The sequence below is a fragment of the Halichoeres trimaculatus genome, unplaced genomic scaffold (genome assembly GCF_033239565.1).
Source record: "Halichoeres trimaculatus isolate MK-OKI-2021-1 unplaced genomic scaffold, fHalTri1.1 fHalTri1_scaffold_7, whole genome shotgun sequence".
In the NCBI taxonomy this organism is placed as follows: Eukaryota; Metazoa; Chordata; class Actinopteri; order Labriformes; family Labridae; genus Halichoeres; species Halichoeres trimaculatus.
The window spans coordinates 12,692,989-12,814,884 of NW_027437185.1; the positions used below are offsets into that span (position 1 = coordinate 12,692,989).

Sequence of the window (121,896 nt, forward strand, 5' to 3'; positions counted from 1 at the left end):
ACAAAAGCTGTGAGAGTGAAACCCAGCTGAAATAAAACAGAGTTTTCCTCAAACTAAAAAAGCTCAAGAACATCTGAGCTTTGAGTGTTTCTCTTCACTTAACCCCACCAGAAGGATTAGATTTATGTTTTCTTTCCTTTCCCGATGTGAGGCAATATCAGAACAGAGACTCTTCCAGATTTTACAGATTTCTGTCCAACTTCTTGCCTGCTGCCTTGCTTTTGTCACATCCTGTATCACACACGTACACACACAAACACACACTTCAGAAACCCGAGTGTGTGTTACACCTCTCTTCCTCCTAACCCAGAGTTCCTGGCCCCAGGGGGTCGAGGGTCTCTTCACCCGTCTAGCAGGTCCAACCAAAACACACCAAAACCTGCGCTCACACCCGTGCATGAAGACACACACGCTGGCAGCAGACCACATCAGAGGGGGTCCATTCCTCCCCAAGTCCACAGGTCTCTGGGTAAACATATTATTCTGGATTAAATGTTTCCCATATTTGTTATTCTTCCCTTCGAGACTCCAGGTGGAATTGGTACGAAACCAAAAATCATATGTTCGTTCCTTTGAAGGAAGGAGAAGGCCGAGGGGAACGCTCTGAAAGGGAATTCTGGTTCCCCTTGCGGAGCGAGAACTTGTAACAACATTTGTGCAGATTCTTCGATTGCCCCAGATTCTTCGTTACACATCCAACAAAGGCTGTTTTGTGTTGTGAGAAGTGGTCTCTTCCCCGTGCAAACCTCTACCCAGAATTCTCCACACGAAACCAGGAAGTGTGTGTGTGTTTGTGCTCAATGGAGGTCTGCTGCTGGCTCTCAGTCAGATCCAACTGGTGCAAGGGGTGCTGATCCTCACAGGGACGAGTTCATCAGTTTGAATGGAGATAGAAGCTGACAGCTGAGCCGTAAACCCAAGACTTCAGAGGTAGAAGTTGATGATTCTGGAGTCCTGCTCAATTATGCAATTATATCTAAATTACTGCCAGAGCTTCTCGCCCTATCACAGCTCAGGTTATCGCCTGGAGCGGGCAAACCGGTGAGGTGATGATGTGCGGTGAGGGATCACAGACTGCCCACCTATAGCCCTGGTAGCAATGGTAATAAGCTGTGTATCTGGACACAATGGTGGGTGGATGGAGCTACATGCTGCTGGACAACACATCTCCACCTCATGTCAACCAGCCACCAAAGGAGGAACATCTTCCCCACCAGAACCAGAACCAAGGACAGAACTTTCCTCTCAGATGTTCCCTTCAAATATTAGCAGTCAACACATCACCCTGTCACAAACATGTCAGAGCAGCATGCACGATCTGATGCTCCTGGATGATCCCAGCATCAAACGTTAGCTTCTCTGCATACTAATGCAACCGTGGGCAACAGCGAAGGCACACAATAGGCTGAACCCCGCAGCATGCGCGTTTGTTTCTTCCTCTTGTGTTTATTTTTGTAAACTGCACACACTGGGACGTGTGTTGTGGACAGAGGGTTCTCACTGCAGCGTGTTTGATGTCTCTCTCCTTCTCCTTCGCTCTTGTTCTCTGTGTGGACCCTGGAGACTTCCCTCATGCATAATCGCTGTGTGTCTTTCTGATCTTCCTCTATCTACTGCTGGTGGAGGTTAACGCGCAGAGCTGCACACACACACACACACACACACACATCCATAAATTGCAGGCAAGCAGAACACAATCTTATTCTCCACAAATAGTCAGATGAGTAAAGCACAAAGAGGCAGAGAGGAGTTTTGTAATGTTTATTGATGTGATAGAAGAAGCAGAACAGCTTTTCAGGCTCCTCTAATCTTCTCACATATGCCATTTAAAACACTGTGCTGTGCTAAACAACTCCACTGAATATGGCGTTTTAACACAGTTACAATGCGCTCAGCTTAATAAAACCACCTCCTCCTGTAATTCATCATCCTTTAGCAAACATTAAGCTGGAAATCAGGGGAAGTGATGCGGTCGGGGGGTGGGGAGGGACACGTTCATGTACAGCTCAGTATTCTGGTGAGGACTCTCTAACTGTAGAGCAGAGGGGTAAAGGGGTCATGGGGTATGTGTGTGTATGTGTGTGTGTTTTAAGGCATGTGTGTGTCTGAGTTAGTGTGTGAGTGTGTGTGACGGCAGCATCACCAGTCCTCCAGGGCTCAGCAGGCTAATTAATAATGAATCCCAGAGAGTCTGTGTTTGAAATGCAGATGTGCAACTGCCGGCTCCGCCTGCTCCTTCAGAGGGACCTGTGTGTGTGTGCATGTGTGTGTGCATGTGTGTGTGCGTGTGTGTGTGTGTGTGGGCCACAGGGGAAAGCATGTTGGTTGATTATATATCTGCAGCAGAGCTCCAGCTCATACTCTGCGTTAACTTCACCCAGGTTTGTTCATCAGAGAGGCTGGTTTTTGAGACAGAGAGAGGGTGGATTTTTGAGCGCAGAGGTTTTCACAACAACTCTGTCCTCTCTCTGCTCCTGAGTCCTTTCTCTTCCTCGTTGGTGCAGGCTGAGGCCTCAACCCTGAGCTCTTCTCTGCACTCAGCCCAGGAGAGGAGAAGAAGAAGGAGGATGTGGGAGAGGAGCTGAGAGGGTCTGAAGAGCGTACATTACATTTCTATAGACACTCTACTCTTCTTCACAGTTCAGTGTTTATAGGATACTTTGTGTGTGTGTGTGTGTGTGTGTGTGTGTGTGTGTGTGTGTGTGTGTGTGTGTGTGTGTGTGTGTATGTGTGTGAGTGGTTTGAAGTTTAACAGATGGTAATGTTATGTAGATTTTTTACCAACCTTGGCTCCCTCCTCGCTGACCCAGGAACAATACACTGGCCTCTACTGCAAACAGCACCTGTAACACACACACACACACACACACACACACACACACACACACACACACACACACACACACACACACACACACACATACACACACACACACACTTAAAGCAGAATGAATTGAATAATCTCTCTGACAAACACTGGCTTTGTTTAAAGGCAGGCAGAGGACACAAACAGTTTCATTTTTTTCTCTCAGGTGTTTCAAATTCTTGCAGATAATAAAAAATAATTTTCTTGGATTGCTTGTTTGTTCTCAGAGACATTTCCAGGAGCTGAAAGACTCTCTGACCTCGGGCCTGTGTGTTGTTTTGACTGAATACATTTTCTAATTAACTCCACACCAAAAATAATTTTACGCTGGCTTTTTTTTTTTTCCTTTTTTGTTGCAGCACAGTTGGAATACTAATATGAAGACCTCAGTCATTTAATTGAAGCTTCACTTTGCACTTTGTTGTCTTTTGGCCGTTCAGGAAATTAAATGACTTGAATTTGAGGAGAAATTCGAAATTCAAAACAACTTTATCTGATCAAAAAGGATCCGGGCTGTTCAAAATGTATCTGTCCTCTCGTTGTATTGTTATAAGGGTCAGTAAAACGGCGCTAAGCTTATTCATATTTCCATAGTATTCACAACCCCCTGATCTGATATCTGTCCGCAGATCTATTCGTGGAAGATAGCAGGGCTTGCCACTGTATTTTTGATTTAGCTGCTATTTATTTTTCCCCCACCAGATTAAAACACTGTATCATAAAAAGCAGTGTCATTTTTAAAATGTCCTCTTAAAGGGATACTGCTGGTTTAAGATTTGAAGGTGTGTTTTACAATCATTTTCTGGTGATTTCTTTTCTGTAAATAAAAACATATCTAATCATCGGGAACCAGAAAAGCTGTGTTAATCTCTTATCTTGTCTAAGCTGCTATTCCTCCGCCGCGTTAATTAGTTCGCAAGGTCTGAAATTAAAAATAAGATTATACATCTTTTAAACTCCAAACAAAACGACTTGACTGGTCCAGGGTGATACCAAAAACTTTTTTTTACGGATTAAGATTTGAGACATTTTGTTTCAAGTATGGGTTCATTTCTTGCTTTTAAATTTCAGAGTCCAGGTTTTCTGATCTAAAATAATAAAAATGCAAATTCTATCAATCCTACCTCGCCGCCTTTAGGAAGAACACATTCAAAATAATTCTGACATTCCTGTTTCACATAGAGTTAGGTTTCCTAAAAAATCCAAGGATTTAACACTTGTGGTGTTGAAAATCAAAAACTTCATTCACACGCGCGCGCGCATACACACTGAACAGGAGTCTCGCGCTGCAGACCAAACAAACGCACCGTGCCTCATGCATTATGAATGTACATTTACACTTGTATGCTCTCATGGGATGATTTTTAGCTTACTTTACATTTATTCATTGCTGTGTCCAATGTACTTCCTCCTCCTAACTGCTACTGGACACACACACACACACTCTCTCTCTCACACACACACACACAGTACGCCAGCAGAGGTGAGGCTACATGACTGACAGATGGACATGTAGGACAGGCTGCTCTCATCCATCAGAAAGAGCTCAAACTGACGTTTTGTGCTTCAAGTCGTTGCTGTAAACAAACGGGTTGTCAGCGACAAGATGTGAGATTAGTTTGGGGTTTGTTTTTGAAGGGCTGTGCTGTTTAAACACGGTGTCACTGTCCTTTATTAGCGACGTCACGGGTTAATGGGAATATCGATTTGGCTGTCTGGGAGCCTGTGAAGCGAGTGTCGGTGTCAGGGATGAGAAAACAACTGCGCTCCCTCTCTGATGTGACACCGAAGCTTTGGATTAAAACACAAATTTAAACTCTTTATGAAAAATCAAACCAGAGGCTTAAAAAACAATTTTCAACCGTAGGCCCGCTCTTTCCGCTTTTTATGAGAATTAAAGGCCTGTTTTCCTCTCTTTGATCACTTCAAACCTGGCCCTGAATGAAAACGTTTCTCACATTGATTAAAACAGCAAAGACACGCTGATTTGTTGCAGTTGTAAAATCTTTAACTTGAGGCCATATCTTACACGCGGGGAGCAGAGATTTAGGCTTCGTGGGGAAAGTTTTCAAAGGTCATGACACTGCGTGACAGGTCCCGCCCTGAGGCCCACGGCTGTCTCTGCAGCAGATTGAAGCTGATTTATCTGAAGGCTGTAGCATGGCGCGTAAAACTGGAGAGCAGAGCTTTTAGGCACAGATAAACGTCTCTAAAGGGGGAAAGAAAAATTAAAATATCCTTAAAAATAATCTCTGACACTTTGCGAACATGTCCCTGACGCTCTGAAAGGAAAACAAACGTTTCATGAATTTTTAGAAAGCGCTGAAATTGGAGCAACAGCAAAACACTGTCACTACTGAATTATTACAGTGTGAGAAAACATTATGTAAGGCTTACTTAGCATGGCAAGCACTGAAAAACATACACCCCAACATAAACAGGGGGAATACATATGTATTTCTGCTCTTTGCTGTGCTTTTAAATTCAAAACAATGCTGCTCTGCTGATAAAAAATAACATTTCCCGTTTAAATGTATCTGCTATGCTTATGTTTCAGCTTTCAGGATGGAAACCAGGACAATGCGTGTTTTGGTGTAACACTAAAATACCAAAACTGGAAAACAATGCAAATTTAGCGTTAAAGTGTGAGTTTTCAGGTGGCCTTCTGTGCGTCATTTCAGGTAAAATGTGACAAGTCTTTCCTTAGAAATAGAAGCATTTCATTGTTTGCTAGCTAAAGTTCACCTTCTGATGGTTTACAGTGAGCAAATCTTTGTATTTACCCCACTGCCTGCATCAAATAATCTGAGTCAGAACATAATCACCGAAAGATTTACTCAAAGCCGACAAAATAAACAGCAAACAAGCAGCTAAACAAACAGGACAAACAGCCGTAAAGTGTCATTTTATAAAGACGAAATTACAGAAATTATGCGTCATTAGTTTGTGTTATTTCGCAGTAATGTGCAGCTCGGCACAGAGAGCCTGCAGTGCTGCCTGGTGTAAGTGTAGCAGGGCTGGCTCGGGTTATCTGTGAATGGGCTCTTTATTGGAGGCGCGGAGCGGGGATTTGCCTTTTATTCGCCTCGCTATGGAAACGCGCTCGACGGCAGAAAAATGTTGATGTGAATAAAAGGAATCAGCACAAGGAGCGTTTCTAGAGAAGCATCTGTTACACTTAGAAACTTAGACTATCGAGAGCATTACAACCCCCTCTCCAACTCCTTACCCTGTCTGCTTTATGCCACCTAAAACGCACACTTTATTTTGTAACGTAATAGAAATAGTCGAGTTTTTTTTCCAGCGATTTGGAGCGTGGAAGCTGTTCGGCTAATTTTAAAAACTTAAAAAAAAATAGCAACAACACCGACTGTGCCGGATCAGATTTCATCAAAATGGTTTGTAGGATACGTTTGACATTAAATTGGGAATTCATCCTCCAAAATCGATTCGCTTTGGCTGTCACTTGACATGACAGGCAAGAAAATGGAGGCATAATAATGAAATACCACTGCTTCTATTCAGCTCACAATTTCATATTTTGTGTAAACAATTCTGAACAAGCTCACCCCAGAACGACTCAAACGAAAGAATCCAGTTCAACAAACTAGGCCACCAAGACAAACCTGACATTCACATCACATTTTCAGTCACTCTCACGGAAATTTCAAAGAGTAAACTACATGAAGAATTTACGCGCAACACCACACTGGAAGTAGAACACGGCAATTATCATATATGACCTAAATGTTTAGAATAACTGCACTCCCATCTGCAGGCCTTAATGCTGCAACATGAAGCTACGCTCTGGTCTGTCATCACCCTTCCCTCACAGCCGCTGCCTGTCATTCCTCCGGTTACCGAGGCCTCGTCCAGCCTCCAGCGGCCCTGTCCACACATCCAGCCCGCGGTCAGCTCACCTGCTCCGGCCGCCTCCTCCTCTCTGTCCCCCTCTCCACCAGCAGCTCCTCGGCTCAGGGCTCTTTAATGACTTTCTGGTGGCTGCAGCCTTCTTTTATTTCTCCTAAATGTATGAAAATGTATGCAAATTTAAATCAAGCTTAACCTGGGAGCTCGAGCAATATATTTAATGGAATTTCAAACCAATAAGGAGAGTGGGACGCAGTCTCCTAATGGCAAATATAATTATGCAGCTAAGTTAGCTCTGAGATATGCAGATAGATCTTTTTCATGTCTGTGAGGAGCTGATGGGATTCTTAAAGACTAAAAGTACGAGTGGGTAGTGTGTAAGGACACGTTTACTTTTTAGAAAATGTAAAGTGTGAGCGTTTTAATTTGCAAACATGCCCGAAGAGTACATGAGCTCACATGTGGGAGCAAAGAATGTGAGATGAACTGCCAGATACATGTTAAATTTTTAATTTGTTGGGGAAATCTGATTTTGAAGACAAATTTTCAATTAAAGATCCTTGACACAAGTCAGTTTTTTTTTCTCTGGCTGAAACGATTCAGACTAAATAACACCCTGTGCGTAAAAACGCTTTGCGTAATAGGCGATCTTAAGACGCTCATCCATAAACACAGGAAGTATTCTTTAAAAGTGAATAATTAACAGAGAGGACTGCTCCTGGTTTGATTGTATCCTTCTAAATTAAGTGCTGGCACGTCTGACAAATACCACTGCGCTTTAATCTCCTCCTTCGCACGCGCTCAAGGGTGACAGGAGCAGCAATAAACTCGTGCGTAAATCAGTTGGAAACTTTAATTAATAAACAGGAACTGCGCTCCACGCGCACATCGTTCCACAACCAGACCCACTGGACCAGCATCCCGACTCACTTCCGGTTCGACTGCCTGTAACCCTTTCCTCTCCGCAGCTTTGCTAACAGAGGCGGAGGTTCGGGTATCTGCATCTTCATTGGTCGACGCGCGTCGTCACCGCGTATCAGTCGGTCTGTGAGTGGATGCGGAGGCTGTCAGTCAGTGCCAAGCTGCTGCTGAGACTCCAGAGAGAGGGAGATGTCAGAGGCTGAGCTGCTCTCTCCCTTCAGTAGCTCTAGTGGGGTTCAGCAGCCAGCATGGCCACAGCTGCCTCCAGCCCCTACACCCTGCTCAGCTCCAGTCCAATGATCCACCCGGACACCCAGGCCATGCAGCCTGCGAGCCCCTACAGAGGGCACCAGAAACTCCTCCAGAGTGACTACCTGCAGAGCGTCCAGAGTAACGGACACCCGCTTGGGCACCAGTGGGCGAGCAGCCTGTCGGAGGGCAGCCCCTGGTCGGCCTCCATGGAGCAGCAGGACGTTAAACCAGGCCGAGAGGACCTTCAGCTTGGCATCATCCATCACCGCTCGCCTCACGTAGCGCATCACTCCCCTCATCACAACAACCATGGCAACCACCCAGGAGCCTGGGGGACCCCGGTGTCCCACAACTCTTCCATCACCAGCGGGCAGCAGATCAACATCTACTCCCAGACGGGCTTCACTGTCAACGGCATGCTGGACCACGGGGGCCTCACACCTCCACCTAACCCGCAGGGCCAAGGCATGCACCCGGGCCTCAGGGACACACTCAGCCCCGAGCACAGCGATCTCGGTGGGCACCACTGCCACGATCACTCCGACGAGGAGACGCCCACTTCGGACGAGTTGGAGCACTTTGCCAAGCAGTTCAAGCAGCGGAGAATCAAGCTGGGCTTCACGCAGGCGGACGTGGGTTTGGCTTTGGGCACGCTGTATGGTAACGTCTTTTCCCAAACCACCATCTGCAGGTTCGAAGCTCTGCAGCTCAGCTTTAAAAACATGTGTAAACTAAAGCCGCTGCTGAACAAGTGGCTGGAGGAGGCAGACTCGTCCACAGGCAGCTCTAGCAGTATAGACAAGATAGCAGCTCAGGGGAGGAAGAGGAAGAAGAGGACATCCATCGAGGTCAGCGTCAAAGGGGTTCTGGAGACGCACTTCCTAAAGTGTCCCAAACCCTCAGCGCCGGAGATCACCTCACTGGCGGACTCGCTGCAGCTGGAGAAGGAGGTGGTGCGCGTGTGGTTTTGCAACCGGAGGCAGAAGGAGAAGCGCATGACGCCGCCGGGGGAACCGCCGCCGCACGAGGGACCTTATTCTCACAGCGGGAGCGCGGGAGACGCCTCCTCCTGCCACGATCTCTGACCGAAGCACCGGGAGGAATCCCCGGCACACTCTCGAGCGCAGGGCCGCGCGGTGGCTGCTCTCAGCCCCCGTGCCTGTCCCGGTACAGACTCCTCCAGATGCCTCCAGCACTGAAAGACGACAATAACAATAACAGAGATACCTGTTCAGCCTTCGTCATTTTCTAACTGTCATGAGGGCATTATTCTATAGCTGCATATCAAACGTCACATTCAGATTATGGAGCCCGCCAAATTCTTTTCTACATCACGGATATAAAAACAAAATGTGCCTAATAACCTGCCAGCGCCTTTGGTTTGTGTCTCCACTTCTCATCAGCTCGATAATAACGATAAGAAGGGACTGATGTCTTCTTTGGACTTGTTTGGGCTTCTCTCTGCTTCTGTTGTACGATCAGTGCAGTGAAACAAATAATAATATCACTTCTCTTAATTGATTTCCAGCAGCACCAGGAGGCCACGTTACAGTGCACCTCACGCTACCCTCGGGCTTCTACAATGCTTTACTTTTCATATTTACATTCATTATTTTGTAACTTACTCGTAGCAGATCTGTAATTATTTTTGCATATGCAAATATAGGCCCTCATTCCAGTTGTAGAGGTATTGCTACCAACATAATAGCACTTGGAGGGTTTTTCTTTTCAATTAAATCCCTCCCTTATGGCCTGTAGCCACACACACACACACACTTATAGCTATTTATAAATCCATGTATTTGATTTCAATCATCTCCGACCATAGAAACTGTGTGGACTCTGAAACAGAGACGAGAATAGAAGGGGAGGGGTTGACGACGCTATACACCTGCCTATAATTTTATTGTACCTTCAGTATCAAAATTTTATAATCTTAAATACTCCTGTTATTGGTTTATTTCTTAAGTATTTTTTCCAATATTGTACAGTTTTATATATTACCCTTTTGAAGTCTTTAATTTAAACAAATGCTCTTAGTTATTCATGCACTTAATTAGCAATGTAAAAAAACAAACAATATTTTCAGTAAGATTGAACTGTTTCGGCGGTTTTATTCCAAATTTCGATGACAGCTCAAGTAATTATTTATTTTCAGTATAAAGCTTGTATTATGTTTTGAAATAAACTATGTATGTTGTAATAAACAATTTCTTGCTACAACTGTTCACTGTCCAAAACGAAACTTTGGAGTGTACTTCAATATTTACTGGGTTAGAATTATTATTATTATTATTATTATTATTATTATTATTATTATTAAAGAGCAAACTTATTAAATATGTATTTTTTTCTATATACATTGATACAGAATTTAGAGCTTGTTTGTCTGAATTTTTGACTGCGTATTATTTAACTGAAGAGGTTATAACGCTCCTTTTGATATTTACACACATAAGTAAAGCTCTTCTCGAGCAGCACAGTCTTCACTCTGTTTTAGTGCCCTGACAAAAAGGAAACTTTGTGACGTCATCAACAGCTGTAAAATATCCAGCGGTTCAACAGGACCTTGGCTGAAGTCAGGTCTGCAGGCTCTACGGATCACAGCAAACTCAGACGCTTTCTCCTGCAGTTCCACCCAAATGTTATTGTCCGGGCCCTCTGCCCTCCTCAATCAGACATGCGTGATTTATCGCCTGGGCCGCTGGGCCTGACAGCAAAACACAATGACACACACACACAGAGTCACACACCCATACACACACACAATCAGAAGCAGATGAATCTCATTTCAAAGACTACAGCTGCGTATAATTGGCCGTGCAAGGACAAAATAGAGCAATATTCTCCCCCCAAAAATCATAATGCCTAAAAATAATTTTGTGAGGGTTTGGAAATAAGTCGGCCCGTATGTGCAGGGCTGCTTTAAATGATTCAAAAATAGAGCAGAGTGAAGGAGGGGAGCGAGGAGGGGAGAGAGGAGAGGAAAGGAGAGGCGGAAGGGTGCTAGGCCTTGCCTTGAAATGGAGAGCCTGACTGGAATACTAATGCGTCTGAATTTATGCATCTCCTCAGTCTGCAGCCCTGAGAGGGGGGTGGGGGAGACAGAGAGGGAGTGAGCAAAGGGGGGTTGGAGGGGGGAGAAAAGGGTGTGAATGTGGAGGTGAAAGGGGGCGGTTATGTAGAAGAAGAGAAAAGTAAAACCATGGCTGATTGATTCCATCCATCTATTTTAGTTTGAAATAATCCCTGATTTCTGAGGGGGGGGGGGAAGAAAAAATAACCCCTGGATGGAAGAGGAGCCAGCAGCCGAGCAAACAAGCAGAGCAAGCCAAGGTCCAGAGCAGCACTGCAGTATCCTTGAGCTGCTTCCACCTCTTCTGCCTCAGTGTGGGGACAGGATGCTTCAAAACCTTCCCTGCTAAATATGGCTTTAAAGAGTCACCAGCACCTCCACAGAAATAACTCACCAGGGAAAAATGATTGACTTGGGGAAATGTTTAAAGAACAGTAGGAAAAATATAACAGGTGCCAGATAAAAGCACTTTCTGAGGTTTTTAAAATGAGGAACTTCAGGTAATTATTTTCCCAAAACGTTGGGGTCAGATGACTCGGCTTTGCAGCAGCAGGTAATTGTGAATCAGATCCTGAGTAAAAGACTGATCATCAGAAGGGACAGCAACAATAGAGGAGAAGTGAAAGAAGTGACTGGTGTTGAGGCTGTTTGCAGGATGAGCTGTTTGTTTACTGGCAGGGGATAATGGGAGCAGCTGACTCACACCTTTTTTTATAATAACATCTCAAACCTTCTGTTCTCTTTGAATTTCTTCTGTTTCAAAGATTTTTTTTTGCAAAGTTTAGAAGTCAAGGTTCAAGAAAAGAAGTTACCAATTTCTCCTAAATGTCTTTTTTTTTTTTTTCAAAAGCTTGTTATTTCTCCAGATCTTTAAAAAATCTCCAGGGTCAATAAAGTGAGATAAACACATTGGATTAAAGAGAACAGCAGGGCGGCACAAGTTTTCAGAATAAGGAGGAAAAAAAGTTTGTGAGGCCCTGATGCAGTATGTTCAGTTGAACCAACTCAGAACGAGTTCACAGAGAGGACAGTGGACAACCCACACCGCTTAAATCAGACGGAAAGAGAGCAGAGGGCTGCAGACAGAGAACACAGACAGGAACCAAAGAGAAAATCACACCAAAGCGTTCATACGTGGAAATAATCAATATCAGCTGCAGGAGCCTGTTGGCTACATGACTTCACCAATACCCTCTTCATTTTTTTTTCTTAAAGTCAAGTGTGATACTATTCTCCAGACCCCTTCATCAGCCTGATACCTGCCCTCTGAATGGTCTATGGAGATATGTTGTAAAGTAGTAGTTCCAATATTTTCTGCTTGTGAATCCATGACCACATTCATGCTGTCTGTCCTCTGGACGAGACGACTTTAACCACCAAACAGTGTTTTTAATATTCTAAATACTGGAAACACTTCTAGGTCTAAAACCTAGGGAGAAATCACAATAATTCACTTTTTGTGCAGCAGATATTTTTTGACTATTAGCTTCTTTTTTAATTTCTTCTTTTCTGTTGATAACTTAATGACCCTCAGACTGAACTCAGTACTTTTTCCCCACCACCTTGCTTCATTATCAGGAACAGCAGAGCTGGGTAATGGTTGAGAGATTTATTTAGTACAGTAGCCATTTAGAACAGCATAACAATTCTTAAATTGTTTAAACTGTTCCTAAACATGACCAAAATCTCTTCAAACAAAAAAAAGAAACACAACACCTAAAGTGTGTGAACAAAGAGAGGAACATGGTTTAATTTTAAAGCTCCTGTCAGAAACCTTTGGCTGATGTTGATTTTGTTCTAGTAAATGTTCTAGTAATTAGTATTTTATATCTGAAAACTGGTCCTGCTCTCTTTAAAAATAAATAAAAAATATCACTTGTTAAAAATCTTTACAGAAATGATAACTTTATTTTTATAGCACTTTATAAAAAAACTTGGGGTTTTAAAGTTTTCAGATGAGTAATTCTAACAAAAATAATAACCCAAACACATACAAGTCAAACAGAAAAACAAAAATACCAAAAAGCCCCAAAACAAAAAATTTAACAAGCAAACAAATAATTCAGCATTAAAACCTCCACAGAAGAACATGAGCAGCATGTTTTATCTGAAAATAAAACGTAATAAAAATATAAAGAAAAAAGAAGCCATCAATCGACACATACCATCCTCTGGTGGTTTCAGATTTTATAAATAACTACATGTGTATAGAAGAACTGGTAACCACTTTTTTTTTTAAATTGTCTCTTTGACATATAAGGTCCAGCATAAAATCTTCACACATCTACTGCAAAGGCAGGTGTGTCAGACCAAGACAATTAAGTCCAAATTCACAAAAAAAAGTTCCCACATTCTCGCCAACCTCCAGAAAGAAGAACTTTTATTCTGTGACATTTTGGTCTTAGACCTTTCTCAAGCATTAACGTTCTCCATCATGGAAGTTGACCAGTTTGTGGGACTTTTTTTTTTTTTTAAATATAAGGTCCGAAAGAGAAATCTTTACCAATGTCAGTCTGTTTCAAATCCAACAAAAAACTCCTCACAGGAGCTTTAATTTGACACATATGGCTCACAAAGCTGACGGCAAAAAATGTCACGTTAAAGCAGAATTACATCATATAGATGGGTGAAACTTCATAAATGGATCTTGTTAAAAAAAAAAAAATTTACAGCTATTTTTTTTTCTTTTGAAGATTAAGGGTAATATTTGAACGCTCCAGCCCCAGCAGAGGTCAGAGGTCAGGCTGGCACAGTGTTTAATAATGTTTACAGATCATAGATAGTTCTGTGCAATTCTTCTCCGCCGTCAAATAGTGTCAAGAAAGAGTTTAAAATATTATCTTCTGTATTCTTTCTGCATAGGATAACTAAGAAAAAATATATAGACTTTTAAAAAGTAGAAACAACTTCTGGTCACTAACACTATTTACAGGCAGCATCCACAGGGATTCATCACATTTTGGGATATTTGTGCTCATATCTTACACTTGAAAGCAGCTGCAGGACTTCAGAGTGACTGTACCCAAAGTTAACAGATAAGTGACGGCTGGAGGGCAGAGGACCATCTCAGGGTGACAGAACCAGAGTAAGGGTAAGTTAGGCAGCAGAGGAGAGAAGAAAGCAGCATGGGTGAGGAGAGGAGGGGAGCTTGTGTTGAAGAAAGAAAACTAAAGACAGAATACGATTTAGCCCATAACCTAAAATCAATTTCACATCCTCAGTTCTGGCACCCTCTGACTGGGCGGGGCAGCCTCAGAACGGGTTGGCAGGGTGGGGGGTTGGTGTAAGACGTACAGTACATACAGCCGAGTGAATTACAGTGTGAAACAGTGAGAATTATCATGAATAGAGAGAAAAAACTTAATGTGGCCACCAGTAAAACCAGAACTCTGTTTTTTAATGAGATCTTCCTCACTTCCTCAAAACACTGCAGCCTCTCAGAAACCTCATAGCTCTATTTTTAATATCCAGCCTCTCACAATTGGATGTAAAATTGTGTCAGTAGAACAGCTGCCTCTCTGATCTTATTGTTCCTCTCTGCTGAGGCTGCTCCAGTCATGTCTCTGCAATTACTTTGACAATTAAAACCATATTAAGGTTGTGCAGTGTGATAGCTCCATTAAGGAACACAGGAACTCTGGGTGACATCGACACTCTGTCATTTTGAGGGCTGACACTCCTGCAAACTTTGATGTGATGTTGAGTGGTCACGCGTGTCTGCACAACTGCAGGGAAGAGGTCTTGTTTTAAAAACTACAGACATGCAGCTCGCTCTGTGTGTGTGTGAGTGAGTGAGGGAGCTCGTGCCATCATGCTCACCCTGCCTGCAAACACACACACAGACACACACATAAACAAGGCTGTATGTGAGAGGAGAAAGCCTGTTTATGGCTCTGAGAGTAAATCACTGTGTCTGATATCTTCATTTGAGACAGAGGGCTGATCACTGCTCGTCCTGCTTGTTCCACATTAACTCATTATCACACACGCTCACTCCATTAATTCTCTTGCTTTTATTAGCGACGAGAGTGAGTGCACACACTCACACACGTATACACACAGTGGACCCATGACAAGCACTGCCTCTACCTCATCTGACAGCTAATGGCTTCATTAGGAGCAGCGTGTTAATTGGCTGACTTTGGGGAGACGCTCGTTAATGAGGATAAATAGATTCACACCTGAGCGGGGTGCTACCCAGCCACAGCAGCACTGTGGGAACTCTGGATGAAACTATGACTGCAGCACCTGTCCTGTTTTTACTTCTCCCCAGTCTAAACACTGTGCTGCTCTCCTCGCCAGGCAGACTTATTAGCCAAGTGGTTGATTAGCACCAGGAGGCCAAAACAAAGAGCAGTATGTCAAAACAATTAGCCCCACTGTTTACCTCTCAGCTCCCAGGCCGACTGCAAAAAGCATCTAATCCAGGGGAGAGATGGAGACAGGGAGAGAGGGAAGGAGGGAGAGAGCACAGGCAGTTGCAGAAAAAGGACAACAGCTGGTCCATAGGCCAATGTGTGTAGGTGTGTGTTTGTGTGTGCATCGATGGGAGCAGTCCTCGTGCCTCAATCCATCTGCCTTCCTGCATAGATCTCCATCCTCTGCTGATGTCTGGTCATGACAGCTCTGACACACACTGCACACACACACACACACTCAATACTCTCTCCACACACCGCTGGTTAGAGGAGCTTATATCCTCAGGGGAACGGGGGGTTGGACAGACAAAATGGAAGCAGGCGAGACTGATCATTTACATAAGGGTAAGACACAGACCCACTGAGGGCCACTGTGTGCTCCTCCAGCTCAGGACTGCTCATGTAGTGGACATTGTTACCATCTAGTGGTGGTTTACACACTTTGCATCTTATTTATATTTATCTGGGGAGCACACAAAGAAGCTGCTGTGATCTGGACAAGATAATCGTTTTAAGTTTGTTGTTGTAAGGAAACAACAGAAAATTCATGTTTTTTAGTAAGTAAAAAAGAAAACAAAAACCAAAAAAAGCAAAGCCTCTAAATTCACCCTTTCTGCAAACTAGACATAACAAGTTGTCTATTTGATATTTGGTTGTAACCAATTCATTTCACAGTCATTTTGGAAACAGCTTAACATTCTATCTTTTTCAGTCAGTCTATATGTGTGAAATAGTAAAAAAGTAAACGTAGTGGAGTGGTTTGCATATCCAAATGAACATGGAAGCTTTGTTGTTGGGAGATTAACCTTTGATAGGGTCTTCAAGAAGAAGCCCCTGTGCCCAAAGCTTCAGCTCCCACCTCTGAAGGGATTTCTTTTGCATCTTGTGGGAGGTTGTTGACACTGAACCATTAGGACCGTGTTTAAAGTCTTAAATGTGGGAAAGGTTGCTTCATGTTGTGGCCTGAAAGCTATTGGTCCCTGTGTAACAGCAACCCACCTGTGGACATCAGCTGTGAAGGAGGTCGTCAGACTGAAGGAGGCCTTTCAGATTTGTTAGTCCGGAGTTCTGTGGTGTCTGTGAATACTGTGGACATTTGGTTTGCCAAAAAAGAGACCTGACAAACTGGTGGGTGGCTCAGGACCATAGACTGTAAAGTACGTAGTTTCCCCGGCGCCACTCGTTTGTTTTTGATACGGTTTTTTTTTACCAAATCGGCGAGGGCGGCCATATTGGAAATGGGGCGAGCTTTGAGTCTCCACATTAACAGCTAGAGGGCGCCAGTCAGTCACGTGAGCTGAGCTGTGCCTCTGATTGGGCAAACTGCTAAACTGCCGAGTTAGAAAAAAAAATCCCTCCTCGTGAAATGAGCGATTCGGACGCGAGACGATTTAGTACCACACTGTTAACACGCCCATTTCTGCCGTGAAAACCTCAAGCGGACACTCAAAGAAATAGCAGATTTTAGCGTTTCTCCATTGTGTCATATTTTTAGACCAGAGGTTGCTGCAGGTGTGGTTGGGAGACACCTGAAAGGAGGGCTAAATGAAGGGTCCCTGAGGGCTGTGTTGGGGGTTCTGCAGGAATATTGGTTACCATGGCTACCAGAAGTTATCTGGTCCCTGCAACCTGGTTTCTCATAAACAAACTTTGCCTGGGACCAGAGCCGAGTACCACTAGTGTAACATGACAGCCCCAAAGGTAGTGGTCTAACTCCATAATTTTGCCCTGGGTCAACAAACGAACCCATAGTTTTAGTAAATCAACAAAATCAAAGCTTGCCTTTTAACAGCAAAAATGACTACTTTAATTATTCATGTACATATTTTGGTTTACAAAGATTTTTCAGTTTTATCAGGAGAAAAAAAAACAGTGCACCAAAAAAAGGGAGCACAGAACAGAACAAGGAGGGTTAAAGCCAAAAATGCTGTATCTCCATAAAGCAGCACTACTCAGTATTTAGAGTGAAATAAGCCATGTTTTGAGAGGCTGAACTGAGAATTTGTCACCTTTGGAGTAAGAATAAAACGTCATTCCTCGTTTTTTTCTCAAAATCATTTTCATCTGAAATTTTTATTTATAATGTGAAAAGTTGAATTCAGGGGAAAAAGTTTCAATCTTTCACATTAAACTTCTTTACGCTTACCTTTCTCGTTCCTGTACAAATGCTTACAGTAGCTGATTTAGGCAAACTCATTCATACTGCTGTGTCATTCAGTCACTGCTGATTTCAACAATAAACTGTTTATAAACTGTTTTGAACTCATATAAAAAAGTCTGTGGTCCAATGATAAAGTAAAAAATACAACATCCCTTCTTAAATTAATTTTGCTTGTATCAATCTTTTTAACTTAAGCACTTTACAGAAGCTCTTCACTAAAAGCTGGTCTGTGCAGTCTTGTTATGATGATGATTATGGGACTGTAGTTTGACTGCTGTAATCTTAAAGGTACCATATTACACAAAATCCACTTTTACATGGCTTACTACCAAAAATATGTATCCCCAGCGTGTCTACAACACCACCTAATATAAGTATAAAATACATCCTCCCCTTTCTTTGCCTGCTCCCCCTTTCTGAATTTTTTCCCTCAAGTACGCTGTATCGAAAATCGAGACTGAAATGACATCATGAGGGGCTGCCACATACCTCCAGACCAGAGTGACCCTCAGCAGCTTGTTTTGCCCTCCTCCTGCAGCAGCTAACTTTACTCATTGTTCACTCCCCATCTATCATTCATTTTCATTTAATTTCAAACAGTTCAGATCACACTGAGTGCATGTCAATAATGATCTTTAATGTCAATATATACAGAACTTGAAAGAAAAATAGAATCTTAAAAATCAAATGAAATAAATACAATATCATACAATTTCCACAATGTCTTTTCGAAGAGATATCCATGGAAATTTTTTTTTAATTCAGCCTCTCTGGTTCGACGGGGTGCGTCCCGTCCCCCCCAGAGAAATCCATACAGCTCCCCCACATGCTCTTCATCTTTATCATCTTCATTATATATTTTCATATACTCTTTTTTTTTTTTTTTGCAAACTAGAATTTCTGTTATCGTAACCACATAGTTCCACCTTCAAACTCATTTATTAAGTCCATTGGCAGCTTATTTTACCTCTTTCCATACATTGTTAGCATCACAGAGTAACATGAGTCAGACGGTGAAATCTTAAGGAAAAGAAACACAGGCTCGGTCCAAACATGCATTTATGTTCCTAAAAGTGCTGGCAGATGATGATGAAAGACGGGGACTTTTCAATCTGCCACAAGCAGAAATATCTCTTTTTTTGAAACAGTCGTACTAAGTCCCTCAGCTGTAATCATCCTGCCAGCACTCTCACACATAAACCGTTACTTCACTTAGAAGAAAAGAAATCGAGAGCAAAAGCAAACAAGGTAAGGAGAGAGAACTGAGGAAGAGGAGGATGGCGGAGCGCAGATGAAGAGCAGTGGGGACAGGGGCACAGTTTACCGAAGCAGCTTTGAATCAGCCAATCACAGTGAAGGAGAACATCAGCTGGTGCGTTTCTTCCCCACATGAGGAAGAGAGAATGAAAGGCGAGGAGGGCAAGTGCATATGAAAGCTGTGGAAATAAATACAAGTCTGTCTCCTCAGCAGTAACAGATATGTGAGTTTCCCCTCTTCCTCTTCAGCTGACTTCTTCACAATGCAGCCTCATCCAGTGTGAGAGTGCATGTTTGTGTATGCGTGCATATGTCGGGTGTGTCAAATAAATAGGTTAAAAAAGGAGACAGTAGGTCTGACTGGCCTGGACTTCGGTCTGTGTGAGTGCCTGCATCTGTGTTTGTGTTTGAGTCTGAGCGCGAGGTTAAAACGGGAGGGGTGGTGCCATGTGTGTGTCTACATGTCTGTTGAGGTGAGTTTCTTCATGCTGCGTCTCTGGGCTAGACTGGAAGCTGCCACAGGCTCCAACACAGGTTGACTCGTCTTCTGGCTCAGTGCAGAGTATGTGGCAGCCATGGCTCCCTGGAAAACAACAGGAACACTTTTTAACTTTCAGACAGAAGCTTTGTGGGGATTTTACCACTTTGTAGTTTCTTGGCCTTGTTGTCTGGTAAACCAAATGAGTAGAAAGCCAGTTAGTTATGTATGAATGAGGGGCTCTGAGGCCATCAGTTAAATGCTGTGTATGCAACTTATCAAACACAATTTTATTCTTTGGAGTTTTTATTTAACAGACAGCAGCAGTAGCAACTAAACCTACCCCTGTTTTACCCCTGTCTGTGTTGACCTAAAGGGGCCAATAATTTATGCTGGTGATGCGTCATCCTTTGAAGAAGACTTGAAACTAGCAAAGACCATATATTCACAAGCAAAATGTTTACAGACATATAATAAATTCTGTGTGAAGTTATTTTGCCAGCCAGTTGCAAACAATCAGACAACTTTCTTCAAGCAGTGACATCACCCCCTATTGACCATTAGAAAGACAGCAGGCTGAAGACTTTTCTTCTAGCTTCACTCCAGAGGACAGGATCTGTCCACCTCTGATGTTCCTTTAATGATTTCTTCAAATTAGTGGTATCCTGGATGAGTTCAGCAACAACAAAGCTTTCAAAGGATTTTAAATTTTGTTTCACATTTCTGTGTCTTTAATACCACCCACTTATTTTTCTGCGTAGTACCACACCACAGTTGTAAATTAGCCTCATAGCTAACTCTAATAATAGCAGTTATGTTGTTTATGCTTGCATAAACTTAACTATTTTTTATCCAGGAATATAATCAAAATATTTTATACATTTGAAAGTTTTCAATTTAATATTTAAAAGAGTCAAGCTTTAAGCAAACTGAGCTACGTGCTTAAAAGTATAATAAATTAATATATTATTAAAAAACTACTAAGGGTCATAGTTCTGTTTAAAAAAACTGATTCTGCTGTAGTCACAACTTTCTCACTTACCCCTGTAATTATTCTCCTCCACTCTTTTTAGAGTGCTCTTTAAAGAGTGGGTATGTGCTTTTTTTTTTAGGTTTCATATTGCACCTCTAGTACCCCCCAATCGCTTCACGTGTTTAAGAGCTGAAAAACAAACCCCCAATATTCTTACACTGGTGTTTAGAAAACCCTAGTTACAGCATCTGGGACGTTTTAGCTGCTGTTTTCTTTAAGGGGCTGTTTACAAGACAACAGTTTTAGGGTGAAATGCAAAAGTTTTGTTGCGTTTCAGCCTCGCGTTTACACGGAAACAGCGTTTCAGCCGACCTAAAACACAAACTTTTGAAAAAGGCCTCCAGAGTGGGATTTTTCTGAAACGCTGCTGACACCTTTGCTGTGTAAACAGTAAGCCGGTGTTTTCAGTGGAAACGCTGTTATCACACTCGGTTTTGCACGGACAACAAGACAACTGTACTGTTGTTACAATCGTTGCGAACTATCGTGTTGTGCTTGTGCTGCTGAATCTGCTGACTGTCTTTAAACAAAATGTGCATCTGTTGTCCCACTTTTGCGCTTTGTATTCACCAATACACCAGATGATCGGCTCAACTCTACTTTAGTGGAGATCTCCCAACAGCTGCTTCTGGGCAAGACAGTTAAGCCGCGTTTCCAAGCAGTCCGGGTCGGTTCAGTACGGTTTGGCTCGGTTTGGTACAGTTAAACCTGATCCCATTTGCGTTTCCACAGCAAACTGTGCCCTCTCGTGGTGGGTGGCGTGTAAGCTGGATGCCGCAAGCCCCAGCTGTTAAACAATAGCCTGACACTGTAGCAGCGCGACACCGTTTACCCTGCTAATAAATTTAACGAAGAAGAAAAACGCGACACAGTAAACAAACAGCACGGATGAAAGACATGCAGCATTTTCGTCCTCTCTGTGATTAGCACGTAGCTCTTTAATACGAAGTGCAATCAAGCTTTTGTTTCAGAGAAGTCTGTGTGCCGCCAGGTGAAATGCAGCTGCTGTCGGGGTAAGTGATGATTCTTTTGACCAATCAACGGTCTGCAGTGTTGCAGCTCCACCTTCTGAGAGCGGTTCGGTTCAGTCTGGCACCCATACGAAACGGTCCCAAAAAAGTAGGCCGCCTCGTCTCGGTTTTTGGGCCAGTGGAAACACCACAAAATGCACACCGTACCGAGACGAACCAAACTGGTCTGCTTGGTGGAAACGCAGCTTTATAGTGCCCACTACAGGCCTGGCATGCTTACGTTTCCAGTTCCTTGGCTTTAAAACGCAGATTTCTTTTTCACTGTGTTTTAGTGTTTTCAGGTGAAACGCTGTCACGTAAACAAGGCCTAAGGCTCCCCACTCTACAAACCTCCCTTTATTCCAATTGGCCAGCTCTCCAGAGGACTGTAGGGGGCAGAGTTATGGGCAGACCTTGGTGTTTTGGGACCATCCCTCCTTCTTGTCAGTCAGGAGATGCTAATGCGATGGCTTCATCATTTCAACAATTCTTGTGAAGATTTTTTTTTTCAACTGTCATTTTGATCAGTTTACAGACAGATCCAGGAATTCCTCCAATACATAAAGTTATTTTATAATCTGTATGTTTAGTATGAACACCCAGGGTTGTTACTTGAAATGCATGTTTAAAATATGGGTAAGCAGGATACCCCCTCTTTAATATTATCGAGAGGAGCTTTTCTAAAAACAAACTGAAAGTTGGTGCGTACCCAAGCTGTACATTGTTAGGAGACAATTACTGACATTACCAAAATTCTGAACAAAGAGTCAAATGATCACCTATCCAAAGACTATAGTATGAAGAGAAGTTTATTATATTATATTTAATATTCAATGATGATGTTTCAGTCTGGTAGCAGGATGTTAATCAGGCTGAAATTCTCCCCTTGGCCAACAGTCCACCCATCATTAGAGCTGAGCCTGAGTGTCAGAATTGAATGTTTGCTGACTAGGTGCATCTCTTAAGAGTCATCCTATCCTTGGATAATATGCTGTGTCACACTCCGTGCATTAAATCTGCTCCACAGACACAAGCGTGACCTTGTTTGTGCTGCTGGTGTTCAGAGTGATTAGGCCACAGAAATAAAGACAGACAGACTGTTAACTGTGTAAGAAAATGTGAAAATAAAAAACCTTCTAGCTCAGATTTAAACCTTTTGGCAAGATCGTGTTCATCAGTGCCTTTCTCAAAGTTTTACCCTCTGATTCTCTGTTTCTGTGACCATGACTGACACTTTTTTTAATCATAGCCAGAAGTGAATTTGTCTTATCTGCTGCACAGAGGAATGGTGGCACCTACAAGGGTTTTTAAGGTCATCTGCTAAGCTAGAAAAGGATTTTGAGAGTGTGTGCTGATACGGTGTAGAAGAGAGGACTAAGCTGGAGAGCAAACCTCTACATTTACCGTTGATCTTTGCTCCTATGATCACAGGGTTTGGGGCGTATCTAAAAGAAAAGATCACAGATAAAAGCAGATCCCTGCTCAGGGTGGCTGGCCTCTCTACATGATTGGGTGAAGAGTTCAGTTCTGAGTGCTTCTATATACAGACACAGCTCTCTGAGATCAAGAGAAGTCCAATAAGGTGGTTCAGACACTCAGCGAGAAGGGAGGGGGGGGTCAAGCCTCTCTGTGGGGGTCCAAAACCAACTGACTGAAGATTCTCCAAACAACAACAAAGAGAGTGTTTGAGGATTGTAATCGGGGAAACAGAGGTCTTAAACCACACTGCCTGTTGTGCCAGGAGCAATGCAGTGTTCATTTAGTCTGTCATATAGATATTTGTTGACAGGCTCATTCTAAATTACTTAAAAGAGGTGAGAACATGAAAAGTAAACAACAAAAATGTCAGTTTGAAGACAGTGGCAAAAATCTTTACAAGATGATACAGTTGGCTCTGATTGGATAGCCATTATCTTTCTTTGCAAAAGCTTGAGAAAGCTAGAAGATGGCACCTAGCATCTTGAAAAATAAATACCTTATCACCAGAAACTTTTAGTTTGGAAGAAGAAAAAAAAAGAAGACCTTGGGACATATTTCTGTCATAAAATTAATACCAAACATGGGAGGAGAAAACACTAACCACTTGAAAAGACACTTAAAGACAAAGCAGCTCATACTGTCTGCCCATGTCTACGATGATGATACCTGATGACAATCTCTCTTCATTTCATATTCATAAAACTCAGAGATCTTCGTTAAGTTGAGTCTCTGCAAAAGATTCATGCTCGGGTAGCACAGGATCTGTGAGTAGTATATATACCATGCTACACCTCTACCTCCTCTCTTTAAAATGTGATTCATGGTTTCTTAAGACTTAAGCCGCGTTTCCACCAAGCAGACCCGTTCGGTTTGTCTCGGTACGGTGCGCATTTTGTGGCGTTTCCACCGACCGGGACAGATCCCCAAAAACCGGGACAAGCTAGCCCACTTTTTTGGGACCCTTCTGTATGGGTGCCAGACTGAACCGATCCTCTCTCGGAAGGTGGAGCTGCAACACTGCAGACTGTTGATTGGTCGAAAGAATCGTCACTTACCCCGACAGCAGCTGCATTTCTCCTGAGGGCACCCAGACTTCTCTGAAACAAAGCTTGATAGCACTTAGTGTCAAAGAGCTACATGCCAATCACAGAGAGGACGAAATGCTGCATGTCTTCATCTGTGCTCTTTGTTTACTGTGTCGCGTTTTTCTTCTTTGTTCGATTTATTAGTGGGGTAAACTGTGTTGTGCTGCTACTGCGTTGCGCTATTGTTTAAAAGCTGCGGCTTCCGGCATCTGGCTTACACGCCGCCCACCACGAAAGGGCACAGTTTGCTGTGGAAACGCAAATGGGGTCAGGCTTAACTGTACCAAACCGTACTGAACCCAACCGGACTGCTTGGTGGAAACGCAGCTTTATAGACTGACTTCAAGCCATTCAGCAAACATTTAACACACCTCAGTTAAATCCAGCCCCATGTAAGGAATAGTACAAGTTACAAACACACTTAAGGCTGTATTAATAAACAGTTGAAGGTATTCTTTCTTCCAACTAAAAGATTTTAGAAAGTTGTGGTTAGTTTTAGTCACACTTTCATCTTCATCTTGTTTTTTTTTTAATCAGTGGAACTCAGTTTTCATTTTGAATCTCATTTAAGTTGATATTTTTGTTTTTTAAAAATTCATTCGAATTTCCTGTTGAAATGAAACTGACGTGCCTCAAAATCAGACCAGCACAGTCCAAATGACACATCTGAAAGTTTCCAACTCATGATTCTGGATGTACAAAAATGTTTTACTGGTCATAAAACACTCTCCTTCACATTCTTGCTGTCTGATCTCAAATTCTACACTGAAGGTTAAAAAAGATGTTTTTATAATCTGGTGCTGAAACCCAGACAGACCTCTTTTTAAAGAAGCATTCGACCTGATGTGATAAATGGAGGACACATCTGCTCTGCTGACTCTGGTATTAGTAATAGATGAGATCAGAAGTGAGTGAATCACAGAAGATCAGAGTCCCTTTGATATTTCAAGAGGCAGAGGCACTGTAATGGTGCGGCCACACCAAACGCGAACACGCGAATTTACTCGCGCGAATGGCCTGTCACGCGCCGCGTGAACGCCCGAGTCTCGCCGCTGGACTTTTTTGACAAGCTGAGGCGCGAACACGCGAATGCGCGGTACTGCGCATGCGGAGTAGAGAGCTCATTCATTTAAAGACCGAAAGTCCAAAAGAGCAGCTGAAAAACAATGAGCTGTGGTTTCCAAAGCATGACAGGAGAGTGTGTGAAAGCTTTAAAGATCACAATCAATGCCTGCTGCCTCTCCCGGGTAATCCACCAGCCCTGCTTGGCTGTTCCCTGCGATCTCATCCCCGATCCCCCGAACCTCCGACCCCCCGTAGCCTACCCCCGACTACCCGAACCCCCGACCCATGTTCCCGGAGGTCTCCCTGGCGATAATGAAGGGGTGGAGGAAAGAGAGGAGCACAGAGAACTTCCATCTTTTCCCTCGCTCTGCCCCTGCCCCGCACTTTTCTCCTCTCTATCAGGCTCAAAACTCCGCTGAGGAAAACACTGTCGGACTCAGTGATAGCCCGTGCAAGCAAATCCAGCTGGGAACGAATGTTTTCAGAACTTACATTCAAAACCTGTCTCCTCAGAGACTTTCAACCAAGCCTGCTCCTTTTTTTCTGGTCTCTGTAGAGTACACAGGTCGTATCGTATAACTCTGGATGATGACACACCACACAGATTGTTTTCTCCTCCATCCTCCAGTTGGAGCCGGAGCAGGCGGCAGTTGCCCCCCAACGTTGTCAAAACAATGACGTCGTGGGGGAATATTTTGAACTCGAGCGAATTCGCGTCTACCGCCCAAACGCGTGAACGCTCCAAACGCGCCGCGCCAAACGCGCGAATCGCGCCGCGAGAGGCGAATCGGCGGCTAAACGCGTCTTTGCATAGACTTTGTATGTAATCGCGCCGCAAATTCGCGTTTGGTGTGGCCACACCATAAGGGGGATGACTTCGTGTGGAGGGGTAGAGATGCGGGGTCATTACTGACAACGCCAACGCAAGATAAACTGATACTATTCCAACACAATGTTCCTAAATCTAACAAATAATTTCTTAATATTGGATCTGTAGGTCTAATAAAAAAGATTAAAGATGGCCCTGCGCCGTGTCTGTTATATAGGAGGACTAACCTTGACGAGATGTGGTGCATCATGGCGTGTGAGCTGGAAGTGTGGTAGCGTATCTCTGCAGGTGATCCAGGAATGCTTAAGAACCTGTTCTGCTGTGTATCGCTGGTGAGGGTCCACATGGAGCATATGGGACAGCAGGTCCTGAAACAAAACAAAAAAACATCTGGAGCATTTAGTCTCAAACCACGTATGACACAAAAAGTGCACTTCATGTTATTTTCATTACTGTGTAAACTTTTCTGGATGTTTCATCATCTGGTGTGACTGAATTTGAACTATTACATTAAAATGACAGGTCTCAAGCATTCCAGCAGATTAAGAGAAACTTTAGCAAGGAAGGAATCGTTACAACTTAATAAAGAGGGGACTGATTATTTCTGCATCACTCTTTAAAAAAGGACAATGCTTTAGAGACATAAGAACAGAAAGTAAGTGACCAGTTATATTATACGACTTGTAAATGTGCTTAAAAACACTAAGTGTCTACATGTGTACCTTTGAGGTGTCTGATACAGTATCCCAGTTTCCTCCCGTCAAAGAGAACTTCCCAGATCCTATCCGGAGCAGAATCTCCTCAGGTGTGTCGTTGGGTCCATTAGCAAACGGCGTGTACCTGAAGGAGGCAAAATCAGAGATAAGGAAAGACAAGACTGTACTTTAAACAGAATTTAATTTTATAAATATAGATGACACTGATGCCAAAAAGCAAAGCTCACAGCCAAATAAAAAGAAAGTTGGACACTACGGTGATATTGTCACAGTTCAACTCACAAAGTAAGTTTCATTTATACTTCAGATTTCCACAAAAAGACACAACCTTGAAGGATATTTAGGTCAAGTTCTCAGTTGGTGCAGTCTTACCCTGCCAGCATAGTATACAGTAAAACTCCAAGGCTCCATATATCACAGGCTGCATCATAACCTTGCCGCATTAGTACCTGAAACACAATCGGTGAAAGACAAGATTAGGGCTTCATACTGACGATGAGCTCTCTCTGTCCACTGTAATACGAGTCCCCATTACATTCTTTATTAAAACATCTAAATTGTCTATTTCCAGTATAAAACCTTTCAGCATCTGTTCTCTGTTTGCCCTCATTAGTCATCTTACCTCTGGTGCCACAAAGTTGGCGGTGTAACACGGGGTGAGGAGTAGGCCGTTACCTCCCCGGAGCTGCTTTGCGAATCCAAAGTCACAGATCCTGATGGAATCAGGATTTCCAGAGTCATCCATGTAGAGGATGTTACTGGGCTTCAGGTCTCGGTGTACCACCTGACGCAGAGAGGAGAGCATTATAAAGGGAGAGGTCTTGCCTCCATTGATGCTCATATACACAGAAGAGGATCCTCACTCCTTGGCAGTGGAGGTAGTCAACAGTCTTGGTGATGGTGAAGAGCACAGCACTGGCCTCTCTCTCAGAGAAAAACTTTTGCCTGAGGATCTTGTCCAACAGTTCCCCTCCCTTCATCAGCTCTGTCACCAGATACACGTATCTGCCTTCATCATACACCTAGCACACACACACACACACACACACACACACACACACACACAGAAAACCTGTCAGCTCACAGCTCTTTAAAAGCCACAAACTGTTCAGATGGTAATGTTACTGACGTCTTTCAGAGTGATGATGTTGGGGTGCTGTCCATATCGCATCAGGATTTCAATCTCTTCAGAGGGGTCCCTCTTTATTTTGTCTATAATCTGAAACATGGAAAACAAGACTTGAGTGGGCATAATTGAATAAAAGAGTATGAATATGACACTTAGTGCTTTAATTATCTAAAGAGGAAATTACAGCTTTAATTTTGTGCCTTAAAACAACAGTAATGTGACTTCATTTCCAGAAGCTGTGCTGCCCTCTGCTGGCTAGTTTGAAATATTAACCAGTCAACATGCCTACTCACTTTTTAGACACTGATGACCAATTTTCTGACACCTAATTCTTAGTCATGCAGTTTTATATAGTAATAACTCTGTCTTTTAAAGCTGCCTACTCACAGTAGGCAAATTGGCTTGAAAAATACAGTCAGATGTTCTTTACTTAATGAATAAAAAACACGGGTGATAAAGAGGTGCTCACCATGAGCAATAACTTTATAAAATGCTGCTAAAGAGGGACAGAGAGGCATAAAGAGATGGATTGAAACTACAAACTTATAGTTTAAGAAAAAGATAAATGTAGATGTAGATGTTAATTTAAAAAAGCGCCCAAATCCTTCCTTTTTCACTTCTTGAAGAAAACCTAACTCCAAACATCCAACAAACATTTTTTTTCAATCAGGAACAGAAAATAAAAACCTAAAAAATGAGCACTGGTGCAAAGTGGTTTGTGAAAATGAAAACTCTCCTACCTTCACAGCATAGTCCATAGCAGAGACTCGGTGTACACAGCGTTTACAAATGGAATAGGAGCCGACCCCTATGTCCTCCTGCAGCTCGTACAGGTCAGAGAACTTGGCTGAGCCCCCATGCATCTGAAAAGATCAAGATTTCAGGAGTTACCTCTTAATATTGTTCAACTAACTGATTAAATTTAAAACTCACAGCTGAAGTGACAAAGCAGCGGTGACAGAAGTGACTCTAAACCACCACAGGGTCGCAACATATACTGTCAGAATAAGAAATTACATATTCAGCTGTGAAATGCCATGAACAGCCATTGTGGTGTGGAGAATTTAGTGCTGGCTGCTAATTCTAGTTTATCTTAATGGAAATGTGCTGTTCAGTACAGTTATGACAAAAACTGGGTCATTCCAGAGTATGGAGGAGCTAACAAGTAAAAAAAAAAAAAAAATGCATCTATGACAAGAAAACTTTTTTAAGTGAGTCAATATGTTGTGATGACTCTTAAATAACAGTCATGGGTGCAAAACTTCACTGTGATAGTGTTATACAGATTTCACAGGATCTCCACTTCATTAGTAGGGCTGTAGTCATTGTTATCATGAAAATAATGTTTGTGACTGTCATGTAAAGGTAATATGTAATGTTTAGGCTTTGCTCGTCATGGCAAGAGAGAAACAGATAGTAGAGAGATTGTTTGTTTACCTGAACTATAGGGAGTATGCTGAGTAGCGGGGAGCTCTTGTTCTCATCCATAGGAGTTGGAGCAACAAAGCTAAAGCCTTTGAAGAGCTGGTGGGCGTTTGCACTGGGAGGAATACCTGGAGAGTCTAAGTAAACAAAGATCATTAATAAAATAGACATGTGAAAGTACAAAGCACCAGTGGAATTTTGGTGTTATTTAGTAGTCAGTGCTCAGTTGCAGTTTCCATGGCTGCAGGAGTGGCTGTTACTTTCGAGATGAAAAGCATGAGAAGAGAATGTGTGTGTGCGTGCGTGTGTGTGTGTGTGTGTGTGTGTGTGGGTGTCGATTTACCTTTAGGCGTTTTAGCGGTGAACTCAGGGTCAAAGCAGAACGTGTCATCTGGTTTACCTGCTGCAGGCTTGAATGGGGGCTGCAGCTCTCTCCTGAACAGTTTCTGAGGGACACACAGGTGCACACGTGCAGGAAGACACACATACATGTCAGAAATTAAACCCGACCGCAGGCTGCTTGGATTGTGTGAACATATGTGAAAGAGAAGCCAAGACCACTCCCAGATGAACCCCCTTCCATCCTTCTACAGCCCGGTCCAGCCAATAGCATCATGCTGGCTGTTAAACATTCACACAGGGCTATTAGTGCACACACAGTGAGAACTGGCCCTCTGCCCAGGCACACACACTCCCTCTCACACACACACACACACACACACACACAGCACACAAACATAGTTGGCGTGGACTGATGGCCAGTAGTCACCAAGCCAACCATTTGCTAGGTGTGAATCCTCAACAGAAGCTGCAGAATTACATGAGTGTGTGGCTCTTTGAGAAATGGAGATGTGCATGTTTGTGTGTGTTTGTGTGTGTGTAAGTGTGTTTATGAGCTCACATTCCAGTCGATGGTAGAAAAGAACGCATGCCGTTTGATCTCCTCCACTCCATCGGGCCCAGCACCTACAGACACAGACCACTCTGTTCAGTTAACCTGGCGTGTTTGCTTAAACTGTTTTCAGCATCAACATATTCACACACTCTGTCTCCTGTGGTCCTACACTTGTGATTTAAGTGGATACCAAAAAGCTTAGCAAGAGGCTCTTTCAAGGACCAACACAGAGATTCAGTGATGCACCTTACCTAGCCTGTTAGCAGGGTTACGTTTAAACAGCATCCTCAGCAAACTCTGGGCCTCCAAACTGAGGAACTGAGGCATTCCCAACTTCGCCCTGAGGGGCAAAGAAGAGCAACAGGTTAGAGGTAAAACAAAAAGACGGGTGGCCAATGACAGATTCTTAGACCACTGCTAAAAAAGTTTGGGTGGAAGGCAGATAAGTCTGAGTCTGCACGGTGAGATGGTCGAGAAGACAGCTCTATGCTTTGAATGAGGTTTTATTCTGTTATTTGGACCAAAGTATCCCCCTGAATTATTTCTTTTTTAATAGTCCATTGCAAAGTAAATTGTAGGGATGCACTGATATGAAAATTTTGGCCAATACCGATATTAATATTGCTGTTTTGGATAATAACCAATATTTTACCAATATCAATATTGGTAAAGAAAAAAAAAAGAATCAGAGATGATGTGTTGAGGTAGTTCAGAGAGAAAGAGCGCTGTGATCATGAGAAAAGACGACCATGGATTATTTTTTTTATGTATTTATGTATGTTTATCTTATTTATTTACCACTAAGTGCCTTAACAGAAAGTTTTGAATCTCAGGCGCCAACAGAATGTTCCTGAGGGGAGAAGAGTCTTTATAAGGGAGTGACAGCTGGGGGTGGGGTTGTTTTAACACCTATAACATTTATATGTGCTATGTTAATGTATATAATATTCAAATTTAATTCAATAAAAATAACTGATCAGAAAAAAATGCTATTTGGGTCTTGAAAGATTGTTCAAGGTGCTCTGGAAATGGTAGGCAGCTAATGATTAAATCCCAGCCCACTTTTACACATCGGCCGATACAGATACGCTAAAAACAAATGACCAACATCGACCGATACCGATACTGATACCGATGTATCGTGCATCCCTAGTAAATTGAAAGCACAAAAAATATTTAACAATAGAATAAATCTGCTTTTACATTACATAACAAAATTACTCTGAGGAAGCAGGAAAAATCAGGTGAGTTGCTTTTAAAAAGCTGTACTTCATCTGCTCATAGATACAGAAATGTAGTCAGGAGGAGGATTGGTAACAAACCTAACTGAAAGAAAACAGTTGCTTACATGATGAGGGCCTGCGTGCTATTAATTAGGTGTTCTTTCAGCTCTCTTTAACTAGAAGGAAATTTACATTTTTAGGCTGTTTTCCTGAAAATGTTGACGACAGCGTTTTGACCTGTCAGTCATAACGCAGGAATTTTCACTGCTTAACAGTTTCAACATGTAGTTATCTTTCTTACGGGGAACAAAATTATCTCAATGTACATTTCGTTTGAAGGCTGGTGACCACTTTTGTCTTTGGTAAAAGAGCCGTTATCAAAGCGAGGAACAAAGCAGAGAGAAAAAAAGATGATTCAGAATTTCAATGATCATGTCCTTATTAAAACCAACCTCACTTGTGGGTGGCTTTGATTGTTTTAATCAGGCAGTACATATTGACTCACTTGAGAATCATGTTCATGGTCTCATTGCGGTCTTTCCCTTGAAATGGTAACGTCCCTGTTAGCATCTCAAACTGCAAACACACAGAGAAAGAATGAAACATAATGTGCAATCTTTCATTCTGATCTTTTCTTACGAAGCAGAAACCACAAATGTGTGAGTCATTTTGAGGAGCTTGTTTACCATAAGTACTCCCAGAGACCACCAGTCTGCACTCTGTGTGTGTCCTCTCCTGTTGACCACCTCAGGGGCCATATACTCCACCGTACCACAGAAGGAATAAGCCTTCTTATCAGCATCTACTGACTCTTTACTCAAGCCAAAGTCTGTAAGACACAGCACAAAGTAGATAACGATACATCTTAACTACAGATCAATCACAACATTTGTTAATACTGATGAAATAAAGTTGCTTTTGATTAATAAAAACATACCTGTTAACTTAATGTGTCCAGCTTCATCAAGTAAGATACTGAAATTAAAAAAAAACACAGGACGCTGTTTTAATAATGTGCATTTGCAAAATCTTACAAGCTAAAACAACTACAACAACAAAAATCAGGAAGCTAAGTAGAAAGCAACAATGGAAACACCCTGTCACTTTTTCTTCATCTGCTCAGGGTGAGGAAAGTTTGAGGTTTGACTTGTAATGGGTCTCCCATAAACAGTAAAGGTCACCCCCTGTTTCATGTCTGCTTAGAAAAGAGTTGTTGTCAGGTTTTGAAAAACTATCCCACTCCACTTATGAGTTCATTATACGAGTTGTGAATGAGTTTCTATTTTGAATGATGAAAGAGAAAAGTATAAATTCTTATTTTCAATCTCACCACAACACTATTGAACACTTTAATGATGCACTGTTTTTTTATCTTAAAAAATTAATATTACTGATAAAATGTTGGATTGCAGTACTTTGAAAAGGCTCTAACTGTGATGTAAACATGTTTTAGGGTACGCCCCTGATGAGACTGCAGGCTGCTCTGAGCCACTGGTCAAAGAGCCAAACAGGAGTTCAGCGAGATGAGCACAAGATTTGTACAAATCGTAATATCATCAGTTTGTGAATCTCCTTCAAAAAGAAAACTTGTCAAGTTGAAACGAGAAGCTTAACTATGTTCCATGGCAACAGTGCAGAAGGCTTCTAGAATTCTAGGGTGGCCTTAAAGAGACAGTAGCTGAATAAAACATTTTAGAGGCGGACAAGCAGAGTTTCAAAAACACTAGCCTAAGATTATTTAAGAGTTGTTTGAGCTTTGAAACATGTTAAGCTGTTACAGAGATACCAGAGGGACATTATAAACCTATTATGACCTTTATTTATAACCCTGATGACTTTCTTCTGAAGCATAGTTTCATCTAATCTATAATTTTATCAGTTTGAAAGATTCCAGCCACTACATTTTGATAAGAAATGAAATGTTAGTAATGTGAGAGGGGTGAAGTATAAACATGCAGTAGCTTAAATAATCATTAAGTAAGTCCCTGATAATAGATACATTTTCAATTTTAGATGTTAATCTACTAGAAATATATAAACTCTTTAAAATAATACCAATTAATGTCTAGTGTACTATATCTGTGCAGGTTTACAGTGAGTAAAAGGTCAAAGGTGAAGAAGAGGTCAAGCATTCGTACTTCTCTGGCTTGAGATCTCTGTAAACTATGCCCAGGTTGTGCAGATGGTCGAGGGCCAGGGCCAGCTCTGCAAGGTAGAATTTCACATCTTCCTCTGTAAACATAACCTGATAAGAACTGGACAAATTTACTCTCTGAACTCAGAAAAGGAGAGAAATTCAGCAGCAAAGGAAAAAAAAAACACTTCAGTCTTGTGCTCAGCCATAAAAAGAGAAAACAGAGTATTATTACTGACACAATATCAACATTTCAAATGGGTTACATGATTCAGAAAGCTGTTGATTTGACATTGCCAGCAGCTATCGCTTTGGTTCTGAGACATGCTTTCAACACAAGGTCTATGCAGAGAACAATCACACATTGTTGAATTCCCTGAAAGCATTTGAAAAGAGCTGATCACAGCCTTTATCTGACAAGCCACTGATAATCTAAAGGAGAATACAGATTCCAAGAGAAGCAGCTGTGTTTCCAGGAAGAGTTCAAGTCATTGTTTAAACAAAAAAAGAATAATTATTGAGCGAGGAGGAAAGAAAAAAAAAACATATGCATACTATATTTACACCTGTTTTTTGTGGAGCCTGCGTCTTCATACTCAGACAGGTGTTAGAGAGTATGCTATAGAATAACATAAGTGTCTTTATAAAAAAAAATAACTAAAAGGCTCTAAAATGCAGTTGTATTTGCAAACAGTTAAGTACACAATGTAGAGCTTAAATACGTACAAAATAAAAGTTTAAAGTTCCATTAAATGTGAAAGGCATAATGACACATCTTACCTCTTTGGATAAGCGAGTGAATACATCCCCTCCCCTGAGAAAGTCCAGTATTAAATACAGTTTCCCTTCTGTCTGAAAGGCTGGGAGACAAGAAAACAAGGAGAAGACCTTAAAGCCAATGACACAATCAAATAAAAAGAGAAACCAGAGTGTTTGGGCTACACAGGCTCTCATGTGAAAATGCTCGCAGAGTAGAGCAAGAGCATGCAGAGTTTAAAACAATAACACTGATATAAAGCAATTTAGAGGCAAACTTAAATGCTTGCTTTCAACTAGTAGTTTTTACACATTCAGGAAATTTGACCACCACAATGCAAAAATAAAAAATAATATGCTTGCTTATTTGGAGCAAACATAAGTTCCATAATGGTGTAGTAATATTCAGAATATTAAGGAGATAAAAGGAGGATGCATGCACTTACAGAAAACTTGGACACTATCGGTGCCGATATCTACATGTTTTCTTACCGTAGTGCAACTTCACTATGAAGGGATGATTGACCTCCACTAAAATGTCTCTTTCCATTTTAGTGCGAACTCTGTCCCTGACTGAAAAGATAAAAACAAAAAAACAGACACAGACAATGAGAGGAAGAAATTCAACACCAAGGACTGAACTTTTGAAATGCACTGTTACTTTTTTTCTGGATTATGGTTGAAATTTTATTTGCGTTACCTTTCAAAGATGCCTTTTTTAAAACTTTCATTGCATATAACTGACCAGCATCTGGACCCACTATCTTCCTGACAAGAAATACCTGAGAAGAGAGGACATTTTGAAATCATATATATTCCTACGAAGGCACAGATGGAAACATTTGATATGACGGCTAGGTTTCCTCACCTTGCCAAACGAGCCCTGGCCGAGGACTTTTAGGAGTTCAAATTGAGATGGATCCGCTTTTTCACAGCCTTCTTTCACGTGGTGGGTGATAGGAATCTCCTTATATGTCCCTTCATCCTGCACAAAAATAAGCAGTTTGAAAATGTCTCAACACAGCAGGTATGTCACTCTACACACATGTCGTAAGACCACAAGCCCACCGTTACTTACACAGTGTGAGAAAGACTCTCCCTCCTCCATAGGCTCATCCATGATCTGATGCCCATTGACCTGCAGCGAAACCAACAAATATCATCAGAGGAGTTGCAAAGAGCCAACACTTTCACAAAGCCTGTTCAGCTCTGTTTTCAGCTGAGCAAGAGTGTGACTGCAGCTGTAGCACGCCCACATGTATGATGGAAGATTCAACAGATGAAATCAATGAGTCACATGAAATAACTGTGCACTTTTCACTTTCCCAACTGCTGCTCTAGTTGCTGTCAAACAGTATGGAGTCCATACTCTAAGCCTGTCCAGCTGTCCAGCCCTCGTCCTGTCCATATAAAGCCCCTCATTATTAGCATTCTAGCTTAATCCCCGGCCAGAGCAAAAACAACATGTCTGACCAGCACTGAGAGGCTGATGTTTGCTGGAGCTGCAGTCAGCATTCGGCCTCTTGAGGACACACTGGGGTCAAGCTCCAAGGACCAAGGACTTCAGGATGATGATTGTGACAAGATGCTTAAAAAAAGACACCAGAAAGACATGCCTTCCTCACACAGAGCTGCACTAAAATGCTTCTGTGCCTCACTTCTGATTTTTAACAACCTAGAGAGAGAGAACAGATACCACAGCATCTGCAAGCAAATCAAACAGAAAAAAAAAGAAAAGAAACTGACCGCAATAACACTATCCAGGTCTACATATTTCAGTTCTGTGCTGAAGCTCTGCCTGCATGATGTATTCAGTCCAGTGTGTTTGTGTGTTGAATTCCATCAAGCCTCTGAAGAGGGGGGATGAGTCATAGCGCTACGCAAACCCACTCAGTGGGTGGAGCCACCAACATACACTCACATACATCTCAGAACTCAGGCCAGCGAACACCTTTCTGATATCTTAGCAGAAAAACATTAACATCATAAACATTTAAATCCACCCAGATTTGCACTTCAAAGCAAGACCTAACATAAAAAATGTCAAAAATGCAAACCCTGCTGCATCTCTGAAGTCTAACATCAAGGAGAGCTGAAGCCAGGGCAGTGCTTGTGTCATAATTCACACATACATTTTCACTCCCACCTTTGCTGTGGCTCATCACAGCTTGTAACAGAGTGCAGCCTACACTTGCAGCACAACAAGGCGAGCCTTTTTTCAGCCATCTGAAAAGATGTCTGACAGTCATACATTATTTCACTTCACTATCTCTGAAGCTGGAATTCAGTACAATAATATCAACCTGATCCAAGTGAGCAAAATCAAGTTAACATCAAGCATCCCTACAAGCCCTGTCCGAGTGGCTGGCCCTAATTCTGCAGCTACTTCTCCTTTTTTTTCTACTGACAGCTCACAAAAAGTACCATCCCGTGTAACCGTTCCAAGAGCTTCTTGAAAAACTTCCCAAGCAGCAGTTTTTAAGGCACATTATTTATGAAATTATCAAATATCACCATGCAGCCTACTTAAAATGCCGTGGCAAGCAGATAATAGCAACTGTGGCAAAAGTCCCCAACATTATCACAAAGGGAGAGTTTACTTTTCTTAAGAATGGACTTTGTGAGAAGTGTATGTTGCAACAGTTTCCTGCTGGCTTTAAAACACAGACTGCACAGTCAGTCAGACAGTTTGTACTGTAGGTGTGAAAGACTGCAAAGAATTCCAGAGATGGAGAGGTTTAAGATGTCAGTTTGGGTTAGCAGCACATGAAATGTTATCTCATCGTGGGGCCAACGAGAGAGCAAACTATTTCACAGTTATCCCAAGAAAGTGCTTCAGAAATCTTCAGTCTCGCTAGTTTCAGTACAAATCTGAATTTTAGTCAGCCTGAATTTATGATGGGGTTCAAATTATTTTATGAGTCTGCAGCTTTACTTTCCACAGCTATTTTTGGCAATGAAAATAATATAGCATAAGCTTCATCATAACTTCATTGAGACAGATTATGACGCTTCTCACAAATTAAAGACAGATATTACCAGCATCAGTGATTGACTTGTACGAGCCATTACTCAGTGACCAAGTTTAACCCGGGGAGTGTCTAACTTCAAAATCATCACAATAAGGCTGAAATTTAAATCACTCGAGGTGCAATTAAACTCTTTCTAATCGTTTACTTAACGGTGAGGTTCAAAGAAAAACTTGTGTTCAAGTTTCAAGCCTGCATCTGTCAGCTAGCTGGCTAGCCACATGCTAATGCTAAGCTAGCTATGAAGCAAACTCCACTTGAGAAGTGTAAATAACAACAAAAGCTGGGTTGAGGTAATTCTACACCTAGTGTAATCAATGTTCATATTGTAGGGTAATGAGCAAAGGGGAAATGCCGGAAGAATGGCTTTTAAACTCGTAAACCCCGATAGACTAACAAAAATAAACATCTAACCAGCTGTTAGCATTAGCTAGCAGGTTAGCATGCATCACAGTGCGCTGCATGTCGTGACGCGAATTTAAGCACTACACTGCCTCGCAGTGCAAGCAAACCAAAAACCAAACAATATAACTAGATATTAATGCAACACATACATTCATCAGCTCACCTCACTACTAACGCTGTTTACCTCCATCTTGTGCCAGGATTCCTGTCTAAGTCTACGGCATCGTAGTCAACCTAAACCCCCGCTCCACGTTGCATGTCTTTCCGTCAGTGGAAGTCCGACTCTTCTGCTTTGATGACCAACTACAAGTTGCTTGGCTGCCGACCGCTCTCAGGATGGGATCGGTGGGCCGGTGCGGGGAATAGCTGATGTTGATGACTGGACCATACGCTCGCCGATAACACCGCTACCCTGCCACAGATGCGAATATGGCGGCTATCGTGGTACCTGATCGTCAGTGAATGAGAGTTTATTGACGTATTTATGACGCAATTCAGTTAAGGATTTCCCCCGTCCAAACCAAAGCGAGAGAGGGGAGGGAGATAGGACGTGGTGGCGTGGGGGACTTAATGTTGAATGACACGGTGCGTGTGACGGACATGTATCCGAGTGTTGGGACCATTTGCTTGCGACAGAAATGCTCACAGCTTCTGAAGCCGACAAGGAGTTTGATTTATTGTTGACGCAAGATAAAATTAGAGACCATAATAACCTCCTGTTGTGGTGAGCTATAAATTTAAGCCTTTGATCTTAAGGTTGTAAGTTTAATGTTTTAAAGCCACTGTTTCATAAGCCTGTCCATCCCTTGTCCAAGTGGAAATAAGAGGCTTAGAGCTCATCCACTTTCTCTCCAGCCCTGCCTCTCCCACACACACACACACACACACACACACACACACACACACACACACACACACACACACACACACACACACACACACACACACACACACACACACACACAGTCATGTAGCAGTGAGGTAATGGGTCCACACGTCTCGGTTTTATTTCTATAATTACAAACTTTAAAACATAGTTGTTAATTAGATGTTACTTTCATTTGACTCAACAGACTACGGGCTGTCATTGTGGGTTTTGTCCAACCCACCTTATTGTTATGATGAAGATCATGGACTTGAATCTGCATGAAGTCAAATCTTTCACCATCCACATAATAAAGTCAGTGTCCTTGAATATAGTTTTATATCAGTCATATTTGGTTTCATGAATAGGATGTGTGTATAAAAACTTGTTTCTTTTAATTGTATTTAAAATGATAAATATTCCTTGAGGTGTCAACTTTCTTACGAAAAAACACTGCCACACAGGTAAGTTAGAGGTCATTTATTGTTCTCTCTGGACTTTCCAGAACAAGGCGAATGATATGCAGTAAAAAAGGCATTTGTCAGCCCAACAGTCATAGTGAAGCATCAATCCACAGGCACTGGGCATAGAGCATGAGTGTAACTGTTTGTTAAAATACAAGACCATGTACACTCGCCAGCCACATTATTAGGTACACTGTGCTAGTACCGGTAAGGACCCCCCCTTTATCTTCAGAACTGCCTTAATCCCTCATGGTGCAAATTCAACATAATACTGGAAATCAGAGAATTTGCACCATGCTGACATGTTAGCATCACACAGATGCTGCAGCTGATCATTCATGATGCAAATCTTTTGTTCTACCACATCCAAAAGGTTCTGCATTGGGTAGTTTCTCTTTCTCAGACCATTCTTTACCTTACAGAAAGTTGTGCACGAACATCCTTGAAATACAACAGGTTCTGAAATACTCACCAGCCTGACACCAACAACCATGCCGTGTTCAAAGTCACTCAAATCGCCTTTCTACTCTATTCTAAGGCTCTGTTTGAACTCCAGCAGGCTGTCTTCACCATGTCTACATGCCTATACGTATTGAATTTCTTCCATGTGATTGGCTGATTAGATATTTGTGTTAACATGCACTTGAACAGGTGTACCTAATAAAGTGGCCGGTGAGTGCTGTAGCCTCGCAGGTGAAACCAGCTTCTGTGTGGAGTGTGGAAACATCTGCATGAGTCTATGTGAGCTGATGTATAGGGGACAGTCACTGTAGTTCTGAAATCGCTCCACATAGCTGCTCCTCTGATGCAGAGGGCTCAGTAATTTCTGTAGCTGTGTTGTCTTTGTTTAAGGTGACCAGAGAGACTTCTTCAGAAGCTGGGACCGGTGCAGGATCACTGTCGTTAGCTGCTCCAACAGCTGTCGGGGAGTCGTCGTGGTTGGAAGAAGCGTCTGCTGACACAGCTGCAGGGTGGGTTCCTCTCTCAACAGTCATGTCCCAGTCCTGGTCTGAAGGCTGAGGTAGACTTGCTATGAGTTCCTGAACAAATACACAACAGCAGACAATGAGGTTTGAAATGGCCAGGATGTTTCAGTGGAAGCTGATTTTCTGATGAATACTGCCATACCTTCTGTCTCTCCAGGTCATTGGTCCTCACAGCACTGAGCAGACTCCTTGTGAAGTTGGCAAGCTCCTGGTATCTTTGTTTTTGGTTCTCTAGCTCATCCTCTAAGAAATGCACTTCTTCTTGCTGACACAGAGGGATTCAAAAAGGCAAAAGTTAATTAAAGTCACAGTGCTTTAATAGCGCTGCAGCTTGGTCAGTCAGATGTGGCCTTCTGTCTGTTCTCACCTTAAATTCCAGCAGGCTCTGCATTTGCTCCAAGTCTGAAGCCACCAAGTCACCATCGTAATCTTCGTCTTCTTCCTCTTCATCAATTACTTCAACCTTCTGTTAAAAAAAAAGTTTATGTATCACCTTAAAAGTTCATTAGAACAAAAAAGGAATAAGTACAAAGATGATTTTTGGCTGTTTTCTCAGAGATGATACTGGTAGATTAAAACTGCAGTGTCAGCTGTGTTTACTCTGAACGATGTAGGACGAGATGAAAACTATCATTATGATAAATAATTCCACAGAGAAAATAAAACATAATGATATCAAACTAACACAGAATCTAAAAGAAAACACCTGAAGTTATAGTGAATGTAAAACCAACATAAAGTCAGTTTTGGACACTTATGCTGGATTCAATCCTTATAGTTTTTATGTCTATCAACTGAAAATTGTGCATGTGCTGAATTGTTCTATTAATGAAGTCTACTTTATTTGAGCCCTAGAATAATTAGTAACATTTAATGTATGAAGCACACAAAAAATGAGTGTACTTTTGTCATGAAGGTGAATACACGACACCGTTATAGAGAGCCTGGGATGTAAAAGTCTGATAGATTGGCTCAGTTCACTGCACTGTGCTGAGAACTAATGCCACTGAACTGTCAAAAAGTTAATTTTTAAAAAGGTTTCTCCAATCCAGCATATTTTTTAACCCTGATATGAAAAATCGTAACACAAACTAGAAATCAAAAGTAGTGGATAAACTAAATCAGCTAAACGGATCTTAGGTGTAATTAAATGGTTATTAAACAAGACTTCACCATGAAGCTCTGGTGTAAAACCCTCAAAAAATCTGAGAAAAAAATATGCTGCGTTGATAAGGGATTAATGAAATACATGATGTGCAGTTCCCTTTCAACACAGTAGTAAGAGCTATTATGCTTAACTAAAATGTCTGAGCTGCCATCAAGTTTACAACTGAGAATGCATGTTTTTTCTTCCAGCAGCCTGTTACTGTGGCTACATTTGATGTGACAGAAAGAATGAATTACCACGCTGCTGATGAGAGGAGCAGCAGCGGACAAGTCTGCTCCATCCTCTCCATCTTGATGTTGTGAGTCAATGGTGCCATCTAGGAGCCAGAACATGGTATTAATGTTAGGGCACACACATTTACACATGGCTAACTGATGTTCTGTATATTAATTTGAAATGGTACCTTCAGACAAACAGATTGAGCCCCCATCATTCAAATCATCCCCAAGTTCTGGCGTTTTAAGTCGCTCCTCGTCAGGGCTGAGGGCAACTGGAGATTCATTTCCTGGGGATGAGGTGAACACAGCGGGCCCACCTTTGGGTGGCGGGATTTCAATACCCATCAGACGATACTTCCTCCGTCTGTTACTGATCCATGTCTGTCAATTATAAAATGTAAAAGACAACAGGGTGTGTGTCAAACTGGGAAATACAGAGGATGATGTGAAGTTTGAATTTGTTTCATAAATTAAAAGTTGATTGAGATGAATCTGAGGGTTATGTTCAAACATGTTGAATTATGGCAAACATTCAGTCCCTGTCCCCTCAATATTCTGCAAGGACACAGGCCAATGACACAAACTTGTACTTCTTAATAATCAAAGAGCCTGTGACTTGTGACGATGCATGCATCGAATCAGGCCAAGTTGAATTAGTTGTAAGAAGTTTTATGTTGAAGTGTTTTGAGGGTTATCCTGAAAGTAGATGGTGCCTCGCTCTGTAAGAGATAAATTGCTTCTATGAAATAAATATCCTAGTGGGAGATATGGCAGTGGGTCATGTGTGTGTCAGGCCCAAGAGGCTATATTTAGTCTGTCAGCATTCCTACTGCTGCCCTGATATATAACTGCACGACTTTTACACAACTTTGAGAAAATAAGTTTGAAACCTCTGCGACCTAGAAAAGTTACCCTCTCCTGTTTTTTTTCACTGACTTAAGTTCAAACAAGTCAAATGGTCTTGTTTCCTCGAAATGTCAAAGACAAAAAGGCCAGGTGCTGTGAACAAGGTTGAAACTTGCAGACTACAGAGCACCTCTCTATGTTTAATAAAACCTTAGCAGCTGAGTGTTAAGAGGAGCTCGTTCTTTTTTGAGGTTTCTCAGTGTTGATCTCTAAAAACTTACTAATCATGCAAGTCTTTAAAAGCTGTTGTACATGGTTACCTTGACTATTTCAGTGTCTACATTGAGTTGGTTGGCTGCAGCAGCAATCTTTTCCCTGCACACTGAGCCCAGGCTGGTCATGCCTCTGTCCCAGTAGCGCTTCAGTTGGACGAGGTCCCCATCACTGAACTGGGTCCGATCCTGCAGCTGAAACCATAAACCTCTGTTTTTATAAACAAAGCCACTAAGCCAGTCTTAGGGGTCTGTATCTGTTAAATATTTCATTTGCACATCGTGTCAATCAGTGTGAATGTTAATGTGGTAATTATTCAGAACGTTGTACTTAAAGAGAAAAAAGTACTGACTGTTCTCTTTCTGGAGTTGCTGATAACCCAGGGGGCAGCAGACACACCGACTGAAGTCTTCCACAAAGATACGCACAGTTAGGTAAACTTTTATTTTCACTTTGGAGGAGAGTAGCTACAGCACTAACACCGCTCTTACCTGTGAGCTGGATTCCCCTGGAAGTGAGGTCTGTGCTGTGAGGGAGTAGCTGCCCTGAAGAGTTGTGTTGCTGTGAAGCAGTGTAGGTCTGGAGCTGGTCACTGGGGGTGTGTGTCCTCCTTTAACCACAGATACCTCCACCCTCGCTGGACTGGCCGATGTCTGGTCCTTGTGAATGTGTGTCTGTGCCGCCATATTTGCTAACTCCTCTTCTCTCAGCCACTCATCTTCTTCATCCCCAGTTTCCATGGCAATGGAGAAGTTGTGACTGCTGTCCCGAGGAAGTGGCGACGGCCTGTGACGCTCCTGGCCTTTCTGGGTAGACGCCTGACTTTGTTTGTGTCTGTGTCCCTCCCCACTTTCTGACAGGGTGAAAACCTGCTGAATACGAGGTGAAGATTCAGAGGCAGGTACAGAGTTCTGTAGTGTGGGGGAGACACGAGGCTTCTGGGGGGCAGGTGACTGAGGGTTGGAGTGGGGTCTGGGCTGAGTCTGAGTCTGGGAGTTTGTGGAAGAGGGCCAAGGGCGAGTTTGCGCTGTACCATACTGCCTAGTCCAGCTTTGAGGTACTGCCCCTGCTCCTGCACTAATGCCTGCCTCCCCAAGGGGTAAAATCCCCTTCTTAACTGCAGTGTAGACTACAGGTCCTGAGGCAGATGCGAGAGACTGGAGGTTCTGTGACAGTGAGACCAACTTGGAGTGAAGGGGAGTGGAAGTGGAGGTGCTCCTGCTCTGCAGGGCTTGGCTGATCAGAGATGAGGAGTGTGCAGAAAGCTCAGAGTCAGAATGCAATGGAGGTCTCAGTCTAGAGCGAGGGACGGGGTTTAGCGAGTAAATCCCCGTCAAAATGACGTCATTGTTATTGTTGTTGTTGCTTCCACTGCTGAGAGGAGAGGAAGAGGAAGGCGAGGAAGATGCTGAGGAGAAAGAGGGGAAAGACGAGGATGGAGGGAGAAGGTGCACACGATTCTGGATGGTGCTGCGTGCAGCAGCCATTTCAGATGGAAGCAGTGCCCCTGCAGCCAGGCTATGATTGGACAGAGTCCCACCAGCTAATGAATGATTGGAGAGCAGACCTCCAGCGAGTCCATGACTGGATAAGGAATGAGACATGCCTCCATTCTGTTCTACCCTGGAGGCGAGCTTTCGTCTTTTGTTGCCAACCCAAGTCTGTGGAAAAAAGGAAAATCAGATCAGTGACATCTCTTACAAACAAGCTGCAAGACACAGACGGGGACTTGAAGAACATAGAGGAAAACAGTTTGTGACTTCGACTGGTTTTATGGGAATTTCCTATAAATCTCTCACCCGGACCACACTGAAGTCCAGTTTGGCCTCCTGAGCACATTGCAGTATTAGCTGGAAGCAAGCTTTGCTCTGATTGGTCATCCCATTCTCATAGTAACGTTCCAGGATCCTCTGCTGGTCAGCCGTAAACACTGATCGCAGGTTCATCTGAGGGAGTACATAAAAACATTTATGATATCTGTGTGACTTGGTGCTTTTTGCTTGTGCCCTACGACAAAACTATTAACCAGCAGTGTTAAAAGCACATTTCAATCACCAATGTATGAGGTACTTCACAATTTAAATCAAGCACCAAAACCACAGAAGCTATAGCACACAAGGAGAAAGTATTTCATAAGCTTACAGTCTGCAGGCCCCGTCTTTGTGGCCATGCGTCCATTCTGCTACTAGAGGGGGAGGGGGCTGCCATGCAGATCACAGCAATACCTCCATGTTTCTAGATAAGTACAATTTTAATTGTACTCATCCTATCCTGTTGTGCCTGACACACTGCCGGGTAAAGTGGCTAAGGAGAAAACAAAGCACAAAACACAAATCAGTGTTTTATCCAAACAGAGTTTGACAAAACTTTAATCACCATCCTTAGCTGAACACTTATGTATCAGAAATAAGTCAATTCAGCATTAAATTGTAATCATATCGTAAAAGAAAACTAGTTAGCACTTTATGAAGTATCACAATTCAAACTTTTTAATAAATTACATCAAGCTAGGTCTAACTTTCAAGTTTACACTAGGCTGTCGGTCAAAACATTATCATCCATGACAGTCCACTGAGGAGCTTTAATAACACTACCAACCATGTTAATAAGTTGTCCCTATAGAGACTGTTACTAGTCAGACTGTTCATCTCCTCAAAATATCAGAATTCAAACCCTTGACCCAGATTTTACAATAAAACATCTAATCTTCCTTTACAGTGGTGGTAAAATTATTAGAAAACTAAGCATATTTAAGATGTTTCAATTGTTTTTGTTAAATTTGTCTGTGACATAACAAAATGACTAAAGTCTATCTACAAATCTATAAAGTCACCATTATGCTCTATATATTATAGAATAGGGCCATCATACGGAGATATAGGTCATTTTCCTCATAAAAGGCTCTTTGCAAAGGGGGGACTAGCCCCTACAAGTCCAGATCTCGACCCCATCTAGAAAATTTGCGGGCAAGTTGGAAAAATAAACAGGACAGATCTGTTAAAACATTCAAAGGAAACCCATGGCTTGAGTGGCAGAAAGTATAGAAAAACCTTAGTGTTGAAGTTTTCTGGAAATGTATTGACACTAGGCAAGAGATATGTGCTGCTGTAACTGCTGCAAGTTGATAAACCAAATATTAAAGTTAAAAGTGGATTAAAAACTATAGGACTTGTTTCATCTGACATTTGTTGAGTTCAGATCAACCATCTGCATGTTTTATGATCTTGCATTGGGGGCAAAAATGAGTAAATATTTTCAGATCTGTCAGGTGGTATAATAATTTTGGCCACCACTGTAAATCATCTGACTTTGTGACAAAACGAACTGTAACAGCGTTCAATAAGCACAGTTATACCGAATCTTTAAATTTTTTATGGTAACCTGTTTTAACTGGCCATTGGCTTTATGTATCAAGTAGCACAACAAGCTCAAACACTGAGTACATGTCTGTTTTTAGTTCGGTAAGTAACTGATTAAGTGTATCAAAGCTTCCAGCCAAAATGGCATTGTGTTTGTAGTCTGGTAGGGGGAGAGGAAGAAAGGGTAGTACAGGATTCAGCCCAGAGAAAGTAGAAAATGCTGGACCCGCACGGAGCTGAGAATCTCCGGAAAGCAAGTTTGATGTGTTACTGAAAGAGGTTTGGCAAACACAGATATAGTCACATACGGGAATGTTGTGCGACCAATAAGCACCCGGCAGGTTTATTTTGGAAGGCTGACTCAGGCAGACTGCGCATGGCTACAGCCAATATGGAAACATTACGGAGAGAATTAACGAACAAATTGTTGGCACGTTGGGTTTAGCACGCCACCAAGGCAGCAGCCTGGAGATTTAGAAACACAATTCTCACACAGGAAGCACATGCCACAATTTAACGACAGCGAGCCAGACAGTAAACAAACCGGGTAAGCATCGCATCAGTACAGTGGCCATGCACAGTGCTCTGGCTAGCTTACAGGCCCGAGCGGCCATAACACAGCCAGGCTGTTAGCTAGCGTTAGCATAGCTTCCCAATGGATAGCTGAGGCTAAACTTTTCCTTCAAATCTGTGATTTCCCGACCCTGGCACGGCTCCTCTCGCTGACCCTGCCTTCCAGCGGATATGAACGACAGCGGTAAGGGATACCATGAAGCGAAAAGTGAAATCACTTTCCTACTCACCATTTTTGATATCAAAATCAGGCGAACGTTCAAATTCAGTAGATTTCTTCACGCGTCCCCTTTGCTAGACAATGAAATCAGAACGTCCGATCATCAATTCTAATCATGATTGTGACGTGTTTGCAGACAGGAGCCAATGAGAGGCTGAGATCATCGCTGTGACATGCTGAACGGGCTGTAAACTGAGCACCATGGTCCCGCCCACCATTGACTTTGTTCTGTGGCTTGCTGGAGGAGGAGGTCACAGACATGGAAGCAGAGAAACTTTAGATGAGAAAAGGTTAGATTCTTTACCATTTGAAAACGTAAAAGTTATATTTGAAGAAAACATAGTTTGATTGGGTTTGCACAACTAATCTAAATACTATTCCTCCACCTCCTTCCTTAATACTAATGTTTACATATAGTGGAAGCAAAACTAAAGAGGTTTGACTCAGATAACATTCAGATAAACTTAAATAAGACTATGAATATGTTACATATCGTTTTTGGAATATTGCAGTGAACTATAACCTTCCCTGCAATATCAAATTGTTTATCAAAAAAAGGATCACACACTGCTTATCACAAAATAATCCTTAAATTAACATTCTGCCATTACTAATTAGAAAGAGGCTTTAAATACAGTCTAACATTTTGCTGCTGATTGACAGATTGAAAAATGTCTTTTATCTTATCGGGCTCTGTTTCTTTGCATTTATACAGTTATACACAAAATAATTTCATATTTTGAAATTCAACACTGAATCCATTCCTCTTTAATAAAAAAAATATTTTGGAGCTAACTTGCACTAGAAGTTCCTATGTGGTTAGTGATAATTTAAGAGAAGTAGGGACACTGTGTAAAAACAATGCATGATAGTTTCCAGATGATGTAGATCATTTAATTAAAAATAGATCATTTCAAATACTGAAACTGAAAAAATTAATGATTTACCAAATGTATTCTCATTTTAAATTTGATACTGACAACATACTTGAAGAATGGTTGTACAAGTTTGTGTTTATTGTTGTTTTGCATCACCTTTTCTTCTAACAAAACTCCATGAATGTTTGAAACTCAAGGGACCAGATACTAAAGTCTTAAAAATGAAATATTTTCCCATTCACGCCTGATTTAGGATTGAGGCTGCTTAATAGGAGAAGTCTCATTATTTATTTGTTTGTTTATTTATTTATTTATTTATTTATTTGTTTGTTTGTTTCATGATGTGCCAATTATTTTCAATTAGTGACAAGTCAGGGTCAGAGGCAGTTCAGTTTAGCACCTGGATTCTTCTACTAAGGAGCGATGCTGTAGTAATACATGCAAAATATGCTTTGTATTGTCTTAATGGGACATGTAGGATGATCCCTGAAAAATGCATTGTCTGGAAAGCAACACATCTTGCTCCAAAGCCTGTATCGATGTTAAGCATTAATGCCATGGGCACCTATGCTTCCCCACACAATCATATATACTAGCTTTTTAAATGTGGTAATGGGAATAAAAAGCAAGCCCCCCCCCCCCCCCCCCCCCCCCCCCCCCTTCTTTAAGAGCAGAGGTCCCTGTGTCCATGATATCAAAAAAAAATGTTAAATTTTGATTCTTTAGACATCAGGACAGTTTTCCATGCTGCCTCAGTCAGTCCGAAATGAAATTGGGGAGGTACAGGTTCAACCTCCATTTGTGGATGCAGCAAAGTGAAGTCTTTGTGAAAAGAATAATATTTATTGAATCTTATCCCAGGCAGAGGTTTCAGCTCCATAATCATCTGTTTTATTAAGCAGTGCTGTCTGGAGACCAAAGACCACAGATGTCTGGTCCTGGTTTTGGACCTTGTCCCTTTTGTACAGGGACTTCTCTGTTCTCTGAATCTTTCGATGGGGACGTTAATATGAAGATGTGTTCCTCATACAGCTTTCCTATCTTTACTTTTGACAGACACAGCCTCCCTGAATATACTCTTTGCACCCAGTCATGTTACTTCCCTGTTTCAAATGAACCCACTTAGTTTGAAGATGGTAAATTAGTTTTGACTTCTTTTTCTTAACATTACTCAGCTATTTGTGTTGCTGGTATCATGTTTAAAATAAGCATGTATTTTCCTTGTAAAAATCAAAATGTTTTGTCTTGTCTTTTGATATGATGCAGTTGCACTAGTTTTGATCAAATATAAGATTTAGATTAGTTGCAAACCATCAATCATACATTTTTACATCTGAGTTTCACAAGCATAAAAACGACCTGTTCTAAATAAAAGAACAATCACTGACATGTAAAGGTTATATTTTGTGTTTACAGCAGGTTTACAGCAAGGGGTCTGCGGCCCCTAGGGGGTTTGTGGTAATACTGCAGAGGGTCTGGGATATTTTTGGTTGACTATGCATTTTTTTGTATTTTGAAATAATTGTTCCTAAATGTTTCAGTTTTAACATTTTATGTTATGTCTTTGAACACAAATCAATGGATACACAGACCCCAAAGATATTATCTTAGAGTCAGAAATGAACACATTCAGCAACACAGTTGCTCTCTCAAACTGTGGACAGGTTCACTTAGCATTTACTTGTAGGTCCTCAGGACAGAGGAAGACCCACCTCTATCGCTGCTCTGCCAATATATATATATATATATATATATATATATATATATATATATATATATATATATATATATATATATATATATATATATATATATATATATATATATATATATATATATATATATGTGTGTGTGTGTATATATATATATATATATATATGGCCCATGCTCTTTCTCTCCATGAGTTAGGAGGTCTCAAAAACTAAAAAAACGACCCCTGATTTTAAGAGCTTCCCAAATCATTATTCTTACTCCGTATGGTAGCTTTATCTGTAGAAAGGGTCACATTGGACATTGGAGCTTTTTGGCTCTCAGCTTTTTTAATCATACTTGCTGTGGTGGTTCTGTGTTTAAGAAATAAAGTCAGTTCAACTCTAAACACTGTATTTTGTGTTCTGTTCTTCCTGTGTGTGTGTGTGTGTGTGTGTTTGTGTGTGTGTGTGTGTGTGTGTGTGTGTGTGTGTGTGTGTGTGTGTGTGTGTGTGTGTGTGTGTGTGTAAGCTCATATTCACTTTCCTATGCATTATTGTCCCTTTTTTGGCAGCTTGGGTAATTTAGATTGCTCTTATTGTAAACATCTTAAGAGATAAACACATGCTCAGTAACTGTGCATCGGTGAAGAAGGATGTTGAAGCTGTACAGCTGGTGTCTTCATTTCAAAAATGTGCTCTCCTGTTGGAGGTTGTCTGTTAGTGTCCCTATCTGTGTCGTCATCTAGCATTGTATAAAGCATGAAGTAAGCCTTATTTGTGTAGTAGAGGAGCTGCTGTAATCCATGACGTCACCTGTGTCCCAGGTGCGCGGCAGGGGGCGCTGTTCCTCACAGCTGAGCTCATGCACCGAGCAGCAGCATCCTGACAACTGATGCTGATTCCCTCATCCATGGATTGTGAACTTTAAAAAAAAAAAAAAAAAAAAAAACAGCTGACAACCGCACACGCTGCCAGCGGGGACAGACAACTCACAGTGACCAACACTCCGCCCATGGGAACATACAGAAAATAAAGGTGTAAAGGTGTACATGTACTGTCAATGTATGCAGTCAATGTAAGGATTTTTAGTTATCTTTGCATGAAGTCTCCCTGACTCTATATGCTTATATACGTGTGTGAGGTGGTGGCGGTGGAGGGTGGTGGGGGGAGATCCTCCCTACATGGTTTGCGTTGCACCATTCCCTGGTCTGTATTGTGAGTGGTGGCCCTTGTGATGCTGCAGCGAGGCGGGCGGGAGGAGAAGAGGAGAGGGGAGGGGTCGCTCCATCCCCTCGCTCTCACCGAATCCACTTCTCACAGCGCGCGGGCTGCTGGCGGGAAGGCACGAGGAGAGAGAGAGAGTGAGAGGAGGGAGGGAGGGAGGGAAAGGAGAGAGCGTGTGTGTGCGTGTCTCTGTGTGCGCGTGGATTGCACCACCGCATCCCGTTCACCGTTTCTGCAGGCGGCCATGCTCTGATGGAGAGACTAAAACTGACAAGAATTCATTTTCCCTCAGATCTAAACACCGCCGTGTCATTCCAGATGTGACTGACAAGTCGTTTTATGTCGCCCGCATTGAGTGCTGTGCTGTTCACCTCGGAGAGACTGTGACACCATGGCTTTGGTTATGGAACCTATAAGTAAATGGACACCAAAGCAAGTGCTGGACTGGATGAAAGGTAAATTTGGATTCTTTCGTTGCATCAGGCTGGTGTTGCTCGTGAGTGGGGATGATGGGGATGGTGATGATGCTGATGAGGATGATGATGGTGAGCAGCGGAGGGCCACACTGTGTGCATGTGTGTTCTCCGTATCCTAACCTGCAGGCTGACGTGTGAATAAGCCGCTGTACCTGACCAGTGTGGGGCTAATTAAAGTCATTGAAGTAGTGTGAATAGGCTGCAGCAGGTGCAGTGAATGGATGTCCCCAAGAAGCAGGGAGTGGAGGCTCAGCATTCTGACATCTCTCTTGCTTTAGAGCCAAGCCTATAGGCTGCTGCTGCTGCTGCTGCTGCCCCTGCTCCAGCAGCAGCAGCAGAGCTCTCATCAATGAATGTGAAAGATATGTCATCTGCTTTTCCACTCACTGGCACATGCTCTTAACCCATTTCACCACTTACTGTTTGTGTGTGCGCGTGTCCACGTGCATGTGCGCGTGTCTACATGATTAATGTAGTTAGCTGCATGCACCCATATCCCCCTCCACCCCCCTTCCCCAATGCCAGGCGTACAGTCAGTTTCAGCACCCTGGACAGCGCAATGCCGCCTGCCTTATAAGGCAAACGCACCGATCACGCTCGTTTTTTCTGTCTTTTTTTGTATTGCACGCTTTGCTGGCACGAGGTACGTCCCTTCCTACAGTATGAATGAGTAATCACCAATCATGCGTGTACCAGTGTGTGTGCCTGTGTGTAAGTGGTAGGAGCTGTTCTCACACACTCTGGTCAGCTACAGAGCTGTGAGACAAACTGTGGTAGGCCGATTGACAGACAATGAAAATGGGGAGGGAGGGTGCCCGCAATCCCTTACTTAGGAGAATGACTTAATCACCACTGTGTGATGACTCAAACCCACAATGCAATGCTGCTACAGCCTATGGACACTTGTGGTTGAGTCTGCGTTAGTCACACAGAAAAAGAGCAATCCTATGGATTTCCTGAAAGTCTACCTTCCTTTATGTGTGCATCAAAGCCAGCAGGGTTCCCTTCACAAGGGAAGCTCTTATGTCTGCAATTAGAAGTCAAGGTGGATGATAGACCCTCAGGGGACATGCTGAGGAAGTATTTTGGATGCTTTACTTGAGTGATTACAATGATGTTCCTGGTTTATAATTGCACTCTTCAGCTACAGTAAGCAGCCAAAGTAGTCACGGCTTCACCCTCTGATTCGTGAAGTGTTCCCTTAGAAAGCTTTGCTCCTGCACAGTTCATAAAGACAGCAGGGTACAAATGTGATTGAGGATTAGATTGGCAAAACTACACGTCTTGCTTTTGTGTATGATGCAAATACAACTGACCTGTGGTGACTCATTTTATGGCTAATATCTCTAAAGTATTTTGTGAGGTAAAAATGATCTCAGCTTTTAGGAAGAGCAATATCCTTCTTGTTTAAATCCATGACACATATTTTTTTGCCAGTTGTGGAATTAACTACAGATTGTCCTTGTCTGCTTCTAGTTTAATTTTCACGGGTCAATGTTTAAGCTGCCGATCCCTCAGAAAGACATTTGCTTAATTTCAATCCTGTGTGATATAGCCTGGCACATTTCACCAGAGGTAAGCCAGGGGTTTCAGGTTGTTTGATACAATGATTCAACCTTGTATTTTTATCATCCATAAAGACAAAGAGAGGTGTACAGATTGCACCAACCCTATTAGAGATATTTGTTTCATCGTGTTTCAGCGCCACACTTGGCCTCCTCACGTGTTCTTTGTAAAACAGCCTCCTGGCCCCTTCCACATGAAAAGCTCCATGACTCATTTTCATAGACGTTAACCAACATCCCAGTGTTCTCCGGTTTCTGTGAAGCCCCATCCTTCTTCCTTTGGGGCTTCAAACATAGACCCTCAGCGGCAGGCTTAAGCTCAGATCTTATATTCTTATGAATAAAGTGAAAGGCAAAAGGCTAGAATTAATCTCTTCGCTTACAGGGGGTTCACTTTGGCCTATTTTCTGGTAGCTCTTCATCTCTCTCATGCTGATCTGAGTTTTGTGCTATTGTAGGGAGCAGTGACATTGAGACCTCTCTAAGAAGTGCAGTAATGATTTCTCTTCCTTGCCATGGGAGTAGAAGTACTTTGAATGTACACAGATATGAGACAAAAAGGTGCTGAGAGCTTACCATTTAACTAGATCTCTTTAATATATTACTTCTTAACAGAGCCTCAGAAATTAGCCAGTAGTTGTCATTCCCCATTCAGTTCATATCTTGAACATTTATTGTCTTTATAATACAGCACTAGAAGGGAGATGACAGGAAACAGCGGAGAAAGAGATGCAACCCAGGTCCTTCGCCCCAGGATACTGTCAGCAGTCTCCAGATCTCCTAACCCTAAAGCCATTAGAGCACTCTGGAAATGTACTGTAAAGTGTACTACACTCAAATTTCTTAAAGAAATTAAACTGTTATCACATTTTTACTCACTTTAATAGAGGGGAAATATTTGTTTCCAGTGAAATTTATTTGGTGGATGTTGCTAAATATTACAGTTTTTTACGCACTTTGCTTTTAAATCAGTGTCAATGGGGTATCAATAAGCCCACTTGTGTAAATAAGAGTTATACCATTCTTTTTAAATGGCACTAAAATCGAGAGGAACGTCTCTTTGTTATACTTTGTTTTGATAGTCATTTTAATACAGGTAAGTGTTTTCCATGTGTTGAATTCAGAGATGATAGTATTAGAAAACTCTCATGGTGACTGTAAGCTGTTTAAAACTATCTGTTCTCGCTTGAATATACCAGTGAAGGAAAAAGTATGTAAAAATGGTTACAAATTAAGATAAGCACAAGTTTCTTTTAATTTAAGCTTATATTTAATGTACTTGACTACTTTGATCATCGGTTAGGCCAATCATTTTACTGTCAAATAGATACTTCCACCTTGAAATAGCTTTATCTGCATGCTAGCTGAACTCAGAAGACAGTTTCAGGAAGGGATGCACAATATTTTTGAATTATACAGTTTTGTATATAAAAAGGCAGACTAATCAAAGATGCTTTTATTTATTTCTTAACAAGTCACACATTCACAGTAGGTGCACAGTAGGTTTGCCCTTACAAACATATATTTAATACGCATAGATAGCATGCATAAAGGAAAACATGTGCTCCAAGTAGAGATGAAGAATAGTTTTAATGCAACAAATCTTTAAGTCATCTTTAAAGCCATCACTGCAACAAGGATGGGTCCAAGAAATTTTAATTTAGCAGCAGGCTCAGCTAGCTTTAGCACCAAAAAACAACAAAAAAAAAAGAACAAAAGAAAAAAAAACAGTGGGTCCTGTTGCTGATTTGAGAATTACAAAGGGTTAACCATCAAAAATCCAAAGGGAAAGCAATCAGTGGCAGAATAACAGAATTTAAGGACTCGAAGCCAACTTTTTCTCAGATGGTAGACCAGAGGCTGTAACAGCTAACAGCATATTGTCTTCACACGATATATACAGTCTGATCCACAACACAAGGGGCACATGTTTTGCTATTGTTCTTGTTACATGGACTTCTAACGCAGTGACTGTGCTTGAAAAAGTAAAGAAAAAACAGTTTGAGCTGTTCTACATGTTTTGCTCACGCACAATCATGATTTCAGGTGGAACTGCTAAGGATACGTCTTTGCTAAGATCATGCTTGGCCTTTCTTACCCTCAGGGGCAGGCTGACAGTTTAAAGGTTACCAGCATTGGCTTAAAAAGAGCATATGGTGCATTCCAGGACCTGAAGATCTCAGGTTTTGTGTCAGTCATTCATAGGACAAATTTAGGCCTTCACCTTCCTGCAATCTATCCCTCCTCAGCAAAGCCCTTCTCCTCGCTGTTCCACCTGTCATATAAAACAATATAGGACAGAGTGATGGAATACTCTGCAAGCCTATCAGGGAAACCTGACACAGCTAGCCACGAGGCCGGGCACTCTGTACTGTAGCTGCAGAAGAACTGCTCCAGCAGCAGAGCACTGGTGAGGCTCACAGAAAGATGACTCATCAGCATTTGTTGTGATTCAAACCCCCACACTGGAGGAGTTTCCTCTATGTGCGTGTAAGGGTATGGAGATGCAGCTGATGTGTAAAATATGACGTGGACAGATCAGCGCTTGAACATGTTAGGCAGAAGAGAATAAAATCGACTGCTCTCGGTGCTGTGCGTACTTCATAAGATCACTCTGTGCTTTCAGGCGTACAGCATCGGCAGCCTGCTGATGCATACAGTGACAGGGAAATGAATAAGGCTCCTCACTTTTCCTGCAGTAATCTCCTCTTTCCTTTTGGTGTGGTGATGTATTGGAACAAAAAATCTAAAAATAAAAGTCAATGAGATATTTCAGTCAGTGCAGGGCGGCTGTGAATGACTGAGGTTATGACATCTCCAATTTTAGATGAAAATTCATCTTATGTGTGGAAATTTCTCACAGTCAGCTTGAGCAAAGAGACCAAAATCAACAGAGAAAAGTATTTCCTTACTGTTTGTAAGATTCCCCCAGATGTTATTTTGTTGATTGAGTGTCCTCTGTTGTTGTGAACCATGTTAACTACCATTTCATACTGTGTTCCCTGACTTAGCCTCCTGCTGACATGGTGAGGAAGTCAGTGCAAGAAAACACGCTTCCCCTGGCTCTGACTGTGTGTGCTTGTTGTAGTTTCAGCTGCATTAAAGATTAAAGAGCATGCCTTATTGTGAGGAAACACACTCACACACACTCACATTCACACACACAGGCTGAGAAAACTCTTACAGTCCTACATTTTTGTACACAAAAGAAACACTAACTGTGTTAATGCACACGAGTACATGCAGTGTAATGAATGCACATGTTTACTTAATGTATGGTTTGTATGTATGTATGCATGCTGACACACATGCATAAACACACAAACTCTGGAGCAGCAGCTTTAAGTGGGGCATTGGTAGTCATGGTTACCAGATCTGATCGTGTTGGAGTCACAGCACATGTCATAAGATGGGAAACATCAACACACAGAGATGCCTATTCTGCATCCTCTATATGGCACGCTTAGACATATAATGAGGTGCATGCATATACAATGCTCGCACACGCACACACATACACATATACGCTCCCCTTCCTGTTTTATAGCCCTCAGCTGAGAGAGCAGGATTCGAGAATGGGGAGGCGAGGAACAAAATGAAAGAAAGGCTGAGGAGGCTAAGATGGGGGAGGAAATGAGTGAGGGCATGATGGAGAAAGAAGGGGAGAGCACAGAGTGGTGTGGAGAATAGGGGATGCAGTGGGCATCATATCAAAGCACCCGCTCTATCCGGGCACTTGGACAGAGGGGCCTGTGTGCATGTGTGTCCGTGTGTGTGTGTGTTTTGATTTTGCACCTGTTGTTCCAGGAACTGCAGTTTTACAGCCTCGTAAATCACCTTCAAGTAAAGTTTCTCCGCCCAGGGGTCAGCGGCCTTCAGAAAATTACACCAGGCACAGACACAGTCACTTGGGATTTCTGGATAAAGCAACGAAAAAAAGTGCAATGGACACGACAATTTCATTTTGAGGTTTACGAGCCAACAAATGTCAAACCACTCTTACTTAAAAGATTACACTAGATTACACAGACCAAGAACTAAAGCTTTTATCCTGTTTGCATAACCAGAATGAGTGTCTGGAGTTATCAACTTCATTTGGCTGAGCTTTCAGTGCTTTATTACATCAAAGCTTGTTTGTCTGTTTGAGCTTTGAACAACTGTGTTAGCCAGTAGCATACTTAGCCTGGTAGGATGACATTAGCATTTGATTTTCAGCTTTTTGTTTAAGTCAGACTCAACAGAACGAAGGTCAGGGTCTTTCTTTTTTTTTGCTCTAATGTCCTAAACACCATCTTCTAAGGAATTTATTTAAGACACGACTTGTGTTTAGCATATAAAGGCTACAAAATGTATGCTAGCAAGTTGCTGACTGTGGGAACTGAGTTGATGCTCTACACACAGGGATATTATCTGAAATGGTCTAAGTAAAAAGCTGAGATATAATGAAGTTCCTCTGAAGAGAGATTTATCAGCTACCCTGAAACCTAATGTTAGCATGCTAGCATTTAATGATTTTTCTAGCAAATGACATTTTTCTAGTTAAGGATTATTTAAAAAAGATGAAACATGATTAAAAAATGAAGCAGCATTTTTTTTTCCATCGTTCTTCTTTGACCCAAATCCCAACTCCAAATAAATGAATGAGATAGGCCAGGGCTTCCGAGCAAAAGACAAAGTTCCTGTTAACATATTACTTTACTTGTGCAGTCGTGTTGTTGCTCATGATTCTATCTCAGGTCAGTTAAATCCTCAGAGTCGAGCTCTGTCACCGAACTCTTTGCGTCTTCCTCGTTGACCCTGTTTTCCATCCCCCCTGTTCCTCTGGATTGCCTCTTGACACCCTCCTGCTTGCTGGATTTCAGAGAGCAGGCTGTGGTGCTCTTGAAAGCTCACATACTGGGGAGCTAAAATGCCACAGTCTTTAGAATATTCTGTCATGATGTGATGAATATTTCACAGTAAGAATATTTTTAGTGAGTGTTGTGTCTTTTCTTCGCACTCACTGAAGCACTTACTCCAACTGGAAGCTCACAGATGGGGGGCAAGGTGACGGGGCGGGAGTCTGTGCTGCCCACCGCTGCTCTTAGCCCTTCTCCAGTCTGACCCAAACATGGTCTCAATGGGGAACACATGAAAAGCCTGATTTAGGTTGATGTTAATGGCCACGCAGCAAAGTCGAGATGAGCTATATTCAGCTGTACAGGCGGCCGTTTTATCGTGGCCTTCAACAAGCTTTCAGTCAGGATGTGGAGTGCGTATGTGGGCTACAGTGTGTGTGTGTGTGTGTGTGTGTGTGTGTGTGTGTGTGTGTGTGTGTGTGTAACATTTATATGTATGTGTGCTCCTTAGCCTAGCATCAGTGCAGGGTCCTGAGGGGCAGCAACTGCTGATCCCTCACTTTTGCTCCGAGGCGCCCCTCCATCCTCATCTCTCTCTTGCATGCTCTGTCTCTCCCTGGTTGCCTGGCAACCCCCCATGTTTCAGAAGAGAAAGGGTTTGTTTTGCTCAGGAAAGAGATGAAGATTTGAAGGAACTGCACAAAATGCAAATAAATCTGTAAACATAAGACGTTTTTTGTTCAGGCCTCAGCAAATGAGCATTCAGTTATCAGGGGAACTTCCAGATTTTTTTTTCAGACCTTTTTAAGTTTTGCCAACTGAGATATTTAATCTCAGTTTATTTCTAAATAGAGATAAACACTGAAAACACATGTCCTAAGCATTTATAGGATTGTAATGTAGCTAGAGATGAATATATTCATAACTCTAACAAAATGACTACTTCTTTTTTAAGCCATTAAGTAATTTTTGGTTTTAAAGATTAAAAAAATCTGACAGTGTGTTCAGAAAAACATACTTGTTTAATTTCTTGTGTTACGACAGTTTTAAGACGTTTGATGAGAAATATCTCTGATCCCTTTGAGAAACAACTGTGGTGTCATTTTTGTTTTCAGTATCTTAAAATGACAGCCATTTGCTTGGTTTGAAGTTTGTGCAATGTGGTGAGTTTTCATCAAATTGAAATAAAGATATAAACCTTAAATAATTAAACTGTCACTCATGAAGCTGAATAATGCCCTGCCATGCAGAGATACGTTACACATTTCCTACTGATCTACATGACTAAATGATTTTTTTTTTTAAGTTTTGCTTTAAATTAATTCAAAAGAGATAGAATAGATTAAAATAATTTCTAAATTGTTGGAGCCAAAATCCCCCAGATACTTCATTTAAATACAAAGTCCTTCTTTAACTTATGAAATATTCATGGCTGTACAAACAACTAAGTTTGAGTTCAGAGAATACAGTCTGTGTTATCTACTTAAAGTTAAAAAAGAAATTAAATTAAAAACAAATCAGTGAATTCTCCTCAGACCAAACTGTGAAAGTGTAACTTGATGAGATCTGATAAATAATTTCACTTTAACTCCAGTGCTTCTGGTGTGTTGGTAGCTGGAAGTTGTTGGAAGTTTCATCATACTGCGACAAACTGCTTGTAATCCGACAGTTCACAAGTTACAAAAGCCTAACTAAGGATGTTTTTGGTGCTTTATAATTTCCAGTCTTGATTTTCATTTTGCTTCCAGCAGTTTTCCTGGTTTATCCCAAATCACAAAGATAGTCTTTTGCATAAAAACTGTTTCAGACTGAGGAGAAAAATAAAACAGTGGACTGTTAACAGCTGAGGTTATTTCAAGTAAAAGAACCTGGGAGATAAGAAGAAGATGCCCTGGCTCAGCAAATACCGTTGGATATTAAGCCTCTGAAACACTGGCAGAAAACAATATTTACACAGAACCTTTCATGTTGGTTGCACCGCTCTCTGTAGTGACTCCACACACAGTGGAAGCTGGTGGAAACGTGGTAAAATATATTTTCCCTGAGTCTGTCTGGTCCAGTGTCCCAGGGGAAACTGGAATAAGCTTCTGACTTGATTACACAGAGACACTTGTGACATTACTCATGCAAAATTACTTTTTGTTTATTTCAGTTGCACGCAGGCAAGGATTTGTTTGCCTCCTATTACACTGCATGGCCTACTTAAGCGGGAGGTCAGTTTTATATTTCCTGCAGTAAGCACAGCGCACCGGCTGATATAAGGGTGGACAGCATAAGGCAGCAAAAAGAAAGTATTTGTGACCGCAGTTATGACTAATAATTTCAGCATTAATTGAATAACTGTCTGGCGAGGTGTAGTGCTGACAAACCTGACCCATATGTTTCAGCTAATTTGTGTATGCATGTGTGCACAAAGCACCATGTGCTATTTTCAGCTGGCATTTGAACTCAGGAGATGAACCCGGATCAGCTGTTTGTCCTGCGGGAGAAGCTTTCTGATTCATCTATTGGCTTGCAGCTGTGTGTCACAATGTGTATGTTCATGAGTGAGTGTATGCCCCTTTGCCTCCAACTGCACCACTATGCATGTGATGGCGCAAGTACGTGAGTAATAAATGCATATTGGAAAACAACAAATCCTGTCCCCTCCTGACTTACAGAGATGGGTGCTTCATCTGTGTGTCAGAGAACAAACATAGTATGTTTTTGAGAGGAAAGCAGCTGCTTTCAATGTGAGCATCATCAATCTCTGTTAATCTCTTGTTTATAAAATGTTTACATTGCAAGGACAGAAAGAGGAATGAAAGAGGGGATGAGAGGTGCAACTGTTAATGATCAGACATCAAGGAAAAGACAATCATAGATGTGCAAAGTGTTAAATACTAATACTGTTTGTATTTGGTATTTATGTTTTAGTTTAATATCTAAATCAGGACAAAACAAGACACGGTTTGCCACTCTTTAACCCTCTGTTGGAGAGGGGATATGTAGGAGGACAAATGTTGGAGTGCAGCAGTGACAGAGGCATCTGAAGAAAGTGTTGGTATGGATATAAAGACTTCCATTTTGAGAAGAAGCCTGCTCTTTTTTATATATCCTCTCTCATATCTCTGTTCTAGTGAGGGTTTGGATTCTCATATTCAGAAATCCTCCTTATCAGCTGCAGGGCTTTCTCTGCTCTGCCTCTGTGATCTCTGCATGGCCGTCTCCGCTCCCATCGCTGCTGGCCAGCCAAAGAAATCTGCACGTCCAGACTAGTTGTGCATGTCTCTGCCAACACTGGTGATGATTTATAGACTACACTACACTACTTTTCATCTGAAATAAACATTTTACATTGAAGGGAATTCAAATAGGTAAATTAAGATATAACGTGGAAAGTAGCAGTGAACGAAGTCTCATTCAAGAGTTTGTGACAAAGACACACAGAGGCTGTTTTAATTTTATAATTGAATGGCATAGAGTTTTTTCTTTATCTTTAAGTGAACTGAAACTCAGTCTGGGTGTGCTAATAAACAACAGTTTGAAGATACTCAAACAACAGAACATATGCATGCATACACAAAGACAGATTAACAAGAATAAAAACAGAGTGGATAAGATACTTATCTGTATTTCAAATAGTAGAGAGAAACAGAGGACACTCCACACTCCCCCTCTGCCTAAATTTTCTCCACTGTTTGACCATGAAAACACATCACAGCTTGTTCAAGTGGGGACCTTCTCTACGCAGCAGGAACGGAAGTCAACGAGCCTGGCAGAAAGTGAGATAAAGACACGATGTGCTGATATTGACTGGTACCATGGTTACTAATACTAATACTTCAGGTTTCATAGAATAGAATAGAACAGAATAGAATTGAATACAAAGTACTTTATTTATGCCCGAGGGTAAATTCAGGGGGAGTCACTGCAGCAATCAAGAAAAACAAAAGTAAGAAAAGTGTATAGAAAGTGCAAAAAGGTCCATAAGAAAATAGATGATGACAGCTTGTCCATCATTGTCCAGTTCAGCCAGCCTCCACCTCCACAGGGTCCAGGACTGAGCTTCTTCACTCATGCTCCATCTCTGTCTCCTAGATCCTGTCTGCTCACAGCTGGTGAAGCTCTTCCAATGTGGCGTTGGTGTCCAGTGTTAGCTCCATTAGCCATTTTCGAATAGCATGATGCTACTCTGCCTTCTGGTATTCCCTCTGTTGCTGGGTTAGCATGGTTAGCTTGTCCATCTTGTTGGAGATAGATCTTACGTTCCCAATAACGATGGATTGAAGGACAGGTCCATGTCGTCACTTCTTAGCTCACACCTGAGAACCAGCACGTCGTCCTCACCTCCTTCTCCTCACCTTTTGGGAAAACATCAGGCCTTGCACATGTTAGCATTGACATGCTAAAGGCTGCTAACAGCTGATTTTACATGTAAACAATGCAGCCATGGTTACAAATAGGAGCTTCAGACAAACACAGGAGCAGGAATAATAAAAATATCATACGCCATACAGGCTTAAATGATCCACTCCAGATGCAAAAATGACAAAAAAAAAGATTAAAAAAATATAACAAGAAACAGACAAAGAAGAGAGCTGCTTCAACAGGCAGCCACAAAGGGGCAGTGCCTCGCAACAATGCTAGTTTTTTGCTTGAAATCTCCAATTTTCAGCAACATTTGCCAAATCATGTTTCATTTCTACACTTTACATTGAATGAAAATATACTGACCAATTAAAATGCAGAGACTTTACATTTACATACACAACATTTCATGATGTTTTTTTGGTTTGTGCCCTTCAGAAAGAGTCACTGCTTCCTTTTCACTTGTCAGAGTGGTATTGAAGAGGTTAAACAAGCTGTTATTTGACAGTAAAAGATAGAGCACAGAGTCACTGAGAGTTTAAATACTGAGTTGTGATGCAGAACGTAGTCTTTTCCTTTTTTTTCCGTTAATAATCGACATGTCACATTATTGTTTGGTTTAGCTCAGTTGAGCTGCTTCATCAACAACTCAGCGTGTATTTTAGTTCAGGACAAGAATAGGACAAGGTCTGTACTACCCTCTCCTGTGAGTTTCAGAGGAGCAGCAGAAAGCAGAAAGTGACACGACACAGTAACTCTTGAGTAAAGCACGAGCTCCCCAGAGCCATAACTTTGTTCAGTGTTTGAGTAAATGCTCCTGATTACATCCCTCCCACTAATGGAGCTACGTTCTGACATTTAAATCATGATGATTTCAAGACATTTACAAACTGTAAACATCTGCTTAGAGGTTGTAAACTACTATCAGCTCATTTAAATACTAAACTCCTCTGTAGTGAAAACAACTGACACATGTGTCTACTTGTTTTCACATGTTTAGTTTTCACACACTTTGTGCCCAAACTTGATATCTTATCAGCCCTGGGTGAGATAACGCTGTGTTTCCTACTTTGAAACGTATTTTACCGCGCGGGATCTGAGTGTTTGCCTGTTGGGAATGTATTCCATTAAATAATTTCCACTTTTTATGCCACAGAGCAGCACTTCTTAGTGATGTGTTAGACTTACAATAGCTCTTCTGTGTTGAATATAACAAGGTTGTATGTCGGTGTCACTCGGAGCAGCAGTACGCTAACATTTGGTCTGTTGGGCCCCATGGTATACCAAGAGCAAGATGCCTTTTGCTCATTCTTTGTAGCAAATGTGTGTTTGTATCTGTGTGTGTGAGGGAGATTGTGTTAAGGTGCTACCACACTGTCTGCTCTCTGTCAGCTTCACTTCCCTTGGGCATCAGTGTTTTCTTCACAGCTCCACTCGACTTTAACAGTATGCCTCCGCAGAGTCGCTGAGACCCTGAATAACAACAGTAGTTGTAATTGTATTTGTGTGATTGTGCTGAAGTGTTTTCAGAGAGACAAGTTGTTGTGTCTTGCTGTGGCTCCATGAGCGTATGAGTGTATGGATTTCCTTCATCTCTTGCATTTTTGCTCTGTGTGTGCTCATTTCGGAGCGAGCTTGTTCGTTAGGTCTGTGGGGAGGTGCGCTTTCTGCTGACTTTGTTTGGTTCAAACCCTCAGGCTGGTACTGATCAATAATATCCCGGACCCACCACGTCTGTGCGCAGCTGATTGGCTCTCTGCATGGCAGGCAGCTGCAGCCTCACAGCAGAGAGTCAGAAGTCAATATGTTACTCACATCTTTCCAGGCAGGTTCTGGATACACCTTTAATCACTCAGAGTGCGCATATAATTCAGATTTTCCTCCAAAACTTAGAAAACAAATGCAATGCTTTCTATATTTTTGTTTTCAAAAACAGCAACAAGAGAACTTTATGACTTAATGGAGCACAAGATACTGGAAAATCAAACTAACTTAGCTACAGCTGACAGACTGCCCATCATGCATTGGATAAACCTCTGTGTGTAAACTGAGTGTATTTTTGTTTGTGTTAAAAAAAAATCAGGGAATGTGTGTGACACGTTAGTGTGGGGGTTTGTGCACTCATGCCTGAGCTCGAGCATTGTAGTGGACTAGGATTCAGGGTTTAGTTAAAAAAAAAAAAAATCATCTAACCTTTGTATTTCCTTTGGCCAGTATTCAGTCTTCTCTTTCAGTTGTTTTTTGGGCTCTTTTCTCAAAGACAAACAAAGTCCATTCAAATATTTTGTCCGGTCCAACAAATGTGATCGTACACTGAGATAGCAGCCAAGCATCAACACCTGCCAACCTGTGTGTGTCAATGCTCTCCTCAGGTCTGGACGACTGTCTCCAGCAGTACGTGAAGAGTTTCGAGCGGGAGCAGATGGGGGGAGAGCAGCTGCTGCACATCACCCATCAGGAGCTGGAGGAGCTGGGTGTCACCAGAATAGGACATCAGGAGCTCATCCTGGAAGCTGTCGACCTCCTCTGTGCCCTGGTCAGTCAGCTGCTGTTACTCACTGTTTTTTTTCCTCGTTTTTTCTTGGGAGGAGGGAGAAAAAGACATCCAGGAGATCTTTATAACTGTCTGTTTGAAGGTGTCAAAGGCATACTTGGAATCAGATTGGTGTGAGATCAAAGCTTGGTGTCCTAGATGGTTTAAAATGCAAGCACTCTAGTAAAAAAAAAAAGAAAAAAAGAAAAAAAATACATAGAGTACCACTATCCTTCAATGTTTGTTGATTGTGTAGGCTAAAATAGTAGGTATTGTTACAAGAGGCGATGCCAGTTCAAAATGAAGAGCACAACCTCAGTGATTCAAGACTTAAACTTTGAATTCTTCTGAAAATGTAACATTGCTTTTAGCGATTCAGAAAAAAAAAAACCTCCTGTAAAGTTGTTTTGATTGTGTAACCAAGGACTAGCGCTTTCCAGCCAGTGCAGTTTAAGAATAGGTCCTGAACCCAATTCTTCCACCAAGAGCTGCACATTTGCACACGGTGGAAATAATCATAAAATTACTAATTTATTAATAAATTACTCTTCCTTAATCATGATATATAATTGTGACTAATGTAAATATTAATTAGTAATTACTCAATATTGAGTCAATTAACACACACATTTTCAAACCTTTTATTTTAACTTGTTAAAAATTTTGTGTCTCACTGACGCTCTGGATGGGACAAACGGTTTGGACTGTCAGTTTTTTCCAACATTTGGTCAAATATTGAATCAAATGATACCAATTTTTTCTTTTATAAGACATTTGGCTCAATTTGATGATACTACAGTTAAACAGAACTTTTTCTAGTATTGGAGTCTTTTCACAGAGTGATATTAAAAGATTCATTATCTAAACTAGCATTTAGACTTAATGTTTAAAATGCTCAGAGTTTTAGGCTTTTTGTATTATTCTCTGTTGTGATAAGGTCCTACAGGAAACATTGCTGCAGCTTTAACAACACAGCAGCTTTACCCTCTGTGCTCACTGAGTCCCTCTGTTTAACTCACACACACCTGAGCTTCCTGCCTCCTGCCTGCTTCACTGCAGTCAACATACTCGTCAACACACAGATCAGTGTTGTCATAACAGAATCTCAAGTGAACCACAAGTTGTGATATTTGGGTGACTTGATAAAATATAACTGCTGATGAGTATTGACAACAGAGCAGACACAGGGGCTATCAGCAAAGAAAAATGGAGAGGCAGGGTGAGGGAGGTGCAGGATGTGTGTGTCTGTGTTTGTGTGTCTGTGTGCACAGAACTCTGGGGGACCAAGTTAGATTAACACTCCTCTTGGACTAAATATATAGAGAGACATTCATATAAAGCCTCACTCAAATGAAATTGTCAAATGCATTTCTTGAAATATTTTTATTTGACTACCACATAAAGTTTTCTACAAGCAGAACACACTTTTTAATTGTCAGTATTCACCATCAATGACATCTCTTTGATAAAACATGATGATCAGATTTAGTTAGTTGAACAGGTCTTTATTAAGACTCCCATCAGTAGCTTCTCCTCTTGGGATCCACATGCTCATTTCCACTTCACCACAGCACAAATAAAAACTAGAAAAGCTCTCAGAAAGCTCAGACCTCCACCAAGCATATTGTGATTGTCTCCAACACTTTAGTCCCACTTTAATGTTATACTCCCTTTCAGCAGACTGTGTGCTACAATTTGGTGTTAGTTGCAGGTTTGTACAATAATTTGTTTCCTGACAGTGTTGAAAATTATGATGACCCAGTATACAATTCATATTCCAGATCTTAGTATCCAGAATTTTGCCAGGATCTGGCTCCTACTTTTACATCTGTCAGAAATTATGGTGACCTTGTCCTGTATTGTTTCACAAATCAATCTGACCATTATCTTGGAGTTATATACACATATGGTGAAAACGGCAATATTTTGCAATAATAAAGAATCCTTTAGAAAAATCCTGGATCCAGACGGTGATCAAGATAACCTCAATAATTTAATCAGCTCTTCCTTATCCCAATTTAAACATTTCCTGAAAATTTCATCAAGATCTGTTTGTTACTTTTTGAGTTATGCTGTTCAAAGACAAACAAAAAAACAGACAAACTCTCCCGAAAAACAAAACCTCCTTGGCAGAGGTAATAAAAATGGGTACACTGTTGAGCATCAGCCTGAGATTTGGACTGTTACATACAGGCAGGGTTTTTATAGATTTTTATGCAGTATTTAAAATTTAATGTCTTTTTTTTTCCTTCTGTTCAAGTAAAGTTTATCAAATTGTATACAGTGTCTAATGCAAAATAATACTTTGATATAAAAATTCAGCATTAATATCAAATTTAATGTGAAATTTTCAAACAACTCTCAGATCATCATGCTTTATCTTCCCACTAAAACTCATTTTACATGTGAATAAGGTACAGGTAGTGATACATGTTTAAAGCCTGTTGGGATTGCCAGAAGTCTAACCCCAGAGGCAGATTTTTTTGGTGGGACTGCTTAAGTCTTAACAGGTAAATTCATGGTTGTTTATTTTCCTACACCAGTTGATGATATTAAGTTAAGAAACAGCTGGAAAAGATATTTCGGCCCCACTTTGTGTGCACTTCCTCGGTCACTGCTGACTGTCTGTGCAGTGGCCCTGCTCAGGATTAGGGAATTAGGGGGAATTAGGTGCTACTCTCCCAGAGCGAGAAAGAGGGAGAGGAAGAGGGAGTGAGAGGGAAAGAGGGAGAGGAAGAGAGTGTGTGTGTGTGTGTAGAAAGTGTAGAGAGTGTATGCAGAATGCACCTTATCTCCCAGGCACACATGGCTGGATTAGTTGGGGCTGTTTAACTGTGTGTGAGAGTGTGTGTAGGCACACATGCTTGCAAGTGTGTGTGTGTGTGTGTGTGTGTGTGTGTGTGTGTGTGTGTGTGTGTGTGTGTGTGTGTGTGTGTGTGTGTGTGTGTGTGTGTGTGTGTGAGCTAATCAGGACCTCTTCTCATTCAAACGTTCCAGCATGGGAATGAGTGTCCCAGAGCAACAATCACCATATGTCCTGGAACTGGACACACACTTTATATGCAAGCACACAAACACATGATGCACACACACACACACACACACACACACACACACACACACACACACACACACACACACACACACACACACACACACACACACACACACACACACACACACACACAAAGACACACACACACACCTGCGCACGGATGCCAGGTTGTGAAGATGTATCTCTAAAATGACCGCTGTGAGGGATAATTCCAGAGTGGCTCTAAGTTTTTTGTAGTTGCCTGTCTCTCCGATCAGCATTATTCAAGTTTCATTTAACAAGGTCATTTCTAAGAAGTATTTGGGAAACATCAACATCTGGGGAGGAAACATGAGCCAGGCAGATATGTTCACAACAACAACAACACCAACCCTAAAGTTTCATTCGTCACAGGACGATTAACTTGCTAAGTTAATGAAGTCACTGCAGTGTCTGGAGACCCCACCATTCCTATGTTGAGTAAAATGTTTCAATATAACAGTAAAAAAACGCCTGATCTAAAAGAAAGAGACCCCTGTTATAGTAACATGGAATTTAGCTCCAAGGTTGCCCTCAGATGGAGTATTTCAACTTTCCTCCTCTCATTAACGCTTCTTCCAGATAACAAAGCCATGCAGCTCTATAGTACCTGCAGGCGCTGTGAATATTTGGATAGTATAGGATGATTCTCTATAGTCAGCATTATAAGCCGTCATATAGAAAGCAGAACCCTGCTCCCCTGGCTCGACCATTATGCCTTCCTGGTCTTTCTGCAGTTAAAAAGTGAAACTCCTGTGGCCTTGGATCAATGCAAGTTCCAAGTGCTGACTGGGCTTTCAGTCTCGCTGCAAATGTGGAAAGTCCCCTCTTTTATGTCTGTGCAATCCAGTTTTTGCCCCTAGCGTCTGTGCTAAGAAGGTTTCTGGGGGTTCAGTGAAGTTTCAGAAGAATATGCTCAGGAAGGGTGATAATTAAAGAATAAGATGCTGTTCATCCCACAGTCAGGGTTGAAAGATGAGTGAGAATGACAGTGACGATGGTGTGATTGTGCTGAAGTTCTGTGAAAATTAAAAAACAGAAATTTAGTTACTTTAAAGTGCAGCATAATGGATCAATTTTCTTTTTGTAAATCTTTCCAGGACTTAGACAAATTAAAGTTTTTACTTTTTTGATTGTTTGACTGGAAATTGACTGGGGTCTAGTTACATTTCTTTAATCTATCATAAAGATTGATACTCTACTTACATCATCAATGTTGGCTGAGCTTAAGGCGAGTCTCTATCGGGTGTGGATGCTTTTATACAAAGCAGATACTAAAAGTTGGTAATAACTGCCTCCTAATGGGTGAAAGACTTACAGATTTTTATTTTTATTTGCTTTTTAAGATGTGTAGGTTATTCAGTCTTAAGAACTATGATTTTTTAGTGAGTTTAGATGCACATATGGTAACATTTTGTTCTCATCACCAATTTAGACTGAAACAACTTGTTTGCCTGTTTGTTTTTGATGCATTTCCGTGCATCGTAATGTTTTCACGTTAAAGTCTTCATCAAGCTGATAAACTATGAAACTGAGCATTCTCGAAAGTCCCTGACCCTGAATATGGGTAGAGGTCAGGTCAAACTGGGCAGGTTGGGTTGTTTCCTCAACAAAGTGGGAAGATATCAATTTAATATTAATTTAATAAGTGATGTGCCATGGCAAGTGCTCTAAGATACTAGGCTACCAGGTTTAACTGGTTGGGGCTAAAATAAATCAGAAACACAGCTTTTTCAATTTGTTTACATATAAAATAAAAAGATAAATTTTATTTTATCTTTACATTAAAAATAATGATAAAATCAAAAATCAAAATCTGAAGACTTTGTCTTAAATCCTTTGAGTCAAACGTTTAATGGTTCAAAAAAATAAAATAAAACAAACAAGAATATGATTAAATAGAGCAGCAATTAACTCTGAATTTTTAATATTATTCACTGTCACCGCTTTATTTGCATAGTTGAGATTCTATTGGTCTGCATTTCCAAACCATTTTGAGGACCATACAATCAATCAATCACCTGTAACAGGTCACTATTACTATCACCTGAAACTGAAAAACACCTTCAACAAAAGGGATTTATAGCATCGAGACTTAAAGGATTATATATTGAGCAAAAAACCCAATCAACGAACAACAGACGTCCCTCAGGAGAGGCAACAGGGCAGCAGTCCCCAAACCAAATGCCTGTCATGGCTGCTAGCAGCAGTGAGGTTTTAAAGGCTGGGGCCAGGTGATCTTTGTTGACAGCCAGGAGCCTCACCTGGAACTGAGCAGAGGGGAAGGGAAGACACATACAGAAACAGACACACAGCTGTAACAGTCACCAAACTATCAAACATTTTTGAAAACAGACAACCATTCATGCACACATTTATACCTATTGACAATTTGAAGTGACCAATCAACCTGGTGCATGTGTTTTCAGACTGTTAGAGGAAACCTCTTTACCCCGAGAGAACCAACACATGCAAGGGGAGAAAATGCAAACTCCACACAGAAAGGGAAATTGAACCAGGGACCTTCTTGCTTAGAGGCAACAATGCTAACCACTACACCACCCTTTCCATCCTGATTTGGAGGATTTTTGAGTAAAGAAGAGAACCAACACATGCAAGGGGAGAAAATGCAAACTCCACACAGAAAGGGAAATTGAACCAGGGACCTTCTTGCTTAGAGGCAACAATGCTAACCACTACACCACCCTTTCCATCCTGATTTGGAGGATTTTTGAGTAAAGAAGAAAGCAATGTTTCAAACTCAATTTCATTCATATACATTCTTTCTTTTCCAGCACCAGCTGAATGGCATTATTCCTGGCTAACAGTGGACATATGGCAGAGCACACCCTGTACAGCTCAACAGTCTGTTTGGATTAAAACACAGAGAAACATTTCTGAATCTGTTTATGGTTCTGGTCTTTTAATGAATCTGACCATCTTTAGGTTTAGACTGAAGTCGGTGAAACAAGGACCTAGAGGAAAACCCACACAATCTGCTGGATCTTCCGCCTCTTCATCACGATATCTGACAATTCAATCAGGTCTTGAACAACACTGAAGCTTAAAATAACTTAGCATACTCCATAATAATAATAATAATTCAGTAGCTGTTTTATGTTTGGAATCTGTCCTAAATCTCCTTTCATGCTGCTTTTGTTCAGAGAAAGTGATTCAAGCTGTCATCATCTTCTTTCATGCAGATGAGTCAGCTTTCTATGTAGCTGCTACACTCAGTGACTAAAACTCCATTTTAAAACCCTCTTGGTTATTATGCTAAAGTTGTGAAATAGTTGGCTGTAATTTACATTCAGAGTTCTTTTCATGTATATTTGAACATTTATGCTAATCATACAGGAGTCCTCAGATGTTCCATATGGGAAAGCATAAAAGAATTTTGAATGTTCAGTTAGTTTTGCCCCCTGGACAGAGCGATGTTAATGCTCTTTTAACTTTTTCAATGATGGCCTAGGAGTTAATGCTCTATGTTTCTATCAGAATTCAAGTCAAATCAATAGAAAGTTTTCTAATACAGATAATGTTTGTGCACTTTTGAATAAAGCTTTGTTATTAGATCATCAAGAGGAAAAATATCATGGGAAGTGTATATTGAATGAGAAAATCTGCTGAACATGACTTAACATTCAGTCCTCAAACTACTCAAAATAATCCTGATTTGGACCCAGATCTCCCAAGCTAAATAACGTGCAAAAACACATATGCTTCAGCCATATTCTTTGAATAACAGGGAGAGACATCCTTACTTTGGTGCAAGTTTTCTAAAAAAAGCTAAAATATGAGTCAACACTTATGAATGTTTCACTCCTAAAAGAAAAGGATTTAAGGGTGAAATGTTCCTTTTCATTGAAGTATTTCATAAACACTGTTTGAATGTGAATCTGTGAACAATGGTAGCAACATCAGCATTGAGAAGAGGCCACTCCACACGTGGCTGCCATGGCAACCACATCGACATGAAGGTGGAGGGGTGGCTGCTCTAATGGCATCGCCCTCTTACTGTATTGATTTGACACACACAGGCGCACATATGCACGCACTGCTCAAATTATTTCTCTCTTTTTTCTCCACACACACACACACACACACACACACACACACACACACACACACACACACACACACACACACACAGAGTCATTGGGCTGGCCGACACAGGGCATTATTCCTTCGCTTCATCTCAGCACTCTGTCCCCCGGAGAGAGCTGCACACAGCTTTAGATCGAATCATAGCACAGGCTAATTACAGCTGTGCAGACATGTATGGTCTTGGTTCATGTATACATACACGCAGAATACAGAAGATTATACAGAACACAGGGTATGCATGACCCAGTTTCAGTGAGATTCATCGCTGGGTGCTCGCTCTTTCCCTCTTGTCTTCTGCCTCTTTAGTTCCTCAATTCCCTCAATCCTCCCTCCCTCTCTGCTGCCACTGTGAAACCCTCTCCTCTTTGTAGTCACTGCGGTCGTGACTGTGTAGAATAGATCTAGAGGCAGAGGAGGAAAAGATACGTCTAGCTAAGCCTGTGCATCTAGCTATACAGGGGTGTGTGTGTGTGTGTGTGAGTGAGTGTGTGAGTGTGTGTGTGTGTGTAGCTTTTGTGTCAGCAGGAATCAGGCTCTGTCAGGCAAAACATGACTGTAGGTGCCTTGGGACACTGAGCAATGTGGCTCAGTGGGTCTGTGTGTGTGTGTGTACGTGAGTTTGTGTGGGTGTTTATTTAAAAGGCTCACAGAGCTGTAATAGGCTACTCAGTATCCTTATTTTGAGCAGAGTTGATGCTATGTGAAAAAAACCCTAATGTTTGTTTTAAACCTTCATTTAAATTTACTGCACTAACAACATGCAGCAGAATTCTGATAGGTCTTTTCTGTTGTAGCTTTGAAAACAGAAAGATTTAATTCAGACACATAAAATGCACATTCACAGTTCACACCTGGTATGGCAGTGGTTTCATATTACTTTGACTTCTCCCCTTTTTCTTTCAGAAAGAAAGAAGGCTATAAGGAGGAGGGATTAGCTTAGCTTAACACAAATGACCAATATCAGAGGGAGTCGGCCTTCTTCTTTTTGAGGTTTTAAAAGTATCTCTTACCAAATACATACCACCAAAAGTATTTCATTAATATGATTTTTTTTCTGTCAAATTCAAAGCTTGAGACAAATAAAGGTAATAATATGGTATATATCCTACCAAAGCACACTTAAAAACATATTAAGCCTAACTTCACTTCCTTTGGTCCATAAAAAGATATTAAAGTCTTCATGTGGGTAATGACAATGATGTTGCTAGCTGTTTTAGCTAGTTCTGCTCCTGTTTGACACTGTCTCTAAAAAAGTATTCAGGCGTAAGGCTAACCACCCTCTGCCTTGCTTGTTGCACTGATACGTGATTGCTAGCCTCAAGTTTCTAAAAATAAAACAATTCTTTGAAGTGTAGTTTGAAAAAAATATCTTTGCTACCCAAAACTTTAAAAAATTAACTTGTCAGTCACTTGAATTGCGCTTCTGTTTGGACAAATAATTACCTTGATATTTTCTGAACAGCTGAGTTAAAAAAAAAAAAATCACCCCCATGTTGTGTGCAGTTAGAGAAATCGCCTATTAATAAGACCCAGGCTATAAATGTGTTGGGGCTTTTTTAGGGGTGGTGTGTATGTAGTTTCCTGGAAGTTTCCAGTCTTTCGGCTGCCAGCCTCAGCCTTATCCCGCTGATAGAAGTCTGAAATGTGTGTTTTTGCATGTCTCCCCCCAGAACTACGGCCTTGAGACAGAGAACCTCCGGACTTTGTCTCACAAGCTCAACGCTTCGGCGAAGAACCTCCAGAACTTCATCCTGGGTCGGCGGAGGGGCGGGCACTATGACGGGCGAGCTTCTCGGAGGTTACCCAACGATTTCCTCACCTCGGTGGTGGATCTGATCGGAGCAGCCAAGAATCTGCTAGCCTGGCTCGACAGGTAGTCTTCACCTCAGTTGGTAAAATTAACATGGGAATGGTAAATTACATCCAGTAAAAATATGCAAAACAAATAATAAATAAAAATGTCCACACAGTTTTTGCTAAAGTGCTATCACATCTTTTGGCATTGAACAGGTTTGGGCTATTTTTACTGTACATGGTGGATCATGTCATAAAAATCCTAATCTGAGCAGCTGAATGTTTGATTTAAAGTTGCTTTATATCCAGTATTTTGTTTTTAGTGCCGTGACAAGTTGTCAAATCAATCACTGGTATTAGCTTAGCAGAAAACTGAGCAGTCAAAGCTTGTGATTTCCCATGCCGTGCTAAGCTAACTTTATGATACATATAAATGTGGCATGAATCATCATTTTTCTCAACCACACGTGAGTGCAGGCCAGGGAAAAAAACACAAATGTGGAAGAAAAACCTTGTTGTGTGAGGTTTGATCAGCTGATGCAAGCATATGAAGATTTGCACTCATACAAATAAAGTAGTGTGGAGCTTTGGATCCCTGGGTTTCACAGCCTCCTGGCCAGAATACAGACGCAAATATTGTTGTTTGTTTTCATCACTTGCTCCTGTGCTCTGAGAGGAACAAAGAGCGTTTTTTATTGCTCAGTTTCTCTGCCCCATCGCAGTTTTGAAATCACACTGCAGGTAAATGAGTGAAACAAACAGAATAACGTAATAGAGAAACGATTGAAAAATAAAATCACTTCCTCTAGGCAAAGTAAACTAACTCAATTTTGTTAATAGAATAACAAAATATTATTTTACATCCATTTACACGCAGTTTCATCTTTTAGCAAAAAGATTATTCAATTTCTTAAGGCTGCACAGATAGGAGCATTTGACAAAGAGCAGCAACAAAATATAGTGCATTTTATACTTTATCTCTTGTGGTTTATTTACCCAAATATATTTATTCAATTATGTTGTTGGATCTTTTTGGTATGTATGCAAGCAAGTGTTATAGAGCAGCATGAATAGATCAGTTCTTTTATGAGAGACATTTTAGCATACCATGATATGTAATGAATAAGAGCTTTCTATTCTATTTTGTTCTACATTTTTCAAGGTTCAGTAGAAGTTCATTTAATTTCTGAGGTCCTGGATGAATGCTGGAGGTCATGAACTCTGTTTTATTCTTTCCTGTTTTGTTTGCTCCAGGTCTCCATTTGCCAGTGTGACAGAGTATTCATTACTGAAGAACAACATCGTTCAGCTCTGCCTAGAATTAACAACCATTGTACAACAGGTAGTTACACAGACTCACAAATACACAGCACACATGCATCGTCAAAACCATACCATAAAGGTCACAACTGGCAAACTAGAGTGGGTTTGTAACTTTAGTATAGATTGTTTTGCTCTATAGCTCTTTTTTCCTATAGCTCTGATTTTGAGTGGAACATACATCCACTGCCACAGGCTGTTTGCAGCATAGCTGATGGGATGAGTAGCTCTCACTTACACCCTTAGGGAAAGTTCTCATCGACTCATCCTTTGTTTAACTTATGGGCACTGATGGAGAATGAACTAGGGGTCCCTCCATTTCCTGTCCTCTGCCTGCTCCCCCTCTGGCTCTTTCTCATGTTGATTCACCACGCTTACACACAAACACACTTTTTAAAAACTAAAACTGGAGCTACATGCACTCACACATGCACACACATACACTCTCTGATATTGTGGAAATCTCTTTGTTTGGACAAAAAGTATGTCTGCTATCCTGGACCCCATCCATGTCCTCCCTGTAAGAGCCTGCTTAGAGTGCATCAGAGTGGGGTTTGTACGTGTGCCCAGAGTAAGTCCTGGAGCCTCACAGATAACACCCATTCCCTCTTGTAAGGGCCAATGGAGGGAGGGGGAGAAGGGGCCACTGTAGGGCCACAATGGGCCACATGAACATGTGGTTGCCAGGGTGCAGTGAGATAGACAAAGGTGGCAGCAAAACCCACAATAATGCATCAAACAGATGAATTAGCTGCTACCATGCACATCTGGTGGATTCAGTGGGCTGCTTTCCCAGAAATAGATTAACTATCAGCTATCGTTAAATAACAATCTGTCACATTCAAATAATGTAGTTTCTAAATCCTGCAGTGGCTCATGTTGCAGCAGAATAGATCCAGGGCTGGTCAATCCGGTGCTTTAGTCCTCCTAGATCATGAACTACCCTGAATACCGTGGAAAGTTAGAGATTATCTAGGTGACTGATGATGTTCTCCCTTGAAAAGGAAGTTATCTATCTTTTTTAACCTATTTTTTTCCCTTTTTTATGTGCTATTTGTCTTCTTTTTTTATAAAATGGTTGCTGCGTTTGGAGGAAGAGGAGGTATTAGAGCTTCTGTCTGGATGTTCACATAAATGCTCGAACCAGCTCATGTTTGTCTTCCTCTTCCTTCTGCAGGATTGCACTGTGTATGAGACAGAGAATAAGATTCTTCATGTGGTAAGTTTATTTTTAACATATTCACTACAAAACTTCTGCTTTGATAAATAAAGTTATATGTTAGCTTGTCCTGACTTTTCAGCTCTGATGCAAAGAGTGTGGTGCCAGTCAGATTCAATTATTTGAAGTAGTTACAGACGGTAGACACTTTAGCCCTCAAAGGACTGGAAAGAGAAGAGAATGGCTGAACCGGCTTTGGTTAATTCATCTTTCCCTGTGTTTCAGACAGACGATAACTGCTGTGTAATAGCAAATGCAGGTACAGGTATCCTTAGGAGTCTCAAAGCGGATGCTTTTCCAACCATAATGACATAAGTTGTTCACAACATGTTGATAACTTGTTGAGGGTCAAGTTGAGAAAAATCATCAACCACCTTTAGACAGAATCCTGCCAGCAAGCCCCTTGTTTTACATGACTTTGGTAAAGCTGTTTCTAACCCAAATGAAATATCCTTTCTTTTTTAAAATGTACAGTTTTAGGAAGTCTACACTTTGTTTTTTGCTTTCTCTGAGAGCAGATTTGCTAACATGTTTCTATCTAGTAGAAAAAAAGGAAAGGAGAAGGAGTTCCTGTCTCATGTTTCTATTTTGTTGTGTATTTTTGTATGTCAGAGTTTTGTGAGTGTGTGTTGGAATCTGTGACCCAAAATTGTTTGTGTGATGGTCCAAGGGAGCCTGAGGCCTTTCAAGAACTCTGTGTGTGTCCTCACTCTGTGTGTGAATTTGTGTGCATGTGTGTGTGTGCCTGTATGCATGTATGACAGAGAACCGTCTGTGAAACCGAGTGAGCAGCGAGTGTCTGATGTGGGCTGACAGTTGGATTTGGGACACTTCCTACTGCCATTCAAGGTCAGGAGGAGGAAACCAAATCAAATGACGGGGGAGTCCATAGAAAAATATCTGAAGATTTTATGCAAAGTAATAAATTCCTGGTCAGATCTTCCGTCAGATGGCTTATGTAGTTGTGCCTTTGCATGACCTCTTTAATAAATCTATACTGTATGTTGGTCTCATCGCAGGATTATGTCCTCCATGTCAACCTGACCTTCCCCTTTGCTTGTTTTGTTTTTGAGTCATTGCTGTCGTTTACCTCGGTTGTTCCAGGCCTGTTAATGACACATCCAAACACTTGAAATGGCTCTGCACATGTGTGCACACACAGACACTCACTCTTAGTGCCAGACGAGAGCCACACATGACTAAGTCTGTTATGTGTGGGAGGTTTATGTGTGAAACAGGGAGACGGAGGGAAGCGAGAGGAGGACGAGGTGTTTGATTTGAGATTATACTCCCCAGCTGATCCTTGTTTACTTTGTGTTCTCGTAATAAATAAAGTGGAGATAATGTCGACCTGCGCAGTACGTACAGGAACCTGTGATAAATATTCATAGTGTTCATGTATGCTTTGGAATATAACTGGTTATCACACTGCAAAAACTAGAATATTATCAAATGTTTTGTCTTATTTTAAGTAGGGATGCACGATATTATCGGCACAATATCGGTATCGGCTGATAAAAGCTTAAAAACACGTTTATCGGTATCAGCAGATATGAAAATTTCTGCCGATATGCACAGCCGATAAGGTGCTATTCAGTTAGGTTTGTTATTATTTTCCATCTGAAAAATAAGCTCCTTAAATAAAATATAGCACTTCATTTATTTGCACTGCAGAGCTCTGTGTCTGTCACCAGGTTGTTACAGTAGCTCTAAAATAATCAAATGCAACTTGGTTATGTTTAAAAATGCATTGTACATTTAAAGTTCATGTGATCTAAAGAAATCATTTTTCTGTATTTCAATACTGAATGTCTTGAGTTTGAAAAAATAATACATTTCTTATTTATGGTAAAATCAAATGTTTTTTTGTTCTGTTTTAAAAGATAAAAGATAAAAGATAAAATATACTTTATTGATCCCCGAAGGGAAATTCATGAATTCCTTGAATGAATTTCTTAAACAAATAAGACCATCACAATAAGAGTAACATATAAATTCCAGTACAGGATAGACTTAGCTTTCTTTACAGTGAAAAAAACAAACAAACTTGTGATTATCGGTATTGGTATCGGCCAAAAGGGGTTTTGATATATCGGCATATCGGATATCGGCAAAAATCCAATATCGTGCATCCCTAATTTTAAGTAAAAAATGTCTTGTCCTCAACATGAGCCACATTCAACTAATCAGACCAGAATAATGTCTTGTTTCAAGTTATTAAAAAACAAAAATGAGGTATGTATCGCTTGTAACAAGTACAAAAATCGGCCAGTAGAATAAGAGAATTTTGCTTGAAGGTTGCTTGAAACTAGAATACAGGTAACTTTTTCTCGTTCCATTGGCAGTTTTTTTTAACTTCTTACCAGCAATTCAGACCTCATTTTTGTCTTTAAATAACTTAAAACAAGACATTTTTCTGGACTGGACAGGTGAATGTGGCTCATATTAAGTCTAAAAAGACATTTTCTTCTGAAAACAAGGCAAAACACTTCATAAGATTTCAGGTTTTTTTTTGCAATGAACAGCTAAGATTTTTCCTTTACTCCCACAAACAGGAACAGTATTTTCATTAATCATCCATATTTGAACTCTAGTGTTTCCAGTCTGTCTCCTTTGTTTTCATTATTCATGCAGACTTTTATTGGGGTTCATTCTCACAGGGATGTTCCACTCAGTAAGAGTGGATTGTTGGTCACACGCTCTGCACAGACACTGTTTAACGCTCTGGTCAGCTCTGCCGTTGTGACTGTGACTGTAGTTGTACATTTGTCAGCTTCTGCTCAATAATGCAAAACTCACTGCTCTTCTGCTCTCCACCAGACTAGGGCCTGCAGCGATCAGATGGACAGGGATAGGGTGTGCATGTATGTGTGAGTGTGTGTATGCATGTGCGTTGTGTGTGTGTATGAGAGAGATAAGATATGAGCATGTGTGAGTCTGTGTCTGATGGAGCGTGTATGAGTATGTGTGTGTTTTTCTGTGCATGCATGCATAAGGATGAGGGAAATTACATAAGACTGTCCTAGTTGTGTGTTTTCCCTCTCCCTTGTTTTCTACCCTTTCCTCCTGGACCCCCCTCCTACCTCACTGCCTCCCTGCTCCTCTCTTCCTCTCTCCTTCTCCGTCCTACTGTTTCTCTGGTCAGGTTCTTATTAGCTATAGCATGATATTCTCAAGCATGTAGAGATGATGCATTAAGAAACTGTGCCTCAGTGTGTGTTAGCATATTAACATGCATTGAAGCATGTGTTTGAGAAAAAGGTGCGGGTTGATGACGAGGAAAAAGAGTGTGGAGCTTAGTCCATTTGGCAGTGTAGTATGTCTGGCTTTCTGTTTCACTGCACTTAAATCTCACGCCAGCTAGCCACATTAGTCAACTCCCCTATAATCTGGGCTCTTATTCTCCAGAGGTGTGCCAGATCAAGGCTGGGTATGTCACAGCTGGAGGAGTTAGTAGCCAGCCTCTTGTCTCAAGGTCTGTGTTAATCCCAGGTCAGGCTATTAGTCTGATGATCAAAGAGTGATACAAGAGCAGCAACACAAAACTGGTGCTCGTGGCTCCCAGCAGGGGACATCTCACATACTGGGTTTAAATATATAGACTGAAACAGATATGCTCTGCTTTTATTTTCTACCCATTTCTTCAGATAGTTCCTCAGGGGCTGCACTGTTTGGGCAAACACCACAATTAATTTAATCCACATTATGAATTTGATTATTAGACACTTTTATATAACAATTTACGCAAAACATTGTCTGCAGTTTAACATTTAAATGTATCATAATTACGAACAACTTAATTTATAAACCCAAACAAAATGCTTTACAGGGGCAGCAAATCAAAATCAAGAGGCAAATCAGGAAATAACACATCTCAAAAGACTTTCAAGGAAACAACATCCTAAAATACTTTTTAAAATAGCTTGATTCAGGTCAAAGTTAAAATTAGAAAAGGGGAGATCCTGGGGAGACTGTTCTGAAGTTTTCAACCCCTCACTGTAAATGCTTCGTCACCTTTGGTTTCAAGCTTGGTATTTAGAGCAGGAGACCTCTGCCCAGGGATCTTAAGAGATACAGAGATGTAAAGGGTTTTAGAAATCTTTCTTAGATAAAAGAAATGTGAGTACGGAAGTTAAAAGACCTAAAAATCTGACACCATAGTTTTTAACCTGGCATATTTATTATTTGCCACAGTTTGGCCCACACACAGATTTTGCATCAAACTGAGACTTTAAATGAGGTGTTTTTCTGAACTTGGTGTACCTTCTGGAGTCAAATCACAATAGCAGCAACACTTCACTGTGTATAGTGACAAGACTTGATGTCTTCAGAAAGTTATCTCAATCTGTCTGTAAACGGATCAAAACAGTCCGTTCTAAAGAAAAAGGCTTGAAATATTCATGAGACTTGCCGTAATGATGAGATCACCACATTAGGATCTAATTGGTTGATAACATGTTGAAGGGGTGGGCCTCAAACACAAAGGTCTGCCCCCAACAGGCATCCATAGGGCTGGCCAATCAGAGGGAAGTAGTTTGGGGAGTGAGGAGCCTAGTGGTGCCTCGCATTTGTACTCCGAACTGGGAGGTCGGGAGTGGGAATGATGTCATCCCAGAGTTAAGCGTTACAGTTGCCAAGTGGGGAAACTTGCCACAACAGCAGTATTTCTGTATATAAACATTGACTTATACGGCTGATTTATTGTGACAAACACTGGTCAGAAATTCTAAAATAAAAAGAATATAACAGGAGCTGAACTCAGAATTTCCTACTGGGAACCCAAGGGTGGTGTGGGTGCTCCGACTTCCAAGTTGGAAATTCCGACCTGGAGGGCGGCTTCCAGTTGGGGGTTCCAACTCAGAAATTCCACCTTCCGGGTACAAATGGAGTGTAGCATTAGCCCCCTTGGCAGAGCATTTTCTTGAGTTGCTATCATTGAAAATTTGTTGAATTGAGTAAAACCTGTTGGGGGTGCCTGTACATCTTAAAATAAACATTGTATTTTTTTCTGGTCTTAGTGCTTCAACAAAAAAAAAAAATTATAATAAAGTATTAATTTTTATTTCTTGGATTTAAAATTAGAGGCTTAAAAAATTAAATAGATAAATGTATAAATAACTTTATTGTCCCAAGTGGGAAATTAGTTTTCACAGCCTGCCAAACAAGAAGGACTTAAACAACAACAACAACAACAACAACAACAACAACAACAACAACAACAAAAGACATACAGTTAGGGAAACAGATACTTCAAGTAAAATCATGTAAAAACTATAGAAAACCATAGAGCACTTTTTATTACAACCCATTGGTCAGTGGGTTGTCTTGTTCAGGATGGAGTTGGCAGATGGTACAAAGCTCTTGTTAAAGCGAGCCCTTCTCCATTTCAGTGTTCTGTACCTGCAGCCAGAGGGCAGAAGTTGAAAGTGGATGTTGAGAGGGTGCTCTATGTCCATGGCTATTGTTCTACTGAGGCGTGCTAATGCTCTTTTATTAAGTTTTGAGAAGCTGGGTAAACATCCTATCTAGAGCTGAAACGATTCCTCAAATGATTTGAGGTACTCGATTACAAAAAATACTCAAGTAATTTTCTCTGAGGAATCGTTTACTTAAAAAAAAAGATCAAAGAGTGGTATTTCAAATAGAGCTGAGGCCATTTTAAGAGAGTTTTCAGACCCCTCAAGCTACCTCTTATACAAAATAGCAACAAGCAACAAATCTAGCTTCTTTTCTGGAGTTTGGAGACTAATGGGTCATTCTACGAAACGGGTGCCATTTGGGTCCGCAGCATTTGATGAGATGTACAAGGCACAAAAAATGTGTCAAAGTGTGTTTACAGATTTTGGAGCTACCAAAGCAAGTGCTCTCATTGACATGCTGTATCAGAAAATTCTATTTCTTAAAGAGAAAAAATTTTCATTTGAAAAATAACTGCTCCTTAACTAAACAAAAATGTATTTTTTCAGATTACTCGATTAATCGATGGGATATTCAGTGGAATACTCGAATATTAAAATATTCTATAGCTGCAGGCTGCAGCCCTAGTCCTATCCCTTGCGTTTGAAAAGTGAAAGTCATAGGGTTAAAAAGAGAGGTAGTAAAAAAAAGAGATAGCAGCTAAAACAAAGTGGACAAAAACTATAATATTATTACTTATCCTGAAATATGAATAAATGTTAGCTCTTTTAAATAAATGATAGAAAATCCTGTAAAGCTACCAGAGGGAAACAGGCAGTTAAAAGCCTTAAAGGAGCAATATACCCCTGCTTTAAGCTTTCAAACAGGTTTATGTTTCTTTGCTGTACAGACCAGTTTCATGCACTATCTGCATATTACTTTGTCTTTCTAAACATCACTTGTTTTCAGTTCAAAATAAATCCACACAACTGATAGCAAGATGTTTCAGGGGAGCAGCTAATGTTTTCAAATCTGGACGTCTGACTGCTGGTCTCTGTTTTTTACTTCATAAAACTGGTTGTAAAAGGCTCATGTTATGCCGACGCAACTGAAGCCAAAACCTTTTAGTCGCCTGGTGGATGGAACAAGTGTTTGCTTAGGAAAGACTTAATTCAATATGCAGCATATTGCGTATACATATAGCATCTATTTAATGCTGTAAGTCATGTTTTTTCAACCCTGGGATTCCAAAACCATGACTGGAATCAGTATTCATTTAATGCACAAAATAGATTTCCTCTTTCTTTCCAAATGGAAGCTCAGTCTGGATGTCATGAATGGTCCTGGGTGCCTCTTTATAACATGTGTACACAGCGAAAAGAACATAAACATACTAAATAAACAGAAAACCAAACAGGCAATGTAATGCTCAATAACTGACCCAGAAAACGATGCTATGAATATATGAGCAGGAGACAGAGAACGACAGAAAGACAGACAGAGAGAATGTGCATCACATGGTCGGCTCACTGAAAATCCTCCACCTTTTCCCTCACACTGAATGAATCATAGGCTCTGAGCTATAGTGTGTTTGTGTGTATCTGTGTGTGTATGTGCCTGTTGGTGTGAATGCATGCTCTGTATTATGTGTGAGTTGAGGATCTCGTCATTCCATCGCTTTAATCTGGTAATTGCTCATTAGAACTGAGATCAGAAGATTATTTTATGCAGGGTTCATTACTGTTGTGCAGCTTGTGTCATTTCAGTCTAGGTATGTTCTGTCACATGTATGTCTGTGATGTGTGTGTGCGTGTGTGTGTGTATGTGTGTGTGTGAGTGTGCTGTGCTCTAAGTAGAAACGCAATGATGCAAGATAACCAGGGTAACCGTCTCTGTGAGCCCGCTCTAGTCAGTCAGCCAAGATTAGAAGGCAGAGATGCTGCTGGAGATAAATTAAGTTGCATGCGTGACCAAGCAGACAAATAGCCTGAAAAACAGTCGGGGGTTCTTTTAGAACAAAAGCAAGGTGAAGCTATGCATTTTATTAGACACTCGTGTGATGTGAGGGAATTTAAGAGCAGTGTGGAAAAAAAAAGAGCCGGCTGTGTTGGCTCATATGTACCTGATCGCAGAGCAAAAATAGCCTTTACCTTCAAAAAAAAAAAATCACAGATGCTCACAAATGGAATGTGTGCTCTGTGATTTAGATGTTAGCAAACGTCACCGGGGCACCGCAGGGCTGGCTGGTATCGCTGATGTGTTGTCCTGTCTGTGACAGTGTCTTGTGGGCATGCCCGTGGACCAACTGTGACAGGAAACAGTTTGTGTGCTGGAGTGATGGAAGTGGCGATGTGGAACAATCTGATGAAATGATTTCTGTTTCACCTCCTCCAGCTAGGTCACAGCATCCCTTGCGGACCAAAACCAATCTCAATAACTTTCTGTCTTCTCTTTTTGTCACTCTCTCTCCCGTCATTTTTCCCTCCTGCTATCTTCACCTCTGATGACACCTCCAGTGTAAGACCTTAGCGGGGATATGCGACCATATCATCTCTCTGTCATCAGACTCTCTGGTCTCCCAGTCTGCCCACTTGGAGGTGGTCCACCTCACCAGCATCATGCCCAGTGAAGGCCTGGTAAGGATTCATACACACACACACACACACACACACACACACACACACACACACACACACACACACACACACACACACACACACACACACACACACACACACACATGCTTCCACCAGAGCTGTGGAAGCTGCAAAGATGCAGTAATTAACATATTCATTAAAACCAAGCACTGGATGTGTATTGCGTAATGGAGTAACTGCACAAACATTTATTACCTGTTTACGTGGGTCTCCTCCGCCTTACAGAGCATTTCATTATCTTTTAGCTAAGGCTTTTGGTTTTATTGCTCAAACCTACGTCATAGCCACTTTATGAGGTTATAGTATGTCCATGCTGCATTTCCAAGCTTGTAACACTGCTCTTTAAATCAATGTAGCTTCAAAGCTCCTGGTCCGGCAAAGGACAAAACCTGATGTAAGCTTTATGAGTCGTGGTTGTGCTATTTTGAACATTCTCCTTGAAATTTAAATTTATTAATGAAAATTAAATTCATGAGTGTAAAATGCCTTCCTTCCTTCCTTCCTTGCTTTTGCTAGATTTAATTTTTCTAAGAGTATGTGTCAGGCCACAACTCAAAACCTGAGTGCTGTATCTTTGAAGAGTCGAGTCGAGCCGTTAGAGGAGTTAATTTTAAAGTACAGAGGAAGAAAAATGCATGTTTAAACAACAAAACAGTGGACACTGAGTGCTTTGGTGAAGAGAAGCTTGATATGACTCAAACACTTGAGTCTGCAAATTCAAGTCATTTAAAAAAGCAGAGGGAGTTTTGTCTCTGGCAGACCTCTACTTAACCATCATCAAAACACAAAATGAGAAAATGTTGTCTTGAATTAGACTTCCAGTAGAAGTTTAAAGTCAATGAGACAGGACAAAGTCAAAACATAGTCGAGTTTAAATATAATTTCTAATTAAGGAAAGATGCATTAATGAAGTCTTTGGGGTGCCCCAAGTAAAAAATGTTTGTCTCAGTGCATCAATTTGGAAGATGGGGTAACTTGGAGGATGAGGAGCAGTTGATTTCACCTGCAGTATGACACTTTCTCCTCTCTGTTAGAAATGTGCAGTGACTTTCATCTTTACTGCTGTTTTTGTTTTCATCAGTCTCATTGTTGTTGTGAGTTGTGGTGATAATTTCTCCACTCAGTGTCACTGTTGTTGTGTTACAGCTGTAGATCAAAGATATAGGATTTAGTTTTCACCTCATCAAATTACTGCGTCATGTTTTACAAACTCCTGCGTTACATCGCTGAGAGTTCTGGGCAGTTAATTTTTAGCAGCGAGCCTGTTTGGTGGCATTCTGGTATCAGAGGTAACACTGTCACAAATATCACATTAAAGACAGGGTATCATGATTTCCGTTATTTTAAACAGGGATATAAAGAGAAAATGCCGGATGTTCATAGATGTGCTGATATTTGAACCATTATGTATGTATGTAGAAATCCTTGAGGTGGTCCATTTTTTAAGGAAAATAGCATGAGAACTTCACAAGGTCGTAAATGGACTTGCTTAAAGTATAAGCTTAATTCATAAATATCTCTGGTTGGAGGGCAAGTCTCAAACACCAGGGTCTACTTATTGCTCCGCCCCTAACAGGCCTCCAACTGACAAATCAGCTAGAAGGGGTTTGTGGAGTGAGGAGCCTTAAAGAGACAGCAGCTGAAATTAAGCATTTCATGAAGACTGAAATGCCAGAATGAGAAAAAAGAAAAAATGTTTTTTTTTTCCTGCTGTAAATCACATAAAGCCACTACAGGGGTACCAGAGGGACAGTATGAAGCCTTCTAAAAAGAAAGCACAATACCCTCTCTTTAAAGAAAAGTGCTTTTCAGTGATTGGCTATGAGAAATGAAACCATCTTTTCCATGAGGTTAATAGATATACTTTAGAGGCTGAGCAGTTCCAGTTAAGGTGATCTTTATGTTCCTGTAGTGCAGCCAAACAGTTAAAAGCAGGGTCTGCAAGAATTTTCATTACTTGTTAGTAAACACGACATTCAAACTGGCTCCTCCTCCTTGGCTCAGTGCCAGCGGCAGCGCACACCAACTGCCTCGAACTGTGAATAGCGAATACATTCACTAGCTTAGCAACCACCTGTAGCATTTGGTTTCTAAACGAGGGACACTCAGGGGCTGTGCCCCTCTTTGACATGTCAGCACAAGCTAATCACAGGGTTATTTGGCACGTACCTGCTCAGTAGAAAGCCGTCTCACATCGCTCTTTGTCCTGTGCTGCTCTCCAAGTGCCCGAAAGCGAGTGAAGGTTGAGCCAAGCTTCACCCTCGTTTTGTAAAAAGATTTATCTGTTTGCCATTTTGTTTCACTTTGGTTGTTTTTCTTGCTACGTCCGTTCTACATCCACTATTATAGCTGCTTGGGATAGCTTCTTCCACTCGATGATCAATACACAAAGTCACTTGCCCACTGGGCGTGCTGCGATGGCTGAGTTAACCATGCTTACTCTCTGCCCAAAAACATCCCAGTACAACCTAAACATCAACATACAGGCAGAGGAGAGGGTTTGAGGCAGACACAGACACTGACACACTTGTACAGAGGCCCATAAGTGACAAATAAGAAGGATTACTTTAAGTTTTAGAAAATCCTGCAGACCCTACCTTTAAATAACCTAAGTGTGGACTTTGCAACCTAAAAACAGATTCAACTATGAAGTAGGGCTGGGGCGATATGCTATTCTCACCATTCTATTCTATTATAATTCTATTATGATTTTTGGGTGCTGATTCGATTTAAATTGTGATTCTTCAATATGCACATCACGTGAGTCAGAGAGAAACATTTCACCCTCTGCTGGAGAAAAGTGATAACTTTGTCCAATCCAGTTTATAAACAAAGATTGAAATGAAGAATTTGAATTTGAAAAAAAATCCCAATTTTGATATTGTCAAACAAAAAGTCCTGATACATTGGAATTCAAGAGGAATCATATTGTGTTGTTCACTGTAACCCTTTACAGTCTCTATATTACTGCGTACTCAGTCCTTTCTGTCTGCTTATGTCCTTGTGTTTCAGGGGATGTATATCAAATCAACATATGATGGACTCCATGTCATCACTGGAACCACAGAGAATGTGAGTTTTTATTTCACTGAGTCAGAAGCTTCAAACTCCAGCAAACACATTTTCTGGTGTCATATTTCGCAATGACACCTCACCCACGCTCTAATGTATCTCAAATTTTCTCTCATCATCCTTTTCATTTCCATTTTTTTCTGCCTCTGCAGTCTCCGGCTGACCAATGTAAGAAGATCCATGCAGGAGATGAGGTGATCCAAGTCAACCACCAGACAGTGGTGAGTGGGGGAAGTTTCCAAACTCAACAGAGAATCACAGAAATAAACTTTCCATGTGTTTCACTGTGAATGCATACTGCAAACTGCCTTCTGTTCTCCATTCTGTGCTGTGCTGAGGAAATGTCAAGGTACATGATGTCTGCTACCACCACCACCACCACCACTGCCACTGCCACCGCCACCATGGTGCTTCCTGTCCTGTGCCTGTGTCGCTATGTAGGCTAATGAGACCTGCTTTGGGAGCAGATTATAGGACGATTGTTACAAGACCTTTGTTCAGTCCAGCGTGATTGTCAGAGCACACTTTTCTGGAATTTGTTCCCATTGTCACAAGAAACTCCTAAAGGAGGCGTCTGATTTGAAATGTGAACTCATGTTCCACTTTCAGACTTGAATAAGTTGTATTTCTTCCTTCAGCTCATCACATTAGAGGGGAACGCAGAATGGGCAGCCATTTTAAATGGAACAGTGCCTTGTGAGAGTATGTGATTGAGTACGCTGTCTATTGCCGGTTCTGTCAGCCCTGACACAAACGATTTGTTCCACCGTTTTTGGAGATTTCCGAGGGGGTAGAAAAGAGGTTTAATCTGTTTGCAGACGTCTTTCATGTGCTTTTTCGACAAGTATTTCCTCGTATGTCAGGATAGGTGCTGCTCATGTGAAAGTGGCGTGTAGGCGCTGGGGAGCAGCGTTGATTGACGCGCAAGGGAGCCTCGTGTTATCTCTCTCCCTCTCCCTCCTCGAGGTGACAGTGCAGATCGCACCCCGCCAGGCTCTCAGCTCCAACCGCTCATTACTCCCACAGCTAGACCCTCGCCACTCTGATCCCTCACCCTGGGGGATGAGATAAGCAGGGGGAGACAGAGGTGTGTGTGTGATGGGGAATGGGGGGTGAAATAGTCAGGGGATGCTGGGAAGTCGCAGAGCTGGGAGAGTGGGGCGAATAAGGAGGAGGAAGCAAAGAGGGACTTAGGGAGGAGAGGAAGCTGATGAAAGAAAAACGAGGGGGAGGAGGGGGGCTAAATGGAGCTGCTGAGGAGAGAAGATGGATACACTCCACCATCAAACTCTCTGTCAACATCTCTGCTGATAAGTTTATCTAGTGAGACTCCGTTTTCAAAAATGAGATTAGTGTGAGTATTGAATGAACAAACTCCATTACATTATAGAATCATTATGTGGGCCTAACTCACGTATTTAGCTACAGCGCTGCCTTCATGTCTATGCATGAGCTTCTGTTTGAGAACCACTTCAAAATAGGGCTCGCAGTTTTTAGCTCCGCTTCTCTTTTGAGGTAAAATGTGGAATTTGCTCAAAAACAAACTGATTGTTTGAAGAGGCAACATAATTATGTGGAGGTAAAAGCATCTGGGAAAATAATGACGACCCTGGGGATTTGAAAAACCTCCTCGGCAGCAGTTTATGTTCTATTATTACTATTTTTGGTAGGTTTCCCTGTTTCCCTCTGTTATCTGCATGTTTGCATAACAGAACTCTTTTAAACTGGCCTGGTTAGATCTGTGTTCAGTGCTGATGTACACTGTGTGCTGTCCACTGCTGTGGATGAGCTAACAGGGGAGCAGAAGTTTAACATGACGAAAGCAGGAGTTCATGGACAGGTCAGTCAAATCATGATCTCCCATTAGTGTTACAATCAATTCTCAGCTGGCCGATGCTGGTGGTGATGTGTTCACTTTATCATAGAGGCAAAATGCTTCAGAAACTTTAATTTATTTTCGGGAGTATACTTTTTTTTTTTTAATATGGGACTTGAGCTTCTGGGTGTCTTGCCAGGAGGATGCTTAAAAGACAACCCCGGTAACCGATCTATGAACCACTGGTAATCACACAAAAAAATAACATGGGGTCTGGGGGCTTCTGAAGTGCTCATCTATGTAAAGCTCGCCACACACTGGACAATTTCAGGCCAGATTCAGGGACCATATTGCCCTCATCAACAGTCAGGGGGTTTGACCTTATTCGGGGCACGCCCTACCTGATTATTTGTCCCAATACTCCATAAGTATGTGGAGTCAATACAAGCATTTTAGGTCACCCAGCCTGCACCAGAAACTTTCAGTAACCAGTGAGAGGAGCAGACTGGAACAGCTCACAAACATGACAGTGAACATAAACGAGAATGTACCTTGAGGCAAAAGGGATACAGAAAAGGAAGGAAAGCTAGTGGAATTATTTACCCATATTTTCCTCTTCATTTTTTTTCTCTGATGGAAAATAGAACTCACTCCAGGACAGGGAGCTGACGGCATCCACAGGCCTCCACATTTAGCTCCTGAAGTTCAATCACACAAGTTTCTGTGAGATCTCATGTCTCTGAAATCTTAACCAGAAATGTTAGTTTCGTGGAGCGGGGGGTGGGGAATCGCTGTGTGTTCAGAGGATTGCGATGTTAAGAATTGGTTTGTACCAAAGCCACCAGTTTTTTTTTTTGAAAAGTGGGGCAGAGGGGCAATAACTATTAGCAAAAGTGACTTTTGACAATGACTTTTACTTCAGTTAAGGCTATTATGAATGTGTGTGTGGTGTAGGCCTATTTCATGTTTAAGTGATTGTCATGTATTTTAAGTTCTCCAACTCACAAGCGGTATTAGCACAGGAAAGGCACCCAGTCAGAGCTCTCATGAAACTTGGCACAGATGCTACAGCAGAAGCAGCAGCACAACCTGTTTTTTAGCCTCAAGGAGGTCTGCTGCAACTCTTGGTAGCATGTGGATGGTGTGTGTAGGAGCTGGTTTCTATACTGCTGAAAAAAAAACACAGTTACAATGACTTACACATGAAGGACTTATGTGTGGGGACAGAATGACTTCTCTTTATATATTGAAAAAAATTAAATTAAAAATCTTTGAGATTTTATTATTGAAGACATTAATACTTATTATTTATACTTATATTATTACCAATTGCCAGGTACTGGGCATCGGTGCCGTATCGTTTCCAAATGTGAAAGGTACCCATCCCTACACACCCCTAAACTATTACTAAGCATCTGGGTTTTAAAAGCCAACTTGTGTGACCAGACTGATCCATAAAAGAAAAATGGTCCAGGACTTCCTTTTCCTGTGCTGGTCAAGGTTTAAAGTCCAATTTGCTATTTGAGAGGGGAGTACTAATTTAGAGTTTGAGGAGGGCATCCTCAACCACACAATTCAGTAAACAACTCCAGAGTAAAACAAACCACAGATCCACAGATATCCTGAACACTCTTGGTACCCATGAAGAACTCATCCTTAACCAAAGGTTAGCTTACTGCAGCCATCTTTGCTCATTCAAACAAACAAAGGATATGAGTTTTCACTAGTCATGTCTCTCTGTTATTAATCTCATCATAACAATCTTTGTCTTGTTGGAAGTGGTCCTTATTCTACTTTTTGGAACAAGGCATGTAAAATTATTTCTGGAGTAGAGATTCACTTTGTGCAGTCGACTTATATATAGACAGATTTCTTGTAACGTCACATTTGAGCCCTGTGTCTGTCATTCAGAAGAGACCCCGCTGAACATTTGATCATGTAAATCAGTTTATATGAATATGTATTGACATGGCTCTTTGTGACCTTTAGTCTGAGCGGACTGCAGTATCAGCTTACCTCTGTGGCTGCTCTCGTTGCTGCTGAACGCTGCCTGAACCCAGGCTCTTTCTGAACTGGCCAAAGAGAACAGGAAACATGCCACAAAAGGCTGACACAGACTGGTCATCATTATGTCAGGAATAAGGTCAGAGCAGTCCTGTGTGTGTGTGTGTGTGTGTGTGTGTATGTGTGTGTGTGTGTGTGTGTGTAAGCATGGTGGCCTCTGCGGACACTTCTAGTAGCTGAGACTCGTGTAGCCAATCAATGGGCTGACGAGTGCAGCGAGCTCTGGAGACGGGCTGGCCGGAACACGAGGAAACAGTGCAGTCAGCACTCCTTTCTAACTCCTCGACCATCCTGCGCTCTCCCTGGATCTTAAACACCCTGACTAAGCTTTATTTTAGTATGACTGTGTTCAGACCAGTGGCTGAGGGACAGTGTGGGGTTTTGCTTTAATAGTTAAGGGGCTGAATGTTTATGATAAATGAAATGAATCTTGTTGACAGAAGATATTTCCATACAAGTACGTCCATTGACCAAACTACACAGTGATACCACATCAAATAGCAGCAGGTGGAGACCATTGACCATTTTGAGAAAGACACTGTGCATCCATTAGGGGTGGGAGAAAAAAAATCAAAAACTGATATATCAGGGTTTTATGTTTGCCAATACCAAAATCAGGATTCTTTGTCAGAATTTTTTTTTTTTCAAATTCAAATTCTTCATTTCAGTGTTTGTTTATAAACTGGATTGGAAAAAAGTTACCACTTTTCCCCAGCAGAGGGTGAAATAATTCTCTCTGACTCTCGTGATGTGCATTTTATGGGAAAACATGGCGACTGATATAGTCTGTAGACATTATCATCATTTAACTTTTTCACATGGTCTGGTGTTAAGAAAGCAAAGTAAAAGTTGCAAAAATCAGTAATATCCAAGAATCGCGTTTGAAACGAATCGACACCCCAAAAACCGTAACAGAATTGAATGGTGAGAAGAACATATCGTTCCAGCACTAGCATCCATTCCCTTGCATTGTAAGGCTTCAAGCCAAAATACCACCACAGGCACCAAAATGTTGAACTGTTGTAGCTACAGGACTGAAGTTATGATAAAATGTCAAAGATCTTTCAGGTCCACAAAGTCCACAGCAGAATAGATTGACCTGGTCATTTGAAGCAGGCATTCATGGCTTAGCAAAGTCCATTGACAGTTGTGTTAGTCAATTTTGTTTTCACTCACAGTTCTTTCTCCAAGAGGAAACAACACTGCTGGCTATCAATCATAATATCATTAATAAATACTTCAAATAGACAAGCATGAAAGGAACCAACCAAGGGGACACAAAGCATATTTGAGAAAGTTCATTTGAAGTGTATTGATTTGCATTGATTCTGATTTGAAGCCGGTCACCAGGGGGAGCTCTGGAAGTTTAAGCTACAATGTTGTTGGTGTCATAGATCAGTGTTCCTCAGATTGCCCCCCCCCCCCAAAATAAGTAAATAAAATAAATAAATAAATAAATAAATGGTCAATGCTGAACCATTGAGCCAGCTAGCCTCTAGAACATCAGCACAGATAGAAAACTGATGTTTTATAAACTCACATCATACATGTGACAATGTTTTATAGATAACTCTTCACACCTCCCAACCCCCCCAACCTCATTTTTGCTTCACTTTAAAATGAGACTTTTGGTTGAAGAAGGCAAACTTACACTGGCGCTCCCACAGTGTCTCCAATGCTCACTGGAGGTGAAAAAATATCAATATGACAATTTATCGTGATACTTTGACCTGTGATAAAATATAAATATTTCAACCCTTAATATTGATATTTTTGTCAAATTAAAATTTATACTTTAGGTGAGGTAGAGGTACAATGAGTCTTCCGCACCTCCACTGTAATAGATGGCGCCAAAGAGCTACTGCGCTGTATGTTGACCATAAACTGTATGATAAATATAATGTCAAAGTATATTCAAAACATTTTATTCATAAATTTGATGATTTGGGTTTGGATATCGTTAGCATCAATGTTTTCTTTCTATTCTTGGGTGGGCAAACCTTTTTCTTTATCTGAATGTTCTATAAAAAACACAATATGCACTCTGTTATGGCCAACCACTAGGAGGCCCTGAAGAAGCACTCTTGGTCTGAGGACCACAACTGAAAACTGATCTACATTAGTGTACTCTGTTGACTTTGGCATGCTGGACTGTAACTGAGGATATTTACATAATTTCTTTGCTGCCCCTTAGTGATGTGTCATTTAATCATTGGATTTTATGCTCAATTAATAATGTTTGGTGAAAGAAAAAAAATCAAAAACTGATGTATCCGAATTTTTTTGTTCAACAGGATCAAAATCAGGATTCTTTATCAAAAAGTTTTTTTTTTTTTTTTGTCAAATTCAAATTCTTCATTTCAGTCTTTGATCATAAACTGGATTGGAAAAAAGTTACCACTTTTCTCCAGCAGAGGGTGAAATAATTCTCTCTGACTTGTGTGATGTGCATTTTAGGGGAAAATATGACTCCTGGTATAGTCTGGTAGACATTATCATCATCATTTAACTTTTTCACATGGTCTGGCGTTATAAAAGCAAACCAAATTTGAAAAAATTGTAAATATTGAAGAATCGTAATTTGAATCAAATCCCCCCCCCCCCTCCGAATTTGAATCGAACTGAATTGTGAGAATAGCAAATCGTCCCAGCCCTACTATCTATGACACATCATTCTCTTTGCGTGGTGGTGGGTTGAGGCAGTTTAAGGGCTTCCTGTAAGCTCATGGTGGTTTTCCTCTGAGACAACGGGCACATAACCAAAGTGCTTCATGTACGGCAGTGTGCAGTACAGTGTGGTGGCAGTTTTTTCGGTAGCCCGGTGTGTGTGCTTCTCAGGTGGGCTGGCAGCTGAAGAACCTGGTCAACGCCCTGAGAGAGGACCCATGTGGAGTCATCCTCACGCTGAAGAAAAGGCCCCAGAACACCCTGAGCTCCACTCCAGCCCTGCTCAGGAACGTCCGCTGGAAACCCCTGGGCCTGCAGGTAAAGCAACAACACATGGACGCTCAGTCAGAAGTAAGGTTGCAAACTGTTTGTTCCATCCTGACCTGAAAAAATCATCACTCAGTGACACGGTGCTCTCCTGTGAGTAATCGAAGTTTGACTGCTCTCCAAACCCTCTCTTATATGTGCATACTACTCGTGTTTAAAGTCAGGGGTTTGAGGTAGAAAGATCCCCCACAGTGTACAGTAAGTTGTCTTGTACCACTGCCTTTATCTTTGACTCACTCTCAGCTCTTTTTCTTTTTTTGTTCCCTGCCCACGCTCTCCTTTCTCCTGCCGGCATTTTAAAACAAACATTTTCAAAGGAAACTTGTTGGGTGTTTGACCTTGCATCAATACTCCTGTTGAGTGTTTCAACAAGTTGCTGGGTTTTTTTTTTGCTGCCTGCCATATTGCTGGCACAGCTTAAAGCCATTCACAAATGTGTTGGTTATTTTACTGCTACCTTGAGTGAACTATTGTGTATAAAAAGGATACAATTTTAGACACATTTTCCTCATAAATGACTGATTTAAATGGTGAAATGTAGCTTGAATGTCCTGGCAGAGGTAGTACAAGTTACCAATCAACTCACACACTTGGGTGCACAGAAGACTTTTGCCTTGATTCATTTAACCTTTTGCTGCGATGGACCTCTAACATTTTCAGACTAGATTTTATCTAAGAGGAATGCTTGTTTGAAGCGCTTACAGCTCAGAGCGGATGTACAAATTTTGCTTGAGGACAAATACCTTGTAATGTTCTGTCTCTCACTCAGAACAAATTTTTGTGTGTGGATAGTGCGTAGCTGTGTGAGGCGGACAGAGGAGCAAGGCGAGGGCTAATCTGATGCTGCCTGAGTGCTCTCTGCAGCAGCCACTGTCATGTTTCTGCATATCTGTGAGTGTACAAAGGCAGTACGTATACATGTGACTCCACATTCACATGTGCTTCTCTGCTCTTGAGTGCTTTGTCGATCTGATGCCTATAGTGCCCTTGAAATCAGAGAAAGAGAGTCTGTGGCAGCGTCTTCACCTTCTCTGTCTGTAATGAGGTTGCTGCCTTGTTGGATCAGCACTCTAAGTTGTTTCCATAAGCTTATTGTTATATTTACTGTGTGCAACAGCAGAGGATTGTGGGAATTCAACCCTGATGGGCTGCTTAGACACAGACGTGCCGTGAGCGCCTAGATCAGAGCGCAGAGATATCTGTGGGAGAAGAGAAGAAAGGAATGTTTTAGATTTGTTCTCTCTCGGAAAGACTGGAGCTCTTAATTATTCATAAGCAACTACAGGCAGCTCCACTGGCTCTGAAACAAGAGCTGCTACTCAGCAAATACTGGAGATAATGCACTGAATCCAAAATATCCTGCTAAACAGCCTGAAATGCGTGTGTGTATGTGTGTATGTGTTGAGTTGTGCACACATTCACACGCGTTGCCCTTTGCAGGTTTGTCCATCCGGATGTGTCCAGTCGAGTGTGTGACAGTGCATGTATGTGCAGGCATGCAGAGGGGTGCATCCGTTATCTGTCTGGTTGCTCCTTTGAGAGCTGAGGGAAATGGGTCACTGCACTCTGTGAGCTTGATCTTGTCTCAAACCGAAGACTGTACACAGCACCAGAACAAACAAACATCCAAACACATGCACTCTCTTAGTGCTAAGCCTCGTTTCAGGAGATAAATTCTGCATCTGTGAAGTTTAGCCCAAATGTGGCAAATGGCTGGATTATCACTAAATCCACAAAGGCAACAATTTATCTGAAAAATTATCCTGTGATTCCAGCTCCAAATCCCTCCATGGCAACCTCCTTAAGTCCTCTCAGCAACAAAACCTCTCCCTCTATTTTTCTGTTGGTGTCTTTGTGCTTTCGCCAGTGTTGGTTTTCCAGCATGATAGGAAGGAGTGAGAGCAATTCAGTGATCCATTGTGATAAAATGACGCCAGAAAGGATTTTGATGAATACATTGAGGAATACTGTGAGGCTGCATTATTCATGCAGGTCTTCTGCACTGCTCCAAAATGTGTGTGTGTACAAGAGCCTGCTTCATGTGTGCCTGAGGACCACTTCAGTATCCATATCACAGGTCGCTTCACCAGTAACACGTGTGCCTCACATAGTCCGTGACCTCGCTTTCATAAATCTGTTATATGTTTAGATACATAAATAATTACTCTTTGGGAATGTGTGCTATTTTAGGCAACAGTTATGTATTATTAACAGGCCCTGCTGAAAGAGTGAAGGGTTATAGCTCCTTTGATTTCTTTCTACATTCTTCACTTTATTTCTGTGACATTTTTCATTCAGTGCTACTTAATGCCCTGCAAATTTTTCGCAAATAAATTTTCGGTCTTAAATCTTAAAGCTCCTGTGAAGAGTCTCTTGTTGATTATGAAACACACTTGAGTTAAGATTTATATGAGCCACAAAAGCAAACAGGAGCATAAACGGCACTATTTTGATCATTTCTGTGCTATTATTTTTAAGGAAGGTGTCAGACAAAGTGATGAGCCGCACAATACCAAAAGAGCCTTTCTTTACATTTTTAACTGTAATGGTGCAAAGTGAGAGGTGAATGTGACCGTCAGCAGACAGCAGGATGAGACTTCCCATCAGAAAAAACACTTCTTTAACATGCACAGGAAAAGATCAGCAAGGACAGAGCGCCAATATCAAATCAGCTAAAAAGTCTTGTAGTAAAACTACTCTATACCATGTTTAGCTCAGCTTTGGTTTGACTTTGAGCAAAGTAATTTCTATTTTGGTCAATAATGAAGAAGAAATGGCAGTTTACTGCAAAAGCTGCTGGTAGAAATAGAAAAATTGCTGATGTATCATTATTCTGATTAGGGCTGCAGCTATCGAATATTTTAGTATTGGAGTATTCTATTGAAAATCCCATGGATTAATCGAGTAATCGGATAAAATACATTTTTGTTTAGTTAAAGAGCAGTTATTTTTCAAATGAAAATTTTTCTCTTTAAGAAATAGAATTTTCTGATACAGCATGTCAATAAGAGCACTTGCTTTGGTAGCTCCAAAATATGTAAACACACTTTGACACATTTTTTGTGCCTTGTACATCTCATCAAATGTTGCAGACCCAAATGGCACCTGTTTCGTAGAATGACCCATTGGTCTCCAAACTCCAGAAAAGAAGCTAGATTTGTTGCTAGTTGCTATTTTGTATAAGAGGTAGCTTGAGGGGTCTCAAAACCCCCTTAATATGGCCTCAGCTCTACTTGAAATACTACTCTTTGATCTTTTTTCAAATTAAACGATTCCTCGAGGCAGAGAAAATTACTTGAGTATTTTTTGTAATCAAGTACCTCGAATCATTCGAGGAATCATTTCAGCTCTAATTCTGATACATCAGAAAGCTCTGATTAAATTAGACATCTGTGGCAGACTGACATGTAACACATTGACTGATGTGACTGACTCACATGCAGGTTGATATTTCTACATGCTGCGTAGTCTTTTAGGGTCACTGAAGTAGAGCAAAGATGTTAATGGTGTAACTTATAACAAACATACAAGGAGGACTGGGGCCACTGATTGTTTTTTTTTTTTATTAAGGTAAGTATGGTAGCGCATTACTGCCATATCAAGAAAAATATCTGTATCACAGAAAAAACAGGAAACTCATCACATTATTTTGATATAGATTTTTATTTTTTTAGTAAATCCTTTAAAATGGTACTTTCAACGTTTTAAATTTAAAAGGGCTGTAAGGAGTTTAAAAGTGATCTTGAAAAAGTCTCCCTTCTAGATATCTGCCTGATTGTAATCCACACTTTAAAATGAGATTATCAACACTAATATTACAGGTTACAGGTTATTTCAAAATGCTTCTTCTTAGCTTTCTGACCTGATTGATGTATAGCATGCGTAAGTCTCTGTTGCAACACCACTCTGGCTGATGAAGTTTAGAAGTGAGAAGATAGATCTGTGTTTTATCTCTGCTGAAAACAGTTTCTGTGATTAATTTTGTAGTGATGGTGGACACAGGAGCCAAACTGTCAGACAGAAAAAAGGACAGAAGAGCAGAAGAAAGATAAACAGGAGAGAGATACAGCCCAAGCTAAAGGCTAACACAGGGGCTAAACTGTTTGTGATAATGTTGATTCCAACCCACATGCAGCAGTTATTCTGCAGTGGTCTGTTCAAACTTGAGAGTCTATCAATAAAATGAAGAGTGAGGTTACGTTAGCTCTGATTGATAGATGACTAGCAGGACATAGCTAACCAGGATTCACTAATTACAGACATGTCTTAGAGCACCAGGCTGTCAGCTGCTCTTTATATAAACAGCTACTTAACTACTTACAAACTGACAGTGTTTACTTGTTGTCACGTTAGCCTACAGATATGTCGGAGCGCTGGCCTGCGAATAGCGCTACATATAGCCGGCTGCTAAAATGTTTGCTTGTTGTCACGTTTCAAACCGTAGGCTATGTAAATGTACTGATAAGTACCTTACCTGGGCGCGCTGTCTCCCGTGAAAAATTGTCTTGAACAAAGAAAATTTATTTTGAGCCGATCTCCATAGAACAAACACATATCTTGTTAAAAGTCACGTCTTTACGACAGTGTGCATGAGACTCTAGGGAAAAAGGTGGCGAGGCAGTTCAATTAAAATAGATCCTCCTCATAGCATGAGTAAACTTCAGGGCTCTGGGATTAAATGATTCATTTTTAGGAACTTATCTGAGTTCTGACCCTAATGTCAAAGTTTAAAAAAAATGTTTTAAAATTTTCCTAGATTAATCATCACCAAAAAAAAAGATATCTGTGGCTTTTAATCCTCGCCAGAACACCTTTCCCTATAATCAAGAGTCCTTTTACCTTCTGATGGAAAAGACTTGAATCAGTATTGGCACAACTATAACCACTGAAACCAGGTAGGTGTCATAAACTAAGCTAAAATGTTAACGTAACAGGCTGTGTTGATGTCTTCTGTGACAAAAAGATTCATGAAGAGTGACTATTAAAAGTAGGAGAGATAAATATTTCATTAAAAGAATACTATTTACACACATAAAGGACACTATCATCTAAGAGATCAGGGGTGCCAAAAGTCCATCACTGGATTTTTAAGTAAGAAGTCACTTTTTTTTTTTAAATGTTACATTTTTTTAAACCCTGGTTGTAAATTTTCAGATGTTTGATTTAGTGCAGAGTTTTTAAGATTCCAGCCTCTCAGGGAGTTAATGTGATGTTAAGTGTGTGTTTCTAGAGTGTGTGTATGTTTCTGTGTGTGATCATTATGGATGTGTAAATGTGAAAGCTGCTGGATGGTTATCACTTGTGTGGGCAGGATTTCAGCGGTAGATTTGAAGGTAATTTGGAGTGGACGCTGCAGGGGTCAAATGGTTTAAGTGCAGTTTTAACAGACTGGATTTCCGCCTGCTGTGACGGTCCTATCCCTCACTACTTACACCCCCCTCCTCCTCCTCTTTTCCATGAAGGCAGCAGTGGGCTGTAATCACTAAATTACTGTTTTCACTCTCAGCTCCAGTCACCACACTGCACAGCTCCCCCACCTCACGCTCTCACTCCTGCAGTCTCTCATTCTTTGTCCTATTTCCTTTGCTCTCCCCTCTTTCTCTCATGTCCCTCTTTTTCCACCCCGTCTTCATTATTTATTGTGCGGCTGACTTACTGTAAGCTGAATTCAAAAGAGGACGACTATGAGAGGGAGAGGGGAGGAGGAGGGGATGAAGACAGAGAGATGGGTTGGGGATGGTGGAAAGGAGGAGGAAGGGAAGGAAGGATGGAAAGTTTGGAATAAGAAATGAATTTGCCTAATGCACCGCTGATGAAATGATGAAACACTGGGCTTCCTTAATGAGAACACTGCCCGGCTCTCCACGGCTGAAGCTCTGTCTCTGTTTATCCATTCTGTCCACACTCACATCTCTTCTCTAAAACCCCGCTTCCTCCTCAGACAATACAGTAAAACATCCCATTTCTCAAACCGTTCCCCTGGGAGAGATCTCTTGGCAGGATAGGCGTTTGTCACCGCAGCTGTTCAGACTGCAAACAAATATTCTCTTGAAATTTGGCCCGACTTTCCATGACATCAGAGACGAGGCATCCTGTCCTCAATGAGGACCTGATGACAAATTAAACTGCGTGTCCTTGAGTCAAGCTGAGGTAGGAGGCCGTGCTAGCTTCACTCCATCCTTCGCTCTTCTTCTCCTGTGGCGCTAAAGAGAGGAGAGGGGTGAGGGTAGAGGAAGAGCGAGGAAAGAGGAGGAAAGGAGAGGTTGTCATGGGAACAGACATGGAGAGCCCTGTGTGTGTGAAGAGGCTTGAGACAAAATGACAGAACAGCAAAGCGATTGAACGTGGGAGAGGCTGCACAGTCAGACAGATATAAAAAAGACTACACACAAACACATAGCAGCTCCATGGAAGCAGCTCCTGTTTGTGATTCAGTGTTAAACAACTCAGAGAAAGAAATCACAAATAACAGATCTCTTTCCTTCAGCGTCACCTGACTGTTTGTTTTTTGAGGCAGAGACCCCTGATCCATCCTCTGATTGTAACTCAGTGCTTAAATTAAGTTTTATCCTCTTCTCTCTACAGCCCGTCCCCACCAGCCCCACCAGCACTTCCCCCACACCTGGCGGGACTCTGGGCATGTCCAAGATGGACGCTCCCAGCATGCAGGACGTCTACATCCTCTCTCCTGTCTCTGGACTCTACAGCACCAGGTCAGACACTTCGGCTCACATATGTTTGATGCTGGTGATTAGTTTGATTATCTCGATCCTGCTGATGAAAGCGCTGATGACAGAGATGATGACAGGTCTGCTCTCCTCAGGGAGGAGATGGGTCTGATGTCATGTGACGACATCAGCCGCTACAGCGTGAGCTCCCAGTCTGGCTCCAAAGGCTCAGAGGCTGTTAGCTATTACCTGGACCAGGACAGCGGTCAGTTCTTCTCACTGCTGGAAGGAGACGGACCTCCTGGCCCTGACTATGACCGGGGCCGCAATACTGGGGTCCGCCGGCGTGACAAGACCCCCACCCATGGTAAGACGCACACACAGTAAGCGTGGGGCAGTAAGGCCCTGGCAGCATGTTCTCTCCCACCAGCTTTTTTTTTACCTTTTCTCCTCCCGTCTTCATCACTCGCTCCATGGCTCTGCCTCTCTGTGTCTTTATGTTGCGTCACACGTCCAAAAACCACTGATCACATGACAAAGGGTCAGTCCAAAAACTCTGTCTCCAGCTCCCTGTCTGCCCCACCACTTGTGTCACCCTTGTCCAAGACAGCTTCGTGGACATCCTGTTACGTCCCGGGAGACTCTCAAAAGGCCTACAAAGTGCAAGACTAGGGTCATGTGACAGACAGAAGCACTGGATGACTGCACATAGGAAGACCCTCTAGTTACTGTCTAAGCTTAACACACCATGAAAGAGGTAACTTGAGGTGTCTACATGAAGAGGATGAAGCATGGTGAGTGGGTGGTAGATTAGAAACGTGATGTGGTAGACAGACCTGACATGAATCAAAACAAACTGACACAAAAAAGATTTCACAATGATTTTCTTGGTTTGAAAATGACAGATCTACAGATAAAAATCTAGTCCCTTCAATTTGACTGTTCTTAGCCATCGTGGCAGTGGAGTCTAAACTTGCATTTGACAAGGGGAACAGGACTCCTGAATAATCTCCCTAGCTGGTTTAATCGCTGTAATTATTCGGTACAAATTGAAGTCACAGTCAAATGTTGGCTTGCTTGTTTGCTATGACTCATTTTATATTTATCCTCTAGAATGACGTTTTTTATTAGACAAGGTGAACAGATCTCAAGATTATGAATGTTGACCTCGCCCACTCTTCTACATAGCAATTGGTAACTTAAAGATGCACTCACTACCTGCTACTGTTACCTGGATGCAGAATGAGATCCAACATTCTCCAGTTTAGCATGCTAACAGAAGCTAACAGTTTTGCCTTGGTGTCAAACATGTGTGTCAACATGCAGAGAAGAATGTGCCAGATTCGTTTGATATGATGTGGGATTTGGTTTTCTCTGGTATGATTTAGAACAAATTGAAAATGTTTTTTTAAGGCACGCAGATGGCCTAGGGGTTTAGGTCACGCAGGTGGCTGGGGTTTGAATCCCCACTCTTGCCTTGTTTCCTCCACTATCCACTCTCCTCTCTTCTATTCAATTAAAGGCATAAAGCCCAAAAATAATTAAAAAATAAAATGGGTTTTGATAAACCACAGTTAAGTTTTTGACATAGCTGGATGATTCGTAAAAAAAACCTTGAGGTAACTTTGAAATGAACGTACAAATAATTTGATATCAATGATACATTTGTGAGAGCTCTCTTGACTTTGATTTTTCAATCTGTATAACTAAATTAACTTTTCTTCTCTTTTTGCATTTTTATTTCAGGCTCTACTTTTAGTTAAAACACTGCTCCCAGCCAGAGCAGCTATCTCTGGTTGACAGACTATAATCTACCAAAAAAAACTTTTTAACACTTAGAATATTTGACAGGTAATGATTCAGATATTTCCCTGAGAAACTGGAGAAAAATAAAGCTCAGCTTAAAAAAAAAGAAGAAGTAAGTCTTAGGTATCATTTACTTTTTGCATACAATCAAGGCGACACACAGTTGATCATTGTCTTCTTTGGCTGCAAGATGAGCATTAAGGGAGGACTGATGGCTAATGTGTAAAAAATACACTTCATTAGTTTAATGGTGTGACAATATTTCAAAAAACAACACTGTTTGCTGTAATTTGACACTTTAGTAGCCCTGCAAAGCAAAACAACAGGAATATCACGACAGTGCACTACAGCTGTAACTCCTTGAGTTTTTGCCCAAGTGAAAAAAAAATAAATCTAAAAATAAAGCTGAGAAGCTGTGCTTTCAATTACAGTGGTCTGTCTCACTAAACTCCTAAAAAATAGTTTTGTTTTGTGTTTTTCTTTGGTTACACTGCTAATACTTTCATGCTTTTAGCAATAACCATATTTTGTAAAACTCAAGTTTATGTTTCACTGGAAAAGCGGGCCAGGGCACTCAGGCAGTGGACAATTTCAGGCCATTTTACAGTCATAATAACAAAATATGTCCAGATCATTTTAGCCTCTGTAGGTAAGTTACTTTTGTTTCGTATTCTCATTCTATTAAAATAATGGCCTAAGTCAATTTTTGACGAAATTAGTTTTTTGCCTAAATCATCTCTTGATAATGCTGGACACCGCTGGTAAAATAGCTTATAGCTTCAGCTAAAAGGATCATGCTCTTTAACCCCTATAGGACAATGGTCTAAAATGTGACTTGGGCAATTGAACAAGCTTTCATGATAGCGGTTTACTATCACAAAGGCTTGGGTATAATGTTGTGTAGTAATTTAGTCCGAATTTCACTAGCTACTGTCAAACTACAAATTTAGCTACTTCTAGCTAGCTACCTATTCTTGGCTAGCCCTCTTCTTTCTGTAACTAAACATAAATCAGCACAAAGCAATAACACCCCTCAAAGTTTTAGAATTAAAGAAATGTTTTTGTTTTTTGGTAGGAGATGTATGAGTATGCCGACCCAGTGTATGATTGACCTGACATTTGTTAAATTTAGGTTGGAGTTATTTAGTTTGAGCTGTGGAATTAAAGGACAGTTAATGGTCAGGTTTCAAAAAGTTGTCAAAACTGGATGTTGGAAATGGGTGAAGTTCAATAAAAAAAAACAGCAAAGAAGACCTGGAGAAGTGAGGAAAGGGACTGCCTCCCGACACATTTGATTAACATGACATTTGTTTAATTTAACTCTGGGTAATTTCAGTTTGGAGTTTGCACTTAGGAATGGGAGGTCAGTTTAAACCAGGTTTAAACCAGGTTTAAGGTTTAGGGATGCACCAATACCGATCCTGGTATCGGGTATCAGTGTATCGGTGCCCCTCAAAGCTGGATCGGTATCGGTGGGAAGTAGCCGATCCAGGCAACCAGTTTTCTCCCTTTTTTTTTCAGGCGCTCTTTAATACTTGATTTGGAATGATACCTCTGAGGCACCTTTTTTGTTTTTTGCTGAATTACCAGTCCACAGGGTAAAAAAATATTACAATCGAACAGTTATTTCTGCACATTCCAAAGCATGGTTTTTACCAAACTTATGGTTAACATTTATTTTTTTTATAGTTTAAATAAACATTAACTTCAGGCACTCTATATTCTCATTTTTTGCCTTTTACCTGAAACATTACCAGTCTTACTACACAGTATGGCATGCAGGTTATGAAACACTAGTATCGGATCAGTATCTGTATCGGTTGATACCCAAAGCCCAGGTATCGGTATCGGCATGGTGCATCCCTGGTTTATAGTAGCCTAAGTCACTCTAGACTGTTAGAAAAATTGGCCTAAGTCCCTTTATTCTTTAATGTTACATGATTTACACACTATGTTCTCTGCATATCAACAGTCCTCCACTGTGAAGGCCTTTTTGGTTGAAATTATTAATAAATATAGGCTCTGTATTTGATACAGTTTTTTGTGTTTTCCCAAAAACTTGAAAAAAAAATGACTCAGACCAGGGTGAAGATATAACCTATCTGCTGAGTTCCTTTGTTTTAGATTACTCACTTTGAGTGATGATGTGTAGTCCAGCAACAAGTTATCATAAAACTCTCTTTCAGTTTTGAACATGAGGTGATGAAATGTGGGAACAAATACCCTGCAGCAACAGAAATGAAAACAAACTTCACCAAACTCTTGATAAGGCCATGTGTCCTTGGTCCTGCATTCTGTAGCAGCCCTGTGAGAGTCTCCTGCTCCTCCCCCCTCACCTGCACACACTTTGTATCACCTGTCCTCCCCTCCAGCTGTCTCCCACGCTGTCTCTCGGTCAACGCCTCCCCCAATACCCGCACTCCCTCCCCACTAGCAGACTCTCTGATTGCTGATTGGTCGTTCCAGGTGATCTCAGGCCTGTTTCCATGCCCCCTGAATATAACTGGATGGCTGAGCCCAAGGAACCCAGCATGGGCAAGAGAGGGAGCCGAGGTACACACACACAAACATACACTCACTCAAAGAGCCCTCACACACTTCAACAAAGGCGGGTCAGTCTGGTTCTTTGCTTCGCTCCATACTCTGCTCAAGACATTTCAGCTCATCCTCTGGTTATCCATGGTGGTGGTGTGGTTTTGTGAGGATACATATCAGCCAGGTATGTATCTGTCAGAGCGACAAGTAAACATAAATGCAAGGAAACTGCATTTATACAGCAGCTCTGAAAAATCAGGTTACATCTACGTGACCAATACTAACCAGCTTCAACATTTTGCATTGAGACTCAATCTGTATTCAGCCGACGCTCCTCCACTCTACCATCAGAAAGTCCATGAATAACATTAAGGAACAATACTACTGCCGGTTGTCTGCCTTCCTCCTGCTTCTTACTTTTCTAAGTCACATCTTAGTCTTTCACATTTGAGTATATGAATTATAAACGACCGGGGCTCGAGTGGAATAAAACTTTCTGTGACTGACAGGATTTAGCAACAGTGACCTCCAGCCCAGAATAACCATTGCAAACAGATTAGCTGTGTGTCCCTGGATGTGGATCTGTATCAGACAGATCCGGAGCACTTTTATCCTTTTCTGTCGGCTTTGTATCGGTGAGGGTCGACTCACCCTCATCTGTTTCTGCTCTGGGATTCTCCCTGGAAACCATGACGCTTCGTCTGCCCTCAGAGGGTTTCCTCGCTCTGTCACTTGCCCTGTTGAGCCTGTCCATCCTCTAACTGCTCACACCCTCTGCCTCCCCCCTTCACCTCCCTCACAGATTCAGACAACTCCCTGCTGCGTTACCTTAGTGATGACAAGATCCTGGTGATAGAGGAGGAGCCCGAGGTTCCCGGCAGGGAGAGCCGGAGGGATTCCACGAGACGCTCTCGACGCAAGAGCCGCAATCCCAGCAGCCCTAGCTTTCCCATCAGCCCCTCCATGCTGTCTTCAACGCTGCGCCTCGACCAGCCTCCTGATGCTTTGTCTGTATGTATACACTCTTGTTTTTTGAAATTCCTGTTTCTCCTTCTGTTTTCTGTCTTACAGTGGTTGTTAAAACGTACACAAAAAAATATTAATAATACCAATTTCAACTGATTTCACTCTTAACACACAGATAAAACAAAAATAAGCAAACAGAGAACAGATTTTCCTGTTTCCTGTTAAAAAAAAAATCTTTTACTTCTTTGTTTGATTTTTATTCATTTTGTTTTTGTTTGTTTAGTTATCTTGGAGTTTTGGATGATTTTCTAGTTTGAATTTTGAAAAAGTTTCATAACGCATTAACTAAAATATGTGGGAAATCCACATCTAAACCCTCGCCCGCCCTGCTGGTGACTTTTTCAAGCTTACCATGAATGAACCTAAAAAAGAAGAGGCCTCAGAGCAAAAAAGCATTTAGTTCTGTGTGGGTGGATTTATTTGACTTTACATCGATGCTGGATTACCTGTGTGCTTGATATGTGGCAAGAAATTAGCAAACATTAAAAAGTGTATCATTGATAGACATTTTTAGGAAAAGCACTCAGCATTAGCCAAAAAGTAACAAACTGAAGATGAGCAAAAGAAGTTCTTGAGAAGTTGATCAACTCTCCAAAACTACAGCTGCTAATTTTTTGTCTTGTCCATGGTCAGACTTAAAAACAAACAGGAAGTTGTTAAGAAAATTAGTGAAATGCCAGCCTGCAGTCCTGTGAAGTCCACTAAAACTTTATAAGCTATGTTATGTTTTGAGGCTTCAGACTATTTTTCTTTGTTGGAAGAGGGGGCAAAATGCTTTCTCTGTTAGCAAAGGTTGCGGACCCCTGGACAAGCTCACAACATACTGGGAGAATATAAGAGAGTCTGTTTCAGTCAGCTATCAGCTGACCAAGTCCTTGGTCTTCTACTTTGGGCACAGTCATGAAGTGCTGTAAACTCAGTGACTCATCATTCATTGTTTCTGAACAGCTCTACAGAACTAGGCATTAATGCTGTACCTTCTGTTTCATATGTCTTGAATACGTCTTCTTTGCACTGATTACTTTTTTAGGTTATAATTTATTGCATTACAGAAAGAGGATTTTTTTTTATTCTTTTAAAATACATGAGTCTTAGGCTGGATTCTCTTCCAAAATGGTAAAAAAAAAAAAAAAAAAGCACACGGGTGACACCGTTTTATTCTTATGAGACAGCTTGCTGTGGCTCCGATGCTCTTCTTCTCTGCTTGTAACGACAGATCACACACACACACCGCCACCTACCGTGTCAGAGTATGACGGCATGTAAACAAGGAAATGAAAGCAGCTTTAGGAGGTTTTTCCTTTCTTATTCTCAGTAATACAACCAGAGTTTAGGTGGTGAGGAGTACGTTTTCTTTTTTCACATGTGTGACGTTAAACATTCGAACATGTTGGGTAAGAATGCATATTTGTTAATAGAGGTGTGAAAAAATATTGATACAGCAATAAGTCAAGTCAAACTTTATAAATACTTTATATAATAAACCACAATACTTTGACCTCGGATACAACATCAATATTTCAACTCTTGGCACTGATGCTTTTGTTAAAATAAGAGTAGATATTATAACAGAGTTGGCAGTAAAATGCGACTTTGAAGAGATACTCTGCTGTCTGTTGCCCATAGACTGTATAGTTAATGTAATCTCAGAGTATAAATAAAATATTTTATATTTATAATATTTGTTTTAAAATTAGTTTAACAGTGTAGTAGGCTGATAAAATCAAAATCATTTCAACTTTTTTTACACAATATTAGATTCTTTATGAGAAACATTGGTTACACTGACTGACATTTATCAGTTACACCAACTGACCTTGTTTTTCACCCTGTAATTTTATTATTAGTCTAATGTCACAGTAGTTTCAGTGACAAACTCGATGTGTTGTTTTCAAGTTAGGTGTTAGGATGAAACACTACATCTGCCTTTTAATATTTCAAAAACAATGAAACAGAAATAGTTTTGACTTAATTTCTCCTTTTAATTTTGAGTAACATTGTGATTTACATTAACATCATCTTGATTATTGACTTACTGTGTAGAATATCACAATATATCACAATATTATCGTGATACATCGTGATACTACCTTTATTTCATGCTCCCTTTTTGTAGTTCCAGGAAAGGATACGGTGTTCACAGAGTCAAAAGTTTGTGTGTGTGTGTGTGTGTGAGAGAGAGATGCACACACACACACACACACACACACACACACACACACACACACACACACACACACACACACACTCATAGGCATATACAAACTTACACAAACCCACACTGACACACAAGAGTGCATTTGTACGCTGGGTATCCATCTCACGACTCGTCCTAACTCATCCTATTATCCCCATCTCCTCAGACACGCCTGAATCTAAATAGGAGTTTATTTTGGACAAACACACACACACACACACACACACACACACACACACAACACGAACCCCTGTGAGCAGGTGTATGACTCAGCATCAGGCAGGCCAATTACAAGCACGACTGACAGAGTGTGCTTAAAACACAACGCTCACACACACACACACACACGCGCGCGCATACATAGCACGCTAACAGCTTAGCTAACATAACTCCTCTCTTACCCTCACAGCTGTGTGCTCATCACAGCAGTGACTCATACCTGTTCACTGGCACATGAATTGTACTGTTTCACTTCAACAGGCAAACCCCAGCTTATGATGACCTGTTTGTTTTTTTCTCACTCATGTGATCACTTTCTACTAACACAAGACACGCCACCTCTTGTCTTCATTAAGCAGTTGAAACACACACACAAATTTATCCAGCAGCAAATAAGCCCCGTCATTTTTTATGTTTGTAAATTAGTCAAAGCATGGAAAGAAAATAAAAGGACTGGCCTCTGTAGCTGATGGAGACTTCGAACAAATCCTGCACCTGTGTTTTTGATTCAATTGTTGCAGACAGTTGAACGATATGTGTGTGACTAAACTAATCAAATGTGAAACCTCAGCTCTTAAAAAGAAAACTGACAATTTAAAGTGCATTTTAAAAGTGAAAGCAGCATTTGCAAACCCTGAATAAAAAGCATTACTTTTTGGTAATGTGCCTTTTCTAGACTTGATACTGCGACTGTGGTACCTCAAAGTAGCCTGACTTGATTTAACAATCAAAAAATTCCTTTTTTTTAACACTGGTGCTTCAGACAACCCTTCTTTCATCCTCTGTGTGAAACACTTTGTAGTAGCTGCTGTCTCTTTAAGGCTCCCCACTCCACAAACCCCCTTCACTCTGATTGGCCAGCCATCTGGAGGTCTGTAGGGGCAAAGCTTTGGACAGACCTTAGTGCTTAAGTCCCTTCAATATGTCATGAACCAGTTAGGACATCCTCACGTGTGACCTCGTCACTTTAGCAAGTCTAATGAAGACCTTGTGTTGTTTTTTAAGAACAGTCTGCTCTGAGCAGTTTTTAGATAAATTTAGGGATTTCAACAAGGAATCTTTTTTTTAAACATGTTCTGTATGAACCACTCATGCTTTTTCTTTGCATTCATGTTAAAAATATGGAAAAGCAGGATAGCCCCTCTTTAATGTCACAGCAAAAAAATCACTTTCCTTTTTTTAGTGTTGATTTATCTTTTCATTTATTACATGTTTGCACCTTTTCTCTCACTGCAGTAAAATTATATTGCTCAATGTTTCATGTTTGTTTTTTTTTTATGTCTAAACAAAGAAATTTGTCAAAGCAAGTTTTTCAATATTCATTAAAAACTCAGCCTTGACCTTGAATATTTTCGTACAGGTTTTTCAGAACAGATAAACAAATTTAAGGAAAGGACACAACATATAATGTGTATCTCACCTTTAAATCTACAGATCACAGTGTAAGGCAAAGCGTGCATGTGTTTGTTTCAGTAGTTTTTAATGACGTGTGTTTTCCTTCTGTCTCTCAGCGAGGTGCAGACACACTGCGAGCAGACACCACAGACAGGTGAGTTTGTGGTTGTTTGTGGTTTCACCTTTCTTTCTGATGAACTGAAAGAAAAAGAGGAGTTTGTGGTAACATTCACTCCGGTCGCTCCTGCAGGTACTCTGGCTCAGGAAGCTCAGGAGGGGCGTCCATGAGGAAGGTGAGAAGGCAGACGAAGCTGTGTTACTCTAGATGTCTGATAAGTGAACGCATAATCACTGTAATTTTTAAATAATGTTGTTTCACATTTTGTATTTTACCTCAAACCCCATTACTCTGAAGTGAGAATGATTTAAGTAACAACAACACTCCACTGTCACAGGGGCATCCATTGTGCTCACGTAATATCAGGACACACTGTGCAGCCAGATATGAATAGGAGAGATACCTGAGATTAGATCCATTCAGGACTGGTATAATTAAATAAAGGATAACAGTCAGATGAGGTAAATTGGTTTCCATATTTAGGTTACTGTGACACAGGAAGCTGTCTTAGTCATTCGCTCTCGCCTCCTCTCCCGAGCACTCAGAGGTGTATCACACATTGAGTCAGCTCAGTTGACTATTACAGATATTTCTTTGGCTTTGTTGTCTGGATAAATAGTCTGCAAGTGTATTCAACAGTAGTTATTTAAATACTAAGAGTTATTTAGAAGGCTGGCATTTTTGAAAATGTAGCCAAAGTGCAATCTGGCATTTTAGATTCACAGAACACAACTGTATTATGTTATTTTAGCTGTAAAATATGGCATATAGCACTATCCTTCTCATAAATAAAGATTCAAATCATAAACATTAAAAGAGATTTGTGTTCTTTTATTTATTTAACATGACCATTAGCACATGGTGGGTAATTTTAGCTTATTTAGGCATGTAAAACTAATAATCTATACTTTTAAATTCAGTTTAATTAAAAATCAAAGTTCCTGACACAAAAATCTAAAGAAGTCTTAATTTATTTCAAGCTGTCAGATGGTTTTAAGTGATACAGTTCATGACCCGCTTTACATCACAGTGTTTTCAGTCTCTGCTGCAGACAGCTTTCAGATCCCCATCACAGGTTGGAGTTGGGTCACTTCCTGGCTGCAGCAGTTTTATCGTTTTGATCCGTCTGTGCCTGTAATCCCTTTCTGCTGTGTGTCTGATAAAAAATGAAAAAAGCCTCAACACTAATGTGTGTTTTTCCCTCTCTTCTCTGTAGTCTTTCCATTACACATCTCTACGAACGAAAACCAAAAAGCGAAGTAAAGGTAAACATGCTCATTCATGTCTTTCTGCATCTTCTTATGTCTGATTTCCACAACCCTACCTGTGTACTCGTGCTATTAAAGTTAGCTCTCAGGAGCGAGCAAAGCCTTTGCCTCATCCCGATCGTCTGAAGTCTGGAGCCGAGCTTGACAGGGCTTCAGGTGTTGTGTGACTGTGAGAGCATGAAAAGGCTTGAAAATATCTAAAGGTGAGATGAGGCAGACCTGATGCTATCACACATTTCTTATACCTGAAATTTCAGAATCAAATCGATGATGAGACACAAATAATAAACACACAGGTGTAATACCTTACAAGGATTTTATTCACCATTTTTCATCAAAAACCTTATAACTCACTTGTTTTTCCTCTGCTGAACACATTTTGACGTAGCCTTTCAGTGCCAGACTGGAGACACAAAAATTGATATTTTTTCCACTTTGATTTTTCTCAATCCGATTCTAAATGCACTGAGAACATCTTTCAGCGTTTTCATCAATCATTTCTCTCCGAAGGTTCCCTCACTAGTGCCAGTCGAAGGAGAATTTCCTGTAAGGACCTGGGTCACGGCGACTGTGAGGGCTGGCTGTGGAAGAAGAAGGACGCTAAAGGCTACTTCACGCAGAAATGGAGGAAGTACTGGTTTGTCCTGAAAGAGTCCTGCCTCTACTGGTACACCAACCAAAATGTAAGAGAAGAAATGGACTCATTAGTATTCAGCCATCAGGGTAAAGCTTCTCAAGTTTTCACTGAACAAACTCCGAGACACTTTTGAGTGTCCCTGAGTTTGCAGCAAGGGCCTGTCTTTTCTTAAATTCAGAATATTTATAATAAATAGATTTGTTAAAAAGCCCCTTAATGTGTACTGTGGCTCTTGATGGAGCTTTCTGCTTTTTAAATCACTTTATTGCAACAATTATGCTCATTTAACAACATCCTGTGAATACAAAACAAGGTTATAAATAAGGCAAGATTTAACAGAAAATTAAATAAAATGAATGCCTTGAAGTTGAAATGGAGATTAAAACTTAAAATTAAATCAACACTATCTGTATCAGTTTTGTCATGTATAAGAATATGGATTTTTTGTAAAGCTTAACATCATGTCCTCCTCCTCACTCTCCTCTCTTTTTAGTTGACCCTTCAAATAAAACAAATAATGGTCCAAGAAAATGACTAAAAAATGATTACACAAATAAATCAACAGAAATGTAAACGAACATTTTTGTTTCAGTTAATCTGAACGACCCAGGGATATCTAAAGACGGAGGAAGTCGTCTCAAAGTCTTTGAGTGTATTTTTGGACTTTAAATATTTGATAGTGCTTCTGCAGTGTAAACTTAGAAAATTGGCTCTGACAGATAGAGGCATTATCATGTCTGATAAAATATGTAGTTGAGCTGTGTTATGGGAATTGAATGATCCAGTTTGTTTAACCCTATGTTGCCCTATGAACATGTCATATTAGATACATTAGTTTCAAAGACTCATCTCATCAACACGATTAATAGTTTCCTTAAAAACCTGATTAAAAAATTAATTAATATATGTATGTAAAATATGAAAGCCAAGTTTCAAGAAGTTGGGGTAAGAATAATAGCTTAAATTTTACTCTTTTTAAAATAAATATTTTCTGTATTAAAAGAATGCATGTTTACCAAAAAATCTACAAAAAAAACTTTCCACTTTGTCAAATATAAGATAAAATGTTATATTATAAATGAAATTATGCAGCAGTATTTTTTGTAGATTTTATTAAAAGGATCAGTAAACATCTCTGTTCCAAAAAAAAAAAAAATCCAGCTTTTTTCTAGAGATGCATAAGCTGCAAGCGATTTGTTTTTAATGGCTTCAAATTCTGGCAATTATTCTTACAACAACAAATAATAAATAACTGAAACATATTATCAAAAATTTGATAGTTGATTTTGGGAGAGTTTTTAGGAAGCAGCAAGAAACCTTTTCTGTTTTTCACGCTCTAACCTTTTTTTTTTAATTTTGCATCACCTTCTATTCTTTCATTTGTTATACACCTCTTCATAGAGAGCTCCCCCTGGTGGCTGGCTGCAGTGTAGGTTGCAAAGCCTGTCTCCTCCATTATACTAGATGGGACATGGGTTAAACCAGAAAATTAGAATGCTTGTCAAATAAATATTTTCTCAATCCTGCTTTCTGTTTCCAGAGTTAATTCTTATTATGTTAGCAATGTGCCCATGTTCAATTCTCTGGGAAAATAATGTTGATTCTGTTAGTTGATGCTAAAAAGGGGCTATGAGACATCATGACCAACACTTGTATAGTCATACACAGTTTCAGCAGCATTTATAGAGCAATGAGAAACGTGAACCAAGAAAAAGAGACCACCAGGACAGGAAAAACAACCATTAATTTGGTTTCAATGTGTTTATGCAGCTTTGTTTTCCAGCCCTGACAGTCCCATCTCCTGCGTATCTTTTCATGTCAGGATGCTGAAGGAATATATTCCTCCCAGTGTAAACAGCATATGTTGTTTTCGTATGCTTGACTCGTCCATTTCTACCCCTAATAAAATTGGTATATCAATATGTGTGACATTTCGTTCCCTGTGTTGATGATGTGCCACCACTCTCCATCTGTCTGTGCCTGCAGGATGAGAAAGCTGAGGGCTTCATCAGCCTCCCAGAGTTCAGAATAGACCGAGCCATAGAGTGCAGACGGAAATTGTGAGTGTCCCTCACATGACGCCCAAATTACTAATCAAGCACATTTGCTCTCACCCACTCAACGTGAACGCACACAAGCTTACAGTGCACACAAAAACACTAATCAGTCTTCCTCTCCCTGCCTGCCTGCAGTGCCTTCAAAGCCTGTCATCCCAAAATCAAGAGCTTCTTCTTTGCCACAGATTGTCTTGAGGAAATGAACAGGTGAGCAAGTGTCCCTGAGTGTGTGTGTGTGTGTGTGTGTGTGTGTGTGTGTGTGTGTGTGTGTGTGTGTGTGTGTGTGTGTGTGTGTGTGTGTGTGTGTGTGTGAGAGTTTCTGTCTTAATGTGGACAATCATAAGATGCTCGGGACGTCACGTGTTCTTTCATGAATATTTTAACTGAATAAACCAAGTTTACACAAGGCAACAGCCCACACAACACAGTGCATGAATAAGGCATGAACCAGGCCCTCTCTTGTTCACTGTGGAACTGTGTGTGTGTATGTGTGTCACGTGTGTTCTTGTGTGAGAGGGAGATTGTAGTGATATTTGCAGGAGTGCAATCTGATGAGCTCTAATTATCCACACCTCTCCTCAATAACATGGAGAGATAATTGCTGGAGAGTAATTAACCAGCTATATTTGACTTCCATACTGCACACCAAGGTTCATGTGTGAAAGCGCTGCAGCACACACTTTAACACGCGTGTGTAATTATACGTGCATGTGCGTGAAGATGGGTGTTGGGCGTGAGGAAAATACCAACCTGTCTACGAGGGTATAATGGGTTTTATGTGCCCTTGCTGTTCTTCTGGGCTCCAGTTTTATTCTGAGGAGAATAAAATAAAAGTGTTGAGGTCTCTCCTCTGTGGAAATCAGCAAGCATACTCCTCCAATCAGCAGCATGCAGTGCTTCAAGCCTGACTCCATTGATTTGTGTGGCTTTGAAAAAATAACTCAAAGATGGAGTCTAATGGGTCCAAAGGTTTAAGGTTTTACAGTAAATGTGGGCACTGGATGGCCTGTGTAGATAGATTATCCAAAGACAGTGGAAATAAATCAGAATACAAAGACTAAACTAATGATTAAACATACTGCTATAAGGCTGGTATTGCTTCTTAACTGTTATCCCATTTTGATTTAATACAAATGTGAATACTTAACTATAGGTCTGAAAATAATTACCTGTTATCTAAAACCATCACTGATTCAGTAGTTTTCATAAAACAATACTCAGTGAAGTTTAATGTTTAGCCTCCAAAATTAAATCTACAAACAGCTTAAGTTTAAAGGTGCCTTCTGTGTATATAGGAAGGAATATGGAAAACAGCTAATGATCCATTTTCATAAACTTTGGAACTTTCTAAAATATCCCCCATACAGGCAGGGAGTAACATTGGAAACACAAAAAAAAGTTTGGTTATTGGACTTAGAGTTTTTTGTTAGTAGTTTGCCTGGGCAACATTTCAGCTCACCTTCAGATGAACATCTATAATATATTTGTAAAGGAGAAGTGTGGAAATGGTAACAGTCCAAGCCTTCAGTAGAGGCTGACTGAACAGACATTAGGAGAATGAGTTTCTTACTAAATTTTATTGGTTTAAATTTTTTTTTCTTTTTTTTGTCATCATGGAGAAAAATGGATTGTGTTTCTAACTATTAGAATCTGTAGGGATGATGGAATTTTGTCTTGTTTACATGTGTGGATTAGGGATGGGTTCCAAATTAGGTACTTGTATAGGTACCGACGGAATTCTGTCAAAAGTACCGGGTATCAATGACACAAAATCAAAAGGTACCATCTTTAGGTACCCAAATGCATCCTTGTGACTGTGAGGGAGTGGCAGAGTAGGTGATTTTCCATGCTGGACATGAACACAGCATTACGAGGTTATATATTGAAGAATAAATATGTTGAATTGAAAAAGAAATTACATTTTAATATTAAACCAATTTATATTTTTTACCACATAAACACAAAAAAGTACATAAAATTGGTACCGTTGAGTACCCGTACCGATGGCCAGGTACTGGGAATTAATACCGTATCATTTCAAATGTGAAAGGAACCCATCTTTAGTGTGGATACTAAAAAGATTTGGCTTAATACTATTGAAAAGTGGCTTTAGACTTACAGGTAATAAATAGGTAGGTTCTTTATAAGAAAGTCTACTTCCTGTAGTCTTTGTAGAGCAGTGGTCCACCAACCTTGACTTTTCAACGGCTGATGCTGGTGCAGATAATAAAGGCTTGTTATGCCGATTCCCGGTCTTGGTAATCAATGGTACCAATTTTCGGTACTTTTGTGCATTTGTGTTGTAAATATATCAATTTATTTTATAACAAAATGTAAATTCTTCTTAATTTGACATATTTATTCTTCCTTGCAATGCTGTGTTCATGTCTAGCATGAAAAATCACCTACTCTTGCACTCACTGAAAGTCACATGGAAGCATTTAGGTACCGAAACATGGTACCTTTTGATTTTGTGTCATTGATACCCGGTACTTTTGACAGAATTCGGTTGGTACCTATAAAAGTACCTAATTCGGCGCCCATCCCTGTTGGCCAGTTACCAATATAAAGTGCCAGTGTCACTTTGGCATTGAAAAATACACTGAAAAATATTTGACAATAAATTCACTCTTGAGTTGGCATGTTTCCAACCATTCCACAGCTCACCTGAGCTCTGCAGGTAGAGTACAGAATGCTGAAATGGACACAAGGGGGAGCACGCTGATAAGGCTGCCTGCAGTGTCTGCAGCCATTACTGTGAACATATTTAAGTATTTCTAAAGGCTTAACTATAGGTGATGATGATGATGTTTTTCTTCATCTTCATGCACAAGGATCCACCGTCGGAAACCTCAGAAGAAGCTGTCTGCAGTTATTTGTAGTGTAGAATCATCTTTTAACCTGAGCATGTTTTTGGACAATGGGAGAAAGCTAACCCAGGCATGCTCAGGAGGACATGTTAACTCCACAAAGAAAGATCTTCTTGCTATGGGGCAACAGCGCTAACCAGTGCACCACCGTACAGCCCTCTCCACATCAGCCTTAGCTGTTCCAGTGTTTTCTCTCCAGATCAGGGGATGGAGTCAGTCACTCAGAGATGCTATTTTAACTGTGAAAGAGATCAGTACTGTAAGACCCATCCTCTTCTCTCTTCCAGTCTTCTCCTTTCCTCTGATTCCTTCATCCTAACTTCCATCCTTCCTCTTTTTGCTTCTTCTTGTCTCCTACAGGTGGATGAACCGGCTTGGTCTTGCTGCTATTGGCTACACACCAGATGACAAGGTGCCCCGCCCTGATGAAGGTGGGACACGCTCACTTGACTTGGATTAACCTCTTTTGCAGATTAGCCACGTTTATTTGATTTGTGTTGTTGATGTTTTGCATCAGATTACTGGAGTGAGAGCGATCAGGATGAGGTTGACGGTTCGATGACGCTCAAACAGGAGGGACCCTCATCCCTTTGCGACACTTATCACCGCACACCATCGGTAAGCACATGCAAACGTTCACCCTCATATACACTTAACATTTCTATTGCAGTATGAGTCTGATGGAATATTTTATCCCTAAAAGCCCCTCAGTTTTCAGAGCTGCAAAGAGCTGAGCTCCTAACATTAATAAAACATCAGAGTGTGAGAGAATCTGGTTTGCTAAGCAGCCAAGACCATCACTGCTCTGTGTTCTGCTGCCAAAACTTGTTTACTATCAGACCTCTAGGTGGCGATCGTTGCCATTGCTCATTACATCTCTGAAAGAATATGCAACACTGAAAATACTTGTACCCAGAGGATCTCCATGTGGTCCTGGAGGATTGGAGTCATGCTTTCTCAGCCACACAAGAACCATGTCAGCCATTTCCTGGAGTTTATCATCTGCCATCTCATTGCTTTTTTGCTCTCATCTTTTTGCTCTCTTTCTGCTTCTGCTTTCTGTCATCTTCTCCTCCTCTTTCTCCTTGCACGCCTCCTCTTTCTCCTTGTTTTGCCGGTCACATTTTCCTTGTATCTGTGCTCACATTTCACCTTTCAATGTACTCCTTCCTGTTCAAACACACCCGGTGCTCCTCACCAACCCTCTGTCCGTCAGACTAACTTCCTTCATAGTTACGACCAGTTGCCCCGCTCAGTCAGCTCCATGAGCCTCATGCGCTCAACTCCATCCCCACGCCCTCCATCACTGAGTGCTTCCACCTCCCCCATCCCTCCACAGATGGTCTCTTCCACCTCCCCTCTTCCTCTCCAGGTCAACTCCTCCAGTCCCTTCCCAGAGCCCAAGCACGGCCGACACTTCTCCAGCGAGTCCACACACTCTCACTCCTCAGCTGAGGATCAGCGTGGAGACAGCATGGGCATGGGCACAGGCACGGGCAGCACCAGTACACACTCATCTGGTTGTCGCTCCTCCCATCGTGAGCGGCGCTCCTGGCAGGACCTCATCGAGACCCCTCTGACCAGCGCAGGGCTGCACTTTCTACAGACAGCACCAGGAGAGAGTGAATACGGCCTCATGGGGAGCATGGCAGGAGACATGGGGCTGTACGGAGGGCTGGGCAGACAGGGCATGTCCCCGGAGAGACGCAGGCAGGCCACGCTGCCCGTACGGAGACACCACGCAGCGGAGAGGGACAGGGAGCGAGACGGGCCCTTCCCTCTGGAGCGAGGTCCACACACTCACAGCCACACACACCGACGCTCCCACAAGCAGCGCAGCCAGAGTCTGCCCAGGAACAGGGACCCAATGCCAGGAAAGTTCCTCCACACCTCAGCTCATATGGAGGAGAGGAGTGAGGATGAAGAGGCAGAGAGTGAACAAGCTGCAGACATACTTCAGGGTGAGGAGGGTAAGGAAATTACTCACACTCTGTTCTACACTTGTAGAGAGATGCAAAAATACTTCAAAGCCACGTGGTAATACACATTGAATAAACTTGATTTCTTTACAAATGAATCAGGTTGAAATTTGTTTGCCTTTTTTTCCATCAAGTCTTGTATCAGATCTAATTGTCTCTGGTCTCTGCTGGGTGTTTCAGACCTGCGGGAGCTGAGAGTTGACAGCAGGGAGAGGAGGGTGTCAGAGGGAAGGGAGCGACGGGTGTCAGAGGGCCGTGAGCCGGAGCCATTGGATGGGTTAGAGCAGCTGTATCGAGCCCTGGAGCAAGCCAACGTGACAGCCCTCGGAGACCCAAGACCCTGCAGCAGACAGGACCTCAGACGATGTTTCACCCAGAGAGCCAGGGACCCTCTCCTAAACGACAGGCTGCACCGGGTCCGGGCCCTCCGCAGCACCTTGAAGGTGGTACAAACAGAGCATTAAAAGAGGAGCTGTGATGTCTGAAGATGCAGTGTGGTTACTCCCTGGTGTCTCTTTCCTCCTCCAGGCCAAAGAGTCGGAGCTGGCAGTGATCTGTGCCCTCCTGGAGGACCCTGGCCTGTGCTCCCAGAGCTTCAGAGAGTGGAAGCAGTGGCACAGCGATCTCTACTCAGACATCTGCCAGCTCAGCCCCGGCACCAACGGCCAGGATGACCTCTCCCCACTGGGCGCACCTCTCATGACCCACACACACTCCTTCATTGAGACACATGTGTGAGGACGAGAGCAGAAGCTAAGACTGAACTGATACACACAATCACCTGACAACACACACACACACACACACACACAGGAGCATACACACATGGAGCCTCTCCTACATCATCACGACTCTGAGCACGACCTCACACATACACATACACAGACACACACACACACACACACACACACGTTGTAAGATGTGTAAATATCATAGCGGGAACAGTCTGAGACCTTCGTGTATGAACTTTTGATAATCCTGAGGACCCCACAGGGTGCCTATTGCATGCTTGAACAGAAAGCATTAATCTTCCTTTGTCTATGGAACTCAGCATAAACTCCACACGCTTGTCAAGCAAAATGGAAAAAAAGGAGACTTTTTAACCTCTGTTCATTTCTAATTCTCTGGTTTTTGTTTCGTCCTGTTGAGTTCAGGGGGCAGGGGGAGCTATGTAGCAGCAATACAGAGGAGAATCCTTTTCACCACAGCACTGTACTACTTTTGTACTGATGAACTTTGCACCCAGAGCCAACAGTTCTCCCCCTTTCTCTCTCTGTATCGTTTTTTTCTCTTATTGCATATCTCATTGATTTACAGGGACCTCATGTCTTTTTCCAGGCTGATCTGATGGGACAGTGTGGGGAACATAAGGGCAGTGACTTCAGCGTTAGACTGTGAAAGGTAGCCAGCAATGCTGGTTCATCTTTTTTTAGCTGTTCCTGCGGGAACCTGTGAAAACAAGTGTGATTGAAGGAACCACTGTGCTGGCTAGATGCACACTATTTCAAACTGTGAACTGTTTAAAAGAACACACAATTTTACCTGCAGAAGGAAGCTCCTCTGATAGTGTGATTCATTTACATTCCCTCTCCCTCTTTCTTCCCTCTTCTCCTCCTTCACTCTTCATCTCCACCTCCTCTTTTCTTAAAGTTTCCTTTGTTTTTTATACCTGTCTCTCTAATCCTCAAAGACTTGTGTATATGTGTATACTGCTGTGTATACTGATGTAAATGTTTGCGTTCCACTACCACTGTGATATGCTTCTAGAGGTAGCGGAGGGAAGACAGAGAGTATGTACTTGCGTGAGTGCAAATGTTTTGGGTTTTTTTGGTGTTTATTTTTTGTTTTGTTTTTATCTTTAACAGTGAATGCAAGAGCTAGGGAGTTATTTTCAAAGGAGTCACTCACTACAAAGAATGCACTTTCTATATCTCTATATCTCATTGGCTGCATCACAGGGTCTATGTCTCATCGGCCTCTTTACCATTGCTGTTCAAAATATCAGGTAAAGCATTTGCCGTCTCATTTTCTAAAGATTTGTGTACAGTCTACAAATATATTTAAACATAGAAGAATATATAAATCTATTTACGTTTTGTGTCATAGATATAATGTAAAGTATGATGTATCCTATGCCAAGGTTTAGCAGTGACCCCCTCTTCACTCTGTAGTCGCAGGGTGTTTAGCTGTTGATTAACTCGGAAGCAAACAGCAACCACCATCATTGACAGCTGATTGACAGTTTTTACCGGTTTCCATCACGGCTGAGCCTCCTCCTGGTGATGTGTTGCATGTGAAAAAGGCCTGGGACTGATTTGATTGGACAGGGTAAAATATTGTGGATCATTTGTGTTCTAAATTTTTCTTGCTCTCATCATTGCAAGATTAGACTTGTAGCGCATGATACATGCAAAAGTACTGTTGACGTTCTGTTTTGTTTGGTTTTGATTTATATTTTCATGTTTTTCTTTCCTTCGATGGTGTTTGAAGACACACACACTGTACAACAACTGATGTGGGCATTTTGCTGCTCAGTAACTCGATCTAATGCAGATCCTCCTTTAGCATGCTACCCGGAGGTTTCAATTTGATGTTTTGGTTTACAAAGGAAGATCGACTCGTGTCCAAAGGCTTCAGGAATCAAACCTGAGAGACAAAAGTACAGGTGCTCCTCAAATGAAGGCTATTTTCACATTCCCTCTAAGCATACGGTTGACACTGGGCGGTCTAAGACCTCTACATTAAATGGTCTGTAATGTCTGTGAAACTCGGATTAATCATCTCATCTGCAATATCAGGCCAAGGACTCAACAGTGCCCCCCAGTGTCCAGGACTCTGACAGACATGCGTAGCACCTGCTGAATTCAGCACTACCTGTATAATTTCTCATACTTTGCTGTAGTTCTCTGAGCGTAGTGTCAGGTTTGTCCATCATGTCACACTGTTGTAAAATATCAATCACACTCCAGAGATAAAGCTCATGTTTTTTGAATGATTAATTTGAGAGTACCACAAAGAAACTAAATGATGCAAGCACTTTCCCTGTGCCTCCCAACCCTCTCTTTGGCAACGGTGGACTGACTGTATGGGCAATGTTTTACACACACACACACACACACACACACACACACACACACACACACACACACACACACACACACACACACACACACACACACACACACACACAGCTGTAGAAGAGAAACAATACCATATTAGGTTCCAGACCTCTTTACATTTCTCATCCATAACTTTGGTTTCCTTTTTTCCAACTGCTGCTCTGCTGGGCAGGCGACATACTGTAGATTAAGGAGTGTGAGTTACAATTTGTAGGCACAGACTGTGTTATCCCTCCCAGATCCTTGTGTGCAGACCTGCAGAAACAGGCCGAAAGGGGAGATTCCACTGTGTGTTCTTTCAGGGGTGTACACCTCATGGTACATTGCACAGGTGTGTAAGATGTAAGTTGCACTGCGACATTAAAAAAGGAACATATTGCTCTTTTTCAAGGATAATATTAGCTTACTGTTATTCTGTACATTAAACTGACTAAAGATGATACTAAAAAA

At 41.3% G+C, this 121,896-nt stretch overlaps 4 protein-coding genes and 1 long non-coding RNA gene across 11 annotated transcripts; 2 read left to right on the forward strand and 3 right to left on the reverse strand.

Moving 5' to 3' along the window:
* Positions 1-2,280: 2,280 nt before the first annotated feature.
* LOC141793667 (uncharacterized) lies at positions 2,281-16,545 on the reverse strand. 4 transcript variants are annotated; one of them, XR_012598419.1, is made up of 5 exons: positions 16,403-16,545; positions 10,478-10,619; positions 6,787-6,890; positions 2,786-2,843; positions 2,281-2,399 (listed from the first exon to the last, which is right to left on the reverse strand). It is a non-coding gene; the product is annotated as an uncharacterized LOC141793667 (long non-coding RNA). The 4 variants fall into 4 exon arrangements; XR_012598418.1 differs by having other exon boundaries at positions 2,281-2,531; XR_012598417.1 differs by having other exon boundaries at positions 2,281-2,591.
* On the forward strand, positions 7,859-10,031 carry LOC141793462 (POU domain, class 3, transcription factor 4-like). The gene has a single exon (XM_074674190.1). It carries the CDS (start codon positions 7,906-7,908, stop codon positions 8,992-8,994), a length of 1,089 nt encoding a protein of 362 aa, XP_074530291.1. The 5' UTR covers positions 7,859-7,905; the 3' UTR covers positions 8,995-10,031.
* A 1,635-nt stretch (positions 16,546-18,180) lies between the features above and the next one.
* Positions 18,181-38,002, reverse strand: rps6kal (ribosomal protein S6 kinase a, like). 3 transcript variants are annotated; one of them, XM_074673564.1, is made up of 22 exons: positions 37,697-38,002; positions 35,157-35,216; positions 34,947-35,063; positions 34,779-34,860; positions 34,571-34,651; positions 34,103-34,182; positions 33,327-33,433; positions 32,126-32,163; positions 31,875-32,017; positions 31,694-31,764; positions 30,217-30,305; positions 29,972-30,036; positions 29,414-29,516; positions 29,083-29,207; positions 28,386-28,508; positions 27,646-27,735; positions 27,380-27,538; positions 27,139-27,300; positions 26,889-26,965; positions 26,523-26,640; positions 26,028-26,168; positions 18,181-19,404 (listed from the first exon to the last, which is right to left on the reverse strand). In XM_074673564.1, exons 1-22 carry the CDS (start codon positions 37,700-37,702, stop codon positions 19,279-19,281), a joined length of 2,163 nt encoding a protein of 720 aa, XP_074529665.1. In that variant the 5' UTR covers positions 37,703-38,002; the 3' UTR covers positions 18,181-19,278. The 3 variants fall into 3 exon arrangements, with proteins under 3 accessions (XP_074529665.1, XP_074529664.1, XP_074529666.1); XM_074673563.1 differs by having other exon boundaries at positions 37,676-38,001; XM_074673565.1 differs by lacking the exon at positions 37,697-38,002 and adding an exon at positions 35,825-35,882.
* Positions 38,003-38,840: 838 nt separating this feature from the next.
* On the reverse strand, positions 38,841-46,643 carry hdx (highly divergent homeobox). The gene is made up of 11 exons (XM_074673562.1): positions 46,495-46,643; positions 44,475-44,636; positions 44,132-44,278; positions 42,824-43,993; positions 42,685-42,741; positions 42,380-42,526; positions 41,399-41,594; positions 41,232-41,311; positions 40,195-40,293; positions 39,970-40,092; positions 38,841-39,881 (listed from the first exon to the last, which is right to left on the reverse strand). The coding sequence occupies exons 2-11, from the start codon at positions 44,538-44,540 to the stop codon at positions 39,606-39,608; spliced, it is 2,361 nt and encodes a 786-aa protein (XP_074529663.1). The 5' UTR covers positions 44,541-44,636; positions 46,495-46,643; the 3' UTR covers positions 38,841-39,605.
* A 3,801-nt stretch (positions 46,644-50,444) lies between these two features.
* Positions 50,445-121,499, forward strand: LOC141793351 (connector enhancer of kinase suppressor of ras 2). Of its 2 annotated transcripts, XM_074673976.1 has the most exons (24): positions 50,445-50,732; positions 63,879-64,042; positions 72,890-73,092; positions 74,268-74,355; positions 75,511-75,552; positions 83,466-83,585; positions 86,619-86,678; positions 86,831-86,899; positions 93,397-93,543; positions 100,138-100,265; positions 100,376-100,587; positions 104,493-104,579; positions 105,364-105,572; positions 109,515-109,552; positions 109,649-109,691; positions 110,733-110,781; positions 111,295-111,467; positions 113,408-113,481; positions 113,614-113,685; positions 116,709-116,779; positions 116,866-116,966; positions 117,721-118,318; positions 118,508-118,770; positions 118,856-121,499. In XM_074673976.1, exons 1-24 carry the CDS (start codon positions 50,669-50,671, stop codon positions 119,063-119,065), a joined length of 3,285 nt encoding a protein of 1,094 aa, XP_074530077.1. In that variant the 5' UTR covers positions 50,445-50,668; the 3' UTR covers positions 119,066-121,499. The 2 variants fall into 2 exon arrangements, with proteins under 2 accessions (XP_074530077.1, XP_074530078.1); XM_074673977.1 differs by lacking the exon at positions 104,493-104,579.
* Positions 121,500-121,896: the final 397 nt, after the last annotated feature.

Bases quoted from the DNA above. Each gene is read 5' to 3' on its own strand.
- LOC141793462 (XM_074674190.1), top strand. From the start codon at position 7,906: ATGGCCACAGCTGCCTCCAGCCCCTACACCCTGCTCAGCTCCAGTCCA.
- rps6kal (XM_074673563.1), bottom strand. From the start codon at position 37,702: ATGGAGGTAAACAGCGTTAGTAGTGAG. The intron at 35,217-37,675 runs GTGAGCTGATGA...GTTTCGCTGCAG, and splicing joins TAAACAGCGTTAGTAGTGAG to GTCAATGGGCATCAGATCAT. The intron at 30,306-31,693 runs GTGAGTCAATAT...TTTGCCCCTCAG, and splicing joins ACCATGAACATGATTCTCAA to GGCGAAGTTGGGAATGCCTC.
- hdx (XM_074673562.1), bottom strand. From the start codon at position 44,540: ATGGCAGCCCCCTCCCCCTCTAGTAGCAGAATGGACGCATGGCCACAA. The intron at 42,527-42,684 runs GTCAGTACTTTT...TTATGGTTTCAG, and splicing joins GCAACTCCAGAAAGAGAACA to CTGCAGGATCGGACCCAGTT. The intron at 39,882-39,969 runs GTATGGCAGTAT...GTATTTGTTCAG, and splicing joins ATGACCTGGAGAGACAGAAG to GAACTCATAGCAAGTCTACC.
- LOC141793351 (XM_074673976.1), top strand. From the start codon at position 50,669: ATGGCTTTGGTTATGGAACCTATAAGTAAATGGACACCAAAGCAAGTG. The intron at 74,356-75,510 runs GTAGTTACACAG...TTCCTTCTGCAG, and splicing joins TAACAACCATTGTACAACAG to GATTGCACTGTGTATGAGAC. The intron at 110,782-111,294 runs GTAAACATGCTC...TTCTCTCCGAAG, and splicing joins AACCAAAAAGCGAAGTAAAG to GTTCCCTCACTAGTGCCAGT.